This window comes from Phacochoerus africanus, chromosome 10, assembly GCF_016906955.1.
Source record: "Phacochoerus africanus isolate WHEZ1 chromosome 10, ROS_Pafr_v1, whole genome shotgun sequence".
NCBI lineage: Eukaryota > Metazoa > Chordata > Mammalia > Artiodactyla > Suidae > Phacochoerus > Phacochoerus africanus.
In genome coordinates this window covers 11,286,764-11,430,942 of record NC_062553.1, presented here as the reverse complement: position 1 = coordinate 11,430,942, position 144,179 = coordinate 11,286,764, and the positions used below count along the sequence as shown (strand labels likewise).

The 144,179-nt window shown below is 44.5% G+C and overlaps 2 protein-coding genes across 4 annotated transcripts; both read left to right on the top strand.

Annotated features, from left to right (window-relative positions):
- Positions 1 to 83,674: 83,674 nt before the first annotated feature.
- Positions 83,675 to 85,040, top strand: LOC125137370 (translation initiation factor IF-2-like). Its single transcript, XM_047798089.1, has 2 exons — positions 83,675 to 84,959; positions 84,991 to 85,040. Exons 1-2 carry the CDS (start codon positions 84,413 to 84,415, stop codon positions 85,038 to 85,040), a joined length of 597 nt encoding a protein of 198 aa, XP_047654045.1. The 5' UTR covers positions 83,675 to 84,412.
- TAPT1 (transmembrane anterior posterior transformation 1) lies at positions 85,028 to 133,767 on the top strand. Of its 3 annotated transcripts, none has more exons than XM_047798087.1 (14): positions 85,028 to 85,259; positions 95,782 to 95,912; positions 106,318 to 106,436; positions 117,764 to 117,926; positions 118,794 to 118,929; positions 120,751 to 120,848; positions 121,312 to 121,381; positions 122,756 to 122,836; positions 125,124 to 125,233; positions 127,117 to 127,176; positions 127,826 to 127,894; positions 128,557 to 128,633; positions 130,077 to 130,210; positions 132,986 to 133,767. In XM_047798087.1, exons 1-14 carry the CDS (start codon positions 85,064 to 85,066, stop codon positions 133,201 to 133,203), a joined length of 1,662 nt encoding a protein of 553 aa, XP_047654043.1. In that variant the 5' UTR covers positions 85,028 to 85,063; the 3' UTR covers positions 133,204 to 133,767. The 3 variants fall into 3 exon arrangements, with proteins under 3 accessions (XP_047654043.1, XP_047654042.1, XP_047654044.1); XM_047798086.1 differs by having other exon boundaries at positions 85,029 to 85,259; positions 130,050 to 130,210; XM_047798088.1 differs by lacking the exon at positions 85,028 to 85,259 and adding an exon at positions 95,368 to 95,393 and having other exon boundaries at positions 130,050 to 130,210.
- Positions 133,768 to 144,179: the final 10,412 nt, after the last annotated feature.

Genomic DNA, 144,179 nt, shown 5'->3' with positions numbered 1-144,179 from the left:
ACTGCATTTTTTTTTAAGTCATCACCATATAGGACTGGTGTCTTGTTTTTCTCCCCCCTGAATTCCCCTTGGGGTGCACCAAAGGAGCGACTACATGGGCTGATGGGATTATGACCAGAACTCCTTTGTTTTACTAGAACGGCAGGTGATATTCTTTGTCCACAATATACATGTAAATATAGACATATGACACCCGTAACTATATATGATAAATATTTTTTTCTTTTTACATATGTACACACATACACACATCTGTGAAAGCCTGCTGGTATGCCTAAGCAAAGTCTGGATGGATCTGCTGTTGGCCCACGAACAGAAAGAACACAATCTCCCTGATTACTGACCACAAGCCAACTGAGAGACTGTGGCATGTGCTTGCTATTCCCGTTGGGTCAGTTTTCCATCCATACATATTCATGCCTCAGATACTCATGGAGCCGTGTACTTCACTCCCAGACTCTCTTTTCCAGATTCCCTCATCTCCCTCTGTCCTCTCTTCTCTAGGAAACTCATTCCTCAGAGCCCCAGCTTCATGGCGCCCGAATCCAGTATGGTCAAGGCAAAGATCCATCATCCAGAGAGGGTCAAGGTGACGCCTTCCCAGGGTCTTCCCAAGCCTTCCAGTAAGAACATCTTCAAGACAAGCAAACCTTTTGGGTGCTACTATGGTGCCCTCTTATTGAACACTTTGGATGCATTCTTCTGCTAAAGGACACACTCTCCTTCCCACTGAGGATAAGAACTGGAAAGAAGGAAGGAAGAGGACCAAGAGCCCCAGCCTGCCTCATAGGCAGTCTTACCCTCTAGAATGGCAAAGGGAAGGTGTTCCCCAAGGCCATGGTGCTCCAGTTCATCAATCGCTGCAGGTTTGACTCCCTTTCAGAATTCTCCCCCTGCTGGTGTGTCTAACATAAGCTCGATCCTGCTTAGGATTCCGTCGCCATGACTCTAACAGTGCATCACCTGGACCCTAAAAGGAGGGGAAGGTTGGGGACGTTCTTACCAGGATCCCAGAGAGTTCATCTTAAGCACTTCTCAGAAATCGGTATTCCCTTTGTGTGGGATCCGCCTCTTTCTCCAAGCCTAATTGACAGAAAAGAGATACAAGTGGCTGTCAAAAAAGCAGATTGTTGAGACTCTGTCTTTTAAACCACACCCCGCAGTTGGAAAATAAAGCTTCTTATTTTTAGAACGCCAGCAGAATTGTTCCCGGCTCTGCCTCTGCAGTTTCAATAGTGGCCTTGGGCTCTAAAGCCCTACCCTTGAAAAGAAAACGTTTACATTGTAAATGCACTGGCAGTAGGAAGACTATTCTATCCTGGAATATCCAACAGGGTGAAAAGTTCAGAAAGGGCTTTTTCCTTTCTTCTGAAAGGCCTAATCCACGGGGCTTTCACAGTCACAAAATCACACTCTTAGCAGTCATTGTGCACGGGTTCTAGCTGTGAACTTGCATAAAATCTGAAATTTCACACAACCAATTCTGTTCTGGGGATTTTACCACTGATTATCAGGAAACGGAGCTTCTAGAAGGGTTTGAAGGAAATCGGACCATGCAGCCCCTTCGGCGAACAGACTTGCTAACAAAATGCCTTTAACATATCCTTTCTTCACAAACACAGGCCGCTCCATACCTCATCAGGCTGCGTCAGGCTGGCCCTTGAGTACGGCAAAGGCGCACAGGTTCTGACATGAAGGCTTTGGGAAACCACGCTGCATTTATTTTCAAAACCTTAAGTCAGTCAGCCTTCTCAGGTACTCTAACATTCTCCAATTGTTCTAGAGTCAGGCTAGAAAAGGGAAGGCTCAGACTGGCTCCTTGGCTGCCTCCCGGTGCTTTGATGGAGTGGCAGGTGGCAGGATTAGGTCCATTTTGACCAGTGGGCAAAATGATAGTCAGCGGATGAAAAAAAAAAAAAAACAGACAGGAGGAAGCTTTCAATTTCTATTTCCCTAATTGTTCAGGCCATCCAAAGCTAGAGTGAGTGGGATTCAAATGCCGTGATGAGCCTGTTACTGAAAACGCCCAAGGAGCTTCATCACAGATGATACGGTGGGGACTCCTTCACTGATTGACAAGCCCTGAGACTGGCTCTCTGTGGCCATGGCCCAGCCTCATGGAGTTGCCCTGGCAGGGCTCACAGGAGCAGACTGGGAAATGCGGTTACCTGAATCGGTCAGGACAGGAGCATTCACCTTTCTGGGGCCTCTGACTCTTTAGGAAGGTCTCCCTAGGTGCCAGGAGGACTCTCTTAATGCATTTAAACTGCACAACAACCCTAAAGGAGTAGGGACTCATCATTCCTGCTTTATAGATGATGGAGCTGGGGCACAGGGGTTAAGTAATTGGCCCAAGGTCACAGAGCAAGGGACAGAGGAAGGAACCCTGGCTGGCACTCCTGAGAGTTCAGTTTTCAGCCTCTCAACAGTTCTGCCTCAGAATCACCTCTGCAGGCTCGCTGAGACCCTGTTGGGTGACACCACTCTCTGCAGTCCCGGCTTCCTTTCCTAGGGCTTGTTCCATGACGGATCAGCACTCTTTGACGTCAATCTTATAATCACATAATCCCTCCCCTCCCTACTCAGACCACAAAAACGCCCAGGGTTATCCTTTGGGGTTGATACTATGCCCTTCCTCATCTTATTTTTCTAATACATCTTCCCACATGTACACACAGCATCTACTACCAATGTACTCAAAGCCGAAGGAGTGAAAAGTTTAGAGTCAGTGAACAAGTTCATTGTCACAGAAGAATTGCATGGGTATTACCAAATCAGAAAGAATGAGGACAAGGCAAAAAAAAAAAAATATATATATATGTATGTATGTATATATACATATATACATATATACACACACATACATATGCATTCATATGTATATATATTGTTTCTGTGTCTCAATTTTTTGTTTTATAGGTAATTCTTGGTTGAATAGTGAAAACAAAGGGAATAACATTATAAAAGCTAACACTTGAGTTCCCACTGTGGTGCAGTGGGTTAAGAATCCAACTGCAGTGGCTCAAGTCACAGCTGAGCCGTGGGCTCCATCCCCAGCCTGGCACGTAGGATCCGTCATTGCCACAGCTACTGTGTAGCTCACAGCTGCAGCTCAGATTCAATTCCTGGCCCAGGAACTTCCATATGCCTCGGATACAGCCATAAAAAATTAAAAAATAAAAAAGATAACACTCGTATAGTGTTATATACTGGGCACTATCCTGAGTGTTATATGCCAGGCACTATCCTAAGTTGTTCTTGCATTTACTGATATGATCCTCACAAAAGCCCTATGAGGTTAGGCAGTATTATCCACAGTTTATAAAGATGAGAAAACCTAGGCACAAAGAACTGAAATCCCTTTCAGTTTCAGTACCTGAACCAGTAACCCAACTTGTATTGGCAGTGAGAGAAAAGGGTGGCGTAAAACGAAAATCATTTTGGGCAAGGTGCAGAAAACAAGATTCATTTAAGATTAAGCAACAGCATTGGAAATGGGTGACAACGCAAAGAACACAACCGAAGGCAGCTTCCAGGCTTCTGGATCGCACATGTTCTCGTCATAAACCATGAAGAGTCCAGCTCTGCCTTTGTTCAGGCTGTTCCCTTTGTTGGGAATGCACGTCCATGCTCTTCCATGACTTCTCAATCTACTAAATCTAATCTTCTTAACCTCTGTCTCCACCCTGCCATCTGCATTCCCACGGGCACTTGTTAGTTGCATACACTTTTTTTTGGCCCTCGCCTCTCTTGCTCCACACTTTGAACTTCTTAGAGACCAACAGACAATGTGGTAAAAAGGAGTCCCCAGCTTTAGTCAGTTTTGTGACTCTTGCTATATAGTCATGTCTGTGTTACTTTTCATTTAATTTTTTAGTGGTTAATTTTAGAATTTTAGATCTACAGAAAATTTGCCAAGATAGTACAGAGAGTTCACATGTGTCCTACACCCAGTCTTCCCTATTGTTAGTATCTTATGTACATACGATATGATTGTCATAATTACTGAACCAATATTGAAATATTACTATCGACTCAACTCCATCAATTTATTCAGATTTCTTTAATTTTGTAAGAAAGTTCATTTTTCTGTTCCAGGATCCCATCCAGCATATCACATTACTCTTTGCCATCCTGTCTCCTTGGGTTCCCGATGGCTGTGCGTATTTGAGACGCTCCTTGTTTTTGATGAATGACCTTGACAACGGCGACGAGTAGAGTACAGTGGTTCCTCAGTATTTACAGGGGACTAATTCCACAACCCCTGGAAGCAACCCACATCTGCGGATGTTCAAGTCCCTCATCTAAAATGGAATAGCTCCCATCAGCTCTCTGTATCCATGGGTTCCACATCCAGAGTCAACCAGCCAAGAATCAATCTATAGCCAGTTGATTACAAGGATGCAGAACCTGGCAATACCTCAGGTGGAAGCAACGATGCGGGTAAGGTATTTGTAGGATGCCCCCTGGATTGGGGTTTGTCTAATGTTTTTCTGATGATTTGAAGGGGACTGTGGCTTTAGAGGAGGAAGATCAAAGGCGCGTCTCATTCATTACGTTATATCAAGGGCACGTGCTATGAACGTGACGTTGTTGACTTTGATCACGGGGCTGGCGCAGTGCGTAGCAGGATCCTCCCTTGCAAAGTTACTCTATTTCTTCCTTTCCATCCCAGGCCCCTTGGAAGGAAGTCACCATGTACACTTAAAAATGAAGGGGAAGATATGTTCCACCTGTTTAAGGACTATCTATATAAATTATTTGGAATTCTTTGGCAGAATTCTCTTCTCCTCATTTATTTATATCAGTGTGAGTAGTACATGCATCCTACTCTGTTCTTTGAATAATAACCCAAAACCATTTTATCGGTTTTGCTGCTCCCACTGTTCCCGCTTTGGACATTAGGGGTTCTTTCAGTGGACTACTGCATTCCTTTGATATACCCTATCTTTAAAGATTTTATTTTTCTGAGCACTTCTTACTTTCAGACATTCCAGGCAAATGTTGTGTATTTCTGCCCCAGTCCTAGAATCAGTCATTCTCCAGTGAGCCTTGGGTCCTTTCTTGGAGAATGATATTTGAAAATAAGATCTGGGTTCTAGATATGCTTGTTGTTATTGGAATATTGTTGCTTCTAGGCTCTCTCAGCTGACAGAGCAAGGAAATATATGTGTGTATACCAGCCTGAGATATACAGTATCTGAAAATATTTTTATATATAGCCATCTGTATTGACAGTAAGCTAAACAGGAGGTCATACTCGTGTCTCCAGTTCTAATTTAGGATTAAATTAGGTAGGAGCCATTCTAATCTTTTCCCATGGCTTCTCTGTATCCTGCCACTTCAACAGCAAGAACCCCGGCTCCCATCATCCACCATCCATTTACCTCGTTATTCAATTCCAAGATACGTTATCAGTATCAGAATTGTTCGCCCTTGTCCTTGTGGGAGAGAAACACTATCAACTAGAGCACAGCACTTACACCTGGTTTCTTATGCCTTTAGTCTTACAGACTTGGCTTTTTTCCCGTTACTAAGATCAGCACCTCCCCCCCCCCCCCACTGCCCGAGCACATGCTTCAGTGAGACTGTTTCACACACGGTCAGTACGGGTGGATTGTTTTGTTCCAATTCACATTCCATCCGAGTTGGTCCCAACCTCCTAAATGACTGTTTTAAACTGCTTTATGTTAATGTTCACTCTTTAGCGTTGAAGACGCTAATGTTCATTCTTTTTGTTTTGGCTTTTTTGCCTTTTCTAGGGCTGCTCCCTTGGCATGTGGAGGTTCCCAGGCTAGGGGTCCAATCGGAGCTGCAGCTGCCGGCCTACACCACAGCCACAGCAATGCCCGATCCTCAACCCACTGAGCAAGGCCAGGGATCGAACCCACAACCTCATGGTTCCTAGTCAGATTCGCTAACCCCTGAGCCATGACAGGAACTCCAATGTTCATTCTTTAATATTTTATGGGTTTTGGCAAATGCACTACGTCGTGCACCCATACTGTTAGCGTAATTTCACTGCCCTAAAAAAATAAGCGCCTCACCTATGCAACCCTCCCATCTCCTTAATCTCCTAGAAGCCACTGGATATTTTGTGTGTTCATTGGTTTTGTTTTGCTCACATACTCTATTACTTTATCTTTTCCAAAGTATAATATAAAATGAATCAGAGTACGTAGACTTCTCGAGCTGGTCTCTTTCCTATAGGAATGTGTACTTAAGTTTCATCCGTGGGGAGTTCCCTTGTGGAGCAACAGGTTAAGAATCTGCCATTGTTACTGTGGCGGCATGAATTGCTGCTGTGGCTTGGCTTTGATCCCTGGCTCTGGAACTCCGTATGCTGTGGGTGTGACCAAAGTAAATAAATAAATAAATAAATAAATAATTCATCTATGTGAGTTCCCTGATAGCCCAGCGTGTTAGGGATCCAGTGTTGTCACTACTATGGCTTGAGCCACTGCTGTGGTGCAGGTTCAACCCCTGGCCCAGGAACTTCTGCATGCTGTAGGCATGGCTACAAACTTAATGAATTCATTAAAAATTCATCCACATATTCCCGTGGTTTGATAGTACATTTGAATGATATTCCCTTCTATGGATGTACCAAGATAATCCATGCACCTATCCTAAGGAATATCAGTTTGCTTTTGGTTTTTGGCAGTTATGAATAATGCTGCTATAAACATTTTTATACAAGTTTTTGTGTAGATATCAGTTTTCAAGACAGTTGGGTAGACACCTTAGAACATGACTGCTGATCATACGACAAAACAATTTGTCCGTGTAAGAAATTTCCACGGTCTTCCAAAGTGGCTGCACCACTGTGCATTCCAACTATCAATAAGAGTTTCTGCTGCTCAGATGCTAACCAGCCGTTGGCATCGTCTGTCTTTCGGATTTTAGCCCTTCCCTTTGGTGTGCAGCCATATCTCGTAGTTTCAACTGCATTTCTCTTAAATGAAAAACTGGGTTAGTTTTCTATCGCTGCTGTAACAAGTTACCACAAACTCAGTGAATTTACATATCCACATATTTGTTACATTTTTGCAGTGTTAATTAGAAGTTCACTCCAGGTCTCACTGGGCTAAAATCAAGGGGTCAGCTGCTCTAGGGAAGAATCTGTTCCCTGAACTTCTGGCTTGTAGAGGATGCTTCTATTCCTTGGCTCACAGCCAACTTTTTCTTACAAGGATGAAGGATGGGAGTGATGCTATCTAACTTCTTCACATGTTTGAGCTGAAACTTGGAGGCCCTACTTCATGTCTTTTATTTGCAAAATGTGTTTCTTTATTTTAACGCAGTCTATTAAACATTTTTTGCGATCCACCGAAATCTCCTTGGGCCTATATTTTGCTATGGCTCCTGCTGTGTGAAGGTTCTAAGCAGCAGACTTTGACGAGCTCTGCCAAGGAATAACCACAGAGCACGCGGGCTCCACCTACATCGCGTACTTCTTGTTTCCTAGCCTGGAGCTTTTCTAACACAGCCCTTGACTCCTCTGGGGAACCCATGCAACTGTGAGCTGTCATGTGTACCCTAGAAGTACAAGAGAGCATGTTTGATGATGGGGAAAGAGAGCTGATGGATAAATGTTTTTCCCCATTACATCCCAGGAAGACAAGAATTTCAAAAAGCTCTCAGAAGATCCTGGTGGGACAGGACACCAGTCACCTGCAACAGAAATTCTGGAGTTCCTATCGTGGCTCAGCGATAACAAGCTCGACTAGTATCCATGAGGATGAGGGTTCCATCGCTGGCCTTGCTCAGTGGGTTAAGGATCCAGCATTGCTGTGAGCTGTGGTGTAGGTCACAGACGTGGCTCAGATCCCGTGTTGCTGTGACTGTGGTGTAGTCTGGCAGCTGCAGCTCTGATTGACCCCTAGCCTGGAAACTTCCATATGCCACAAGTGTGGCCCTGAAAAAGCAAAAATGGAGGGAAACAGCCATTTGCCATTAAACAGATAACTGTCCTTTCATAACTTGCCAAGCCGTCTCCGCCTGTCTCACACATACTCCTCCTAGCCTGCTCTCCCCATCCTTCTTCGGCATTTCAATAACACGTTGTCAGTTTTATAAAATTCCCTGCTCTCACCCATCTCCATCTCCACTTTGAGAAATTAGTAAGAAAAAAGAAGTAAAGGAAAGGAGAAAACAATGCCATCGCATACTGTTGCTTGGGCTCTTGTGGTTAAAAAAAAAAAAAAAAGGCGATTATCAAGAGTAAAGAAAGCACTACTCATAGTGATTTGTGGACTGGCTGTTGGTCTGCAAACTGCTCTTGCTGCCTATACTTAACAGATTGCTCCAGACGGCACATCAACTACAGTCCCTCCATGCAGTATTTTGTCTAAGTCACTTTTTTAATTAAAAAAAATTTTTTTTTCGTTTACAACTGACTTGTGCTTTTTTTTTTTTTTTTTTTTACTATTTTTGACTCGATGAAGAAAGCAAAGCCTTGATTTATATTCATGAGTTAGCTCCTCATCTTGTGGACTGGCTCTCTGAGTAACAGTGAATTAGAGAGGCGTAAAAGTACCAGCTGAACATTTCTTAGTGCATATGATGTCCTAAGCAATGTTCTATCTGCTTTACTCATATTAACTCATTTAATTCTCAAAAAAACTTCTGTATGAGGTAGGGAATATTATTCTCATTTTACGGGTAAAGAAACCAAGGCACGGTGGCCTCTGATAATACGCTCAACATTACTCAGCTGATACGTGGTACCAGTAAACTCCAAGGTGGCCTCCAGTGTGTGGCCGCAATGAGCCTGGCCTCTTGGTACCCACACTTCGTGTAGTCAGCGCCCGTACCGTATCAGCATTACTATGTACGAGCAAAGACTAGAGCAGAAGTGATAGTGTGTGACTTGCACAGTGTTACAGACTGAATGTGTGTGTGTGAAATATGTTGAAATCCCATCCACCACTATGATGCATTGGGAGGCGGGGCCTTTGAAGGTGGAACCCTCACGCATGGGATGCGTGCTCTCATAAAAGACAGTCCAGAGGGCTTCTTGCCCTCTTTCCACAATGTGAAGATGCAATTAGAAAATGGGCCTATACAACTCAGCAGTGACCAGCCATGCTGGCACCTTGATCTTGGATTTCCAACTTCCAGAACTAGGAGATCCAAGTTTCTGTCGTTTAAAAGTCACTCAGTTTGTGCTATTGTGTTAGGGCAGCCCAAGCTGACCAAAATACAAGGCTAGGTCATAAAAGATATGGTTGCTTCTGCCTTACTCTCTTAGATCAATTGCTCTGGGAGAGCCAGCTTCCAGGTCATGAGGCCCCTCAAGCAGCTGCATAGAGAAGCCCACACAGCAAGGAACTGATGCCTCCCACCAACAGCCAGCACCAACCTTCCAGCCATGCGAGTGAGCGATTGTACAAGAGGACCCTTCAACCCCAGTGGAGCCTTCAGAGGACCGCAGCCCTGGCATCTCCACCACGACCTCATGAGACACTCCCCTCCCCAAGTTAGGACCGCTTAGCTTAGCTGCCCTCCAAATCCTGGCCCATGCATGTGATCTAACATCATAAGTTTTCACGGGTGCTTGAAGCCTCTGAGTTTTGGAAGGAATCTGTTCTAGAGCAACAGATAACTACAGTGATAGAACAGCCTGGCTCCAAAGCCTGTTTTCTTCATTGTTCTGCAAAAGAATTGAAGACGAAAGAGGCAACGACTTCCTCCTCCTGTCAACATAATGTTATTTAAAGCCAAGTTTCTGTGCCACCTGCCATTACCTCCGCTAACACTGTGGTACAGTTCCCAACTTGAGAAATACGGGGGTAGACAAGAGAATGTGGGGTTCAAGAAAGATTTATCAGGATGAAAATCCTGGCTTAGTCCAGTTTTTACTTTGGGCATGTCCCCAAAAAGGCCATCATCACTGGAGAGACAAATACTAACTTTTTCTTTTTCTTTTTTTTGGGGGGGGGGCGGTTAGGGCCACACCCATAATCGTGGCATGTGGAGGTTCCCAGGCTAGGGGTCGAATCGGAGCTGTAGCTGCTGGCCTACACCACAGCCACAGCAATGCCAGATCCAAATCTCATCTGCAACCTACATCACAGCTCACAGCCAACGCCAGATCCTTGACCCACTAAGCGAGGCCAGGGATCAAACCCGAAACTTCATGGTTCCTAGTCAGATTTGTTAACCACTGCACCACGACAGGGACTCCCCAATAAAACTTTATTTACAAAACTGGGCAGAGGCCAGATTTGGCCTGAGGACCATAATTTTCTGCTCCTGTTCAGGATTATCTTGGGTGCCAGTTACCACGTGTTATTTCTCCTCCTCTGTATCTGGATGTGCTCTTCCCTCTCTCCGTGTCACTCCTTCCTTCCTCCTGAACTGCTTTTCTCCCGCCAATCACCTGCTTTCCTCCACTAAAGCATGACCTCCCTGGGGGACCATGCTGTTCATGACTTTAGACTCTTACAGGTCCTCCTGCCACGTGCTTCCCCAGTGCCTGTCCTCTATCTGACCCTCATCTCCCTGCACTGTAATTCCGTGTCTCTGAGTCTCTTCCCTGACAAACTGAGAGCTCTGTGACAGTGGGGATTGGGTTGGCCTCAGGCCCCATTTGATTCCTGGCCCAATTCCTGACACGTAGTGGGTGCTCTATAAGCTCGGGAGGGAGAGGAATTATTGATCTTACAGAGAGCATCTAAGACACTCTTGGACCACTTCACACTTGTCTGCCTCGTTCACAATTTTGCTGAAAGTGACCTTGTTCCCAAGAAATGGCTCCTAAGCTTGTATATGTTGTTAAACTCACAGGCAGTCTTGCCTCTACGTCATAGTGCAAGACGCTCCAAAGGAGGAAGTGTCTGTGAAATTCGTGTTTCAGGCACTTTCATTCTCTTGCCACCCTTTCCCCACAACGGTGACCTTTACATTCAGCCTGAGTAGAAGTGGGGTTGTCAGAACATCAGGTTACATTATGCGATGCAGCTCTTTGTGCCTCTTAAAGACAGAAGTTCCAACATGGGCTGCACGGCAGGGAAGCTGCCCCGATGATGTTCTCAAAACCACGGCTGCCAGGATGGAATCCGGAAGCGGGTCAGCAGTCAAGAAGCCACATGCTTCTTGGAAATCCGTTTCCCTGAACACGGGTCCTCATTTCTGCTTCCCGAAAATAAGTAACCCCTGGCTCTTGGGTGGCCTTGCTTCTGCAGGGGGATGGGAGCGGGGCTCGGGCTTGCGGGAGCAGGGTGGAATGGTGCTTCAGGGCTTATTTTTCTCTTCTTGTTCTGAGGGGCTGTGTACTGGGATCTTCAGAGAATTTTGGAGTCCTCAGTTGTCCCACCTAAACGGAGGCTCAGAGGCTCTGAAGCTGGCAGGCAGCTGCTCCTCCTGGACACAGTCCATCCCTCCACCTTTTTGGAAACTGTTCGATTATCTGCCCCCACCTCTGTGGATAAGCAGCTCAAAGGCTGGGCTAAGCCGTTCCTGGAGACCCTTCCAGCTCCGGGTCCTGCAGCCCACTTCTTCAGAGGCAGAGCTGCGAGGACCAGCAGTAGAGAGGGAGGCGGGAGGGGGAGGGGATTGAGCCCTAAAGGATGAGTCAAGGGCTTCTCCAGGGGCTGTTGTGTGGCCATCAAACAAAGACCTCGTGCTCTGCTCTCAGCCCCAAAGAATTTGCCCAGGTCTCAAGTCTGAGAAAAAAGGATGAGAAGCTAGCACTCCAGACACACAGAGTTCGTAAGTGCATAGAACAAGCACAGCGCCTGGCTCGCTCCTTGGGAGACTTCAGTGCAGCACTAATCAAATCAATTTTCCTGGACTTTTACCCCAACAGAGTCCAACTGAAATAATAATGGCCCCTGTGCAATATCAGTTTTTAAAGCCCACTTGCCTGCAGACAGGCCAAGTCACCTAATGATAATGAAATACATTACTAGGCACTGACTATATTTTATTATTATTTTTTTTTTTTTTTCTTTTAGGGCTGCACCCAGGGCATGTGGAGGTTCCCAGGCTAGGGGTTGAATCAGAGCTGTAGCTTCTGGCTTATGCCACAGCCACAGCAACGCAGGATCTGAGTCACGTCTGCAACCTACACCACAGCTCATGGCAATGCCAGATCCTTAACCCACTGAGCAAGGCCAGGGATCGAACCCGCAACCTCATGGTTTCTAGTCGAATTTGTTTCCACTGCGCCAGGAGCTCCAACTCTTTTGATTTTTGCAATCTTCTACAGAGTATCATTTTCTGGAGTTCCTGTTGTGGCTCAACAGGTTAAGAACCTAACTAGTATCCATGAGGGTGTGTGTTCAATCCCTGGCCTCACTCAGTGGGTTAAGGATCTAGCGTTGCCAAAGCTGCCACATAGGTCACAGATGCAGATCCTAAGTGGCCGTAACTGTGGTGTAGGCCGGCAGCTGCAGCTGATTCGACCCCTAGCCTGGGAACCCTATGGTTCGGGTGGGGCCCTAAAAAGACCAAAAAGAAGGAAAGAAAGACAATTATTTTCCATCGGGATGAGCTCTACCTGAGTGTTAAACTCATCTCTGCCACTCTGGTCAAATGTGCTTTAGTTTCCTTCTCTGTAAAATGGAACCAAAAATACTATTCGCTTCATAGGGTTATCAGAGAATGAAATGAGTTAATAAATGTAATAGTACCTGGCACATAAGTGTTCAGTAAATACGGGTCATTATCTTTAGCTTACATTAAGTGATTTTTAAGATCTTCATTCGAGAAATATCCTGTGTAGTGGCATCTAATTTTTTTTTTCCCTGCCAGACACTTATTTCTTCTCCTTCTGCAACAGCCTCCCATTTTTCTCTACAAATAATTCCTTTTCCACTGCAGTGTCTGCCTGTCAAGGACATTTGCGTCCCCTAGCTATAGGGTATATATGTGGCCCAAAGCAGGTCAATCCTAATTTCTCCTGCATCCTATACTTTTCAAAGCCTGGCTCATCTGCTTTCCCTCTGATTCTACAGCTCTTCTGTGTTCTTCCAATAATATCTTTTTTTTTGCACAAAGCAGGGGCAGGGAGGAGGGAATTTGGGAGGTAATTTAGCAGACAGTTAACAAGTTAATCAGTTTCTGTTGTTGCAACCAAAGATCTTTAACACATATATCGTTGGAAATAGGCGTTTTAACTTATTCTTTCTAAATAACAAAACTAGCTCACACACACACTGACTCTGTGTCTAGACCTTTATTACGTGGTTACGCTGAACACATCTTTGCAACAGTAGGTGTCATTAGCTCCATTTCACACATTTAGAAAGTGAAAACCTAGATTTTCATGCCAGCTCACCCAGTCTGTGGCTGTGCATCCTCAAGCAAGGCTTTGAACTTCTCTGAGTCTCCGCATCCTGATGTGCAAAGTGGGGTTGGTTGCACTGCCCACCCCCTGGGTGGTTTTGAGAGTCAAACAAGATAATGGAGATAGGAAGCATTTTATGGGAGTTTGGGGTTAGGAGATGCAAACTATTATATTTATAATGGATAAGCAATGAGGTCCTACTGTACAGCACAAGAAACTATACCCAATCTCTTGAGACATATCATGATGGAAGATAATATAAGAAAAGCAGTGTGTGTGTGTGTGTGTATGACTGGGTCACTTTGCTGTACAGCAGAAATTGACACAACCATTGTCAACAAACAATACTCTATATAAAAAAAAAAATTTTACGCACTTTGTAAACTGGGAGTTCCCGTCGTGGCGCAGTGAAAACGAATCCGACTAGGAACCATGAGGTTGCAGGTTTGATCCCTGGCCTCACTCAGTGGGTTAAGGATCTGGTGTTGCCGTGAACTGTGGTGTAAGTCGCAGACGCAGCTCAGAGCCTGCGTTGCTGTGGCTGTGGCATAAGCTGGAAGCTACAGCTCTGATTCAACCCCTAGCCTGGGAACCTCCATATGCCATGGGTGAGGCCCTAAAAAAAAACAAAAAAAGCACTTTGTAAACTGGTTAAGTGTCATATAAATACAAAATTGCATTATGATTTTCCTTGGCCAAAGGATGTATATTTAACTCCTCTTCCTGGTGCCTAATTTAAGCCGTTTGTTCTTTCTGCATAAAAATAATAATTTTTAAAAGGCAGATTTTCACATGCCAGTCCCAACTAATATACAGTCCAGGATAATGGCTTTCTCCTCCTTGAAAGCAATGCTGCACTCTGTGGATTTCCCGGCGGCTTCATTCCCTTGCCAGATCGATCATGGCCGAAGCTTGTGTCCTCCGCTCTTCTGATCAAACTTGGAGCCCTTTTCTCTCTTTTCACTCTTATTTCCCTCCTGTCTTTCCCAATCTCGCAGCTCCCCAAGGACCAATACATGCCAGCAGTGACTACGCACAGGCTTATGAGGGGTTTTTAGGAAACTAGAGATTAGATCCAACTTTATCAGACTGAGATTCAGATGAAGATTTTCCAGTCTACTGAGGATTATATAGAGAGTAAGTGCGACTAGTGAAAATTAGGAATATAATTTCTAAATGCCAGTATTTTTAATAGGCAAATAATGCAGGAGATCAGGCTGCAGTGTATTAGCAAAGAATAAAGAAAAATGAGAGGAAGATAAACATTACTCCACTCGCGGAAGACAAGACGAATAGTCCTATTGACCCACACTGCCATCTTGTGGTCTGTTTTCACATAGGGCTGAGTTTCCCGGTGGTGACTGCATTCGCTGGTCTACCCCAATCACTTAAAGTGTGCATTAGAGCCTGCAAATGATTTCCCGATAACCCAGGAGAGCACAGATGATCGCTCCTGGTGGGACTCATTAGGCATGGTTGACCAGTTATCCCACGCTGTAACCTTTCCCGCTCAGCTCTCGGTAATAGTGGCTGTCTGTGGTTCTTCTCTGGGTCTGTATCCCTCTAGCCTTCTCACCAAATCCGTTTCATCTGTTAACTCCTAAGGCCGGACCTTGGCTTTCTCACTGTATGAGGTTACCTAACCCAGAGAACCAGTGGTCAGCCATGGACTATGGTCCTTCTTTCCAAAAAACGACGGTCCTCTGGGGTCACACACACTGTCTCATACAAATACTCACACACACACACACACACACCCACGGTCACACATTTCTGCCAACAGCTTGAGGGGTTCACAAAGCTCTTGACTATGTTTAGATCGTCTTCTCTACAATATTTCCTTCGGTGACAGTATGGAATCCCACACTTTGAATTATCACATCCACGAAGATGCATCTGATTCCCATGTCCTTTATGATATTCGGTTAGTCCTTCATTTCTTTGTTCTTTTTTCTTTTTTTTTTTTTTCCCCTCCGCTTTTTAGGGCCCCACTCATGGCATCTGGAAGTTCCCAGGTTAGCGGTGGAATTGGGGCTGCAGCTGCTGGCCTACACCACAGCCACGGCCACTCGGGATCCAAGCCACATCTTCAACCTACACACCACAGCTCATGAGAATCCTTAACCCACTGAGCAAGGCCAGGGATCCAACCCACATCCTTATGGATACTAGTCATATTTGTTACCACTGAGCCACAGTGGGAACTCCAGCCCTTCATTTCTAAGCATCCTCACTATTCCCATCCCCCGCTGTCCTATAGTTGCCTCGAAACAAGCCCAAGCCGATCCCCTCTCATACAGTGCCTCTGGGCACATTCAAATTGGGCCCACCTCTCGAAGCCCAGTTCTTATCTCTGGAAAGCCAACTCCTACTAAGAGGGACTTAAACTTCCCTCTTTGTGATCTCTTACACCAATTTTCTATTTTTTTATTTTTATTTTTTTTTTGGGCTGCACCCACGGCATATGGAGGTTCCCAGGCTAGGGGTCAAATCGGAGCTTCAGCAATGTGGGATCCAAGCCACGTCTGCGACTTACACCACAACTCACGGCAACACTGGATTCTTAGCCCGCTGAACTAGGCCAGGGATCAAACCCACATCCTCATGGATACCCGTCGGGCTCATTTCTGCTGCGCCACAACAGGAACTCCTCTTACACCAATTTTTTCTTCTTTACTGAAATATGGTAGGCTTCCCACAGTTTATAACTAACTGAGTAGACGGTAAGTTATTGAGGAAAGAAAGGAGTTCCGTTTATCTTTGCAGCTTCTGTACTAAGAGAGGGAGGGCTTTTCTGTGAAGTCAGAAAACTTAAACTTCTTTCTCTCCACCTACTATGTGAGCACAAGCAAGGTAGTGAAGCGTTCCAAGCCTTGGTTCTTCTTCCGCACACAGGGACCTGAAAGCTTCTGTACGTGGGTCCTTAGGAGGAGTCACTGAGGTCATGCATGTAATGCATTTGGTACATTTCCTGGTCAGCATACGTTTCTCGAATAAAAGGATCCTCAGATGAGAAAAAGAAGCTGAGGTCACTTTCTCGAAAGAAAGCGTCTTCCTATAATTTTGGAAACAAGTAGTGGGTCTTTTCTTTTAATAAAAGTGATGAAGAAGGTCCCTAAAAGTTAGGAACTGAGCTATAGGTACCAGAGATAGAAAGATAAATCAACACACTGCTCTAATAGGTCCGATCTTTGAAACTTCTCAATCAATACTGAGATGCCTCCCCTAGGAGGCATTATTGCATTAATCATATTTATGAAAGTAATTTTTTAACTTTTTTCTTTCTTTTTTTTTTTTTTTGCTCTTTAGGGCTGCATGTGCAGCATATGGAAATTCCCAGGCTAGGAGTCGAATCAGAGCTATAGCTGCCGGTCTACACCACAACCAGAGCAACTTGGGATCTGAGCTGTGTCTGTGATCTACACCCCAGTTCACCAGATCCTTAACCCACTGAGCGAGGCCAGGGATCGAACCTGCAGCCTTGTGGATCCTAGTCAGGTTCATTACCGCTGAGCCACAACAGGAAAGCCAAAGCACTATTTGATTTAAGACTCCGTACCTGACAATCGGCAAGAGTCATCAGCTGTGGCTGGTTTCAGTGCCATGGCAATAATGGTTTTAACAGCACCAGCACGTTGTCCGTGGTACAGGAGAAAGAGCACTCGAGTTGGAGGTAAAGAATCTAACTCCAAAGAACATCTTTTTTCCTCCAAACCACATTCCCCAGAGAAGAATAAACCCAGACCTCTGCCATTTATTGAAGTGCCACACCTGTTGCTATAAATTCTTGATATCCTCTGGTATAATTTTTTGTGCAAAAAAAAATTATTTAGAAGTTTATATTGCTAATTAAAAATCCATTTACCTTACAGCTCAAAAAATTGTATCTTCCTGAGTTCTGCCATATTACTTGCCAGATCATTTCCCAGGATTTTGATCCACTCCATGGGCTGAATGGTGAAGCTTCCTGTTTCCCCAAATTCTTGCCACATTTGTCAGTCTTGACCTCTGATAATCTGATTTTTATCCACTTGATAGATGCAATGTGGTATCTCACTGCTGTTTAAATTGGGCATCTCTATGGATTTCAAGTGAGGTTGAACTCTTTTGCATATTTGTAAGCCACTTGAATTTCCCATTCTCACTCCCCTACTCTTGACCACTGTGTTGATATTTGTGCCTTTTTCTTGTTGATTTGCAGGAGCACTTTGCATATTCTAGGTACTAATTCCATTAAAAAAGTCTCCTTTTATTTTTTTTATTACCCTACAGTTAATGTCTCACTTTTAAGTCTCAAAGAATCTTAAAGTTCCCTCTCATGTGTGGTGTGAGGTGGAGATCCTATTTAACTTTATGATATTAATCCAGTTCGCACTATCAGCTTTTTTGGTCACACCCGTGGCACATGGAAGTCCCTGGGCCAGGGGTAGAACCAGCGCAAAGCAGCAAGCTGAGACACAATAGTGGCAATATCAGATCCTTAAACCACTGCACCACCAGGGAACTCCTCAATTTTTTACAAACCTATCCTTAGAGTTTGCTGGTGGCTTGGCAGGTTAAGGATCCAGCATTGTCACTGCAACAGTTCAGGGTGCTGCTGTGGCTCAGGTTTCATCCCTTGCCCAGGAACTTCCACATGCTGTGGGCATGACCAAAAAAAAAAAAAAAAAAGAACCTATTCTTTCTCCATTGCTTTGTCTTCCCATCTCTTTCATAATTTCCTAGGTATATATGCATCTTCTAAATGTTCCATTTCACTTGCATCGTTGCAGCTGATTATTCTAGTAGCAGTACTGTTTTGTTACCATGTTTTGGCAATATGTCTTCATATCCGCTATGCAATTCCCCCTTATTTGCTATTCTTTTAGAAAACTGGTGTGGCTATTCATAGGCTTTTAATAGTAGCTGAAAATTTGACAGTCTGTCAAATTTATCAGAAAATAATGCTGGAACTTTTAAATTGCATTTAACTTATACATTAATTTTAGGAGTTTTGACTGCCATACAATTTTAAGGCATCCCACTTCTGAACATAATGGTATAATCGTGTTTTCAGATATTAGTTTAGGTTTTTTAAAAAGCCCTACATTACGTTCTGTGGGGCTGTTGTGCATTCTTTGTTCAGTAAACCCTTAGAGAGGCTACAGATGTATTGCTATTGGGAGCATTGTGTTATTTGCACAATATTTTCTAGTTTTTAATCCCTGATAGAGAGGAACATGAAAACTTGGATAGTCTTTGCTAACCTTACTGATGTCTCTCTCACTAGTTCTACCAGTTGGTGACTCTGAGTTACATGGGTTGTCATATCATCTGTACAGGAGGAGAGGCAAAGTGCAGTCTCTAGTTGCCTCCTAGTGAGAAGGAGAAGAGGGGACCACACCTCAGGACACTGAGCCCCCGTTATTACACGTTGTTCTCATTCTCTCCCATTTGGCTCCCACTGGCCTTCCCAGGGTTTCCTCGACCGAGGACCACACTTGGGTGAATTAAGCCACAGAATTGTGTTGACTCGCAGTTCTGGAGGCTGGAAGTCCACAATCAAGGTACTGGCAGGTTGATTCTGTCTGAGACCTAAGAGAAAGACTTGTGCCATGCCTCTCCCCTAGCTTCCGGCGGTCTGCTGTCAATCTCTGACGTTCCTTGGCTTGGAGAAGCCTCACCCCCTTCTCGGCCTTCACCTGCACAGGTGTTCTCCCCTCTTTAGAAGGACACCGGCCATACTGAATGAGGGGCCCACTCTGCTCCATCCTTTATCACCTCGTCTTAATTAATTGCATCTATACCGACCATATTTCCAAATAAGGTCCCATCCTGAGGTACTGAGGATTAGGACTTCAGCATGTGAATCTGAAGGGACACACTTCAACCTTCAAGAACTTTCCTTGAGAGGGTCCCACTGGATGCCGGGGGTTAAGAATACAACTGCAATGGCTCAAGTCACTGCACCCTGCAGAGGTAAGAGGTTCCATCCCCAGCCCAGTGCAATGGGTTAAAAAGGATCCAGCATGGCTGCAGTTGTGGTGTAGGCCGCAGCTGAGGCTCGGATTCAGTCTCTGGGCCGGGAACTGCCACATGCAGTGGGCTGTGGCCATTTAAAAAACAAAAACAAAAAACTGCCTAGACTCTTGCCCTGAGTGCTACAATTTTATAATCTAATCATCTCCTCCTAGACATGCAGGGGGAATGAAGAGGAGGCTTGCCCTCACCTGCCATTTGCTTCCCACCCCAAATGCATGTCAGTGATGGTCTCTGTGGTCTCCAGCCAGGGCTGAGCTGAGCTACTGTTTTCCCGGTGTCCACTGGCAGAAAACAGAGAAGAGAGAAACCAACACAAAAGAGCATCCTCCATCTCCAGGGCCTCATCTCTCCAGCAGTTTCCCTCTATGGTGTGGTCCAGCCACTGTGTTCTCTGCCAAGCGGATCGTAGTTTTTATTCCCATTCTCAGAGTCACCCCTTTTTTTTGTTGCTTCGTCCATTTCGAAGGATGCTTTTCATGGAGACACAGTCTATGTTAATTTGCCATCTACTCAGAATCATCCTTGGCCCGGAGTCGTTCTCTAGGTACCTTAATATACAGCCCAGCCCATCTGTTAGTTCACCAGCTATGTCTGATTTAGGAAATTTAAAAAACAAAAAACAAAACAAAACAAAACAAAAAACCCACAAAAAAAGGAGCTTTTGCAATTCTTACAATGGAGGCACACGGATAGGTAATTAAGGCTAAAAGCAAAGTTTTAAAATATACCTTAAAGATTTTTGCTCAAAAAAGACTAAGCTGCTATAGAAAATTTAGGACATTGATAAATGATGGTTTTCCAGGCCTGGTTATTGTTGCAAACAAAAGCATACTTGTTAAAAGGCCAGACATACATTCGTTTTTCTTTTTCGCAGTTAGTTGATACTTTGTTGTGGTTCCTGCTTGGGTTCTAAGCAGTTAGTTGATACTTTGTTGTGGTTCCTGCTTGGGTTCTAAGGAGCAGCAGGCACAGCTGCGGAGGAAGGGGCCCTGGGGTGGGAGGCAAGGCGCTCAGAACCTTGACTTTTTCACTAACTGTGTCACCTTGAGCGGATCTTGAAACCTCAGGCTTCCTTTCTGTCCAGCACAGGGTCGAACTGCCCAAGTTCTCACCAAATCTGACGTGACACAGTGTTCGCTTGTCATGGGGTGAAGATGAGTGTGCCTTGTGTTTTTGTTTGGTTTCTCTGAGATCGGAAAGGGGCTACATCACCAAGAAATGATGCTCTGATTTTCTCCCACACTTATGAAGCTCACAGAGAGATGAGATTACCCATGTGAAATGATCTGAAATCAAGCTGACTTTATAATCTGATGGTAACATGAGATTGACGAGCAGACAATCTCACCCTGACGTCTGTATTTCTACTTGGAGAAAGAATGGACACACTCGGAAAACATCCAAAAGGATGCGAGAGGCAGCAAGTGCTCTTTTGATGCAAGGCACTGACTTCAAACATGAAAGGGTTACAGACTCAGCCGTAGAGAACAAAATAGAGAACAAACTAGCGGTTGGGGAGAAAAATGGGGGAGGGGATTAGGAGGTCCAAGCTCTTAGGTACAAAATAAGCTATAAGGATATATTGCACAAAACAGGGACTATAGCCAATATTTTATAAAAACCATAAATGGAATATAACCTTCAGAAATGGTGAATCACTATATTGCAATGGTATATTATAATTATATAATATTGTACACAATATATTATGCACAATATAATATTATGCACAATATAATATGTACAATATTATATTATAATTACATAATTATATAATACTGTACATCAACTATAATTCAAAAAAGAATGAAGGGGGTATGAAGGGCTTTCCAAAAAATGTTTCTCTCTTTGGCCTGAGAGTTCTGAGAAGCACCATTTTCTCTTCTCACAGGAAAAAAAAAAAAAAGCCTCAGAAAAGGGACATCAAGGATGCTTGTCCCCTCTGAGAGATGTAGACCAGCCACCTCCAAGAGGAAAGGATGCATATTATGCTATTAAAAGTCCATTCCTTTTAGGAATCATGCTTGCTTAGTCACTGTGGTTGTTGTCCTTGTGGTTGTGTTGTTATTGTTAATGGACTTTCTTTCTCTCTTTTTTTTCTGGTCTTATTAGGCCCCATAACTGCAGCTTACAGAGCTTCCCAGGAGCTGCAGCTGCCCGTCTACACCACAGCCACAGCAACGTGGAATCTGAGCCATGTCTGCGACCTACACCACAGCTCACAACAACAGCAGATCTTCAACTCGTTGAGCGAGGCCAGGGATCGAACCCACGTCCTGAGGATACTACTAGTTGGGGTCCTTAGCTTTGAGCCATGACAGGGACTCCATGGACTTTATTTCTTTGAGACATTTTAGGTTTAGAGGCAAATTGAACAGAAAACAGAGAGTTGCCATATACTCACAGTCCCCACACAGCCTCCCAAACTCTCCGTATCCCTCACCGAGCGGCACATCTATAACAATCCATGAACCTTCATGGACACGGCATTGTCACCCCAAGTCTATAATTCACATCGGGGTTCACTCTTGGTGTTACACATTCTGTGGGTTCGGACACACGAATAATGACATGCATCCATCACTGTAGTATCACACAGAATAGTTTCACTGCCCTAAAAATCCTCTGCCCTCTCCTCATTCATCCTTCCCGCCCCTCTAATCTTTTTTTTTTTTTTTGTCTTTGTGTTTTTAGGGCCGCATCTGAGGCATATGGAGGTTCCCAAGCTGGGGCTCGAATCGGAGCTATAGCCGCCGGCCTACGCCACAGCCACAGCAACTTGGGATCTGAGCGGTGTCTGTGACCTACACCACCGCTCACAGCAAGGCTGGATCCTTAACTCACTGATCAAACCTGCATCCTCAAAGATCCTAGTTGGTTTGAGGAACTACTGAGCCACCGACAGGAACTCTCCTCCCTCCCCTCTAATGCTTGCATTTTCAAAACCTCAATAAATGGTTTCACTTTCCAATAATTTTAGATTTTCTGAGAAGTTGCAAAGATATTACACAGAGTTCCTAAACACCCTTCAGTCAGTTTCACCCACTGGTAACATCTTACATTTTCACACTATATTTGTCAAAATCAAGACAGTGACATTGGTGCGTTGCTGTTAACTGAACTCTAGACTTTGACTTTATTTGATTTCATCCTGTTTTTTTTCATGTCAATATCCTTTATTGTTCCCAAATCCAACCCAAGAGCCACACTGTATTTAGCTGTCACATCTTCCCAGTGTCCTCTGGTCTGTGACCCTTTCTCGGTCTTTCCTTGGTGGTCACGACCTTGAGAGTGTTGAGCAAGACGGGTCAGATATTCTATTGAGTATCCTATAACCTACGTTTGCCTGGTGTTTTTCTCATGATGAGCCTGAGGTTATGGGGGGGTTGTACAGATAGGAATTACTCTTCTCATCACATCAAATCAGGCAGGGCAAGACATTCAGATGACATCCTGACATATGACCGAGTGAGGTTAACTTTCATTATTGGGTTAAGGAAGTTTTTGTCAGGTTTCTCCACTGTAAAGTTGCTGTTACTCTCTTGCCCTCTGCTATTCTTTGCAAAGAGTCCCTGAGTATAGCCCACTCTCAGTGGTGGACGGGGACTGGGTAGCAATTCAACTCTAACTTCTGCAGTGGGGGACTGTCCACATACATTACTTAGAATTCTCCTTTATGGCTTGCTCTTTTGATGTATAGGTCCCATTTTGTTTTGTTTTGTTTGTTTTAGCCATAAACCAATAGTACAGAACAGTTGGGCCCACATCAGCTTGGGAAGAGCCTATTGCTAAAATGTTCAGGAATTTTGCAAGCTGGTTGCCACGTGCTGGCAGCCTGTAATCAACATGGTGGGAGGATTTACACAAAAGATATTGGCAAACACTGTAAATCAAGACCCCACCCCACTCCAAGAGCTGGTTGTTAAACACGTACCAGCACACCTCTGTATGGTCCATGAGAAAAATAAATATAGGCGTTCCCTTGTGACTTAGCAGGTTAAGGACCTCCCATTGTCACAGAAGTAGATGGGGTCACTGCTGTGGCTAGGGCTGGATCCCTGGCCCAGGAAATTCCACATGCCATGGGCGTGGCCCCCCCAAAAGAGTAGAAATAAATATAAAATGGCAAAGGATGATAGTGATTCGATCTTATTATGGGCCTTTTATTTCTTTGCTGATTGAAATGGAAAATGGAGACGATGTCCTCACTGAGAATCCTCAGTCTTAATATCAGACCCTGCACCGTCGTGTATGAAAAGGCTTGACTATATAAGTCTAGGCAACCCATCTGCTGTTTACTCCTATCACTGAGTGAAATATAGCACTCTTCAGACTCCCAGCTGAGAGGTTTTTAATACCTATATTTCTTTATATTATCCTGGAGGCAAACATGTGCTTTCTGGTCGCGGCAATCCTTACTATTTACTTTCAGCAATAACTGCATCCATTTCTTATGTCCCAATCTTCCTCCTTCAGGGGTGATGCAGTGAAAGCCTCACTGACACGCACACAGGGAGGTGCTCAAACCACAGGGGCAAGGGGAACATAAGAAATCTGGGCGTGTATATGCGTATTGCCCCCTACACTCCAGAGGGAGGGAGAGAAACCTCTTTTCCTTGAAGTATATGAATTCCTTTTGGCAAAAGAAAGGGAAGATTCTGGGATTTTTTTTACCCCTTGGAATTTAAATAAATGTCTCCAGGGGATAGAGGAAATAAAGTGGAATTTATAACCACGGGTTTTGAGATGTAAACACATGGAGATAAGCCTCCTGAGGTCTCTGGGCTTTTCAATCACCCTTTTACTTCCCAGGCTAGGTTTCAATCCGAGTCCTACAATTCTTTGTGCAAAAAACCCTAACCAGTAAAAACATAAAAACATTTCTCTACTTTCCCACACCACTGTCTAGAAGGAAGAGACAGGGCAGATTCTGAAGTTTTACTAAATAAGAACTAGAAGGAGAACAAAACTCCTTGACTGTCCTCAGCCTCTGGAGTCTCGCACTTTCCTTTGTTAAGGAAACAAAACACCAATGTTACAGTTCACTAAAGAGGCAGCTCCAACTGAGGGGAACTTAACACTGAGCACATCAAGTTTGGTCTCATGAAAAAGGATGGCATCTGGTCTCATGAAAAGACATAACTAACAAATTCTGCTTCTCCAGGAGAACGGCAAGCAAACTCATCAGGCTGAGTTGGTGGCAGGCCTCCCAGGGGCCACCCAGGTGAGCCAGAAGCCCTCTGAGGACAGCAATTCTCAAATACAGCCTAATGCCAACTATATCTCTCCACCAGCAGGACCCACACAGACCCCCTGCTCTGGAATCTCTGAGACTGTGGTGCCTAGGAAGCCTTATTTTCACAGTGTTCCAGGTCATCCCAAAATGCAAACAGCCTGGGGCATCCAACTGCTCCAAAATTCCTCCCCAAACAACAGGGTTCTGAAAATGGTGTACAGCTCCACCTACAGCTGATACTTGGTTTTGCAGGAATTCAATATATACCAGTTACCCCAAGTCTCCTTTCTCTGGGATGGAAACATGGAAACCTGAACCATTTACTTACTACACGACTTTGGGCAAGTTGTTTCACCATTTCTGAGCCTCAGTTTCCTCTTCTGTCATATCATATCAACATCACAGTGTCGTGAAAATTATTCTAAAAAGTAATCTGTTTAGCATAGTGCTGGGACTCTGGCTGACTTTTTCCTCCTTGGAACCTCGGGGCCTGGGAAGACTAAACACTCAATAGGAACGGGCCAAATGAATGAACAGAAGAGGAGACAAAATGCTGTGGGAAAGTGAGTCCCATCCATCTTGTTTGCTGTTGTAGCCCCATATCCAGGACTGTTCCCTGCAAACTATGGGAAATGAGTAAATATTTGTTGAATGAATTATAGGTCTGTAATCAAAATGGGTCTCCAATTATGTAATGGAAAGCACTGAAAATGAGATTCAATATAAGGAATTTCATTTTAGAGGCCTCTCAGAGATAACCTAGCTCATTAATCTGGATATATCCAATCTTGATACCCCCTCTCTTTGGAAATTAATGTAAATAAAATGTGTGTATATAATTTCTTCCTTGTAATACATAATGCTGATGGTAAAAGTTATCTTAATAAAGTCAGTTTACATTTTTTTCCCTCCTTTGGCTTAAAAAAAAATCTTTGTGATACAGCCCAGATCTTCATACCTATATTCAAAAACGTTTCTTTTTACCATTTAATGACATCATTCTCTGCATCTCGTGAAGTTCACGATCTTGCCTAAAAGATTTTTTAGATTCACTGTTTTTCTTTCTGTCTTTTCATTTGTCGATAATACACACATATCCTTCAGATCCTTCCAGTAGATTTTTTTAAATATCTGAAACATTAGCATCCTATGAAGGATGATATGATCTACCACCAACATTGCTGTTCATCAATTGAATTGAATTACTGCTCATGGCTTTTAAAATATACAAGGTCTTGGAGTTCCCGTCGTGGCGCAGTGGTTAACGAATCCAACTAGGAACCATGAGGTTGCGGTTCGATCCCTGGCCTTGCTCAGTGGGTTAAGGATCCGGCATTGCCCTAAGCTGTGGTGTGGGTCGCAGACGCGGCTCGGATCCTGAGTTGTTGTGGCTCTGGTGTAGGCCGGAGGCTACAGCTCCAATTAGACCCCTAGCCTGGGAACCTCCATATGCCGTGGGAACGGCCCAAGAAATGTCAATAAATAAATAAATAAATAAATAAATAAATAAAATATACTAGGTCTAGGAGTTCCTGTTGTGGCCTAGTGGGTTAAGAACCCAACACAGTCTCCATGAGGATGTGGGTTCAGTCCCTGGCCTCCATCAGTGGGTTAAGGATCTGATGTTGTTGCAAGTTGTGGCACAGGTCGCAGATGCAACGTGGATCCAGTGTTGCTATGGCTTTGGTGTAGGTCTCCAATGTGACCCCCAGCCTCAGAACTTCCAGATGCCGCAGGTGCAGCAGAAAGGAAGGAAGCAAGGAGCAAAGAAACGGAAGCTATCTGCCCTCTCTCCATTATGCCTCCCTAGCTAATCAAAGAGGGTATACTGTCGGCCTATAGTATCTCTCAGACGATACTCAAGTTCACAGTCACCCCAGATCCCACCTTAAAACACTCACCTAGGCTTTCTTCAGGTGCCCAGAATAAACCCTTCTTGATGTTTAGTGAGGGCTGCTAGTTTGTCTGCTGGACGCATCTTGTAAAACTGAAACTCTATTCCCATTAAATGAAAACTCCCCATTGCTCCTCCCTCTAGCCCCCAGCAACCACCCTTGTGTTTTCTATCTCTATGATTTTGACTATTCTGAGTAAATCACATAAATAGAGTCATGCAGTACTTTTCTTTTGGGGACTGACTTAATTGACTTAGCATAAGATCCTCAACTTGCCTCCATATCACAGCATCTGTCAGAATAGCCTTCCTAAGGCAAAACAATACTCCATTACATGTATTTACCATGTTTTGTTTATCCATTCCGTCATCAACAGACATGAGGTTTGCTCCCACATGTTGGCTATGCTAATAGCGCTGTTATAAATTCAGGTGTGCAAAGGACTTATTCCTTGTGAACACGGACTGTTCCAAGTATTATGATCTTATGTAATTTTCCAAGTTACCATGTGACATGGGGTGGCAGACTGCTAATCATCCCCTAATATCCACGCCCCCTACTTCTCTAGTAGCAGAACCCTTTTCCCAGGCCAGGGATCAGTCCTGAGCTACAGTCGCGACCTATGCAGCAGCTACAGCAACACTGGATCTTTAACCCACTATGCCAGGCCAGGGATCGAACCTACATCCCATCAATCCAGAGATGCCACCAATCCTGTTGCACCGCAGCAGGAACTCCGCCCTCTCTAGTTTTAAATGAGCACATGGACAACCAAAGAAAAGATGCTGGAGTTTCCATGGGGCTCAGCGGACTAAGAACCTGGCTAGTATCCATGAGGATGTGCGTTCGATCCCTGGCCTTGCTCAGTGGGTTAAGGATCCAGCACTGCTGTGAGCGGTGGTGTAGGTTGCAGACATGGCTCAGATCTGGCATTACTACAGCTGTGGTGTAGGCCAGCAGCTGCAGCTCCAATTCAATCCCTAGCCTGGGAACCTCCATATGCAGGGATACAGCCCTAAAAAGAAAAAAGAAAAAAAAAAAAAAGATGCTATGCCTCTCTTCCCTTGCAGCTAGGTGGGGCTACATAACTAAGTTCTCTCCAATAGGTGTTTTCAGAAGTGATGGTGCAACTTCCAGGCAGGCTGCTAAAAGCCAGGGGCATACCCTTATCTTCCTCTTTTCCCTTCCTACAGGCTGGAACGTAGATGAGGTGGTGACCTCCTTACCCTGGACCTTGTGAACCAGGGTACCCCTCACACACAAGGATAGGGAGCAACATTTCTGTAAAAAATGATAAACTATATTTGCGGCCATCTCTAGCAGACGTAAAATGACTCGGGACTGAAAACATTGGGGAATGAAATCATACCAAGATGGGATTGAGGACAAGAGAAAAACAGTCCTCGGTTGAGGGTCTTCGGGCCAGAAGACGGACATGAAATTCACAATCCTAAATTCTCTGAATTGCCCACATATGCTTGGGGCAACATGAAGAATAAAGGACTGGACCCGTGCCACAGCAGGGACCTGAGTTGCTGCAGTGACAATGCCAGGTCCTTAACCCACTGAGCCACAAGGAAACTCCCTCGAGGACATTTTTAAAAAGAATCTTTTGGGGATAAACAATAAGGTCCTACTGTATAGCATGGAGAATAATATTTGATGTGCTATAATAAAGCATAAAGGAAAAAATATTTTAAAGAGTATATATATATATATATATATATATATATATATATATACAACTGAATCACTTTGCTGTACAGCAGAAATTAACATGATGCTGTAAATCAGCTATACTTTTTTTTTTTTTTTGCTTTTGCTTTTCAGGGCTGGCTGAACTCACAGCAAATGGAAGTTCCCAGGTTAAGGTTGAATAGGAGCTGCAGCTGCCAGCCTACACCACAGCCACAGCAACACCAGATCCAAACCACAGCTCCTTACCCCACTGAGCAAGGCCAGGGATTGAACCCTCATCCTCATGGACTCTAGCTGGGTTCGTAACCTGCTGAGCCACAATAGGAATTTCCACAACTGTACTTCATTTAAAAAAATAAAATAAAAATTAATAAAAAGAATCGTATTATAAGGTGAAGGCTAAGTCCAAGTTTTGTTATGAAAACTCGGATTTTCCTATATTATATTTAGTTTACTCAGAGCAGATCTCTCTCTCTCTCTCTTTCTCTCTCTCTCTCTCTCTCTCACACACACACACACACAGAGGTAGATATGCGCACAGATAAATATGTCTCAATTGCCTTGATAGCCTGTGCTATTTGCTTCCAGGATTCATTTATCACAATGGAGGAGGGAGAAAAAAGCCAGGGGACAAGACAGGTAATCTGCATGACTGAATTTTTAAATAAAATGTCCCTAGACCAATCCCATTTGCGATTTAAGTTGTTTTTCCATTGCATGAGTGGTTTAGAAACTACAAAACTCGAGAGGGAAGACGATGGAGCAAACTGAAACACTGGCTTCGAACCTCAAATGACCATGCGTTTAGTGGGAGTGTATCACTGTACTTCCTTAATCCGGCCATCTGGCAAGGGGTTGTCCATGTGATTAATGAGAGGCCATCGTACAACATTGCCAGAAGGGAAACAATTCCACTCACCCATACAGCTAAACCATAATTACTATGCAAATGATTTCGGTAATGTAATAGAATGGAATATCTGGTCATTACAGGGCAGACAATTCACAATGCTAATTGGGGTTAGTCTCTTTTCAGAGAGTAAATAATATTAACAGCAAAATAAATCCAAACTAATATTAGGTTTGATTTTGCTTATAATCAAGGGGAATGGTCTGCTTCTGAAATGACATTTCTGTTAAAAAAGATAAACTATATTTGCTGCCGCCTCTAGCAGAAGTAAAATGACTCGGGACTGAAAATACTGGGGAATGAAATCATACCAAGATGGGATTGAGGACAAGAGAAAAATGGTCCTCGGTTGAGAGTCTTCAAGCCAGAAGATGGACATGAGATAGACAATCCTAAATTTTCCGAGTTGCCCACACACACTTGGGGCAAGAGGTGGTGGCTCCGCATGTGAAGAATAAAGGAGGAGAAGGAGGAAGCAAACTGCTGGTAAGTCATCCTCTCAAGTCTTTTTTTTTCTCCCCAGTTTCTCTCGACCCAAGTTTTTGTCTTAGATTATCACCTACTTGTTCTCCTGGAATCCTTTTCAAATCTACCTCCTTGCTTCGTCCTCTGCCCCATTCATAGGTACTGTGACCTGGAGGTTGGCACTTGCCATCCGCCTCTACACGGATGGAACCATGAGCCACTGCAGCTGCCGGCCCTCAACACCCCCGAAAGGAGCTCAGGGTGGGGACCAGGAGGGAGGCGCTCTGCGCTCTGGGAAAACGGGCAGAACAGGTCTTCAGGTTGTTAGATATTGTCAGGAGAAGATTTTATGGGCCCAATTCTTGCAAATCCTTGTATCTAGAAAAGCCCTCGAATCCTTCATGGTGACGTCTGCTCACGAGACCAGCAGCGACTTTCTATAAAAATGTGGCTCAGCTTCATGTCCCTCCCCCTTCACCAAAATCTCACACTTGCTGACCTTCGTCCTACCTCTTTGGAGCAGTATTTCAGATCTATCTGAAGTGCTGCCTCCCAGATTACAGTCCTCATTTTGCCCCAAATAAAACTTAACTCTCAGCATTTAGGTTGTGCATTATTTATTTACTTATTTATTTATTTATTTGGTCTTTTAGGGCCTCACCTGCAGCATATGGAGGTTCCCAGGCTAGGGATCCAATCGGAGCTACAGCTGCCGGCCTACACCACAGCCACAGCCATGTGGAATCCAAGCTGCATCTGCGACCTACACCATAGCTCACAGCAACGCCGGATCCTTAACTCACTGAGCAAGGCTAGGGATTGAACCTGCATCCTCATGGACGCTAGTCAGATTCGTTACCGCTGGGCCACGATGGGAAATCTGAGGTCGTGCATATTTTTAAATTACCCTTGCCCTTTTCATGCTAAAGCAAAGCAGAATCCCCTTCATCCCACAGCTAAAGCCCCACACTTCCTGCCTTGGTGCAGAAGCACCCACAGGCTCCTTCTATCAAAACCTTTCTCTCACCATTCTGCACAGCCACTGGGAGGGCCCATGGCCTGAGTTTGGAGAAATTCCTTTTCCCAAGACTCCTAAAAATGGAGCTCATCAGCCCTGCTGTTTACACTGCACAGCAGACAGGATTTCTGCTTGCGGCCTCTCCCATCCTGTTTTTAGGCCAGATTCTCTGGCTTCCCTCTCATTCTCTGATCCACACAACATCCCTCGGACCAATTCCCCCTTTATAGGATCTTAGCGAACAAAGAGCCCTAATGGATATACTTCTCCTAAGAAATATGAGTCAGATCTTCACGGCATCCAGTGGAAGGGGGTGGGGGGGGAAGGTAATGACTATCTGGTAAATGAGGGCTGTTTCCTAAGATTGCTTGTGGTCAATTTCTTTTTTTTTTCTTTTTTTTTTGTGGTCAATTTCAAGTCGGAAATGTCCTGTGAGTCGGTGACCTCGGCAGCAGCAGTGGAGGTAGTGGTTGAGACCCCAGCTCCAAACCCAGATCGTGTGGGTTTGCACCTCGCTTCCTCCACTTTGGAGCTGCACAACCTCGGGCAAACTGCTTACAATAAAATGCAGAGAGCAGGCGCACAGTCCTCCCAGGATGGCTAGGAGAATGGATGAGTTATACGCATGGCAGGCAGAGAGCAGAGCCGACACCAGCAAGCATCGAAAGCAGGTAAAGTGGGATTATTGAGACTCCTGAAAAATGGCTTATGTGGGCAGGCAAATAAGATTTGAAAGATAATGATCAACTCACTGACTTGACACCCACAGACAAGGAGTCCGAGAGCATCTAAAGGGGTTCCCTTGGGGCTACAAATACCCCCATGATATTGGAGTTCGGGCTTTTTTGTCCCAGAATTTCTCCTTTAGAACAAATCTGACTAGCATCCATGACGACAGAGGTCCCATCCCTGGCCTTGCTCAGTGGGTTAAGGATCCGGCATTGCCGTGAGCTGTGCTGTAGATCGTGGATGCGGCTTGGACCCGGGCTGCTGTGGCTTTGGTGTCGGCTGGCAGCTGTAACTCCGATTGGATCCCTAGCCTGGGAACCTCCACATGCCGCTGGTGCGGCCCTAAAAAGACAAAAAGAAAAAGAAATTTATTTAGAGCCTGCCATGCATAGACAGGTTTGGTTCCCTTTGTTCCAGTTAGAAAAGGATTCAGTTACTAAATACCTAAAGACGGTAACTATGAGTTATATAGGCTATGCCAGACCATCCCTCCCAGCGGTGACTCACGCCCTGCCAACCAATTGAATTGCAGAGGAATTATGAATTTTTGCTCTCACAGACCCACTGGCTTAGGAATCAAGTCCTGTGGAGCAAGCAAGTCCTGGCCTGATGGCAAAGTCCCCAATTCAGGACCTCCAGTCTCTTCTCGGTCCCTGATGGCCTCTCGGGTGGCTTCCAAGGAACCCTGAGTCCCAGGAGATATTCCTGCCTCTCTCCCTCATCCCATGTCTCCTAAAAGACCTTGATCAGTACCTGCTTCTGCTGCCCTCCCTCCAGGGGCCCCCCAGAGCTGCGGTGGCATCACCCCAGCCCTGTCCAGGGTGCTCTGTCAGGCTCTCCAAAGACAGCCAGAGTCTGGTGTGTGTTAACTTGAACCCATCCCCAGGAGCTGGATCCAGTGGGGTATTTGAAGGTTCACTGAGGTCTTACTAAATTTCACACAGAATTTGAAGACAGGGGGACCCTCTGTGCTTAGTGAGAAACTGAGCTCCCAGCTGCCAATAAGAGCAGGAAATCAAAAAGCTTAGGGAGCATCACACTAAGTGAAGTCAGTCAGACAGTCAAAGACAAGCATCATATGATATTACCTATACATGGAATGTCTTTTGGTTTTTTGTTGTTGTTTTTTGTTGTTGTTGTTGTTGTTTTGTTTGTTTTTGCTTTTTAGTGCCGCACATGCAGCATATGGAAGTTCCCAGGCTAGGGGTCCAATCAGAGCCATAGCTGCCAGCAACGCCAGATCTAAACTGTGTCTGCGACCTATACTGCAGCTCATGGCAATGCCAGATCCCCAACCCACTGAGCGAGGCCAATGATCGAAGCCACATTCTCATGGATACTATTGGGGCTCATTACCTCTGAGCCACAACAAAAATGTCCTATACGTGGAATCTAAAAAAAAAAAAACAAAAAACAAAACAAAACAAAAAAACCAGAGGGGGAATATAAATGAACTTATTTGCAGCACAGACTCACAGACTTTGAAAAACTTATGGTTACTAAAGGGGACAGGTGGAGGCATGGGAGGGGTGGACTGGGGGTTTGGGATTGGCATAGGCACACTGAGCTATACGGAATGACTGGCCAATGCAGACCTGCTATAGAGCACAGAGAATTCTACCCAGTATTCTGCAATGATCTATGTGGGAAAAGAATCCAAGAGAGAATGGGACACTTTGTTGTAGAGCAGAAATTATCACAGCCTTGTAGATCAACTATACTTCAATAAAACTTTAAAAAAGAGAGAAGCAGCAGCAGCCTAGGGATCATACTCCCAGACGGCATCCTCCACTTGCTTTGCTTTCAGAACTGCCTGCTGCCTGGAGATGCCTTGAGCCGAGGTGGTGGTGGATAGAATCAAGGCACAGGCATATTTCAAGGCAAGTCTGAATCAGAGAAAGAGTGGTGGGTGAAGTGAAGCTGGCCTTGCCCAGTGATGTTCTGATCCCAAAAGGTGGTTCTGTCACCAAGTCCTATGGCGGGCACAGCCACCTGTAGTCTTTAGGTGGGCTGCTGGCTCACGAGTGATACAATCCCTGAAAAGACTGAGCCCAGCCAGCCAGGCTCTTAGATGAAAGCCCATTTAGCTCCCTCCAGCCTGAGGGCTAGGTTGGCTCTGATGCCAGTCGGTGCGGTGGGCTCTGACTGCAGGTCATGTGGGACCAGAGGATGGGGACAGCCCTCAGCCAAAGCCAGGGCTGCTCAGAAACAGGGCTAGTCTGAGGTTCTCCCGTGACAAGCTTCTGAGAGGGAAATCTCTGCAGGTACAGAGATTGAGACAGACAAGCTCAGAGGAGGCCCATTCACAAGGGACTTCTGGATTAGAGACCCTCCCCCTCCAGCACAAGGTGCTAAAGAGACTCGGCAGCACTTACTAGGCTGCATCCAGTGGGTCTCCTTGGTGACTGCTTGGCATGGGTCTTCCTCCACCGTCTTGGCACGGAGCACCTCACACCATATTAGCAGAAGGCACCAGGAAGCCGACATCCTGAGTCTGAGCACTGCCAGATGTCAGGATCAATCACTTATCTCCTCACACCACTTACCAAGCAGGGTCATTTCAGTAAAATGAAATCACCACCCCTGGCCACACGCTGATAGGGATGGGGCAGAGGTCAATTTAGGTTTGATCTCAAGGAAATGTAGATATTGTAGGCTGTCAACCTGGCCTCCCTTCTTCTGAAAACAGGGACAGTGTCTCCAAATCACCACCGTAACTCCAGCACGTGGGGCACTGCCTCCCATCCAGGTAGAAACTGGGTAAACATGTTTCAGGAAGAGCTCCCCCGAAATACACAAAGTAAAACCTAAAAATTCTCTCAACCATCAAGGGCTGTTTGTATTTCTTTTATAGGAGTTCTTTACTTTCCTTTTTTACAGTAGTATTTTTAAATTTTAACTTGTCTCCTTCTGCCCTCCAAGTACCTAGAAGTTCATGGAGGAAAATACTGCCTCTTACTCACTCTCAAGCTGCTTCATACTGGTAAAACTTGGGATTTGAGCTGAACCTTAAAGAACTGGTAGGTTTCAATAAGTGGAGGGGATGCAGGAAGCTATTTGGGGCCAGTACAATGCCTGGAACTTAGGAGAAAAGTTATGTTTGTTGAATGAATAAAAGATTCACCATCTATGATAGGAAAATGGTGAAAAGAGACAAATTCAAGATAAATAAAAAGCTTCCTGAAAGATGGAAGAGGAAGAGAAAGAGAAGATGAGAAAAAATAAGTCCATCTCAGTGATCATTTTTTTTGGCAGTGTTGCTAAATTTAAGCGGGTACAAATTAGCGGTTTTCATTTCTTAGCTTTTTATACTTTCTCCTTCCTTAACTATTGAATTTGTCACATATATGCAATGCTGAATTACCTGAATTAACGCTTTATTTCAAATTTTAAAAGCATATTTTCTTAAAGAAGATTGGTCTTTTTTTGTGTCTGTGTGGTTTTTTTAGGGCTGCACCCGCAGCATATGGATGTTCCCAGGCTAGGGGTCGAATCAAAGCTACAGCTGCCAGCCTAGACCACAGACACAGCAACTCGAGATCTGAGCCTCGCCTGTGACTACACCAAAGCTCACAGCAATGCCAGATACTTAACCCACTGGGCGAGGCCAGGGATCAAACCCGCATCCTCATGGATCCTAGTTAGGTTCGTTAATTGCTGAGCCATGAAGGGAACTCCCTGGTCTAATTTTTTATTTCTCCTATTTTCCCTGTTTTGTTTTGAGGCAAGATCAGCCTTATAAAACGAATGTACAAGCTTTGCCTTTCCCAATCACTGGAACAGCTCGAATAAGCTAGTGAACAGACTTCCTTCATAATCTGATTAACTGAATCTTTAAAATTGTCTAATCCCGAGTTCCTGCCATGGCGCGGTGGAAATGAATCCGACTAGGAACCATGAGGTTGTGGGTTCAACCCCTGCCTTCACTTAGTGAGTTAAAGATCTGGTGTTGCCGTGAGCTGTGGTGTGGGTCGCAGATGCAGCTCGGATCCTGCGTTGCTGTGGCTCTAGCATAGGCCGGTGGCTACAGCTCTGATTAGACCCCTAGCCTGGGAACTTCCATATGCCTCAGGTGCAGCCCTAAAAAGACAAAAGACAAAAAAAAAAATTGTCTACTCCAGGTAAGTGATGGAGTGTGTGTGTGTGTGTGTGTGTTTAACACTGATTAAATTTCTTCAAAGTTAGGAGGCCTTTTCAGATTTTCTATGTCTTCTTCAGGCATTTGTGGTACTTTTCATTTTTCCATCAGCTTAATGAACTATTTCCAAGTATATTAGCATAAAATTGTTCACAGTATTCTCTTGAAATATTTGTAACCTCTTTTGTATCAGTAGCTGTGATTCCTTTTTCTTGCCTAATAATAATAATTTACCTTTGATGTTAATATCAATCACCATTGCTGAAAATTTATTGTTAGTTTTTTCAAAGAACTCGTGTTAATGCTGCTGATTGTCTATTTTTTTTTTTTTGCTTCCAATTTATTTCTGCTCTTATCTTTAGTTCCAAATTTTTCTCTTGCTTTGGGTTTACTTTGTCATTCTTTTTCTAACTTCTTAGACTAACAGTTTTTTGGGTAATTGCAATCTTTTGTCTAATAATGTATTAACTTTATAAATTTAGAGTATTACAATCACTAAACCCTGTTCTCTTTATTCGTAGAGTTTTTATTGTTATTTAGGTCTAAGTCTTTTGTAATTTTTATTATGATTTCATCCTAAGATACATTTTGTTCATTGCACTGTGGGTTTTTTTTTTTAATTTTTTAAAACTATGGGGGAGTTCCCATTGTGGCTCAGCAGGTTACAAACTTGACTGGTATCCATGAGGATGTGGGCTCCATCCCTGGCCTCACTCAGTGGGCTAAGGACACTGCATTGCTGTGACTGTGGTATAAGCCAGCAGCCGCAGCTCTGATTCAGCTCCTAGCCTGGGAACTTCCATATGCCACAGGTGCAGCCCTAAAATGAAAAGAGCAGATAAATAAAATTAAAGTTTAAAAAAAATTTTTTTAATTAAAAAATAAAACTATGGGGAATTGTTTGTAGTATTGATTGCTGGTTTGATTGCATTTCAGTTGGATAACATGGTCTGTAGTTTGTTTCTAGATTTTTTAAATCTTTTTTTTGCCTGTGCCTATGGCATATGGCCAGAGATTGAACCCACGCCACAGTAGCAACCTGAGCCACAGCAGTGACAATGCTGGACCCTTAACCCTGAGCCACCAAGGAACTCCTGTTTTCAGATATTTAATGAGACTTTTTGTGGCTCTGTATATATTTATTCTCTGATTGATGGGAACAAGGTGATTCTATTATGCCCACTCTGTTGCATTCAAATTTTCTAAATCCTTAAGAAAATACTATGTACCTTATTTAGCAGATTCTGAAAAAGATACAGTTCAGCTTTCTCACCATTAGTAGAAATACATGCATTTCTCCTTAAAATTCTTTCCAAACTTGTTTAAATGTTTTGAAAACAATGCTGTTAGGTACAGATGAATTCAGAACCGTTCCAGTTTCCAGGTGGATTGTTTCTGTTTCTGTGTCATCTTCTTTATCTCTAACATTGATTTTACTGCCATGAAAAAGTTAACACGAACTACTAACATGGAGATGAACTAATATAAATAATACATAATTAACAGTAATAATTATGGGATAATTAATAATTCATGAGTAACAGTACAGTAACGTTGCTATAACAGCTTTTATTTGCTCTTGGCTTATACAGAAAAAGGAGTTCCCATTGTGGCTTGGTGGGTTACGAACCCTACTAGTATCCATGAGGTTTCATCGCTGGCCTTGCTCAGTGGATTAAGGATCTGGCATTGCTGTGAGCTGTAGTGTAGGTGGCAGATGTGGCTCCCATCCTGAGTAGTTACTGTGGCTGTGGCATAGGCTGGCAGCTGCAGCTCTGATTAGACCCCTAGCCTGGGAACTTCCATATGCTGCAGGTGCGGCTCTAAAAAGCAAAAAAAAGAAAAAAGAAAGAAAGGGGCGTATGGGGAGTCAAGGTCTGGACTCAACCCCAACCAAGCCAGCTGGCAGCCCCTGAGCTCAGCATCCCTCTGCTTAGGCCAGCCCCTCTGGGGCTCTGGGGAGAGGGGGTAAACCCATGCCCAATACTTTCAGTCTTGTCTCTCCTTGCCTCTGATCTGAACAGGGACAAGGTGGGGTGGGGTGGTGGGGGAGAGGCCCCACAGGCTGGGTGACTAAGAGTCTGCTGATAAACACTTCCTCGTTGGCTGCAGACCAACCCACGTGACCCAGAGCTGAGGTTCCCTCTTCTGACGGGAGTCTGCCTGCCTGGTGAATGGCATCTTCCATTCACCCCAGCTCAGCCCTATCAAGCTCTCTTACCAGGACAAGAGCCCATCTTAGTGTCCAGGACACACTTCAGCCCCATCTCTACTGTGAAAAAGCTGAGACCAGAGTAAAACCACGTGGCCCATATGGGTATATGTTTCTTCTGTAAAGAGAAGGAGGCAGATTGGTTTTTTTTTTTTACTCCAGCATTGCTGAGTAGGTTGGATCTGATTCCTGGCCTGGGAACTCCGCATGTCTCCAAGGGACCAAAAAAAAAAAAAAAAAGGAAGAAGAAGAAATTAAATAAACAAATCCCCAGAACTGGGGACAATATGGTGGTGTGAAAGGAAATTGCAGGACAGGCACCAGTGGGAGCATTTACTTACTAGGCTGCAGCCTGGGGGAGTAGAAACGCTTCCTTAAACAAACACTCGGACTAATGATGATTTGTTTTCCCAGGAAGTTCCGTTTTTCCTTTCTTTCTTTTTTTTTTTTTTTTTTGTGAACTTCCACAACTCTAAAAAATGAAACGTGACAATTCTCAAAACAAAGCAAGCTACATGTAAGGATAAAACATTGCAAACATACAGTACACCTTTGAATTTTATTTTAGTCTTCTAAGAATCTAACAAGGTAACTGTCTAGCTGATTAAAAAAAAAAAACTAAGAACATACATATTATACAGACCTTCTATTTCCTAGGAAATCCAAGCTGGACCAATGCTTTCACTCTAAAGTCTTATATAATTTGGGAGAATCACCAAACTCACCCAAATTCAGATACGAAAAGCTCAACATCGGAAACCACCAGGGCAGCCCTTGTGCTGTTTCACTAGGTGGCAGCATGTAATAACAAATTATAATATTACAAGGTACTAAATGAGAAAGCTGCGAAAAAGCTACTTTATTTAATCATAAGTGTCAGCCTCGCCAAGATTCGAAAACAGCAGAAAGAACTTCAGTGCTTTTCAGTTTAACTTTTAAAGGGCAGTGGATCTGTTAGAGGGATTACTGTACACGACACAGTCACATTCCGTTTAAGTAAAAATGCTTGAGATTAAAGTATGATGGATAGAAGGATTGGATTTTCTTTTTTGTCTTTTTAGGGCCACACCCACAGCATATGGAGGTTCCCAGGCTAGAGGTCCAATGAGAGCTGCAGCCACCAGCCTATGCTAGAGCCACAGCAACGCAGGATCCAAGCCGAGTCTGCAACCTACACCACAGCTCACGGCAACGCTGGATCCTTAACCCACTGAGCAAGGCCAGGGATCAAACCCGCAACCTCATGGTACCTGGTCGGATTCGTTAACCACTGCGCCACGACGGGAACTCCCGATTGGATCTTCTGAGACATCTTTTCTTCATTAACATGTAACCAAAGGAAATAAAAACTCACCTCCAAGCAAAGAGAGCTGTCCATAGATATGCACAGCTAGTTATAAGTTTATCTCAACGCCAGATCTCGAATTTTACTTGGCAATTTATGAGTGAGTAAAGAAAATCGAAATTTTAACTCTAAGGAAACAGACCAGCACAACTGAGAAATTCAAGGCCAATAGTAGCAAACTGGCATGCTACAGATTCAGGGCATAAATGTGTTTTTCTTGGCCTGAGTGTTTGTGTTTGTGTGTGTGTGTGTGTGTGTATAGAAGAGCCCGTATTAAAATTCAAGCTATTTCATACAAAAATCCAAATTCCCGGCTTCTCTGGAGCCTACAGATCTACCAACACTGAGCTATATTTTCACATTCAACAGGAGGCTGGAATCAAGTGACAGCTGCCCCTTTTAGGCAAACAAGAGCCCTCCAGAACCCCTCAATTTGCTCTGACCCTAGTGCCTATTTCCTAGCTCTGTTGGTTTTCCATTGCTGTGAAACAATGATTACAATCTTAGAAACTTCAAACAGCACTCCATGCTAGCGCACAGCTCTGCAGTCAGCAGCCCAGACACCCAGCACGACTGCATATTCTGCTCAGGATCTTACAAAGCTGATGTCCACGTGTCAGCCAGGCTGTTTTCCCACCCTCTTCCCAGCCATGTGCTTATGGGAGAATTAAGTCCTGTGTGGTGGTAGATCCCCTTTGCTTATTGGTTCTGAGCAGGGATACACTCAATTCCTATTGGCTGCCTTCAGCCCTTACCACGTGGCCCCCTCCATGTTCGAAGCCAGCAGTGGAGCAGGAGTCATGCACCAAATCCCACTGCTGCCCCAGATCTCTTTCCAGGAGGAGCCCAGTCTCCTGTAAGGACTCACCTGATAAGGGCAGGCCCACTCACACTGCTCTCCTGTTGTTGAAGCCAAGTGGGCTGCATGATAGAAACTACTCATGGGGGTGATGTCCCATCACCATATCACAGTCCCAGGGCTCACACAGCCCTGTGCACAACACAAGGTGGAAATCTTCAAATCCAGTCTGCCACGCTAGGCCAAGTCAGTTTATCATTCATTATCAAATTGCACTGTTACCTTTTTCAGGAGAATTGAAATTGAACCATAGGACACATTTCTATCAAAGACTGAGAAAATGAAAAATGAAAATGGCAAGGCTGGAGTTCCCCTCTCGGCTTAGTGGTTAACGAATCCGACTAGGAATCATGAGGTTGCAGGTTCGATCCCTGGCCTCGCTCAGTGGGTTAAGGATCTGGCGTTGCCATGAGCTGTGGTGTAGGTTGCAGACACAGCTTGGATCTGGCATTGCTGTGGCTCTGGAGTAGGCCGGCAGCAACAGCTCCGATTCGACCCCTAGCCTGGGAACCTCCATATGCTGCGGGTGTGGCCCTAAAAAGACAAAAGACAAAAAATAAAATAAAATAAAATAAAATAAAATAAAATAAAGAAAATGGCAAGGGTGTATAATTTAAGGACGACAAAAAAAAAAAATGTTCCTACATATCTTATGTTAACAAAACAAAGTGGACTTTTTTAAGACTTTGGCCCCATGACTCATTTATGTGACCCATCTGGGAGTTTCAGTTTATGCCCCTGCTTTAAACCTACCCCAACATCTGTCTCCACTGAAAACAAATGAAGTGCCTCCCACAATCACACCCACGTCTACTTCTACCTTTGCTCTTGGACTTGGGTAGCTTCATCTTTGAGGGTTCCCTGTACCAATGCTTCTCAAACTATTGGTGATGAAGAAATGTCCTTCCCCAACCCATCACAGACTGATTGTTTTTTTCTTTTCTTTTTAGGACCAAACCTGCAGCATATGGAAGTTCCCAGGCCAGGGGTTGAATTGGAGCTGTAGCTGCCAACCACAGCCATAGCCCCAGCAATGTGAGATCTGAGCCGTGTCTGCGACCCACACCACAGCTCACGGCAACGCCAGATCCCCAACCTACTAAGCGAGGCCAGGGATCAAACCAGCATCCTCATGGATCCTAGTCAGGTTTGTTAACTGTTGAGCCACAAAGGGAATTCCACAGACTTTTTTTTTTTTTTTAATACCATAGAAATAAAATGAGTTCACCGATCACACTCTCAGATGTTGGAGCAATGGCACAATGTAAAATTACTACAGAAAACTCCAAAGTCTTAGTTTGTATGAGCCATTTATAGATATACTGGATAGTCTTGTTAGAGACTGTTAACATATGGTTCATGGACAGCTACCACTCCACTAACCACAGAACTCATAATGGCCACTCATCAAGCATGATTTCAGTGCAAATGAATTATACCATCAAATCACATATATCCCTACCGTTATAACAGCCAACTTTTCTTGTAGAATAATTATGTGTCACTGCCGAGTACTCTTCTAGCCATTTAGAGACATTATCTCCTCTAGTCCTCAAAATCTACTTATGAAATAGCATCTACTATTATTTTGTAGGTATGAAAACCAGGCTCAAATAATGGAAATAAGTTGCCTGTATTCACGCACATAGACCGTGTTCTCAAACACAGCATTTTGTGATCATTCATGTGACTGACATTCACAAGGCCACAAGGAATGTTGGAAGTTGTGCCTGCTTTGGTGTCAAGGACCAAGGCTCAAACCACAGCTCTTCCATCTCTCAAATACATAACATGGGTCAAATTACTTAACCTCCCTGAGATCAATGAAATCCAGCATGATAATATGCAGCTCACTGGGATATAATTGGGGGAGATCATTACATGGTACAATTTGTGCTAGTACTTTATAAATCATAAAATTATCTTTAACATTAATCACACACATCAATTTTTATTGATGTAGTTGCTATACATATTATATGTTACAGGTGTACAACAGTGTTTCACAATTTTTAAAAAATTTTTTTAAGTTGTAAGTGATTCACAACTAACCTTTTAAAGGTTATACTTCATTTATAGATATTATAAAATATTGGCTATATTATCTATGTTGTACAATATATCCTTGTGGCTTATTTATTTTTTATGTAGTACTTTGTGCCTCTTAATCCCCCACCCTTTTCTTATCCCCCTTTCCCTCTCCCTACTGACAACCACTAGTTTGTTCTCTATATATGTGAGTCTGTTTCTTTTTTGTTACATTCATGAGTTTCTTTTACTTTTCAGATTCCACATATAAGCGATATCCTACAGTATTTGTCTTTTTCTGTCTTACTTATTTCACTTAGAATAACACCCTCCAAGTCCATCCATGTTGCTGCAAATGGCAAAATTTCATTATTTTTTATGGCTGAGTAGTATTCCATTGTATATCTGTGTGTGGGTGTGTGTTTGTGTACTATATAGATAGATAGATAGATAGATAGATAGTCAGTCAGATAAATATATAGAGAGAGGCATGTATGCCACATCTTCTTTATCCATCCTTCTGTTGATGGACACTTAGGTTGGTTCCATATCTTGGCTATTGTAAATATGCTGCTAAGAACACTGGGGTGCATGTAGCTTTTCAAATTAGTAGTTTCATTTTCTTCAGATATACACCCAGGAGTGGAATTGCTGAGTCATACAGTATTTCTATTTTTAGTTTTCTGAGAAACCACCCAGTCTTCCATAGTGGCTGCACCAAGTTACATTCCCACTAAGAATGTACAAGGGTTTCTTTCTCTCTGCATCCTTACCAACATTTGTTATTTGTGTACTTTTTGATAATAGCCATTCTGACAGGTGTGTGGTGATATCTCATTGTGGTTTTAATTTGCATTTCTCTGATGATTAGTGGATGAGCATCTTTTCATGTGCCTGTTGGCCATCTGTATGTCTTCTTTGGAAAAATGTCTATTCAGGTCTTTTGCTCATTTTAAAATTTGGTTGATTGTTTTCTTGATTTTGAATTATATGAGCTATTTCTGTATATTGGACATTAACTCCTTATTGATCATCTCATTAGCAAATATTTTCTCCCATTCAGTAGATTGTCTTTTCATTTTGTGGATGGTTTCCTTTGCTGTGCAAAACTTTTAAGTCTAAATATTTTGTTTGCTTATTTTTTGCTTTTATTTATTTTGTTTTAAGAGACGGATCCAAAAAAACATTACTATGAATTATGTCAAAGACTGTTCTGCCTATGCTTTCTTTTAAGAATGCTATAGTTTCTAGTCTTACATTTAGGTCTTTAATCCATTTTTAATGTGTTTTTGTGTATGGTGTGAGAAAATGTTCTAATTTCATTATTTGACAGGCAGCTGTCAAATTTCCCAGCACCACTTATTGAAGAAACTGTCTTTTCTCCATTGTATATTCTTGCTTCTCTTGTTATAGAATAATTGACTATAAATATGTGGATTTATTTCTGGTCTTCTCTATTCTGTTCCATTGATCTATGACATACAACAATTTTTAGGGTAATATTGGCATCGTCTCTAAACAATGTCCTTCAAAAGACTTCTTTCAAATACGCTATAATGAAGTTCCCATCATGGCGCAGTGGTTAAGGAATCCAACTAGGAACCATGAGGTTGTGGGTTCGATCCCCGGCCTCAATCAGTGGGTTAAGGATCTGGCGTTGCCATGAGCTGTGGTGTAGGTTGCAGACGTGGCTTGGATCTGGCATTGCTGTGGCTCTGGCGTAGGCCGGTGGCTGTAGCTCCGATTCGACCCCTAGCCCGGGAACCTCCATATGCCATGGGTGCAGCCCTAGAAAAGGCAAAAAAGACAACCAAAAGAGCATGCCCAAGCTAGCCTGCTGATTCATGGCTAGATCAGCCAGTTTACCCCAGACACAGGGAAAATTTTTTTTTTTAGGGCTGTACCTCTGGCATATGAAGTTCCTAGGCTAGCAGGCTAGGGGTCAAATCAGAACTGCAGCTGCTGGCCTATGCCACAGCCACAGCAATGCCAGATCCGAGCCGCATCTGTAACCTACACCACAGCTCACTGCAAAGCTGGATCCTTAACCCACTGAGCAAGGCCAGGGATCAAACTCGTGTCCTCATGGATACTCAGGATACTCATTGGGTTCATAACCCGCTGAGCCCTAAAAGGAACTCCGGAAAGCATTCTTAGTATAGATTGCCCTAAGGATTTCTAATTATTTGTTACACAATGTAATTTGATCATACATAGTTCTACCAGCACTACAGTTCAATCTCACATCATTGCACTGTGGACTAAGAATGCTCCCTGCCACATCAGTAAACAAATGATGGTTCAGCCATCAAGCCATCTCAGGATGGAAACAAGATGCCCGCCCTCAAGCCCTCAGCCAGTGCAGCCACCCCAAACTCAGGATGAAAAAAAGGAAAAACAGAATAGTAGCCCCAGATAACTGACTGCATATCAAAGGTAATTTCCAGGAGCCCATATGTTGCATCTTACCAAACATAGAAGAGTGCTAAATTCACTAACTTGAGATGCCTGGTTTTCTTCCTTTCTTTCCTTCTTTCTTCTTTCTTTCTTTCTTTCTTTCTCTCTCTCTCATTCTTTCTTTCTTTGCTTTTTAGGGCCATACACGTGGCACATGGAGGTTCCCAGGCTAGGGATCCAATCGGAGCTACAGCTACCGGCCTACACCACAGCCACAGCAATGCCAGATCCGAGCTGTGCCTGCAACCTCCAGCACAGTTCATGGCAACACCAGATCTTTAACCCACTGAGCGAGGCCAGGGATTGAACCCGCAACCTCATGGTTCCTAGTCGGATTCCTTTCCGCTGTGCCACGATGAGCTCCTGCCTGGTTTTCTTTAATTAACAGTGACCTTCTAATGGTCCAACCCCGTTTTTTGTGTGTTTATTAGTTTTATAAAACTCCTCTACATCCTGGCTTCTCCCAGCGGTCACTCAGAGCTGTCTGAGAGTCCTCCCTCCTGGGCTCGAAGTCCTCAGAAAATCCACAAAATAAAACATTACTCACAGCTTTTAAGTTGTGATTTTTTTCTTTTTTTCAATTGACAGTACATGGGCAAAACTCACTGTTAACAGCGCTTGTCTCTCTCCAGTGATTATTTTCTTCTTAATTATCCCAGTTATGTAATCACTCTATAACCCCCTTCCATATTCCATATTTTTAGAGGTCATGATCCTAAGGAATGTGGAAAGACCCCTATTCCAAAAGTGTCTAGGAAGGGAGTTAGGATTCTTGAGGTTAGCGCTAAAACTGGACTAAGAGTAAGAGTGAGGCATTCCTGCCAAGACAGCAAGAGACTTTTAGATCAGAGGAGCTGGTGAAGTCAGAGTCCAAAACAACATGAGCCTAGGGAGTTCCCATCGTGGCTCAGCGGAAATGAATCTGACTGTTATCCAGGGTTTGATCCCTGGCCTCGCTCAGTGGATTAAGGATCCAACGTTGTTGTGAGCTGTGGTGTAGGTCGCAGACACGGCCTGGATCTAGTGTTGCTGTGGCTGTGGTGTAGGCCGGCAGCTGTAGCTCTGATTCAACCCCTAGCCTGGGAGCCTCCATATGTCACAGGTGCGGCCATAAAAAGCGAAAAGAAAAGAAAAGAAAATGAGCCTAAGTCCAGACACAGAGGAAGGAGAGAGACAACAAATTCGAAGAAATAGGATATAGGGAAGCTCACAAAGGAAAGCATTCAGGGCTCTGCAGCTAATTTTAAAACAGACTCATAACACAGGAGCTCCCTGGGAGCCTAATAGTTAAGGATCTAGCATTGTCACTGATGTGGTGGGGGTTCAATCCCTGGCCCCGGAACCTCCACACACCACAGGCATGGCTGAAAATAGGTAAATAAATAAATAATAAAAGAAATCATCTACAAAGACCTCTAAGGAATCTAATAACATAACAAAACTGAGAGAATGAATGAAATGGAGTTAGCAAGGTTTTAGATGTAAGGCCAATACACAATTTTATTTCTATATATTTGCAACAGACACATGGAAACTGAAACTCTAAAAAGAAGACATTTATAACAGCCTCAAAAAAACACAACCTAGGAGTTCCCTCTGGGGCTCAGCAGGTTATGAACCTGACTAGTATCCATGAAGACGTAGGTTTGATCCCTGAACCTGCTAGGTGGGTTGTGGTTAGCTATGGTGTAGGTTGCAGACATGGCTCAAATCCCTGGTTGCTGTGGCCGTGGTGTTGTCCGGCAGCTGCAGCTCTGATTTAACCCCTAGTCTGGGAACTTTTCCATAAGCTGCAGGTAAACCCCCCCACACACACACAAAAGAACCCAGCAAACTAGTTAATAACAGATTTAATATACATTTAATATATATATTATCTGTACCCTTTAAAGTACAAAATATTAATGAAATAAATTAAAGGAGAGCTGATGTTTTTTGGCTACACTGATGGCATGTTATGGAAGTTCCTGCACCAGGGATCGAACCTGTACCATGGCAGAGACCAGAGCCACAGCAATGACAACACTGTATCCTTAACCCACTGTGCCACAAGGGAACTCCGAGGAGAGCTAAATCAATGGAGAGCTCAAAGACAATCTCCACACTTTAGGGACAGGCAAAGATTTCTTAAGAGACAGGCAAAGATGTCATATTCACAGATTAGAAGACCCAGTATTGTTAAGAAGTCAATTCTACCCAATCAGAATTGCGGAAGGCAGTTTTTCAAAGCTTGATGAGCTTATTCTACAGTTTATTTGTATATCTAAAAGACTTAGCTCTGCCAAAACTACTTGGAAACAGAAGAACAAAGTTGAAGAACTCACGCTACCTAATTTCAAAGCTTACTCTAAAGCTTCAGTAACCAAGACAGTGTGATCCTGGTGCAAAGGGAGACACATAAACCAATGGAACAGCATGGAGAGTTCAGAAATAGATGCAAACAGGAGTTCCCGTCGTAGTGCAGTGGTTAATGAATCCGACTAGGAACCATGAGGTTGCGGGTTCGGTCCCTGCCCTTGCTCAGTGGGTTAACGATCCGGCGTTGCCGTGAGCTGTGGTGTAGGTTGCAGACGCGGCTCGGATCCCGCGTTGCTGTGACTCTGGCGTAGGCTGGTGGCTACAGCTCCAATTCGACCCCTAGCCTGGGAACCTCCATATGCCGCAGGAGCGGCCCAAGAAATAGCAAAAAAAGACAAAAAATAAAATTAAATTAAATAGAAATAGATGCAAACACATACAGTCCATTGATTTTTGCTGAAAACACCAAAATAAATCAATAGGAATAGTCTTTTCACTAAGTGGTGCTGGACAACGGAATATCCATATACAAAAAATTAACCACAACTCTTAGCTCACAGCATACATACAAATTAGTTCAAAATAGATGAGATGTAAACATAAAAGCTACAACGATAAAAACTTCCATGAGAAAGCAAAAAAGACAATCTTCACAAATTTGGGGGCAGGCAAAGATTTCCTAAATATAACACAGAAGCATGCACTGTAAAAGAAAAATGGATAAATTTGACTTTAATAAAATTAAAAAGGTCTTCAAAAGACATAATGAAGGGGGTTCCCGTGTGGCTCAGCAGGTTAAGAACCTGACACAGTGTCCATGAGGATGAGGGCTTGATCCCTGGCCTCACTCAGGGGGTTAAGGATCAGGCATTGCCGCAAGCTGCAGCATAGACTGCAAATGTGGCTCAGATCTGGTGTTGCTGGGGCTGTGTCATAGGCCTGCAGCTGCAGCTCCAATTCGACCTCCAGCCCAAGAACTTCCATATGCCGCAGGTGCAGCTGTAAAAAGAAAAAAAGAAAAAGACACTATTAAGAAAGTGCAAAGACAAGCCACAGACTGGAAGAAAATACTTTCAAATGCTTGAACCCAGAACACATAACTTCTCACAACTGAAGTATAAAAAGATAAACATCCACTGAAAAATGTGCAAAGATTTAAAGAGACACTTCACAATAGAAGATATATGAATACCCAATAAACTCATGAAAAGAAAAACAACATTGTTAGTCATTAGGCTCATACAAAAGCTAAAGACAAAACAGAATAACAACAATACGTCTACTAGAATGGATACATTTTAAATGGCAAGAAAACAGGAAGCAATATTGCTTGTAGAAAACAGTTTGGCAATTTCTTATAAAGTTACACATATACTCACCATCTCACTGCTGAATATATGCCGCCCAATATTAAAATATTGTGGTATATTTGCACGATAAAAAGGGACAAAGTACTGACACATGTAATAACATAGGTGAGTCTCAAAAATAGGATGTTGAAGAAAAGAAGTCAGACTTAAAAGAGCACTAGTGTATGGCACCATTCATGTAGTCAAAACCCAGATGTGATTCCATATTAGCATAGGTAGCACTAGTCTATACTAAAGGCCTTTAGCTCAGGCTGCTTTCACAAAAACACCACAGACTTGGTGACTTAAACAATGAATCCTAATTTCTCACAGGTTTTAAGTCTGACGAGTCCAAGGTCAAGGCTCTGGCAGATGTCTGGGGAGAGCCCTCCTCCTGGCTTACAGAAGCGCATCTTCTCCTGTACCCTCGCAAGGAAGGCACTAATCCCATCATGCGGGCCCCACTCTCAAGACCTAATTATCTCCCAGGGGCCCCACCTGCAAATACCACCCTCCTGGGGTTAGGATTCAACATACCCATTTGGGGAAGGCACAAGCATGCAGTCCATAACACTAAGAGAAACCAGGTCAGTGGCTTCCTGGGATTGGGAGTAGGGAACATTGAGTGCCAAGGGACATGAGGGAACTTTGGGGGTGATGGAATCAAAATCATATCTTTTTCTTTTTTGTCTTTTTAGGGCTGCACCCACGGCATATGGAGGTCCCCAGGCTAGGAGTCGAATCAGAGCTGTAGCCGCTGGCCTAGCCAGAGCCACAGCAACATGGGTTCCAAGCCGCGTCTTCGACCTATACCACAGCTCACAGCAATGCCAGATCCTTAACCCAATGAGTGAGTACAGGGATCGAACCTGCGTCTTCATGGATGCTAGTCAGGTTCGTTAACTGCTGAGTGATGAAGGGAACTCCCAAAACTATAACTTGAGTGTGCTGTGATGGCATCACTGCATCCAATATATGTATTTCAAATGCATCAAGGTAAATTATACCTTAAGATAAACAAGATAGTGGGCCCAGCAGTGAGGGTAGGGAGATAGGGCAGAGAGGAGGCCTGGTTATGGTAATTGTGTCCATGCCAATTGCAACTTGCCTTTAACACACGATCAGTGGGGGATTCTGTCACCATGTCCCATGCTATCTATGCTAGAATGCATTGAGGATTCAGTACAGATAGTGAAGGATTTCTCAGTCTCTCCACCCACAAATACTTCCACTTGTTCAGTATTTTTGTACATCTGCTTTTCTTTCTGTCACCCCCACTCCTGCCCTAGTCCAAACATACCTAGATAGACAGATAGATGATAGATGATAGATAGATAGATAGATGATAGATAGATAGATAGATAGATAGATAGATAGATAATAGATAGACAGATGATAATCTCACTCACTGGTTTACATGTAAATGCTGTCAGCCATAAGCCTAGCAGAGCAGACTATGAGACTAAAAAGCCTAACTGCTATAAAACATTAAATGCAGAGAACATCACATATTTATTTCTAAAGAGTTGTATTTTCACCAAATAAGCAAGAACCCGGAGGAGGTGGAAAGCATAGGGCCAAGTGCATAAGCAGGTAAACTGGCCTTGGGAAAAACCCTGGAAACCTACTTACTGAGATAGAAAGAAAGAAAGCCTAAAAACAGAGGTGTTTGAGAAGGATGCTGCAGAACTGGTAGCCTTCTGCCTCTGCCCTGAAGGAAACAAAGGGGATGAGGGGATGGGGTTGGGAGCTGGAGGGGAAAGAGCAAAGTCACCATGAGGACCTGGAAATCAGCTCACCCCAGAAAGTCAGGAAGTGAGTCTGCTCGGGACCAGCTATGGTCAGAAGTCATCACTTATTGATGGTTCCAATTAGTCTGATGTCAAAATTCATCTCCTCTGCAAGTCCCAGTTCTGCTCTCTGCCTTTTACATGCAGCCACTTGTGCATTTTTGAAAATGCAGAAGATATATGAGATACAGATGTATATCTTACCCGCATATTTTATATCTCTGGGTTGTGAGAACATCAAGGTGTTACTATCTTTGTATTACTATGTATTTGCTAAATCTTCTTTTTTCTAGTTTAACATCTCAACCTGCAGCTCTTCCTCAAATAGCAGCTGTTTTGCCATCTTAGCTGCCTTCTCTTAGAAACAGATAAATAACAACAAAAAATTCATCATTTGGTTTGTTGTTGTCTTTTTAGGACCGCACTCGTGGCATATGGAATGTCCAGGCTAGGGGTGGAATTGGAGCTCTAGCTGCCAGCCTACACCACAGCCATAGCAATGCAGGATCTGAGCCGTGTCTGCAACCTATGCCACAGCTCACAGCAATGCCAGATCCTTAACCCACTGAGCAAGGCCAGGGATCAAACCCACGTCCTCATGGATACTAGTCAGGTTTGTTACCACCGAGCCATGACAGAAACTCCAAAATTTGTCATTCTTCACAGTAACTTATGTGATGGTTAATTTTATGTCAGCTCAGCTGGGTCACAGTTCCCAGATAGTTGGTCCAATGGTATTTTAGATGTTTCTGTGAAGGTTCTTTTTTGGATGACGTTAACATTTAAATTGGTGGACTTTGTGTAAAGCAGATTGTCCTCTATAATGTGGGTAGGTCACATCCAATCAGGTGGCAGCTTTAATAGGAAAAGATTGAGCTCACCCATGAAAGAAGGACTTCTGCCGAAAGACTGCATTTGGACTCAAGCAGCAACTCTTCCCCTGGATCTCCAGTCTACTGGCCTATCCATCAGAACCTGGACTCCCCAGCCCTCCTCAACTGTACAAGCCAATTCCTTAAAGTGAATTTCTAGATAGACAGATGATAGATCGATAGATTGATAGATCAATAGATAGATACATAGATACATAGATAGATACATAGATACATAGATAGACTTTAAAAAATACACAATCTAAAAGTTGACAGTTAAGTTTTATTTGGGGCAAAATGAGGATGATAGCCCAGGAGGCAGTATTTCAGACAGCTTTGAAAAACCACTCCAGTCGTTCCCATCATGGCACAGAGGAAAGGAATCCGACTAGGAACCATGAGGTTGCGGGTTCAATCCCTGGCCTCGCTCAGTGGGTTAAGGATCTGGCATTGCCGTGAGCTGTGGTGTAGGCCAGTGGCTACAGCTCTGATTAGACCCCTAGCCTGGGAACCTCCATATGCCGTGGGTACAGCCCTAAAAAGACAAAAGACAAAAAAAAAAAAAAAAAAAAAAAGAAGAAAAAGAAAAACCACTCCATGAAGGTAGGGGGGAAAGTCAGCAGCAAACATGTGATTTTGGTGAAGGGGGAGGTATGTGCAACTGAGCCACCTTTTTACAGAAGGTCACTGCTGGTCTCATGAAGGTCACTGCTAGTCACCAGGAGCAGAGGTCACCATGAAGGATTTTAGTGCTCTTCTAGATACAGGGAGATACAAGAACTGAGCTCATAAAATCTCCTGAAAACATCTTTCTAAAGACCTGTTCTGCCCGTTTTCCCAGAGCACAGAGCGCCTCCCTCCTGGTCCCCACCCTGAGCTCCTTTCAGGGGGTGTTGCGAGTTGGCAGCTGCAGTGGCTCATGATTCAATCCTCGTAGAGGCGGATGGCAAGTGCCGATCTATATACTTCATAGATGGATAGATGTAAGATATAAGACATAAAGGTTAATATAGAGATTGAAATAGAGATCGAGGCAGAGGCACCCTGTTGGTTCTTTCTCTGGCGAATCCTGGCTAATACACTTTACAAAAACTGCTTTCCCATAAGCTCTCTGGTAGGTGGATTTTGAAAGTCATCTGTGCTACTCAGCTCATGCAGCCTTTTCAAATGTCTTCCACTTGGAAAGGAACATACAGATTTGTGCTCGCTCCTCCAGCTCACCTCAATTGTAATTTCCAAATTCCCAAGCCCAGAGAGGCCACAGACTTTTCATGGTATCTAGTATAGCAAAGTAGGTCTTCGAAGAGTTGCACAGAGGGATGTTGATACTCAATTCCAATCCTTAGCAGCACTTTCAAAAAATAATTGAAACTTCGAGTGACTCGAAGTTTGTTTAGTCCCCAACCTTCCCTCTGATCTTCAAATATGTCGCTTGTATTCAAAGAATTCAGGGTTGCTAATTTACCAATCATAAATAGTAGTAATAAAGTGGATTTGGAATTCCACATCAAATCCATAGAGAGTGATGAAGATTTTGTTGGAATAAAGGTAACTAATGATGTATTATCAAGAGCAGCAACAGCTTAGGATGATGCAACTGGCAACTCGCCCACATGTTACCAAAATCAGGCCTCCTTTTACAGATTCCCAATGGAAGACTCACACCCTCCTTCTGCTGCTGAGTTCTCGGGGTCTTTTCTTTGACCCAGTTCTTTGAAAGACAATTGCTTCCAAGCAAACAAATCCTACTTTAGGATGGGAAGTGAACGGGAGAACAGAATACATAAGATGTAGTCTCTCTCCTTTCAACTCCAGTTCACGTAGGGTATAGTTTAGAGGGCAGAGCTGCACCACAATATAGGTACCAACACAGCTGACCTAGATATTAAATCAATGAAATGTTTTTTGACTGAAATATAGTTGATTTACAATATTATATTAGTCTCAGGTGTATAGCATAGTGACTCAATATTTTTATAGACTATACTCCCTTTAAAGTTCTTCCAAAATAATGGCTACATTTCCCTGTGCTATACAGTATATCTTTGCTGCTCATCTATTTTATACTAGTTTATTTTAGAGTAGTTTCTGCCTTTTAATCCCCCAGTCCTATCTTGTCCCTCCTCCTTCCATCTCCCCACTGGTATCCAGTAATTTGGTCTCTAAATCAGTGAATCCATTTCTGTTTGTCTTATTTTTTAGATTCCACACAGACGTGATAACACACACTATTTGTTTTTTTCCTGTGTGACTTGTTTCACTAAGCATAATGCTCTCCAGGTCCACAGCAAGACTGCTTTGTGCTGGTTAGAAAACGGCGGCTGCCCTCTGCAAACCTCTCCACCCCACCCACACCCTGTATGCTCTTTCTTTTCCTCTGGTCCCTCCATGGGGCTCCCCCAAGACCTTCTCACAATTTCTAGCTAGAGGGATTAGGCTTGGCAGGCTGGGAGCCCTTGGAGTGCCGCTCTCTGTAGCTACCGCCATCATCCATCCTGATTGGTCAGGACCCATGCCCTATCAATTGCCAAATATCCTAAATATCATATCTGGTTGGTTGGGAGGGTTTTGAGCATCTTTTTTCATACAAAGGCTTTTAATTGCTCAATCTTTTTTTGTTGAGAAAATAAATAATAAAGAAAAGAAGAACTGTTAGAGCAATCTACACTTTGTATCTTTTCCAATACATTAACCTGTTCATCAATTATGGAGTCTTGCCATGTTCCAGGCACTCAGTGTGACAGGCATTAAACACACACACGTACACATCATTTCCTTCTCGTGACAGCCCTATGACTTAAGTGCTACTATAATCATTTTCCCCCAAATCATATTAATATTAGCTAACATTATTCTGTGCGCTAGGTGACCAGCACTGTGCTAAGCACTTTACCTGGGTTAGCTCATTTTATCTACAACAATATCATAAGATATACCCTTTTTTCATCCCCAATATATAGATGAATCAACTAGGACTGGAAAAGATTGTGTAACGTCCTTAAAACTAATGAGCTGGTGGAACAAAGCAAGAATTCTCATCTAGGTTTTTCAATTCTAACTTTTCCACGGCTTTTCCATTGTTCCCTGTTCCCTTGCATCAGTGGATACTGCCCCCAGTGTTCACAGAAGCACAATTTACAACAGCCAAGATGTGGAAATAACCTAAATGTCTATAAACAGAGGAATGGATAAAGTAGATGTGGCACATATATACAATGGAATATTACTCAGCCATAAAAAAGAATGAAATAATACCATTTTCAGCAACATAGATGGACCTAGAGATTACCACACTAAGTGAAGTAAATCAAAGATAAATATCATAGGATATCACTTATATCCAAAAATAACCTTAAAATGATACAAACGAACCTATTTACAAAACAGAAACAGATTCACAGATTTAGAAAACAAACTTATGGTTACCAAAGAGGAAAAGTAGGTGGGGGAGGGATAAATTAGAAGTTTGGGATTAGTGTAGACACACAGCTATATATAAAATAGATTTCCACAGAAAGGAAACTCAGGGACATGGAGAACAGACTTATGGTTGCCAGGGGGAGGAGGAGGGAGTGGGATGGATATGGCGTCTGGGGTTAATAGATGCAAACTTCGCATCTGGAGTGGATACGCACTGAGATCCTGCTGTTTGGCACAGGAAACTATATTCAGTCACTTGTGATGGACCGTGACGGAAGAAAATGTGAGAAAAAGAATATATATATTCAGGAGTTCCCGTCGTGGCGCAGTGGTTAACGAATCCGACTAGGAACCATGAGGTCGCGGGTTCGGTCCCTGCCCTTACTCAGTGGGTTAACGATCCGGCGTTGCCGTGAGCTGTGGTGTAGGTTGCAGACGCGGCTCGGATCCCGCGTTGCTGTGGCTCTGGTGTAGGCCGGTGGCTACAGCTCCAATTTGACCCCTAGCCTGGGAACCTCCATATGCCGCGGGAGCAGCCCAAGAAATAACTAAAAAAAAGACAAAAAAAAGAATATATATATTCAGAAAAAGATATATATATGACATATACATATGACTGGGTTCTTCCTATGATGAACAGTAGAAACTGACAGAATACTGTAAACCAACTATAGCGGAAAAAATAAAAATCATAAAAAAATAAAATAGATGATCAACAAGGACCTACTGCATAGCACATGGGACTCTACTCAATATTCTGTAATGACCTATATGGAAAAAGAATCTGAAAAAGAATGAATATGTGTATAACTGAATCACTTTGTTGTACACCTGAAACTAACACATTGTAAACCAACATACTCCAATATAAAATAACAATTAAATTAAATTGAAGAAAAAAAAGAAGTAGATATTGGCAGACGTCTTGAATAATAAGGCTGTTGTAATTTCTAAATAGCTGAAAGTATCTTGAGCTCTAAGTTTCAGATTTAGAATTGACAGTGTATAAAACACACATTAGAAAAGTGCCACACTCATAACAACCAATAGAACAGATCTCTGGATGAATTTCTGCTCCAATTTCTCATTGGGAATGCTTGTCTTTAAAAGGTGGGCATTTTGGTCTCCCTTAGAGACTCTGTGTTTTTATTTTACCCTGTATTTAAGATGAAAAAACTGAGAGTTCAATTCCTGGGGAATACGACAGAGTCCGGGGTTACTGAAGACATGCTCCCATCCTGCCCTCACTTTTCCCTTTTCTTGTCTAAGGGAGAATGCGACACCATAAGCTTTGGGGGCAAGGACTCTGCCTTTGTCATCATATCCCTGTACATTAACCTAGTGCTTACACATGAGAAAATAATAAATATTGTTCGAACACAGGAATAAGTACAGGTGAGTGGTGGTGCTTTTTGAATGTCTCCAAAAGAGACAACTGTCTGAATGATGAGGACCATGAGTTCGGCTTCCCCAGCAGACTTCTTACTCCCACGAGGTCAAAACTTCACCATATCCAGCATGTGGCATCTGACTCATCATCCTCTCTTTATTCCTTCGTACAGCAAACACGTGCTGAATTTCATTCATTTGTTTAACTGGTATTTGTTGAGCACCTCTTACACATGAGGCAACATGCTAGATCCCGGGAACCCAGTAATAGAGAACTGAAGCACGGTCCCTTCTTCTTCGGGCAGCTTATGTTCAAGTTGGGAGGAAGGAAGTCAAAATAAATGCCTCCACAAAACAACTCCAAAAAACAATGCACAAAAGAATTACCAATTGCATGGAGGCAATAAACAGGGAAAAGAGATGGAGTGACCAGGAGTAGCAATGAGAAGGTGACCTTTGAGGTGACATCTAAATGATGAGACAGAAGCATCCTAACAGAAAGAAGAGCACATGCAAATGCCCAGGCTCCTGGGGAACAGAAAGGAGGCCGGTGCTGTTGAAATCCAGTGAGAAAGGGGGGAAGGGTGAGAGCAGGAGAAGCCAGGCCTTGCAGGGCTCCATGATACAGTGTGACGTTTATTCTCAGACAAGTGCAAGCCCAGTGAAGGGAATGAGAAGAATTTTCTGTCCCCTGTGGACTGAAGAGGGAAGAGTAGAGGCAGGGGGTGATAGTGACTTACACTAAGGAGAAATGGAAAGAAGTTGATGGATTCGAGTTCTCCATGAACTGAGTGCATTAGATAAGGCAAGAGAAAGGACTTGGCTTAAGCAGCTGACACGGGGAAGAGTGACACGTTTCAACTGAAAAAAACTTTTTTTGAAAAGACAACTTACAGACAGACGAGTTGAAAATATTTGCAAACAATGCGGCCAATAAGGGCTTATTCTCCAAAATATGCAAACAGCTCATACAACTCAGTAACAAAAAGAAAAAAAAAAACAATAAAACAACCCAATCAAAAAATAAGCAGAGACCTAAATAGATATTTCTTTAAAAAAAGACATACAGAGGCCAAAAGGCACATGAAAAAATACTCAACAGCACAAATTATTAGAGAAACACAAATCAAAACTACGATGAGTTACCATATCACACTGGTCAGAATGGCCATCATAAAAAAAAAAATCTACAAATAATAAATGCTAGAGAGGATGTGAAGATAACTCTCTTGCACTGTTGGTGGAAATATAAACTGGTACAACCAAATGGAGAACAGTATGGAGGTTCCTCAGGAAACTAACAATTGAGTTGCCATATGCTCCAGCAATCCCACTCATGGGCACATGCCCAGACAAAACTATAATTCAGAAAGGTATGTGCACCCCTATATTCATAGCGGCACTATTTACAATAGCCAAGACATGGAAACAACCTAAATGTCCACTGATAGATGAATACATGAAGATGTGGTATTTATATACAATGGAATATTACTCAGCCAATAAAAAGAATGAAATAATGCCATTCGTAGCAACATGGATGGATCTAAAGACAACCATACTAAGCAAAGTAAGTCAGAAAGGGAAAGGTGAATACCAAACGGTATCATCTGTACGTGGAATCTAAAACACCGCACAAATCAACATGTCTATAGAACAAAAACAGACTCACAGACTTAGAGAACAGACTTGTGGTTCCCAAGGGGGAGGGGAGGCAGGGGAGAGAAGGATTGGGAGTTAAGGATTAGCTGAAGGAAACTACTGTGTGCAGGATTGATAAACAATAAGGTCCTACTGCAGAGCGAAGGGAACTATATTCAGTCTCCTGTGATAAACCCATAATGAAAAAGAATATATATGAATCCCTTTGCTGTATAGCAGAAGTTAACACAACATTATAAGTCAACTATACTTCCATAAAGAAAAAAATAAAAGTTTTCACTTTGTATACATTATTTTCCACTGCCTATGAAATCCCCAAATGAGACTATCATGTAAGCAGTTGGATAAACAAGCCTCCAGTTCAGAGGAGAGAGAAAGAGAGAGATAAGAGCTGGAAATGTTAAATGTGGGTATATGACCAAGGATGGAGAGTTTCAAAATCAAGCCAAGATAGACAAGGATCTCCTTTCAATGCCAGTCAGAACCAGGCTAATTCTACGGTCTTGAGCAAATAGCTTCTTCATGCCTCCATCTTCGCTATAAAATAGGAGTGAAAGTACCACTACTTAGGGTTGCTATGAGGCCTAATAAAATAATCCATACCTTAGCCCTGGATAAGCCCTCCATGAGAGCCAGTGTAACTAGGTTATGTTTTTTTTTCACACAATTGCTTTCACAGTCACTGTGGCTGTGAAGGTCTTAAGACAACTGAATGCCTTCTTCAGAATCACTCAGACATGCTTCTCTACCAACATCTTGAGGTCCTGGCCAGTGGTCCCTGCCCTGCATCCTCAGTCCCCAGGCAAGGGGAAAGCCCCAGCCTCACCAGCCAGGGCGGGGGTGGGAGGGGTGTTGATATTCCCTTCTGGCAGACATGCTTCCTCTCCAGGATTTAGGACCCCTCTACCTTGGCCTAAGGAGAGAGCCTTCCTTTCTTACCCCAGAGTGAAGATCAGAAAAATGCTGGAATGTTCTTACACCTGTAACTCCCATCTAAAGCATCCTCCAGCCTTTTCTTTACATAGTTGAGGTTGGTTGACGGAGCTGACAGCCAAAGAATCCATTTGTTCACCTCTCAGTAAGAAACATATCTAAGGTTGCTCTTTATAACACAGGAATTTGTCATACATTTTACCTTTTTTTTTTTAGGACCGAACCCATGGCATATGGAAGTTCCCAGGTGAGGGGTCAAATCAGAGTTGCAGCTGTCAGCCTACACAACAGCCACAGCAACACGGGATCCGAGCCATGTCTTCGACCTACACCACAGCTCATGGCAAACGCCGGATCCTTAACACACTCAGCAAGGCCAGGGATCGAACCCACGTCCTCATGGATCCTAGTGGGGTTTGTTGCCGCTGAGCCATAACAGGAACTCCTCTCATACATTTTAAGTAGCTTGAGTTCCAGCCAAAATTCCTACAGGAAACATCCCATTGCTCACCATATGTATTTTATGTTTAATTTTTTTTCTTAGTGTCAGATTTATTAGCCCATTATGACCTTCATGCAAATAAATACCAGGCCATGAACCTGAAGTCTAAAAAGAGTTAAGAATGACAGTATATAATATTGCCTCTTCTTTAAATATACCCATGATATTGGGTTACAAATCTGAATAAGACATTATAAATTCTGTACTATAGAGAATCCATAAAAAAGGTCACCTGGCTGATGTCTGAGTTTAAGGGAAGGTGGTAATGAATGGTTCCTTCTCCTCCGAGTTCAGAACCGAGAAAGAAATAGAGTCAGAAGCATGGAGGCAAAATAGCAAACTTGTAATTCCAGAAGATGAGACTGGAGAGTCCAGCTGATCCTGTAGCAAGTGGAGGCTTCTCCCCACCACTACACGCAGCAAGATGAAAATCTGTCTTCGGAGCCTACCACGTAGAAGCGGGAGCCACGAACACACGCCGATTGGTGAAAGCAGATCCCCGAGAGACAGCCACATGGCGCACTTGGAAGGGAGGAGGAAGCAACCAGAAAGCACAGACAAATGGATGCCCCAGTTTTCCTACCTCCCAAACCAGAATGGTGGGAGAAGAGATACTAAAAGTGCTCCTTGCATCTTTTTCCTTCCTCCCTCTTTTAAGGACATGGAGGATGGGAGACGAGGAAGAACCAAATGCTATAAACATTCAGAGTAGAGAAAGATCGCCTAGAAGTAGGAAAAAACAAACAAACAAACAAAAAAAAAAAAAAACGAGGAGGACAGCACCATGAGATTCACTTCCTCTGACCCTGCCAGGTATGGGATTTTTGGGAAAAGGTGTGCAGGAAGCATGCCTACTGGAGGGCGAGTAGGAATGAAGGCGAGGGGGAAAGGCAGCTGTTCTCAGGGAGACCTGGGTGGTCCAGATGGACTTGAACATCAAGACCTTCAGTGGGGAAACGGAGGAAGATGGTGGAAAGGCCATCTGGAGCCACGCTGGGGAGAATCTTGGTTACGAGCCAAGGAGTTTATATATTATTGGGTCAGAAGTTGGAAGACAGTCAAAGTGTTTGAACAGGAGAGGAACAGAATTACAGCAATGCTTTAAGAAAATTAAGTGGGCAGCAGATTTCAGAATATATTATCTGGGGAGAATGTGGAAGCAGGAAGATCAGTTAGAAGCTCCTGCACAGGTTGGAAGTGGAAGCCACGTGAATGAGTGTCATCACAGGGGGCTGGGGGCTGGGATGCAAATGACTCGCGTGTGATGCTTTGAGTTTACAAAATCCCTGTCCCATCAGTTACTTCAGTTGTGGGGAGCCAGTCGCTTAACGATGGACACACTGCAAGGCAGTCAGTTTGCATCAGTAAATCTGAACTGAATTAACACCAGGACTTGGGGACAGGAAGGAAAGCTAGCAGGGAGGCAAAGATGACGCATAGCTTTCAAACCAGAATAAGTCTTTCATCCATCACATGTTTTTTGAGCTCTTCCTATAATACCTGAAACCGTTCCAGATGCTAGGCGGACGACAAAGAATTTGACGGATAAAGACATTGTCCTCTGGAAGTTTGTATACCAGGGATAAGAGATCATCAACAGATAGATAAAGACATATCAATAGATAGATAAAGATATCAATAGATAGATAAATAGATAAATATCAACAGATAGATAAAGACATATCAATAGATAGATAAAGATATCAATAGATAGATAAATAGATAAACATCAATAGATAGATAAAGACATATCAATAGATAGATAAAGATATCAATAGATAGATAAATAGATAAATATCAATAGATAGATAAAGACATATCAATAGATGGATAAATAGATAAAGAGATATCAATAGATAGATAAAGAAATAGAAAATATGATGGGGTAAAGGAAAAAAATCCAGGCAAAAGGATGGAGGGTCAGGAAGGTACTTTTTAAAATAGCGTAATCAGAGAAAACTCTTTCTGGGAGCGACCAGAAGAGAGGGATCTGGAGATGAGTGGAACGGCCAAAGACGAGATTCAGAAGGGTCTTATGAGCCAAGCTAAGGACCCTAGTCATTGTGTGGAAGCATCATTCATAGAGGAAGAGAAGGGAACATACAAAGACCAGCGAGGAGGTGCATAGGAATCTAGGCAAGAGATGGTAACTGCTTGATCTAAAGTGATACTGTTAGAGAAGACAGAAAAATAGCTAGAAGTTCCCGCTGTGGTGCAGGGGGTTAAGGATCTGGCATTGCCTCAGCAATAGCACGGGTCACAGCTGCAACTCAGATTCGATCCCTAGCCCGGGACATGCCAGAGGTGTGGCCAAAACAATAACAACAACAAACAAAAACAGCCGAGTTCCCAATATACGATAAAATAAGGCTTATGGGATTCTTTATTGGACTTGATGTGGAGTGGAAGAAGGAGAGAGAAACTAGGATGCTTTGAAGGTTTTTGTGCTGAGTGGCTGCTGAAATAGTTGTGCCCTTCTGGGATGGGGAATAGCGGGCAGAGGGATCAAGAGCTTTGCTCAGAACCTGTTATCTTTGATACACCTGCTGAACATCCAAGTGGCGATGTGGCCAAGGAAGGATGTGATTTTGGAGCTGGGGGAGATCTTACGGCTAGACATGTAGATGTCAGATGGCTTTAGCGTCACCAAATATAGAGATGCCAGGAAGGAGAAGCTGGTTCTCATACTTATCCAGTATTTACTGAGTACTTACTATGTGTGAAGCACTTCTCTAGGCCCTGGGCATGCAGACACCAAGGATATAGTCCTTCTCTTCAAAGGGCTCACAGGTTTTCAGGAATACAAGCAAAGACACAACCAGACTGGAGCATGTGATAAGTTCTCAAATTGGCGTTTCCAGAGGAGCTCCAGGAGACTGTGGGGCGGGGGGAGGGGAGGCATTGAGTCCAGGAATTCAAGGATGTCTTCCTTAAGAAGCTGATATGCAAGAGAAGTTTTGAGAATGGAAGAAGGGTGGTCTGTGAGAAAACTATTTAATATTTTTCTTTTTGTTTTTTACTTTTTAGGGCCGCACCAGTGGCATATGGAAGTTCCCAGGCTGGTGGTCAAATCAGAGCTGCAGCTGCGGCCTATGCCACAGCCACAGCAGTGCAGAATCCAAGCTGCATCTGTGACCCCCACCACAGCTCACGGCAACACCAGACAGCCGACCCACTGATTGAGGCCAGGGATCCGCAGGGATGCTCAGGTCCTTAGATGCATTTCCGCAGTGCCACCACGGGAACACCATGGGAGAAAACAATTTGGGAGTCACTGCAAAAGAGGGTGCCTGTGGGAGGCCAGCAAGAGATGAAACTGGATGGGTAGGCAGGGATAGATCATGAAGACCCCTTTAGGCCCCACCAAGGAGTCTACTAGATGGGGAAGAAGGCGAATTCCATTGCAGAAATGCTGACTTTGGGAGTTCCCATTGTGGCTCAGTGGTTAACGAACCTGACTAGCATCTATGAGGACGCAGATTCGATCCCTGGCCTTGCTCAGTGGGTTAAGGATCCGGCATTGCTGTGAGCTGTGGTGTAGGTCACAGACTTGGCTTGGATCCCGTGTTGCTGTGGCTGTGGTGTAGGCCAGTGGCTACAGCTCCGATGTGACCCCTTGCCTGGGAACCTCCATGAGCTTGGGTGCAGCCCTAAAAAGACAAAAGGCAAAAAGAAAAAAAATTAAAAAAGAAATGCTGAGTGTGCGATACAAACAGGACATGTCCAGAGGATAAGAGAAGATCAGAACTCCACGGAAAGTCAGGGCCAGGTTCGTATGTTCATTTCTAGCTCTAGCTATAGTATTTCAGTGTCTCCCTCACAGAGATCATCACCGAAGACACAGACATGAAATAAATGTCCAAGAATCAGGAAATGCCGAGAAAAGAGGAGCAGGAAAGGGGCAGAGTTGTAGGCAATGCCCCCTGGGGTGAGGACTGGGAGAGGAGCAGAGTCAGGCTGGAAATCAGAGCCAGAATGGTCAGGGACAGTTAAGAACTGGAAGAGCACACCGTCACCATTGCCAAGGACAGGGCAAGGCTCACAGAGGAGACGGTGGCTGGCAATGTCAAACGCCGAGCCAGGTTACGGAAGGTGCAATGTGAGAGAATGTCATCCAATATGGTAACCAGATGGTTCCTTTGGTGACTTTTGGGAGAATAATTCAGAAGCCTATGGGTAAAACTCAGAGCAAGGGGTTAGAGCGACTAGGATGGGAGCGAGAAAGTGAAGGCAGGGAAGGGGGACTTTTAAGCCTCCAATCCCCACCATAGCCTATTTTCCTGCCTGGCATCTTCCATTTGTATGCAACCTTCACTTGACCCTTTCTCCCCCTAACTTTCCATCCCATCTCTCTTATTCCCACTCTCTACTGTCCCAACATGACGGGCGTCTCCTGCCAACAAAATTCCTCGCATTCAGCCAATCAGCAAGCTATGAACTGAATCATCAAGTAGACTTATCATATAATGAAACAGGTCAAAGATTACCTTGATGAAACCTGTGCTGTCATAGATTCTGTAAAATAACCAGAATCTCTTTAAGGACCCCTTCAACCAGGAAGAATCCACACTAACCTATTAATAGTGGGTACTAACTGGGTCCAGGCCAGTAGAAGGTCTGGGGGGAGGTATTTTTTCATTTCTACCATATATGCCATTTTACTGTCTTAGGTTATTGTTGTTTCACAACCACAAAGTGTTGGTTTTCTAATTTTAAATATTTTGGTTAAAATAATAAGACATGCCCCCCATGCTTCTGATCTGCAGAGTGACCATTTGGCCAAGACCGTCCATATTTCTTCCTGTCTTTATGTTCTCCTCCCATCAATCTCTGGCAGCTAGAATTAACTCAATGGAAATGTTGGCAAACTCTCCAGTCAGACATTTGTTCTCTTTAACGTCATGGTCATATCGAGATCATTGTTCTCCTCTATCAATGGATATCCAGCTTTTAATTAATTGGATCTGTGCATATCCAAAAGCCACTTATGCAAATTAAAACAAGGACTCCCCTCAAGAAACTGGGAGTGATAACCACGGTCATTATGAAAACAAGTGAAGCTAATCAAAGCCCCCTTGTCATAATTCTGTTTTTAGAGACCAACGGGCTGAAACAAGTGGAATCAGGAAAAGAATAATTGGCCACTTATTCCAATTCCCACCATTTATAACAGTAATAAACGGCACAAATAGCAAACCAATTAAGTACGGCTCCCATTGAGCTCATCAATTACCAACATGATGGCTTTACCTCCCACTACTTGCATCTCTCCTTCCTATCTGAGGCTCATTCAGGGCCCAATCCTTTCCCTGGACCATGAAAACAGCCTCCCAAACTCTACTCCTGTTCCTCTAGACAACAGCCTCCACATTGGCCACTGGAATGAGCTCTCTAATAAAGAAAAACCAAGCCACTGCCTTGCTTAAAACCCTTTAACAGCCCTTGATGCACCCTGGAACATTTAAGGTCTTTCTCACGGCACCAAGATGGCAGGTTTCCTGGCTTCTACCTGTGGATCTTCTGGACTCAGGCTGGTGGTGTACCAGGCCAAAGTTCTTAGGACTGAGTGATTCTTTGGAAGTCAAGGTTTTCAAACTTGCCCTGTGCAAACGCTTTTACCATGAGTAACCCTGCCTCTTGGAATATCTTACTCAGGCACCTAGAAAACGGAGATTGCAGAGATAAGAATGTCCATTGAAGACCAGATGGGAAAAACTTCACAGATATGATGTTGGACCTTCTGACATCAGTAAAAATATCAGCAGGACCAACAGGCACACAGTCAACTAGCAAGCCGTGGTCTTTAGTTAAAGATCCTTAAATATGTAAAAATCCAGGGTTGGCCACATGCATGTCTTTAAGTCCTCCAGCTTTGAGTTCATCCATTCTTTTTGCTTTTAGTTTTTAGTCTTCATCTTTTTAGGGCCACATCCATGGCATATGGAAGTTCCCAGGCTAGGGGTCGAATCACAGCTGCAGCTACAGCTTACGCCACAAGCACAGCAACCCAGATCCGACCGAGTCTGTCACCTACACCACAGCTCATGGCCATGCCAGATTCTTAACCCACTCAGAGAGGCCAAGGCCAGGGATCGAACCTGAGTCCTTGCAGATTCTAGCCGGGTTTGTTATGCTGAGCCAGGATGGGAACTGCCATACATTCTTAAAAGTACAAGTTGAAGCACACAGGGAACTTATTTAAGGACAAGAGGCAGCTCAAGTACCTCTGGGAGGGCCAGAGTCACGTTTGGAGCTGTCTGGTCAGGAACAAGGCTACCCAGTCATGCAGGAGTCCCACTCATCTGGCTTGAGGTTACTGGGAAGGTTAATAAAGCTTTGTGTCTTTCCTCACATTACAAGTTCTCCTTCCTCCAAAATAATAGATTCATGTAACCCAACACTTATTCCAATTTTGTTCTTAGCTTTCAGAGCTCAACTCTTTTTTCTTTTTTCTTTTTTTTCTGCACTCGCGGGCATGTGGAAATTCCCAGGGTAGGGATGGAACCCACTCTGCAATTGTGATCTGCCCCTCAGCTGCAGCAACGCCCAGATCCTTCATCCTCTGCTCCACAAGGGAACTTGCTCAGAGCTCAATTCTGAGCTCCCTTAAGTAATTCCCCAATGAAAAGGTTTGGCACCATCCATTTCCCCGTTGGAACTGTCTTGTTTATGTGAGTTAACCTCTATAAACCAGGGTCGAAAACCTTAATAAAACAGTTAAATTAAGTAGAAAGCATAACACAGCACCATGGTTGCCACTAGACCGTGATACAGACATAGCTCTGGTCTTTAAATAGTCCCTGGATTATCCAAAAAGGAAATGTCTGCTGCTTCACTTTTGCAAAGACATCATGTCTTCTGAGGTTGTCATCCCTTCAACATCCTCCTGAGACCTCCTGGGCCCCATACTGCAGGCTCTGGGAGAACCCACAGGCACCTTCCCGCAGCATAGGCACATGCATACAGACGCCAGGTGCACACACGTAGCCCACCCTGTGTCTGTATTCCCAAGGCACCCTACGAGGTTGTCCTTATAGTCATCAGGGCCTCCCCTGAGCATCCTCTTCCCACTTCTTTGCTACCAGATGGTTGGCAGAGAGGACTCTGCGTGTACTCATCCAAAAGGAGCTGCTGTCATTGGGGCGATTCAGCCACTCCCTCCCCACCTCCCAGAAGATGGAGATAATGACTGTGTGACACCAGGGTTTGAAAAAACATACCTTTGCCTCAAGAGGGGACCTTCGGTGATTCAGTTCATGCTCCAGCGCTCCCTGCAGGGACAGGTCCAAGTCAGTCCCTTCCACGTCACTGTGGGGCTTTCCTCTCCTCCCCTGCCCTGGTCCTCCCCCTCCCCTTCTCCTGGAAGCACGTCCCTCAGGGCATTTCTGTCACAGCAATCCCTGCCTCAGGCTCTGCTTCAGTTCCCTGTTAGGAAACCTGACCCAACACAGTTGGGTTTGGCAGATTTCTTTAAGGAAAGGAGACCCCAACATAGAGCAGCAAGGATTCCCATCTGAGGTTTGCTAAAACAAGAAGTACCAGGAGTTCCCGTCCTGGCTCAGCAGTAACAAACCTGACTGGTATCCATGGCAACTCAGGTTCCATCCCTGGCCTTGCTCAGTGGGTTAAGGATCCAGCTTGGCCGTGAGCTGTGGTGTAGGTCACGGTCACAGCTCGAATTCCGCAGGGCTGTGGCTGTGGCTGGAGCTGCAGCACCAATTCCCTAGCCTGGGAACCTCCATATGCCGTGGGTGCAGCCCTAAAAAGACAAACCCAAAACAAAACAAACAATAAAAAGTTGCACCAGTGTGAACAGCTGCAGGGTGGGTGGCCACGTTTTCTACACAGGACACCAGGACAGAATCGTAACTCTTTCCATCGCTTGAGGCTTTTATTCTGTCCTCTCCTAATTGCCTCCAGGGAAGGAAAAGAGCACAGGAAGGAGCCGGCCGATCCCTAGTCGAGGAAACTTCCAGACTTCAGTACTTGTATTAAGAAGTTTCTGAAAGCTATGCAAGCAGAGAGAAGGCATGGCGACCAGATTATTTTAGCTGTTACAAATCTGCCCTTCCCCACGCTCATTCCTCTCATTTTCTCTCTCAGCCACATTTATGCACAAAAAAAAGCTTCCCTCCATTCCTTTAGGGACTGTGCCAAGTCTACAAAGAGGGATGAGTGCGCCCCTGAGGGAAGGTAGAAAGGGATCTGGGCGCAAGGAAATCCCGCGAGAGCCGATATGTGCAGGAAGGGCGTGGCTGCCCCTCCGAAGGGCCTGGAGACGTGAATGGGTACTTAGCCTCGTTGCTATGGTGGGCGGGCAGAGTTGGAGGGATATGCAAATTGCCACAGGACCAAAGAAAAGAAAGCAACCAACAAGACTTGGTAATGACGAGGTGAAGGTCAGCAGTTTTCTCCTTGAGCTTAGGCATCTGATCTGTGCCTGGAAGGAGGAGAAGCGGATCACCAAGGAGAAATGGTGAAAGAAGGGTATCCCAGCTGAGAGCAAGGCACAGACATGTGGACGCGGATGGTGGTGGTAGGACCTCGGAAGTGCGAATGCTGCAGGGCTGTGGCAGGAGATGAGACTGGGAAAATAGTTTGGAATCAGCTTGAGAGGGTCCAGAGGATGCTGGAAGTGGTTCCAGCGGGAAGTGCTTTGTTCATATGGATGATAAAAACCAATCTGCCCACCACATGAGGGAATAGATTAGCGAGAAAGAGACGGAGAGGTGAGAAGGCAGTGAAACCAGCTAGGAAGCTTTTGACATGACCGCTAGTGCTTACTGTGTACTTATGACATGCCAAGCACTGTTCCAGGCATTTTCCACGTTTTCTTTCTCTCACTAGGACTGAATGGGACGCATACTATAGTGCATCTCAAATGACAGGAAGAAACTGAGGCAGGGGCTGCATAAGTGGTCTAGGGAGTCAAAGCTAGTAAGCACAGAGCAGGGAATTAAACCCAGGAGTCTACAGCTGCAGCGATGCCAGATTCTTTAACCCTCTTCACTGCGGAGGATGGGATTGAACCTGAGACTCCACAGCAACCCCAGCCGCTGCAGTCAGGTTCTTAACCCACTGCATCACAGCAGGAACTCCAAGAAGAGTGAATAAAATCAACATGCGCAGGGTTAACAGGTGAGACAGAGACAAATACAAATAACTAGATTTCTGGTTTCAGTAAACCAAGGGAAGGGGATTTGAATTAAGAGGACAGAGAATAGCAGCTCCAGGGGTGAAATCCAACCTTTTGTGAGAGGCAGAGTTTGCAGGGATTGGGAGATAGCATGGTAAATCATTCAAAAACATGTGTCTTCACACCCTTTCCAGCATTTGTTATTTGTTCACTTGTTAGTGATGGAACATGATGGAGGATAATGTGAGAAAAAGAATATATATGTATATTCATATGTATATATGTATGGCTGAGTCACTTTGCTGAACAGTAGAAATTGACAGGACACAGTAAAACTACTATCATGGAAAAAATAAAAATCAAAATAAAATAATAATTTTTGAAAAAACGTGTCTTACTCCGCCCCTCCCCTCCCCCCCCCATCTTCCCCAGCTCACATTGTCACACTTGCTCTGTCCTTTCTGCTGTCAAAGTGTCTTCTCCAAAAAGTTCCTGGGACAGATGCCATTGACACACCAAGGCCAGTACGTCCTCTCTTACTGGGTGGCTCTGATCCTAAATGAGAGGCTTATTCCTGTCGAATGAGTCAGTAAAAAAGCCTCCTCCAATGCAGGGAAGGTTTCCTGGCACCACAGAGATCCTGAGCTGCTTAAGTGGATGACGGTCAGTCCCACCTGCTAGGACAAATCCAAACTTGCACACAGATCGGTGTGTCCCACTAATTCAGTGGATGTGAACAACCTGGGGATGGTTCTTAGGGTTGTCTCACAAAAGGCACTGGGAAAAGAGAGCACTTTGGATGGTCAGCTCATTCCCAAGAGCATACAGGCCTTCTTTCAAAACATTCTTGTCCAAGGAATCATCTTTTTTTTGCGTGGGGGGGGAGTGCACACTCGCAGCATATGGAAGTTCCCAGGCTGGGGGTCGAATTGGAGCTGCAGCTGCCAGCCTACACCACAGCCACAGCAACTCGGGATCCGAGCTCCTCTGTGACCTACACCACAGCTCATGGCAATGGCGGATCCCTGACCCACTGAGTGAGGCCAGGGATCGAACCCTGATCCTCATGGATTCTAGTCAGATTCATTTCCACTGCACCACAATGGGAACTCCCCAAAGGAACCATCTTTAAAAAAATAAAAAACCAAGCGTCTCTCTTTCTCTTTGTGGCTTCCTCCCTCCCTCTCTCTCCTGCCCTCCTGCCCCCACTCTTAGTTGTTTTTATTTCAAGAAAGTCATGGACAAATGCAAAAGACTGTTATTCCTTGTGTCATAATAGCAGAGGATTGGACACAATTCAAATGTCTGTCCATGGGGGACTTATCAACCATGATATGTTCCCACAACTCTATATATTCAGCCTTGAAGAAATATGAGGAACATCCTTATATAGCAGTTTGGATACTGAGATAAATTATGTGTAAAAGCCACATGCAAACTGGTACGTCATTAGCCACCTTTCCTATATCTGTTCTCATATTTGCAAAAAGAAATATCGGAAGAATATTTTCAGAAATAACATTAGTTATCTTTAGACACCAGAAGCAAACAGGGTAGCGGGCACAGAAAAAAAAGAAACAGGGCCCTGGGGGAGTTCCCACTGTGGCTCAGTGAGTTAAGAACCTGATTAGTATCCATGAGGATGAGGGTGCAATCCCTGGCCTCACTCAGTGGGTTAAGGATCCAGTGTTGCCATGAGCTGTGGTGCAGGTCACAGACACAGCCCAGTTCCTGAGTTGCTCTGGCTGTGGTGTAGGCTGGCAGCTGCAGCTCCAATTTAACCCCTAGCCTGGGAACTTCCATATGCCACAGGTGCAGCCATGAAAAAACAAACAAAACAACAACAACAAATAGGGCCCTGGGTATAACTATTCAATTTTGACTTTGGAATCACAGAAATATCCTTTCTAATTTTTTACTCATTTTTTTAAAAATTGTATTGGCGTATAGTTGACTTAACAATGTTGCATTAGTTTCAGGTGTATAGCAAAGTGAATCAGTTACACATACACATATATCCATTCTTTTTTCCTGTATGGGTTATTACAGAATATTGAGTAGATTTCCATGTGCTATACACCAGGTGCTTGTTGGTTACATTTTATATCTGGTAGTGTGTATACGTTAATCCCACCCTCCTGATTTATCCCTCCCCACCACGGTTTTCCCCTTTGGTAAGCCTAAATTTGATTTCAAAATCTGTGGAATCACAGAAATCTCACGTTCAAAAAATAAAATTAAGTGTAAAAAAAAAAAATCGGAGTGCCCATTGTGGCTCGGTGGAAATAGATCTGACTAGTATCCATGAGGACACAGGTTTGATCTCTGGCCTTGTTCAGTGGGTTAAGGATCTAGCATTGCCGTGAGCTGTGTTGTAGCCAGACGTGGCTGGGATCTGGCGTTGCGGAGGCTGTAGCTGTGGCCAGCGGCCGCAGCTCCCATTCGACCCCTAGGCTGGGAACCTCCACATACTGGGGGTGTGGCCCTAAAAAGGAAAAAAAAAAAAAAATCAAGGAAAATATCTCACGCAGAAATCAAAAAGAGATTTTTTTACAGAAGGAATCCACAGGGAGAAGTCAAACTGTGGCATACAAACAAATCCCCAAAGTAGGGGGACCAACCAGGGTCTGGCCCGTCCCCTCTAAACGGCTTTCCAACGATGGGTATAGGATCGGAGGAAGACTGGGGTGGGGGGGGGATGGATGGGAAGGGAGGACAGTATGGCTCAGGAGGAGAGTGGCCAAGAGGAAGTGACAGGAGAACAGGAAGGGAGGAGCAGCATGGCTAGGCATCACTTCCCCAAACCACAGCTCCCCCAGCTCCTTCAACCTTCGTCATTCGCCAAAACTTCTTTGTACGTTAGAAATATTTTTCTACATATGTAGGGGAGACCCTCTTCTCCCTTAGCCTGTTTTTCTTGTGTGGCAGGATACTAATTTAAGATATGAAAGTGTTTCTTTTTCTCCCTGGCTGGCCCCCCTGTTCGCTCTGCCCCCGTCCCCATCAGAGCAGGGAGGCACCTGCTCGCGGCCTCCAGGAGCAGATGTAGAGCAGAGACTACAAAGACCTGTCTGTCCAGCATTCACTGGCCATCCCCTGAACCAGGAGAGCATGAGAAGTAATCTGGGGCCCTGAGAAGAAGAGGATCCACCCAATATTCCCAAGAGAGGTGGCAGCTCATGCATGGAATGGCCACGCAGCTGCCTGAGTGCTGTGCGCCCATCAGGGAGACAGAGAGACCCACGTGTGTGAAAGGGCTGTGCAGTGACAGATGGGTGAAGATGGACAGTGGACAAAGCTGGGACCAGACCCAACCCATTCTCTGGCAGGGGAGACGATCCAGAACGGTGACAAATGTCAGGGAGAGAGCCTGCCCTGGAAGCCCCTTCCTTTTTCCAACATCCTACCAAGGTGTAAGTTTTTTTTGTTTGTTTTTGTTTTTGTTTTTTTGTCTTTTTTCTATTTCTTGGGCCGCTCCCGCGGCATATGGAGGTTCCCAGGCTAGGGGTCGAATAGGAGCTGTAGCCACCGGCCTACGCCAGAGCCACAGCAACGCGGGATCCGAGCTGCATCTGCGACCTACACCACAGCTCATGGCAACGCTGGATCCTTAACCCACTGAGCAAGGGCAGGGACCGAACCCGCAACCTCATGGTTCCTAGTTGGATTCATTAACCACTGCACCACGAAGGGAACTCCCAAGGTGTAAGCTTAAAGTTAGGATTCACTTGGTCTACAGGTCATCTTCATGTGATATTTATCTCCCACTTCAATGGGAGTATCTCTGATTCTTTCTCCACCGGAGTAGACACACTTATACTCCAAGGGGGAGAGTGGCCGGGGCAGGAAACAGAAGGAGGGCATCTCTGAGTTTCTCTGGGTTCCCCCAGACCTTTGCTGTCCCCCTGCTGCATCCTACCCTCCCCAAGTGCCAGCACCGGAGACAACGGCGTGTCGTCGGGGCATAAAAAACAGTCAAGCAAGCAAAAACTTGGAGAACCTGTCAGGAAGGGATCATGGCAGCTCGGGCCACCTTTATTAATTCATGTGCCTTGAACTAAATTCCACGGAGGTCAAACAAATATGCTTGACTCAAGAACAGCCAACAAAATTGTCCTGCACTTTGTCCTGAAGATAGCAAAGGAAAACAAAACAAAACAAAACAAAAAAACAGAAATGGGATCAGAACAGGAACAGGGTGGAAGGTGAGGCTACTCCATAAATATAAAAGAAGGCAAAGACAATGCAGTTCCCTCCATGTCCTGGAGATTCAGTACTGATGTCAGTTGCTACAGAAGGAGATGCGTCTTCTTTAAGGTAATCGCAATCCTGAAACACGTCCAACTTCATAAAACAAAGTTAACCTTTGGAGCTGTGTGAACTGGCAGGTGAAATGATTACATTAGGATAAGGAGAGTGCATTTCATATGTTCAACTGCCCTCCTAAGACTGTTACAGATTCAACCCCCCCCCCCAAAAAAAACCAATAATAATTAAGGTCATCTTCCCGTCCCTGTTTACCTAGACTAACTGGTTCTCTACCTCGTCCACATTTCAGACAATATTGCAACAACTGACCTGCTGGACCATGAGCTCCCAGAGGGCTGGGACAGTGTCTCTTCATGTTTTAATCTCCCGGCTCACCACAGTGCTTGGTGCAAATAAGTGCCCCATGGATAGGAAGGGGAGAGGTGGCTGGCTGGCGAGGTGGGAGGTTGGTACTTGGAAGGGTGATGTGTGCTAGCTGGTGCCCCATTTTCTGAGGCCACCTAAGTCCTGTGGGCTTGGAGGACAAATGGAAGGAGTGGGGAATGGGCAGGGTCTTAGCACCTGGGTCGAGGTGTGATGGATCTAAGTCCATGTGCTAAACCCCCACTCCCAGCTGGAGAACGAGGAGAGCAAGCAAAGCAGAACGTGGTCAACATGTGACCCCAGGACGTTCTCAAAAGCTGATCAGGGCAGATGATAATATCATGGGTTTAGGGACAACAGACAGAATTCCCTTGACAAAGGATTTTAAGTGTTAATCAAATAGAAATAGTTCAAGGCGTAGTATCTCCAGGCTCAGTGAGCAATCAGAATGTTGATTTCGACACCCAAGTAGAAGCCCAATCGGATAGCGCAATTTATTGATATTGGTTACCCCTCAGGGGGCACCTGGCTGCCCATGACTCAGTGACTATAAAGCTTTAGGCAGCAAGATTGATGTCAGATCCCACCTCCTGGAAAGGACTTGAGTCCTAAATGCCCTTGGGGATGCCATTCCCACGCTCCTGTAGGTTTATCCTCTCCTTCCAACCCTTCAGTGCTTAACCATGCCCAAGCCTCTCTCCTGCTAAAAAGAAATAAATAAACCAAGTCAACGAATAAGCAAACAAGCTTCCCTTCTTACAGCCAGTGTTGGCTGGACATGTTTTAGTGTGTGTGCTACCTGCCCTCTGCAGTATCCAAACATCATCGACCACCACCCTCCCGTGATAACGCCCTCCTGTGGCCTTCTTCCTGCTTCTTGCCTCTCCTTCATGGACTCCTTGTCCTCTGGCCATGTCTTTTTGGAATGTTGGTGCTGCCCTAGTTTTTTCCTGGGTGCTCTTCTCTCCTTCTGTGTACCCTCCTGAGAGATGTCACCCATTGCTTTGTCCTCAACATCCAGATGCAAATGACTCCCAAATCTGTATTTGACCCTGGTTTCTCTCCAAATCACCATACCTGTATACATGTCCTATTTTCTGGACACCTTCCCTTGGCTGTCAGTGGGCTGAAATATGTCTTTTTTTTTTTTTTTAAGCTATGCCTGCAGCATGCAAAACTTCCCAGGCCTGGGATCAAACCCACACAACAGCAGTGAGAATGTTGGATCCTTAACCTACTGAGCTGCCAGAGGACTCCTTTAAAAAAAAAATTTATATGTATATATATGCCAGTTTGATTCTGTCACTGGGAGGCAGTTTGATTTTAAGGACCAAAATGAAATTGACAAGGGCCAAAATGATACAGAGTAAATTTTGTTATAGTTGAAAAGCCGACTTGAGGGTCCCGTATCATTGCTAAATTTAAAAACTGCAAAAATTGTTTCAGAAAATATTGGGCTTGGTTAAAAGAGAAAAGTAAAAGACAGTGAACAATAGCAAAAAAAAACAAAAAACAAAAAACAGCAAATGGTGAAAAATTATATTGCTTACAGGTTAACGAAAAATCAAAAAGATCTGATTAAAGTTTACATGCATAAAGTTTGACAGGGTAGAAACTGTGGACCTAGAAGGAAACTTGCCATAGAAAAAAGCTATAATCCATAAAAATTTGACAAAGACGAAGAAAAAGAAGTTGAAAAAAATCAAGCCTTCCTTGTACAAGGAAGAAAGACTTTATCCTGATGGAAATCATGTTGGTGAAACAAAAACGAAAGTGGAAACAACCGGAAAGAAACAGTTTTACTACACTGTTTTGGAAAATGGACCAAGGAATTCAATTGCCTCAGTGGAGTTCATCCTGGAATAAATCTTTGCCACAGAATTCATCAATTTTGATATCATCCTAACAGAAATATTTACATTCCAGGACAAAAAAAACCACAAAACAAAACAACAAAACCAGCAGGGTCCAAATACACAGGAGTTAAGGGGATGGAGTCAAAATGTGCCACACTCCCCAATGGGTACTCACTTTTCTTTCCCCACCTAACACCCCAAACCACTTCTCTGCTTCCTCTCCCTGACTCCCCTCCTACCTTTTCCCCACCACGACATCGGATCACAGCCTGCCTTTTCCAGCTCCTGAATATCTCAGCGTGTTTTCATCACTCCATTCCCACAGTGATTCCTGCTCTGAAGGCCACCGTCACCTCTGGGCAACAGTCTCATAACTGGTCACGCTGGTCCCCTTGACTGTCTCAAACCACCTCACACACAGCCAAGGAAGGTCTTCCTGAAACGCTAATCTGATGATTCGTTCTTTAAAGTTTCCTCCTGCCCCATGCCTGGCTGGCAGGGACCCTCGTGGCGACTGCTTCTCCAGCCTCAACCTCACGGCCTCTGCCCCGTGATGGTTCAGTGTCTTGGACTTGCCATCTTCTCTCTGGCTCAAGAGCACCCCACATGCTTCCCCTTCCACCCCAAGTCCTGCTGCCTTCATCCAACCCCAAGAATCCCTGTGCTAGTGAATTCCTAGTCATCCTTCAAGAATTATATTGCAATTGGAGTTCCTGCTGCGGCGCAATGGGGATTGGCAGCATCTCTGGGATTGGCGGTGTCTCTGGGACACAGGTTCGATCTCCAGCCCACTGAAGTGTAGGTCACAACTGCAGCTTGGATTTGATCCCTGGCCAGGGTGGCCAAGAAAAAAAAAATTATATTGCAATTGTCTGTTTTCTTATCTGTCTCTTTCAATAAATTATAACATTCTCAGGACAGGATCATGCCTTATTCACCATTATATTCTCAGTACCTAGTGACTAATGTGTAATCGGACCTGTGTATTTGTTAAATAGGTGGACGGATCATATTTAATCTTCACAGCAACCCTGCACAGCAGGCATTACTGCCCTTACTTAAAGAAGCACAAAGAAATTAGGTAACTTGCCCAAATTCCCACAGAAAGTAAGTAGCAATTAAGATTAAATGTAAAACAGTTTAACTATAAAGTGCATGTTCTTTTTACTTCACCATGCAGTGTCTTTTAGACACAACCAAAATGCAAACATGGAGATACAATTCCTACAGCTATGGCATTGAGAGGCAACAATGCATTAAAAAATAACAACATAGTGCAGTCATGCAGCTGTAGGTGCATAGTCAATTGGTATATGCAGAAAAGAGACTGGCCATGGGGGAAAAGGAGGTTAGGAGAGATATGAGGGGGGATATTCCAACTAGGGTTTAAAGGATGAGTAAGAGTTTGACCAGCAAAGTTGGGAAATGAACCCTGGGCAGATGTAGAAAATGAGTTTAGTTTTCTCATCTATCAGTTGCTGCATCAGAATAACCTTAAGAAATTAATATTCTCTCTGAGTGTAGTTCAGATGACAAAGCAACTCATGCCAATATTTTGACAGTTCAAAACACTGAAGTGATTAAATGTATAACAGTGTAAGTGCCAGTGAAGATGATTTCTCAGAAGCCTTGAGCATTATGCTGGAAGCGCCTTCCCTGGTTGCTGCCAGAGTCCCCAGGCAGGCCATTATGAACATATTTCTCTGTGTCGTCTACCTCATCAACCTATTCTGCTGTGTTCCAAGTGCTAATTAAGATTGTATGCTGACTGCCAAAGCAAAAGTGCTTATATTAAAACAATAAGTGTCTAAATTAAATGGCTCAAAACAGTCTGATTCCAAGTTGACATACAGTTCCCATCCTGCCCCATAATTGGGGGGGGGGGGGGCTGAGACTGAGACATAAATTTTAATAGTGTATTCTCTCCAATAGCTATAATTATTCAAAATAATCTAGAACCTTAAAGTTTTCAGAAAAGCAGCTTCCAAGCCATCATCCCATTTTGCCCTTTCGATAGATGAAATGATTTGATGTGGGATTTTGAGGTGAAATGCGATATTCTAGATGTGAAGAAGGTATTGTTTACCATTAAAAATGTATCTGTGATTTCCTGTTAAAAACCTACTCCTTCGCCTTATAGCCAAAAAAAATTTTTATGAGGTTTGTTCTACAAACGTTAGACTGAGATCAATTTTCAGAAAAAAAAAAATTTGATGTTGGTAAACCTTGGATGTTGAGAATAAGGCCTAGTAAGGGGTAAATGCCCAATAAACAAAGACTGACTTTCTGATTGTTCTGCTTAATAGCTGGGTAGGAGTGCAAGCGAATCTCAGTATATAGGAGGCTCAAAAACACGAGGAATTATTCGTCCACTTGTCAAGAAGGCCCAAGGTAGTGTTAGCAACATGTTAACCCCCTAATCCCTCATCCCCCTTCCAGACATCTCGTCCCTATTCCTGTCTGGTCAATGCTCTGCCTCTTCCACCGTTTGTTCCCTGTGTTTAGCCCTGGAAAGCTTAACTCGGTCCTGAAGCTCTACTCAAACACGATGCATCTCCCTAACTCTCTGACTCAGCACATGCTCCTCCATCTGCCTGAGGGTCCTGTTAGTTACCTCCTTCTGGCGAACACATCTTCCAGGACCTGTTCAAATGCCACTTCCTTCTGAGCTGTCTGGCTCCCCACATGGAATTACTCGTCTCCCCTTGGAACCATGGCACGTCATCCCTTCCTCTACTGCGACATTGATCACATGGCATCCTAATTACTTGCGGACAGGAAACACGTCTCATTTATTTTTATTATTCTAGGGTTTTGTATAGTTACCTGACACATAAAAAACATTCAATGAATGTGTGCTGAATAAAAAACACTTAAGTCTGTTGATTGAGGGTAAGCAATTTAGGATAAACCTTATAATTTGGAATAGGGAACTTGAGTTCATCAGAAGAAAAATAATATTACAAGTCAACGTTTAACTTCATCCTCAAGTACCCTCATAAGGTACCTAAAATCTCGTAATTCTAGAACCCGCAGACAACCTTTCCCATCCTCTGCTGTGCGGATCAGGGAACTAAGGGCCAGAGCTTATCATGATGAGTAAGTGGCAGCACAGAATCCTGACCCAGACCTCCTGGCTCCAAATTGATTGCTTTCTCATTTAATCTGCTGTCTCTCTATCTGAAGACCTTTTCCAGCCTACTGCCATCTCCTGATATTACATTGTAGCATTTAGTCCCAAACAAATATGTTACACACTTTGGCACAGAAGCAAAAAAAAAAAAAAAAAAAAATTCCGACTGTTGAGAAAACCATCCGTTAGCTAGAAATAAATGTTTGCATGGGTGAATCCACCTGTGTGTTTATCCAAGTCCCTTAAGAGTTAACGGACACAGCCTTTCTGAAAATTTAGTTAAAAAAATTACACTTAGAAGAAAAAAACCCTTGCCAATACATTATTTTAAAAAATACATCCTTACAGGAGTTCCCACTGTGGCACAGCGGAAATGAATCCAACTAGGAACCATGAGGTTGTGGGTTTGATCCCTGGCCTCGCTCAGTGGGTTAAGGATCTGGCGCTGGTGTTGCCGTTGCCAAGTGAGGATCCTGCGTTGCTGTGGCTGTGGTGCAGGCTGGCAGCTGTAGCTCTGATTTGACCACTGGCCTGGGAACCTCCATATGCAGTGGGTGCAGCCCTTAAAAAAAAAAATAGAAAAAAGAAAAAAGAAAGAAAAAAAAATACATCCTTAGAATCCTTACAAATACAGAGATTATTTGCTTTCAAAGGAGAAGCCAATTATATTACTTCCCATAAAACAGAACACTGTCTATAAAATACTAGCGAAGAGACCATATCATACCAATTAGGTTTTCTCTATGGGACGTTATTAAAATGTTAGAGGAAAATAAATGGCAGAAGATTTAGAGTGAACATTAAGTTGCCCAAACTCAGTGGAATCAACATATTTTTGAAACTAATTACTTAATACAAGATTGATTTTATTGTCTGCATTAAGATAAACTAGAAACTGTGAAAGAGTAGAACAAGCTTGTAAAAATAAAATCAAATTGTACGAGACCTGATATTGTCCAGAAAGAGGATATCGAGCTAACCATGTCAGATCATAAGTTCCAGTATAATAAAAATTAAAATTGAAGAATTTAAAATGGTTTGCAGCACTGGAAATGAATTTTTATTTATACACTTGGTGTTATTACAGAGCTAAGTAGATGGATAAAAGGTCAGAGTCAAAGTAAAGTGATGATAAATAACAATCAGCACCAGATTTAGCCTCAGTTTCCTTAGCAATCAAATATTTATGTGCGAGTTATCCATTCCATATTTGTAAACCCAGCGTATATCTGCCATCGGTGGGCATATGCTCAAGGGAATGTGAATTAATGTTAGTATCAGCTTAGGCTAAGCATAATTAGGAGGATAAAACTGTCCCAAGAAAAATAATGTTTGCTAAAGCCACAATACATGTTTTCTTTTTATTGCTATTTTGAAAAATTAGCCACAGTACTTTTCTCCTCCATGAAACTGTACACTTAAGTTACAGTATTCGTTAAGCATCCATATGGAAGATAAGAAGGAAAAGTTGTTTACTATTTGAAATTGATACTAAATTAGAAAATTTCAGAAACAACAAAAGAATTTTACGTATCAACATCAACTGACAATACTGAAAAGACAAGGAGACTACAACAAATGCTTATAAAAGAGCAATGTGAAAATCCAAGGCCTTGAACTCAAATTTCTAAAATCTGGACAGCAGAAATTAAAAAAAAGAGGGGGGTTTATTTTAGGAATCTGAAAATCTATCAGGCATTTGCAATACACTTGGGTATCAAAGACAAAAGAGAGATAAATACTTAGGTCTATACAAGAAGAGAGAAAATTTAAACACATTTTTTTAAGACCCGGGGAGTACATTCACTTTTAACTACTGCTGAAACAATAAGGAGAAATAGAAAAAATATTAGAATGGAAACACTGAGTCATGAGCAGAATGGAAGCTAATTACAAGGGTAGGAGTGCATGATCACAGCCGAGAAAGACTCAAAGGGCATAGAAGTAAAGAGGAATATTACTTCATTATTTTAAGGCCAGAAAGTGCAGCTAGAAACAGCAGAAGTAAAAAGTTATCCTAAATCGCATGTAAAAGCTTCTGACCACAAACTACTACCTGATAAGTAGCTAGAAGGAGCAATAAAGAACATGCCACCAAGGAATAATGAAAACAGGAGAATAAAAAATACTGAAAGGCAAAATCCGAAAGGGCTAGCGACATGAATCAAATGATAAAATCTTTTCTACCACATGCATCCTAAAACCATAGCCCTTGCCAGCGGGAATTACAATGAAGGATTTTGACAGCTATCAGCAAATTCACTGGAAAATCTGAGTTCAGTATACAAATGGATTCTTGCTAATTAACTGACTGAATGATTAAGACCATTCTAAACAGGGCACTTTTTTTTTTTTTTTTTTTAATGAGGATGATGAGAAATAAACAATGGTCTTTCTCCTCAAAGACAGAAGTCTGGACTGGAAAGCTTGCTAAGCCATCACCATGGTCTTGGTATTTTGGAATTTTCAAGAAATTGAAAATTAATATAGGAGTTTCCGTCATGGCACAGTGGAAAAAAATCCGACTAGGAACCATGAGGTTTCAGGTTTGATCTCTGGCCTCCCTCAGTGGGTTAAGGATCCTGCATTGCCGTGAGCTGTGGTGTAGGTCACAGACGAGGCTCAGATCTGGCGTTGCTGTGGCTCTGGCAAAGGCCGGCAGCAACAGCTCAGATTTGACCCCTAGCCTGGGAACCTCCATATGCTGCAGGTTCAGCCCTAAAAAGACAAAAAAGACAAAAATAAAAATAAAATTAAATTAAATTAACACGAGACAAATCTTTTATCTGATCATGAATAAAAAGCCAATTAGCCAATACAGCATGGATTTATGTTCATACACTTTTATTACATAAACAGAACCTACTTTTTGGTCTTCGGAACAGAATATCTTTTATATAATAGCTCTTATAACAAAATACAATTTTAAATAGGTCTTGTTCAAAATGGTTTCAGTCCTACATTTTTGTGCCAGAGAAGTGCTTTTAGAAATAAGATTTTGCTCATGATCATTTTAGTTAAGTTGTAACAGGTACATTAGAATCAAAGGCACATTATTCAATTTGTGCTACATCTTTCAGAAACAAACTGAGTTGATGTCCTTTAAAAACCCATGGAATAAAGCCCAGACAGGATAAAACATAATAAGTATCAGTCCAAAAATCATTGTTGAAGATAGAAAAAATCATTACTGAAACGCAGAGGGTCAATAAACTCACATAAATTTACTGCAAAGACTTGCTCTGGGCTCCACAGTATATTTTATTTCTTTAGAACATCAGTTGCAAAGCTGTTAGGATTAAAAAAAAAATCAATTCATAGTTTTCCCTTTGAAGACAATGGTGAATGAATTAAATGCAGCACCACATTTTGTGAAGTGGACACACGGTGTTTATGGGTTAGAAAACGGAAGTCATGTATTGCTGAAATAAATTTTCAACTGAGGAATACAGAATTCATTTAAACTGTACTCTATTCAGTGGTTGAATCTATACCACCACAATTAACAGTACCACAGTAATCATGTCAAATACTGTTTTTGTGCTGTGAAATGCCACCTTCCAGGGGTGTCTTAGACTTAGGCATGCATGGGTCTGATATGGGAAATTGGTAAAAAATACTCAGAAACACAGAGTCCTGGGGTGAGGAATGGAAAGTGCAGCAGGAACCATCAGTTCTCCTCATGCAAAGGGATGAAGATCTCATGCATCAGACTTTAATTTTATGTAGGGTGGCTAAACAACAAGACCCTACCGTATAGCACAGGGGAATATATTCAATCTCCTGTGATGGACCATCATGGAAAATAATATGAAAAAGAATATCAATTGCATAACTGAATGACATTGCCGTAGCGCAGAAATTAACACAGCATTGTACGCCGACTACTTCAGTAAAGTTTTTTAAGAAGAAAAGGATAAAAGAACTAATGCATCAGTCATAAAGGAGGTACATCAAAGATGACACATCTTTGATGAGTTATCAATAAAGTTACTATGTTTGAATTCCCTGAATTCAAATTTTAGAGCCAATTATCAAGCCGTTCTGTAATTAAGGATTTCACAGTTTTCTACAAATCTTCATAGTATAGGCAAATATCTAGATTTTTTTTTTAACCAAGGGTCCAAGAATCCGAAAAAGGTTTGTAAGGATTTTATCACAAGACTCTGGAAGAAGCCATCAGGGTATTCTAGTGGGGAAAATGAAGGATAGAGAGGTCACAGGTGTGACCTTAGGTCAGAAGATGCTATCACTGGAGAGTTAGGGGGTCCAGCCCTTCTCTCGATCAGGGTCCTTTCGAAAAGTACCTGATGTCTTTGTTACTCAGGAAAAGTATATAATTTAAACATAGTTAATTTATGTATATATATAAATATATACATATAAATATATATTTTCAAACATTTTAGGGAGCAATATACTAGAAATGCTATCAAGAGATCAACTGCTTTGTAGTTGAAAACCTGTCTAAACAAAAGGAAGCATTCAAAGTTAGCACTAAAGAAGAAGGAGGAAATCATTTTTTTCAGCTCCTATTGTAGCATGGGTCCCACACTGACCAGTGAAAGACACTGAGAACCAGAGTTTATAGGCTTCAGAAGATAATTTTTGGAGCTTGAATCCATGATTCATACACAATGGGTTCGAGGTGATTCGTTCAGTCACAAAATCACAATTATTAAATCTTGAATTACTAAAATATGTAATGATGTGATTTAGTTTTTAATTATATACACTACTCATCCAATTTTGAGTCTTTTTAAAAATGCCAGTTTGTGTTTTGCTATTTTCAAAATACAATAGCTACAAAATAGATGCTACCACAACGTAAAGAATATTCAATTTCTTTAACTAAGAATATATGTAGCAATTTTACAAACTCTTAATTGAATTTATATAGTTATTACATATATAACAAAATAATTTGTATACATATACCACGTAAGAAAAGTTTAACTCACTGAATTTTTTTCTTCTGTATTGTTTACATGAGACTCTTCTTAGTTTCTCATTCTTGCTCATCGCTTTCCTCTACTGAAACTATTTCCACCAATGAATTATTTCTTTCACTAGCAGCTAGTACAGTGACACTTAACACAGTTTGCTGAATTAATGTTTCAAGTTCAATCCCTTAGCTGACGGTCAACAAAATCCTGTTTTTATCTTAAAACTTAACTCAGAATCTTATCTGATATCTCTTTAATCATGAGGATTGTCATGTTTTTGAACTACTCATATTTTTTTCTAAAGTTGGCATTATAAATCTGTTTATATTTTCATTTTACAACTGACATAAAGAACATTATGATATTTTAAGCTCTATTTATTTTCCTCAGAGAACTGTTGGTTCTATTTCCAAAGATTATTTGTAACTTAACATTTTGATGATTTAGAATACATTTGTGATAGAACCCTTTCCTGTATTCTGGATTAATTTGCAGTAATTACTCTAATTGAATTAAAGAAAAGAGCTTTCCATATATAATAAAAGACTCGATTATCTAACATTGATAATTGATTATCTAATTATCAATACCTAGACAAGGAAAGAATAGGGTTAATTGAAAAAAATTATTTATATTAATGTTTGTTTCAAAAATGCTTTTTTTTAGTACATTTGACTTCATCATGGGTCGGTTTGAAACTGCGGTTTCACGGAGTGTCAGATAAAATAACGTAGCTCCAATGAGAAGACCTAACAGGTGAAAAGCCACAAGACTTTCAGCTTTCCCATTTCTGCTTTGCTCCTCTGCTGTAACACCCTCAAATGCTGGCCTGGACACAGTGCTCCAGCCCTCTCTTTGCTATTTTAAAGAACAGGTACTGACTTTGGAACACTGTGCTCTTCTCAGGCCCATAAAGAAAATGAGAGAAATCCATTCCTACAACTGGCTGCCTTAGCAAACAATTTTAAATGCCTTCCCTTCCAGCTCCTGTTGAGTTAAAAGCAGGGGCCATAAGCCAATAAATGTGGTGAGACAGAAAGTAATTGGGAACTGACATAAACAAGCAATAAAATCCTACTTCCTCCGGGACAATCAGTAAATAATGGGAGGGTTTTATGCTACAAAAGATCAGAGAATAATAGAATTGAGCTGCAAGGGATCTTAAAGGCCATAACATTTTCAGTGCCTTTTGATTCTCAAGATGATTGTGACGATTTGACCAGAGCATTTGTATTTGAGTGGTTAAGACTCAGTTTTGTCCAAATATAACCAAAAAGGAAAATTTCATAGTCACAGGAATATTTAGAAAAGTAATCCTCAGAACTGTTCCACCCTACGAAGAGGGACAAGGATGTTCCAAAAGCGTTAGTTTCTCCTTTCAAACGTCAGTTCCCAGTCTGGGGGCCTTTTTGGTCCACCTTGGGCCCTGGTCTCTGCCTCTTAGGCTGCTCTCAGCCTGTTAGGTGGCTGCCTTCCGCCTGGTGCCGCAAACAGCCCGCTCTGTTTTGAGTTTGCTGGGAGTGTGCAACCAGTTAGGTACCTGCTAGTGACAACAGAACGCTCAAGGTTTCTGATGAAACAACACCGGGGCAGTTTTGCTCTGCCCAACCCATTTATATCTGGCTCTCAAGTTGAGGTCTAAGGAAATTCCCAGGCACCATAAAGTTAAGGGAAGAATTCCAGCTTTCCTTCTGCTCATCAAAGGGTACCAGAGGCACAGGTGAAGTTGGTAGACGAGAAGTCGACCTGTCAAAGTCTCCCTAAATGGAGCGCCCGGCTCCTTTCCCCAACCCCCTGGCATCTTCACTCCCACGAGCCCTGCGGCCGCCGTGGTCTCCACACTGCGCTCGGTGCGGAGTCACACGCCAGAGCTGCAAAAGACGGTCGTAAGTAAAGCAGTCGCCCAGGTGATGGAGCAAGGGCACCGCGGCGGCCACCGCGGCGGCGGCCAAGAGCCATCTCCTAACCTTAATGCCCTTAATGCCGAAAGACAGTTTAGTATGTTCCCGGGCGCGGACATCGTATAAAGCACCAAAGCACCTCGCTCCTCGGGCTGAGCCCTGGGCCCGTCGCGTCCCCTTCGCGCCCCCACCTGTTGGGCAGCATCCCCGGGCTCCTTCGGGCCCAAGTGCTTTGGAAACTGTCAACGGAAATCCAGAGGCCAGGGAATGTGACGGGCGATCGTAACTATGCAGAAGAGATGGAGCCCAAATAGCGGACCTATGGGGCCGGGCCTCGCGGGGGTCGGGGATCTGGAGCCCGGCCCTCAGCGCCGCGGCCGCGCAAGCGATGCCAAGACCGGGCGGGCGGCGCCGGCGCACTCCGGGCACCGAGCCTGCAAAAGGAGCCCGGTGCGAGCGACCGGCCACCTCGCAGACGGCGGGCAGCGGGCGCAGAGGCCACCGCCCCGAGGCTCCTCGGCCGACCCTCCGCCCGTCGCCGCCGCCACGCTCGGCCCGCTCCCGCCGGGCCCCCGACCCGAGCCCCGGAGGCGCTCGCTCTCCCCGGCCGCGCGGCCCGGCGGCATGGAGTCCGGCGCGGGGTCCCGGGCGGCGGACCCCGGCGCGGCGCGAGAAGCCATCGCGCGTCACGGCGAAGGCAGGAAGAAAATGGCGGCGGCCGTGGCAGCGGCGGCGGCAGCGGCGGCCTCGCACGCGCCGCTGACGCCAATGGCGCGCGCCGGCCGGCGGGCCGCGGATGGCGGCGGCAGCAGCAGCGGCAGCGGCGGCGGCCCGGGCTCCGGCGAGGGGCGGGGCGAGGCGGGAAGGGGGCCGGCCGGAGGCGGAGGCCGGGCTGGAGGCTGGCGGGAGGCGGTAGGGACGGTTTGTTGTGCTCGGAACATGGCGGGCGTCGGCGACGCGGCCGCCCCGGGAGAAGGCGGCGGTGGCGGCGTGGACGGCTCGGAGAGGGACGGCCGGGGCGAGGCGGAGCAGCCGGGCGGCGGCGGTCACGGGCCCCCGCCGGCGCCTCAGCACACCGAGACGCTGGGCTTCTACGAGAGCGACCGGCGGCGGGAGCGGCGCCGCAGCCGCGCAGGTGAGGCGAGCGGGCGGCGCTAGGCCGCGGCGAGGGCGCGGAGGGCGGCGGGGGGCGCCGGGGGAACTCCCGGCCGCGAGCTCCGCGGCCGCCGCCGCTGCCTCCGGGGCCGCCGGGCTGTGGGCGCGCGGACCCGCCGCGGATGCCGCGGATGCCGCGGCTCCGCGGCCGCTGACAGCTCCCAGGGCGGGTCCGCGCGCCGCGCCGGGGCCCCCACCGCACAGGCTGGGCCAGGTGCGTCCGAGAGCTGGGGCTGCGGCCCGGGAGTTGCTTCCTGGGTCACTTGACTGCTTTTAAAAAGTCTTTTATTAAAAAACACAACAAAACGCCTAGGGTGTTCTCCCGTGCTCGACAACGTCGGCGAGCATCTCGCACGTCTCCGGGAGCTCACAACGGAGAAGCTCACGGCTGATGTCTTGATTATCGACATGCCAAGGTGACTTTTGTTCTGTGTTTTAAGCAAACTTGAGCACGACAGACCTGTTAACGTGCCCTCCACACAGGTGTTCCTCGCAGCTGACAGTGTGATGATAATGGCCGTGAAGTACAGTACTTTTGCCCAGAACATAAATATTTCGTATTCCTGCAGATGTTACCTGTGAACTTTTCCTAAACTGAAACTTAAGCCACTTTAAAAATTAAGGGGGGGGGAAGGCTGCGTAAGATGCACTTGTGAATCATACTTCTAATGATCGGTTTTAGGCGTGTTGTTATATTATTTCTTTCAGCTTATAGGAGTTTATTTTTGCTTTTAGAAGAAATGTTAAAGTTGCATTTTTAGTCATGTTGCAGTTGTATATTAGGCTTATAAAAAGGAAAGACTTTAAGATGTCTGTTTCATTGACTGTAGAGTCATCACAGCATTTTAATTCTGGGATAGCTTTGAATTTTGAACAGCAACGGACCTGAAACGCCAGTAAATTTCTTCCCATTAAAAAAATTGCATCTGGTGCACCGTAGGAGCTGTATTAGCCGTGGTTTCCTGCGGTTCATGCAAATAAATGTTGAAGTCCTAAGGTTTCCTGCACTGACGGTTGTACTTTGGTATTGAAAATGTGGGTGTGCTTAAGTGCCTTGAGGCTGATCAGGTGAGGTCCTGATTATCAGAACCAAAGTAGGTTAGATTTTGAAGAGGACTTTAACTTTGAAAAATTAAGTACAGACTGTGCCTTGTTTTGTCTTTTTCAATGAACCACTTAAAAATTCTCAACTTTGTTTGATTAAGTTGTCTGTTAAACACTTGCTTGGGAGAGTGTTTACTTTCTGAATTGGCAGGATCCAAGTTAGACCAAGTATTAAATCTCTCAGCTGTCTACTTAGACTTGAAAATTAAAAGCACTCTGATGCAAAGAGAAACACAAGTGGCCAGGTTTCACTATGATTTCTTTGGAATATTTCTGAGTTTCAGGAAAGCTAACATCTTTAAAAGGCCTTTTGTTGTTGTCATTTGCATGTGCAGAGAATGAAGTCGTTAGGAGCCTTTTGCTGAGCACAGATGTCGGGCCCCAGGAGTAACCCTTAGCACCCCTCCCGTGGCCTTTCCGGCTCCGGGTCTGGATGCCTGGTTCGGTGGACTCCGTAGACCTCACGCTGCGTGCCTTCTTCATCAGCGTGGGTTACTGAGTGTGCTTTATTTAACATGTTTGAAGCTGGACTTTTTAAACCCAGAGGTGCGGAAAGTCATTATCGGGCCATGCGTCCATCTTTAGTTGTTGGGCTAGTCCTTATTTCCCCAATTGCGTCAGTCATGTGTGGGGAGAGAGCACAGCAGCAGCTCTTGGGGAGCCGTACTCAGGTGAGGATCCCAGGCATATGTCAGCTGGAGTCACCAGCCAGTGTCGGGTCTGGGCCTCCATGTGAGCCCCTTGTCTGTTCCTGGGGCCGGGGTGGGGGGCCTGTCTCTTCTCTGCTCGCTACCCACACCTCTTGCCACTGCGGGTACCAGCCCTCTCCTCTGATGCCGCACTGGTCGGGGCGTCCTCACTGGAGATGAGAACTCTTTCAACCATTCTTCAACACCCTGGGCTGCTGAGCGGCTTCTGCCTCCCCCCGACTCTCCAGCATCGCTCCCTTCCACTGCCCTGTGACCTTTCCTTCCTCTTCCTGTCCAGAATTTAGGAAACTTCACTGGCGGCTGGCCTGGGCCAGAGGGCCTTGGCGTGGCACCACCTAGCGTCATGTGAGAAGCACTGCTTCCTGAATCCGTGCTGCGCTTAAGGTGTGACTTGTCCACTTTTTATATTCTGGTGCTGCTCCTGACACCCTAGTCTTCCCTCAGTCCCTCGCCAACTTAGGGCAACCTTTATCTTTCCTTCTGAAAGTCATAATCTTAACGTCTTGGCGGCCTTAAGCATCAGTTACTTCCAAAGTGCCCCTCATCAGTTCTCCCAACGAACTTTGGGCTCTTATAATGTAGGTGTTTGTTGATTTGTCCGAGCCGCCCAGGACCCCATACCCGAATACACAGATTAGGTGATTATCCAAACTCTATTAGTCCAAGTAAAATAATTCAAAACATAGTGTTTGAGGTGCCTGCGTTTGCTTTATACCTGTCCTTGTTGGCTTATAGAATATATATGAATGTTAGATTGTATATATACAGCTGCATATGCCTTATCCATGTATCTCCATCAAGGGTGAGCTTTCTTTTTGTTTCTCTTTTCAAACTCTTCTCATTGCTTGCTTTTCTGAACGCCCTCTTGGCCCGGCGGCAGGCTGACTTTGCTCAGGTGCTAGTACCTAAACCTTAGCGTAGTTAGAAGCAGACGTCCCCTCATCATTCCTGATTTCCTTCTCCCTCCTGATGGCCCTGTGTTTTCCACCGCCACCTTAATGTGGTCACCTGTCTTGGACGCCGCGTATGAGGTCATCAAAAACTGCAGATTCGTCTTTTCTATCTTTTCTTCTTACTCTTAGAAATACAGCCAGCTTCTATTGTCCTTTCTGACATGAGACCAGGTAGTAAGTGCACATTATTATGTTTCTGTGTTTGTTCCCCACTTCACTCGTCTGTAGAAGGTCCAAGGGGGGGAGAGTTTCTGTAAAGCCATTTGGGAATCTAGGTCCAGCAAGTCAACTTTGGACTCAGGATTAGGCAATGTGTTCTTGGCTTGGTTCGGTTGTTGAGTTGCTTTGTAGGCTCTAGGCTTGCCTAATCCATTTGGCTCTGTTTCATATCTCCACTCCTCAGTAGTTTAGTATCTGAAGTATCGAAGTTGGCTCTCGTGACTGGAGACTTCACAGTAAGACTAGGGGTGAAATAAGTAAACCGCCTACCCACGGTGAGGGTGAAACAATACCTGTAGTATGCAGGAGTTGGAGTATGCATGGGGGTGCATATTGCTTGTAAAACAAAGAAGCTCGAAGCCAGGAATGGGGGAATAGTGTGGTTTCCGATGCCACTTTTCATTTTTTTCATTTTTAAGTGGTGACTCTTCACCTCTAGGGCTTGAACTTGTTATCCGTCCCTTCCGCTTCTCTTCTGTCTCTACGCATTTTAGCCCTCTTGCTTTATCTCCATAAGAGAATGAACAGAGGCCAGAAGAGGGACTAAAACCCAGAAAAGCCACCTGATCTCCTTTTTAGCAGTTCCCACGAAAGATTTCGAGTGGGACAAAAGTTTTATCTGTTCACATTCCCTATGTCCTGTTAATTGTGTAATTGAAAATTTAAGTTCTTCCTACAGATAACATATTTTTATTAAAATATGTTTTCATTTACCCAGTCTCCATCCTCTGTAGGATACCGTACCTAGTTACCCATATGGCCCCAAACTTATCCTGATGGATGATTAAAGGCTGTGATTCTGAGAAGTATGCTGTGGAGTAGATTAATTTCTCATTTACAAAGGAAAATAAGATAATTGTAAAATCACCTGAGAAATTGTCCCTGAGTCAGATGAAGTAAAAGTGGCTTTTTCTGTTCTGACAAACTCTTCCTGTCCTTTAAAAATTCCCACCTGCTTTACTTAACTGGTACCTGTGAACGAGCAATGAAAAGTTATTTATCTTGAACTCTGAGAGGCTCGATATCTTGGCTTTTTTAAAAATGTTAAACTTCAACCTAGTTTATCCTCAGCTCGTTCGTGGCTCACTGTGGGGGCTACTTGAGTAAAAGAGGTCTTTGGAAGGCTGTGTCGCACTGACTGTCAGATTAGGGATATTCTGTTCCCATTTTAGTCCTTGACTGTTTGTAACCATGTGACCTTGGAAAAAGACACTACATTTTTTGTATCTGTTTTCCATCTATTAATTTTTGAATATGCTACCTGCTCTTTACCTCCCTAAATGAGACTATTTATACATAGTTCAAGGGCCTTAAAAGCTTGAATGATATCTTTATTATATTTGACCTAAGAAAGCAAAATTGCCGTTGTATTGATTCCTACTTGGCCTTGTACAAGGGTGTGCAATATTATTATTATTTGTGTAATAAACTTAGAATTAATATTTTAGTGTAACTTTAGTAAAGTCTATTAAAGTTTTACATTAAGACTGGAGATTTGCATGTTTCGTAGTATTTTCCTAACAGTTAACCAATATAACTTTCCAATTTTTTTTAACGCTCAGTGCTATTTTCAGAAAGATATATTTAGACATTACAGAACATGTAAATGTATTTATGATTACTCATTACTTTGAATTAATACTTTTTTGTTCTGGGCACTTATGTCTAAAACAAGCTTTCTAAGGAGATAATTAAACATAATATTTCTTCGTTTAAGGATGAGGAAGAAGCAATTTATACTGTATTTCTTCTCAATTTAAGATACTGGATCACCAGGCAATTCTGTGGTAGATGAATATTGATTAAAAATACTCTGGAGGAATTGATTTGGATTTATGACTGGTATTATTTTCCTGGTATTAAATACTCACAGTTGGCAAGACATACTTATTTGAATGTAGAAGGTCCTTTTTATATTATAATTAAATAGGAAAATACTTCTGTTTTTCAAAGACTTACTGAATGATATTTCTTCTTGGTGAGGACTGGATAAAATTAGTTGGCATATGAAAAGTTCAGACAGTATTCAGAAAATAAACGGCTGAATTGTTTTATTTTGGAAAATAATTCGCCCTTAAACGATAAAGACAGATGTTTGACATAACAAATGAAAGCGACTCTTGCTCAGAAGGAGTGAAATGCTCACCACGGTGTAGAAAAAGTTAAGTACACTCAACTAGCCCCGTTCTTAAAAAGAGTGGCCCCCACAGGTCAAAGAGCAGCGGAAGCCTTCCTAAATAATTAGCCAGGCACTGGTCCCAGAATCCCAGGCCAAGTGAGTTCAGGTAAGTCTGCAGAATGCGGGAGAACAACGTTTAAAACAACAGCAACAATCAACAAAAGCCCTGAAGGCCAGCTAGGGTTTGGAACAGAAGGCTGGGTAGCAACCTGCAGATTATGTCCTGGCCTGGAAACGGTGAGGGCCAGACAGAGCGGCAAGGCTACCTTAGCTCCGGCGCAGGGCAGCAGAATCCCCCTCCCCGGTGTGGGTCCCAGGGCTCCTCCTGACAGGTTAAAGCCACATCGGGGCTCGGTCCTCGTCTCTCAATGATGGTCAGGCAGGTGGGTGATGAGTATGGTCCCGCCAGAGTGCACTGGACGTGGAGCGCAGTCAGATCTCAGCTGTCATCACAGGCTGCCCTTGGCTTTTCAGTGACATTGGACAAGACACCTAACCTCTGTGAGCTTTGGATTCTTTCATTTGCAAAATGTGGACGCTCTCTTTCGCTCTGAGAGTTGTGAGAATTTTATGAACCTCTGCACAGTACCTGGCGTTCAGGGGGAGGATCCTACGCCCTTAAGCTGGACCTTTCTCCAGGAGGGGAGGAGGAGAAATAACGCTTTCCAGATAATTTCACCCCGTGAAGCTTGGTTCTTTTGCTGGTATTGCTTTAAAGTTTCTTTTAAGACCATTCCCCAGGCCATGGGCACGGTGTTAATTGGAGGCAAACACTGCCCTTGCATTCAGAACTCACTGGGGGCAGGAAGACGAGGATGTGTGGTGCTTGCCTCCAGAAGGCTCAGGTCCTGGTGAGGGAGCCGATCAGTGAAACTGTCAGCAGCGTAACTTCATAGAAGTAAACCCAGGTCGCAGCAGGAGCACAGAAAGTAGGGCTTTCCCAGTTTTCCGGAACACAGCGGCTTCTTTACAGAAGCACTTGAGAAATGATAGACAAAATAGTCTTGTGCCAGAAGGCTCATGCTAGAGGGATAGACTGCTTGATTTTGAAAGGGGGCTCTACCATTTGCTGCCTCTGTGACCTGGAGACCTCCTCACTTCTCCGTGCCTTGGTGTCCTCATCTCTAAAATGGGCATGGAGATAGAACTTGTCTCATAGTTATGAGAGCTGTGCACTCAAACATGTTTTATCATTTGATTTTTTTTTAAGTGTTTACTTTTAAATTTTCCATTGGGGAATCTAAGTAGATGTTTATAACAAAACTTCTTGCATTTCTGGAGGTAAAATCCTAATAACACTTTTCCATATTTATAATAGTGTTGAAACGCTTTCATGGCTTTATATTATATAACTTGTTTATAGAACATCAATCATTTAGCTTATATAGTTTGTTAAATATGCTTATTTGACGTGTTGCCTTTTATCCATGGAAACAAGATTGCAGAAATAGCATCAATAAACGTTAGGTAACGACCAGACCAGAATTGGTGAAGAGTATATAGATGGTGTGAAATTACTAGTACGTAGTTGCAGACACGGTGTCTCGCTTTGCAGTTTTCATTCCCTTTCATGCAAACCCTCCCACAGCCCCTCCACATCCCTTGTGGAGGGCAGGCAGTAACCAGTGTCTCGAGCCTCGGGTTACTCCTCTGAAATGGAGGTCTGTGGGGCGAGCAGGTCACAGGACTGGTGGGTAGGGCTGCTGCCAGAACCCCCTTCTGATTGCTCGTCTCATGCTCTTCTTGTGTCATAACAAAACTCCCATTATGGTGAAAGCTCGCTCATCTGCGCAAGGCCACCGTTGTGGGGGAGAATTTTCTAAGTGAACAAGGGTACAGCCATCTCAACCTTTTGATTTAATTTGCCTTTTAAAATTGTGTGATAGCCTGTTTATCTCGTTCCCACTCTGAGATACTGGTGAGCTCCCCAGCTTCCCGCCCCGCACTTACTGTGGACAGTGCACCCCAGGTACGCACTGGCACCTGTCTTCCTAGGGGCACAAGGGCAGGAACCTCTTGGGTGACCTTTGCAGTCACTTGGACACACATCTCCAGTGGTTGCTGCGTCCAGTAGACACCAGATGCTTGGCACCGGCGTCCTGCTCCCTATCTCCGCAGAAGCCCGTCTCAGTCTTCTCCAGAATCTGCTACCCTGTGCTTTTGCCACTGCCAACTTCTGAGTGTGTGTTTCTCTGCCACGCCCTCCTCTGGTTTTCCTGCCTCTGCTCTGCTCTGCACATTCTGTCAGCAAGCACCTGTTAGCACCTTTTCTGTGCTGTGCCCAAGGATGCAAAGGTAAAGGAGAAAACCAGTGAGCACAGAAGAAAACGCCTGTCCCATGGCTCAGGGAAGCCCTGGAGCCGAGTAGGGGAAGGGACGGCTTCTGCCTGGAGAAGCCGGGGAGTCTTCCCTGAGCAGGTGAGGTCTGCGTGTCTTCGCCTGTGGGAACCGGAAGGGGTTATCAGGCCAAGGAACAGTGTGAGCCGACTGACACGTTTGCCAGGAGGGCAAGTGGTCTAACTGGAGAACTGTGACCTCGAGCTTCAGGGGAGGCAGGTGTGGGGTGGGTCTGAAGAGGGAGCCATGGCCAGGGGCCAAGTGGGAAGGGGTCAGGTCGCCACTGCCGGGGTGAGGACTCACCTGGAGGTCCCAAGAGCCGCCAGGGGGCTCCCATAGCTGACCTGTGAGCGTGCTGACCGGCGGCCAGGCCAGGTGAGGCTGAGGGGAGCAAGGATGGGCCGAGGAGTGCTGGTCAGGAGGCCCTTGCAGTGACCTGGAGAGGACGAGGACCAAGGCGAGTGGAGTGCAGGAGGAAGAGGGCACAGTCAGTAAACGTGTCGAGGAAGAGTCATTAGGTTTGTGGAGAGGATCGAGGGGGGGTGTCAGAATTGGCCCTAGGCTTCTAGTGTAGAACCGCCTTTGCTGGTCAGGGCTGCAGGGGAGGGGTGGGGTTGGGGGGCAGATGTGGAATTTGGGTTTGCAGGCTAAAGGTGCCTTGGGGACTTGCAGGTGGAATTGCCTGCAAGGGGGTTGTAAATACGGGTCCAGGCCCAAGAGTCAGAGTTGAAAGTATGCTGACCTTAGGATTTAGGTGACGGTCTTGACCGAGGAGAATATGTACAGGAAAAAAAGACGAAGAGAAAAGAGGGGTGGCTGCTGACACATCGCAGACTCCAGCCTTAAAGGATGGCCGTGCTTCGATGTAGTGAATAGAGCACAGAACCAGCAAACACTTAGGGGACAGGTGGAGGAGGAGGAGCCCCCAAGAGCCTCGGGTCCGAAAGGGTGATTCCGAGAGCGGAGCACCGTGGTGGGGGCGGCAGGCAGGACGGCGGAGCCGCGGGCACAGGCTACTCAGGGAGTCGGTGGAGCGACCTTTGGGGCTCATGACTCAGCTCCCAGGCGTCAGTGAAAATTGGTGTAAGTGCAGTTTCTTCTGCTTTCTGAATGTCTTGTTGCTTCCCAGTTTTCACATGAAAGAATTGATATTTATAGATATTAGCTCATTAGAACAGCCTCTTCTTTCTAATTGGAAGACTGAACTGAGTATAATTGTTTAATCTTTCTTTTTGGTGTCGGCTCATCTCGTTTGCAGCTCAGAAGCCCCTTTTTCTCTCCTTCAAATGGCAGATCTTGTCCTGGATCTAGCCAGCCAACAACACCTTAGGAAGTTCCTAAGCAGGAGGTTTGGTTCTACTGAGGCCTTTTATCAGAACGTCTGGTGAACACGGCTTCACCTGTTCACATGCCGAGGGCTCTGCACTCGCAGCGCGCTGCCTGTGCCACAGGTGGAGGTTGGCTTTTCTCTCCCTCTGACTCCGTCTCTAGACAGCTCTCATGGTATCACCCCCTCTATGAACCGGTTACGAATCTCGTAGTCAAAGAAATGTGTATATGTGTGTCATTTTTTTTGAAGATGTAACTCCTGTTCATGAGCAAGGACTTCACATGATGCTCAAAGAACTAGCGCTCTGTCCCAGGGCCAGAGGCAGTCGCTGTTTTAGGCCCATGGAAATAGTAAGACTGCTGCTGAGTCTTCCTGAGGGCCTTTCGGGGGTATTTTTGACTCTTCCCTCATCCCTGCAGGCTCGTGTCACATAAGATGTAACTCCCCAGGTCAATACGCGGACGTGAGAGCAGCCTCTCTTCTTGTCGTTTTTTGGAGGGAATACCAGTGCTGTGTGTGGCAACAGGACCGCAAAGCCAGCGCAGAGCAAAGAGGATGGTTTGAAACCACTGGTGTCCTGAGTTGTAGAAGAGAGGTTGGCCTCCTGGAGAGGGAGAGCAAGAAGGTGTTTGAAGTCGGAGGGACGGAGGTCAGAGGTAGCGGCTGTCAGAGAAGGGCTACGGGCCGGGGTAACTGGGGTCAGACATCAGCAGCCTTAGAGTCTCCAGTTTGCCAGGTGGAGGAGCCGAGTCCCGGTGCGCAGCCTCCCTGGCCTTTCTTGAGACGAGATGACTGTGAGGGACTTTGCACTGGGGAACAGAGGAAACGGGGCAAACCCAAGGAGAGGGGGGGCTTTCAGATCAGGTTGAGGTTCTCTTTTGTGGCTTACGATTGTCATCGTTTTGGGAAGCCTTCAGAGGGAAATGGCTTTATTTAGACACATGTAGGATCTCTGAGGCTGAAGAAGAAGGAGGAATTTCCCCCAGTGTCCGTGTCCCTCACCCAGGATAGTTTCCAGGCTGAAGCAACTCCTGTGAGGTGACTTTGCTCCCCTACCCTTTTTGTTTGTTTGTTTGTCTTTTTAGGGCCGCCCCCATGGCATATGGAGGTTCCCAGGCTAGGGGTCCAGTCAGAGCTGTAGCCGCCGGCCTACGCCAGAGCCACAGCAACACAGGATCTGAGCCCCGTCTGCGACCTACACCACAATGCACGGCAACGCAGGATTCTTAACCTGCGTGTGAAGCCAGGGATCGAACCCACGTCCTCATGGATACTAGCCGAGGTGACTTGGCTCCCTTTTGACTGTGTGCGTGTCCATTGTGTGCTTGATACCTACTCTTTTTACCGGCTTTCATCTCTCCATCAGTCCCGGTTCTCTGTCACCTGTAAGACCTGGGACTAGACTCTCACAAAACACTTTTCTGACTGTTCTGGCTCCTAATAATTGTCCCTTTTATATTCCTGTGACATTTTTAGTTTGTATCACACAGGACAGCAATTTTCTCAACAGTCTTTGATGGTGTGTGTGTGTGCAGTTCAGGTCTGGGCACAGAAATATTACCCTGTTTTGTCCTCTTGTTTTACCTGTATATTACCCGTGGCCCAAGCTAGCATGTAAGTTCCTTGATAAATACTGTTCTTTTTTGTTTTGTGCATTTTTTTTTTCCTAGAGCTTTCCTTGTTGAGGTTCCTCAGTGCTGAACTAACAAGAGGGTACTTCCTTGAACATAACGAGGCCAAGTATACAGAAAGAAGAGAAAGAGTATACACTTGTTTGCGAATACCAAGAGAATTGGAAAAGGTACTTTTTTTTTTATTACCAGATGTCATTTTGAAAATTATGTCAACATGTTAATTCTATATTTTTGAAAAATTGTGAACAACTAGAGTTTTTAAAACATCGGAAATAATGTGATCATTAATAATTAAGTATATTGGGAGAATAGGAATTCCCGTACAGAGTCTTTAAAAAGTGTCTTTTCAGTGTAAGATCCAATGATTTATAACTTTGCTGCCTATTAAATTTGCCGTATTTCCGTATGTGTCCCATCCAGATAACTTTTTCCAAGGAATTCCTCTCCACTTATTCCTTTAGCTCTTTCCAGTTTTTTTTTTACTAGAAGCAGTTTTTTCCATTGGGCATGATATAAATGATCTAATCTCATCCTTTTTTAGCGTTGCAGTTTCTCAGAAAGCCATCATATTTAAAAACGTAAAAGACAGTCCCTTCAAAGTCAAAGGCAGTTTGTTTCACTTTCATCACAGAAAGCATCACAGCATGAGCTGAACGTAGTAACAGCAGCACCAAATGTTTCCGCATCGCACTCCCTGGATTGTGTCTCAGGCCATCAAGATCCGTCAGATACGAGACAGAGGCCACTCTTCCCCTCTGTGTTGCTTGAGTTGATGAGTCTGAGAGCAATTCAGAAATTTCTTATAAGAAGCAAAGAATGAAGATACAATTCAGTGTCAGCTATGTTGTAACAAGTTTTCATACTTTTAGAGGAACATAAAACTTGTCATGTTCCAATCGCTTCCCTAGGATCGTACCTTCTGTCAGCGTCGATGTGGAAGAGTTTTGTTGGTTTGCTTTCCGAGGGTGTTGTGACAGCAGGGGCTGGGCGAGACGGTGAAGAGGAAGGGCGCTCGTGGCTGGGCTGGCGTTCGTGTGTTTCCCACAGTCCGTCAGTCTGGTGGAAGGAAGAGAGTCAGATGTGGGAGGCGGTTGGAGGGATGTTGTCATAGGGCGGTTCTTGGTGGCGGAGCAGGTGCGGAAGCTTCTGGAGGCTCTGTATCGGGGTGGGAGAGGGAGCTGGGGCCCAAGCTTGTCTTTCAGACAGTGAAATGGTTTGTGGCCTTGGGCCAAGATCATTAACCATGCTTAGCTCTTACCATAGTGCTGCTTTTCTGGGGAGTCCTAGGGTTCAGTGGAGGAGCCAAGGGCTGGAGGTGAGGGAGGTGGAGGTGGGGTGGGGGCGCTCCCTGCAGCTACCCCCCCACTCCCCGACTCCCACGCAGTGCAGCCACCCCTTTATTTTGTGTGGTGAACTTGCTTTAAGATTTTGTCCAAGGAGTTCCCGTCGTGGCGCAGTGGTTAACGAATCCAACTAGGAACCATGAGGTTGCGGGTTCGGTCCCTGCCCTTGCTCAGTGGGTTAACAATCTGGCGTTGCCATGAGCTGTGGTGTAGGTTGCAGACGAGGCTTGGATCCCGCATTGCTGTGGCTCTGGCGTAGGCCGGCGGCTACAGCTCCGATTCAACCCCTAGCTGGGAACCTCCATATGCCCAAAAAAATAGCAAAAAAAAAAGACAAAAAAAAAGATTTTGTCCACGGGGAACTAGGGGGTAATGTTTCTTCTACTTGCAAAGAAAAATAATAACGTAGTATGTTATCTTTCTTAAAACACTTTAACCTGCTTTTCAAAGCCCCCTTGTTTCTTCCAATGATAAGCCAGGGGTCAGAAGTGCTGCAGGGGACACTGCTAGAGGCATGGCTCCTGCAGCCTGGACACTCCTACGGACAATACTGCCTCCTTCTCCCACTTGTCTGAGCAGTTCCGGACTCCCCCCACCCCTTTTTTTGGCCATACCTGTGGCATATGGAAGTTCCCCAGCCAGGGATTGAACCCATGCCACAGCAGCAACCTCAGCTGCTTCAGTGGCAGTGCTGGACCCTTAACCTGCTGCACTACAGGGAAACTTCTGGACTCCCATTTCGCTCTGGGAGAGCCCAGAGGAATTTGCCTGTATCCACAGGCAGACCGTATGGACACATGCAGGGGCTGCTTCAAAACCAGAGGTGTCTGACCCCTTTTATTACCTGCCCTGTGGCAGAAACAGTGCACAGTGCCAGCATCCCCTCATAATTCTGTTGCCTCATCAGAGGCCTGTTCAACACACCCATCCTTCTTCCTTCTTTCTTAGCAACGTAGAAATAACCAGCAAGTTTCTGGATGGATTTCTCACAGAAATTTGTAAGCATTTTGTGTTTGTTATTTTGAGTATTAAATTGTCTTCTGGGGGAGTTCCCATCATGGCACAGTGGTTAATGAATCCGACTAGGAACCATGAGGTTGCAGGTTTGATCCCTGGCCTTGCTCAGTGGTAACGTTAAGGATCTGGCGTTGCCGTGAGCTGTGGCGTAAGCTGCATACGCAGCTCGGATCCCACGTTGCTGTGGCTCTGGTGTAGGCTGGCGGCTACAGCTCTGATTAGACCCCTAGCCGGGAGCCTCCATATGCCATGGGAGCGGCCCTAGAAAAGGCAAAAAGACCAAAAAAAAAAAAATGAAATTGTCTTCTGGGGAAAAATTCCTACAGGTCTTCATGAGACTTCAGTATAAACCAGTGTTTTTCTTTTTTTTTGTCTTTTTTTGCCTTTTCTAGAGCCGCTGCCAAGGCATGTGGAGGTTCCCAGGCTAGGGGTCTAATCAGAGCTGTACCCACTGGCCTACACCAGAGCCACAGCAACGTGGGATCCGAGCCGCGTCTGCGACCTACACCACAGCTCACGGCAGCGCCGGATCCATAACCCCCTGAGCAAGGCCAGGGATCAAACCTGCAACCTCATGGTTCCTAGTCGGATTTGTTAACCACTGCACCACAACGGGAACTCCCATAAACCAGTGTTTTTCAAACTGTGGTCTGTTCTGGGACCACTGATAAGTGATCCCTACAACGTCCTAGGAATTTTTTTTTTTTTTTAAGAAAAGAATAGAAAAAGGATCAGGAGTTCCCGTCGTGGCGCAGTGGTTAACGAATCCGACTAGGAACCATGAGGTTGCGGGTTCGATCCCTGCCCTGGCTCAGTGGGTTAAGGATCTGGCGTTGCCGTGAGCTGTGGTGTAGGTCGCAGAAGCGGCTCGGATCCCGCGTTGCTGTGGCTCTGGCGTAGGCCGGTGGCTACAGCTCCGATTAGACCCCTAGCCTGGGAACCTCCATATGCCGCAGGAGCGGCCCAAAGAAATAGCAAAAAAGAAAAAAAAAAAAAAGACATAGAAAAAGGATCAGATTGCATTCATTGCCTGTACTAAGCGGAAGTATTTTTTTCTTGAAATTTGAGTTTCGTGTGTACATGTGTAAATGCATAATGTCAGAGAAGTTAACCCTGCTCATGCACAGCTGTGATTGTCTCCTAATCCCGTTTCCCGTGAGAGAGGCTTTTAGCTTTAGGCCTATTTAGGAAATTTTGGTTTAGTCTCTTAGAACAACACTTCAGAAGTTTTATTGCTTAAAATGTACGGATATCATCTTTTTCAACACGGAGCAATTTCTTCTTCTAAGACTAGGTGAACCGTGGAGGAAAGCAGAGTTAGATTTCAGCTTAATTCCAGGGTTCAGTCTCTGTCCTAGCAGCATAAATTCACTCCGGTAGCTCTGAGACCTTTCTTTGATATGAGGGGGTCCCACCTGAGCTTTTACAGTAAGAGTTGAAGGGTTATCTGGACATTTATGCCAATCTCACTTATTTGTTTAATGGTTTCCTCTGTATTCACATTGTCTATTCTAGTGTATAGTCCTGTATTCATTTTTGTTGTTGTTGTTCTTGGCTTGGGGGCTATGCTATGATATTTCGCCTACAACCTTTTCAGCAAGAGAAACTTGATTATTAAAGAGCATTTTGCATCTTCAGGGGTTGCAGATACTATAAAATATGGAATTAATGCATATGCTCTGAAGTTAGGAGAAAGGTCAACAGTATCTCTTATCAAATCTATTTAAGGGTTGTGGGGAAAAAAAACAGGGTTTTCTGTTTAATATTGTCAGTGGGTAAGAAGCATGTTATACTTGACATTTAATAAAGGCGAATTGCTTATATATTTAAAATAGTATTTCCAATCATTAGCCTTTTTTTTTTTTTAACATTTGAACTTCTAAGTCTAATGAAAGGGCACGAAATTGTGGAGTATTTTGTTGGCTTTGGGGTCATGTTTCTTCTTTTCCTCCACAAATCCCTTTTCCCCTTTGCTCACACCCCCCTTGGCTTCTTGTCTTCCACCTGCTGCTAACATCTGCGTGGTCGGCTTCTTCAGCTTCGGGGCTGTGTTTTTTCTTTTCCATTCAGCCAAGGAGACTGAACTTTACTTTCTCTGTGTCCTAAACTGAAAGCCAGGATGGCTAAGTGGTTAAGGGCCTGACCTGCCTAGATTTTAATCTTGGCTCCACGGGTTATTAACCACGAGTCCTTGACCAATCACTTCGGCCCCTGTGCCTCAGTTTTCTTATCTCCATGTTAATTATGTGGTACGCGTTTGTAAATCTTTTACAAACCTCACTTGAGCAAGTTGGGAGTGCCCTGCCCTGAGAGAACAAGAGACATTTTCAGAGGATTCTTGTCCCCAGGTTGCATTCCAGTGGATGTCTGGTTTGCAGGAGGAGTGGCTGTCATCTGGGGCCAACCAGGTGACTGGGAGAGGATGGGTTTTGAAGGTTCCCCTGCGTCCCGCTTTTATCTCCTGTGATGCTTTTCATCTTCCTGCTTCGTTTGCTAATCAACTTGACGTTTCTAGGCCTGCAAGGGGCAGGATGTTCTGACTCTCTGCCTTCTTGGCTTGCTGACCTCAGGTACGAAGAGCCTTTAGGGAAGGCTCTTTTCTTCCCTTTTTCTTTCTAGTCAGGCTGTTTTAGGCTAAAGCTTTTCCCTTCCATCAGAATTTAGCTGATGGCCATTGAGATGACCACCCTTACATTTTCTGCCAGGCCCTCAAGCCTGGCCTCAGCCAGCGCATGGCTGGAGCTTACAGTTGGGAGAGACACTGGGCCCTTGAACCAGATGCCTAGTGGAAGCAGGGCGGGGACCTCCAGTTTCCTAGAGAGGAAATTCCCGGGGAGTGACATTCACTGCTCCATACCCCCTGGGCCAGTTACATCCCCCCTCTGGCATCCATTTCTGTGTCACTAATAAAACAGGTAGTGTTTTTCAAATAAGGATAAGGTGCTGGGCACCATCCTGAGCACTTGAAACAGGTACGTCCAGCCTCCTCAGCAGCCTCCTGAAGTCTGTGTGCTGGGAAGTTCTGCTCTGGGTCCTCTGGGCCCCACGGAGACGGCCAGGTGGAGCTCCCTCCATCCCGTGTCAGGTGGAAACGTGCTCGTGTGTGTTCAGCATTTTGACGCTGTAGGAACAGTTTCCCATGTTCAGTTATCCCTTGTCCAAGGGTTAATGCCGTCGTCTGTGTGAATCCAAAACTCCAGGAAATCATAAAGAAGTGCTCACCGTAGGATTTTTATTTTCTAAAATTTCCAAATATATTTTAATGCTAATTTAGTGAGATACAGATCACACGTGCACTTATGTATGAATTTTCTCAGTCTTTGATTGGGGTACTTACTCTGATCCAGGCACTTGTACAGCATGGAAGCACAGAGGTAAACGTAAGCCTCATGAAGGGAATGGTAAGGTGAGGAGGAAAACGGTTCAGTTTTATACATTTTTGGGCTTATGGGGGGGTTCGCTAGGGAGATCCGGAGGTGGGAAGTTGTTAGGGGCATGCCCAAAAGGACAGAGACAGTAGAAGGCAGCTGGACTCAGGCTAGTTTGAATGGTTAGGCTAAGGAGTATAGATTAGCTTTGGGAAGAAATTAAACTTTATATCTCAAGAATACTTTTAGCTGTGAACATAGCAATAACCTAACAGCGACTTAAACCAAAAGGTTTTTCAGCAATGTTTTCAACAAGTCTAGAGGAAGGAGGTCTCAGTTGTTCCAGCTGATTAAAGAAGCCGTTTTTCTCTTTCACTGTCATTGGCAAATTGGCTTTTGGTCCTCTTGCTTGCTTCCTTTTAATAGCAAGATGACAGCTGCGACCACGGGCGTTGCATCTGCATTATAATCAGAGACAGGAGGAGATAGACAGTGCCGCCTTTTCCGCTGCCCCTCTTATAAAGAATCAAAAGCTTTCCCAGAAGCGCCCCGGCGTGCTTCCTCCTTCTTCTGTCCTCTTGGCCAGACTGTGTCACACAGCCGTCCCCAGCTGCGTGGGAGACCAGGACAGTGAGTGTTATCCTTTTCCAACAAAAGGAGCATCAGACAGGGAATGGTAATTGGGTTATCTACCCCTCAGAGGTCTGCTTCTGAAACATAGCAGCGTTCAGCCTGGACTGGAAATACGGGGAGCCAGGAGCGCTCAAGATCTCTCTGTGTCTGTGGTCTTTCTTCAGATTAAAATTGATTTATTTATTTGTTTTGCCTCTTAAGAAATTTATTCTTCTTGTTAAATACAGATGTAGGTGGTGATTATTCTGAAGCCTTTTCTCAGAATTACTCTCCTGTGAGTACGTATGTTTCTGTAACCTGAATTCAGCTGCTTTGTCTTAAATAGAAGTACTTTGTTATCTTAAGAGTCTCGTAAATTTTAGGAAGCATTTAAATTCGCCTGGTAGAAGAAGTATTGCAGTAGGTACAGAATACTGTATTTGGGGCATGAAACTGTGTTGTTGAAAGGGGGAGGTTACTGCTGTATGGGGGAGACTTGGGGCGGAGATTCAACAACCTCAGCTTCTCATCCCAGGTCTGCAGGAAAAGCCCAGGGGCCTGATCAGGGCATTCCTTTGGCCTTGACTTTCTGCACCTGAGATGAGGAGTTTGGACTAGGTCATTGGAGTAGCTCGTCTGTAGAGGGCTGGTTAGTCTGTGACCCTGTAAATGAGTTCTCCTGCGAGGAACAGCATGAATGGGGCGATGAAGGGTTCACAAAATGGGAAATTTTATATTCTCTAGTGGAGGAACTTAGGTTCTAATTCAAAAAATTCCTTTCAAGATAATCAACTTAATCAAAATACCATATAAAGCCTTTGTGTTGTTTCTCAGTGGGAGTATATCTGAAGAAAATGTAGTCATAGCCACTCTTTCATCTTTTTATCAATAAAACAGTCCTGGGATTTCGCTGTAAGACTTAATAGTACTGAGATCTGTTTGTGGCATTGATTTCTTGGGCATCCTCTTGGGTTTCTAGTTCAGGAAAGCGTGTGTGGGGATCATCCCCCTCAGTTGTTCTTATGATGCAGCCCTTGTTTGGGACTCACCCTGATTCAGATGTCACACCCCACCACTACTGAGAGGCCGGAAAGCTGTGGCCATCTGCTTGTCGCAGCATCGCGGCCGCCTGGGCTGCTGTTCCTCCTGTCCTCCCTGAGGCTTGATGCCCCCTGCTCCTAGTAGTGGTGATGGCATCCTCTGCGTGCCTTCTGCAGCTGTCTTACCTTTCCTGGCTCTCCTGGGGTACAGGGCCGGTCTGGCGGCAGCACCGGCAGCCCCCTTCAGAAGCAGGGCTGGGAGGTGAGGTGGGATGGCCTGGGCATCCAGGGCTCCTTGGCCTGGCAAAGACCCTGCTACCTCTTGAACCCATCAGGTGGTTCTAGGGCAGCTGGCCAAAGACTCAAGGGCTCCCCCTGTCCCCCCGAGTTCTCTGGCATGTTTAAAAGACAGCTTGTGTCAGGACTTCCTTGGTGGTCTAGCGGTTAGGACTCTGCGCTCTCACTGCTGAGGTCTGGGTTCAATCCCTGGTCTAGGAACTGAGATCCTACATCTAGCCATTTCATGCTGCAGCTATAAAATATTAACAAACAATCAAGCAAACAACAAAAGACAGTTCGTGATCTTGGCCTCGTGGGGCTTTGTTTATCTTTTTGAATGAGCAGCTTATTTCTGCCACATTAGCTTTGGAAGTGGTCTTAACTCTCTCTCTCCTCTCTTTCCATTGTGCTGTATCCGGCCATACCGTCTCTCACTCAGACTGTGTTCTCCTCTTAGCCGGCCTCCACTTATTCTCCGCCAGCTGCAGTGCTGCCCGTCACTCCCTGTAAAGTGATTGGAGCCTGGGTGGTGTATGATCTTAGCCTACAGTGGCTAAGACCTCTCAGATGTGCCCTAGGGGCCTGAGAGCACACCCAGCCTGGTGCATCACAGCCCTGCTTGTCCTTGCAAGATACCCTGTCATGGCTCCTGCCTCAGGGTGGTGGTGTGCGGATTCAGTGAGTTAATGCGGGTCAAGTGCTTAGACTGTAAAAATTCAACACAGACTAAAAATAAGGGAAGTACGAAAATCTTAAGACCTTTCTGTGTGCACAGTCTTTCTACAAATTAAGATCTTTATTTATTTAGTTATCTTTGAAGAAGTTTATTCCTTGTGTTAAAAATGTCAGGCGCAATTCGATGAAGCCGCTCATCAAAATTACTTTGCTTTTTGTGGTTGCATATGTCTCTGTAGCTTTGCTTGTCATAAAAGTACCTGAGTTATGATAATCCCTTTGTTTGTCATCTCCGTAGAGTGTAGCCTTCATGGAGATATGAATTTTTGAAATCAGATGAATAAGAATGATTTGATTATAGGGGTGACCTTGAAACAGTAGTGGCTTTCAGCCTCAGACATTTGTAAACGTCCTTATTGATAACCCATGCTCTTTGACATTCAACTAGTGAGGGATCCCCCAGTGTAGGTCTATTGGGGGGACTTCCGGAATGCAGAATGAAGATTTGTGCTCCTTAGTGATTAACTGAAGTGATTCCTGACCCTCGTCTGATGGTTACGCTCTGGCCACACAGCCCCCTGCTCAGGGTACGCCTGTGCTCGCTCTGGTCTCTGCTTGAAATGCTGTCCCTCCTTACTGCCCCTGGCAGCACCTAGTGCCCATCTTTGCTAACTCTCTTCTACCTACCTGGGTGCCCACGCCTCAGTGCCCCCCACTGGCTGCTCAACCTGATCTCGTCGCCAGCAGCCTGCACATCCAGAGCGCATCCTTCATCCAGCCCTTACTACTCAGTTTGTGGTCCCCTGGCTGGGTGTGAATTCCCAGGGGAAGGTGTCCTTCCTAATAACCTTTTATCCTCCCCCGTGACCCTCCCACCCCCTGCTGCCCCCTGCCGGCTCCGCTCTTACGGGAGCAGACCCAGAGCTTTCTAAAAAGTGAGCCCAGGGGAAGGAAAGAAAACACCCTTCAGGCTTTTTCTCCTGCTTCCCAGCTGCTGCCTCAGAGCAGCCGCCCTCAGTTCGTGGGCACCACTTGGTGGTCGTGGTGGAGGAGGTGGATTCCAGGTTGCCAGAAGATGGTTTGTGCAAGTCCAAGACCAAGTGTCAGCAGACTGAATTTCTTCCAAGGTCTCGCTCCTTGGCTTGTAGACGGCCGCCTTCTCCCTCATCTTGGTGCTGTCTTCCTCGGTGTGTGTCTGTGTCCGCGTTTCCTCCTCTTATAAGCATCCCAGGCATGTCGGGTTAGCCCAGCCTGATGACCTCATTTTAACTTAATTAACTCCCGTCTCCAAATACAGTCACATTCAGAGGTGCTGGGTAAGGTCTTCAGCATGTGAATTTGGGGAGGGTGCAGCCCTACCAGTAACAGCACGGATTTTAAGTACTCAGTGTATTTATGTGGGACAATTAATTGACTCAGAAAATAGATTTATGTAGGACAGTTTGTTGACTAAGAATACGTGGAGTGTTGTGCTGGAAGGTACATATATCAAACCGTGTTTGCATGTCAGACATACAGAAATGTCACTACTCTTAAAATAGCAGAATTTGGTAGCCTGAGTGTGGCTGCTTTTCCCAGCCATCAAGCGATTCCATCTTCCTTCTGTGAAATGTAATCCTACTAAATTTAACAGGTTAAAATGTATAATGTCACACACACACACACACACACACACACACACACCCCCCCAAAAAAAAAAAAACAGGAAGGATGTGGCAAGTACACAAGAAAGGGGGAGAAATAACAGATATCAGCAGCTTCTCCGCCAATTAAGAAGAATGCCTTCTTTGTATAGCAAGTTCAAGTGCACGTGAAATTGTGTTAAAATGAGTAATCACTTTACATAAGAGTAAGGTTAGAGTCGAAAAGTTTTATCTGAAAGGTTTTCTATAGTATCTCAAAAATTTGAGGAAGTACCCAGAAAACTGTATCAGACGTTTCACAGCTATGGTCAAGGGCAACTTATCATTTGAGTAATTGACTTGTGTTGGTGGTAAACCACAAGCTCTGGAAGAAGAGCTGCAAACTTGCATTTTGAAAAGGGATTTTTCATTAAAATATGGCCCATATACACAAGGAGAACTGTTAATTTGTCATTCCCATGACAAAGTTATGAGAAATGAATTTCCTACAAAGTTTAGAAATTCATTGATTGCTTGAAATTTCCATCTATGGTATTTGAAAGAAAATTTATTTTACAATTTGTTTTTTATGTTCTTCTCTTCTTTTAAAATCCAGCTCATGTTTTTTGGAATCTTCCTGTGCCTGGATGCATTTCTGTATGTGTTCACCTTGCTTCCTTTAAGAATTTTCCTGGCGCTGTTCAGGCTTTTCACGCTGCCTTGCTATGGCTTAAGGTAAGTTTAAGACTGTAAACTATTTTAAATGTTTATATTGGTTTTACTATTTGTAGTTTAAATAATCACTTGGATAGATTTTTTTAGACTAGGGATACTTCATTAAGTTTCTTTCAGCCTTTAGTGTGTAAATGAATGCTGTTTATCTTTTTAATGAATACTATGTAGTATGTTTATATAATATTTCTACTTGTCGTATGTACTTTTCTCTTTTTCCAAATGGTTTTGAATCCGAACTTTACTGGGGCCAGTTAACCAGTGTTCATAATGCACAAGGCTGTGTAGGAGAGTAGAAAGGTCTGGTCCCTGAGAGCCAAGGCCTCACCCTCTGCCTTTATTTTCTTCAAGTCCCTTGGCCTCCTGGGCATCATCTGTAAAGTGAGGACCGGGTACTGGAGGGACGGGGGGCGGGGGGGGGGGGGGGGGGGGGGGGGGGGGCTCTGACGCTGGGTTCCTCCTCCTCCTCATTTGAGAGTCACCGTCTTCGTGGCATGGGGAGCCTTGGCTGCTGCTTACAGGCGAGGGGCCCTCTGATTCAGAAGCACAGAAAACTCGTGAAGACTTGTCCTTCTTGGAAGGATCTGGCAGCCCTGCCCAGCACGGATGAGCTGATGAGTTGTGGGCAGCTGCGGAGGCTCTCTAAGCCTGTGTCCACATCAGTAAAAGGGGGATATGGAGAGCCTAGCACCTTTCGCCACAGACTGAGAAATGGAAAAAGACTCCCCAGCACGGTGCCTGGTTTGTGGTAGACAGGAGCAGATGCTAGTTTCCTCCTTCCCTTCTCTACCAAAACTAGAAACAGGAAGATGAAAATGCAAAGCTTACATGAATCTTAATGCCTTCTTTGTCTTGAGATTAGAGCTTTAGATTTTGTCGTTGTTTTCTCTGTGTAATTGTATCAACATGCCACTCTCTGTGCAGTCACTCTCTGTGACATTATTATAGAGTTCTCGGCATAGTTGCCCAAGTTACATTGCTAACATGCAGCACTTTTCTAAATGCATTTCATTCCGAAAATGTTTCTAAATACTCAAACGGACAATAATATGTGAAACTTTATAACGATATGGTAAGTGACTCTTCCACGGTAAATTAAATATATAATTAATAACATTATTCGTAACCATGGAAACTGAGTTATAAAACTGAATAGTACACAGGATTATATGTTGATTCTTTTTTTAGAAATCAAAGTTATGGAAGATTCTCTTTTAAAGTAGTAAATGAGCATATATTTGGTAATTAGTAAGCACTGGATAACGTATACAGTCCTTTTAAAAATGAGCCTTCATCAGTTTTTTTTTTCCATTTTTTGAAGTTTTATTGAAGTATAGTTGATTTACAATGTTGCGATAATTTCTGTTATACAACAGAGTGATCCAGTTACGTATATACACACATCCATTCTTTTTCAGATTCTTTTTCATATGGGTTTTGACAGAATATCGGGCAGAGTTCCTTGCCCCATACAGCAGGTCCTTAATCAGTTTTAATAAGGAAGAAATCCCTGCAGTATAAGTTGGAAGAATTTATTGATTGTAATGATCATATTGTGATGAGTTAAAAACTCTACTTTGCAAGATCACGTGGACTAAAACAATTCTAAGAATTAAGATCGTATCATTATTATATGTGACACTTTATAGTCTATATCTTGCTCTCCTTCCAGAATGAAAGAATTATGTTACTATATTTTATTAATTCCATGTTAATCAGTTGGGAGAATCTTTTTTAGAAATTTACCATCAACTTTTAAGATATTCAAGCACATGCTTTATGCCTTTGGGAGAATTTTTAAGAAGTCTTTATTCATATCAGCCAATCTTTTTTTAAAGACGTTTGTAGCATGGTTCTTTAATATTAACAAAGCCTAAACTCGCAGACTGTCACTATTCCTTTATCACTATTGGGAACTCAATAAAACCATGGTTATTTCAGTTACCTTTTCAGAAGACCAGAAGAAAAAAGATCTAAGAAGACATTACTAAATAGAAATCTTCATGTGTGATTGCAAAACAAGGATGGACACATAGAAAGTTGGATAAAGTCAGGCGAGGCCACCTGATAAAATAGCGTATGCCATGTAGAGATTTTCCTGTCTACACTCTGAGGTAGATTACTTTTTAATTGTTCTTTGATCAACAGCGTGAGACACGTTCATGCTCTAGCTGTCTTTAAGTGAATAGCTTTTAAAGACAGAGCAAGTTCTGTGTGTCTGTTGGCATGATGAGATAAAGCATCAAAAGGATGTGTAACCTGAAAACTCCCTTCCTTCCGGGGGGGGCTCCTTCTTGGCTGTGTGAGTGCTCAGTGGCCGTTCACGTTCACAGGGTGAGTGACAGCAGGGATTGGCCATGTTTCCAGGGCCTCTTTTTTCAGGCTCTTATTTGAAGAGCCGTGTTGTTGTTGAACAGCCTAAGTTTTTGTTTAGCATATAAATTAAAGATGATAACTTTTGCATATTTAAATACTTTTCGATCTATATTAATCTAAGTAACATTTTAAAACCAAATTCAAGAATGTTCTGTTTTCAAGGGCAGAGTTCCCTGTGCCGTATGACACTAGAGGGCAGCCTTTTACGCTGCATTGAAGACTCCATTAAGATTTCCTGTGCGAACAGTTCTTGCTGTTGCTGCAATTTAGATCAACTGAAAAAATTACATTTTATGTCATCACTAGTAAATATATATATATATATAATGTAAAATGCAGTTTAAATTATGTAACAGAACTTCAGCACTTTAAAATACTCCGTGTGGGAGTTCCCGTCGTGGCGCAGTGGTTAACGGATCTGACTAGGAACCATAAGGTTGCAGGTTTGGTCCCTGCCCTTGCTCAGTGGGTTAACGATCTGGCGTTGCCGTGAGCTGTGGTGTAGGTTGTAGACGCGGCTCGAATCCCACGTTGCTGTGGCTCTGGCGTAGGCCGGAGGCTACAGCTCCAATTAGACCCCTAGCCTGGGAACCTCCATGTGCCGCGGGAGCGGGCCCAAGAAATAGCAAAAAGACAAAAAAAAAAAAAAAGAATACTCCGTGTGCATGTAGGCAGTTTATACAGAATATGCAGATTCTGTCTTAGTGCCTTAAGAATGCTTTATCAGAATTGAATGCTTTGTGCTTACATAATATGGGCTGCAGTTTATATTTTGTTTGAGCAATTTAGAAAATAATGTCTTTTGAGCATTATTTTTTAAAGCACCAAACTCGAAATATTTGAAACGTGAAATATAAAGTAAAAAATAAGCAAAGCTATTGTTAATACTAAGCCTAAGACCGTTCAAATATTTTAGAACTATAAAAATACATTGTATTTTTACAAAATTATTAATCAGCCAAGTTTTGCCTTATAGTTTTCCTTCCAACATTCTCTCCTTCCATTAAGGATTACTTGATTTCTCTTGCCTATGGCTCCATCTTTTTCGGCAAGCAAAAAGTGCTCTTTCTTGGAGTTCCCATCATGGCTCAGTGGTTAACGAATCCAGCTAGGAACCATGAGGTTGCAGGTTCAGTCCCTGGCCTTGTTCAGTGGGTTAAGGATCCGGCATTGCCCTGAGCTGTGGTGTGGGTCGCAGACGCGGCTCAGATCCTGAGTTGTTGTGGCTCTGGTGTAGGCCAGAGGCTACAGCTCCAATTAGACCCCTAGCCTGGGAACCGCCATATGCTGCGGGAGTGGCCCTAGAAATGGTAAAAAGACACACACACACACACACACACAAAGTGCTCTTTTTTTCAGTCTTTGTTTTCTCAGAGATGAGAGGAAATTAAAGAGGCCAGCAAAAAAGTTGATTGTGTTCTTTTTGTTTTCTTTTTCTCACACTCCTATAGTTTAGTTTTCTTTCTGCTAATAACGAAAAAAAAATTATCATCCTTATTTCTTTGCAATTATTGCCCAAAGAGTGGGGGATGTTGTCAGAGTCATCAGGAGGCTGCCAGAACACGGGAATTGTGTGCGCCCTGGAGCTGTAGGTGCAGTGCCCCGTCTAGTGGAGTACGGATGCTGCCGTCTTTTCAGAAATGGGTTGTGTTCTCACCTCCTTTTCCTGCACAGTAGTGTCGGGTACAGCATTTGCGAGAGAATCTTCAAAGCTACAGCCCCCCAGATTTTCTGCTTTAGAATTCATTCTTTGAACCTACTTCTAAACCTTCTGCAAACTTACCATGGTTTGTCATTTTGGTTTTGGGGTTTTGCCAGTCATGACAAGTAAGTAGACTCTCTGCCTTTCTCCAAGGCTGAGGGCCAGGGTGAATCTGCAGCCCCCTTGTGGAAACCCAGCCTGTACCATGCATGATTGCTTCACCGGTGGGCATTTTGCCAGCTTTTGACCCTGTTAAAATATTACTCATTTTGAGATGTGAGCCGGGTAATTTCCTTGACTTGGTAGTCGTGTGTGTGTTGTTTGCAAAGGATGCACTGCTTCCGTAAGAAGTTTGCACCTGTCCTCAGTGATCTCAAGAATATTTCAGTGAAAACTATTGCTAATGAATTGACAGTTCTGAAGAATCTTTGCCCCCATATGTTTTGTTATAGACCAAAATAAAGAAAGAAGTACATCCACATTCTTTAAAAGCCAATTCACTGATGTGTTTCTCCCCTCTTTCCCAGATAGGGCAGTATAATTTTGGGAAAACATATGGGGAATTTCTTGAAATGGGATAATTTTTTTGATGATGAGGACATGGAAATCAGAAGTAAGTTTTGATTCATTGTTAAGAAGTATCCCTGTTTCTTGGATGAACAGAAGTATTTTGTTATTTTAGAAAAGTAGAATGCTCTATATTATACTAAAGAGGTATCTAACATTATTTTTCCACATTTACTTATAGATTAAATCAGTAGTAACCAATTATAGATGTATTTTAATTCACCTGGCATTTTTGTGAATCCTTTTTCCTCCTCTAACCTATGACTTTGTTTTAGAATTCTCAGTCACATTTGAGTTAAAAGCTGAGGGAGATGTAGAGAAAAACCATACTATCTGGTGTCAAGAACTAACAGTTAGTTTTGAAATCTTTGCTAAAATGTTTTCGACAGTAATAAGCGTGGAGTAGATTTAAGTTAATAAATGCTAGAGTATTTTTCTTTTGCTATGAGAGCAAAATGAAATATGTGCAAGTAGATTTTACTGATTTCTCACCTGTTTTAGGCATAACTCTTACTTGAGGCTTCATATACTTTTTGTTGTTGTTTTTAAGAGGCAATGGTGTCTTTTTCTTTTGAGAATTTACCCCACAGAAAGCTCTTGTCTCCCTGTCTCCCGAAGGATTAGGAATTTCAAATGCCTGAGATTTCCTTAACCCATTGGGTTCCCTCCATATGCCTTACCTTCTTCAAGGTAGCTCTGCCTCAAATGAACTTCACACACACACACTAGGTTTTTCTCTTTTTTGACACAAACCTGAATTTCAGCCTGCGTATTTGAGGCCAGCCCGGCGGCCCACGTGGGGAGAGCTCTTGGTGACTTTCTCTGGGGACATAAGTACGTCTGTCTTTTCCTCTTGCCAGGGCTGATCTCCGTGGCTGATTTGTAGCAGGCAGTGTATTTGTATTTGTTAGCGGGTCTTCCTAACCTCAGGTTTTGTTGTCCCATCTCCTCACCATGACGCCCCAAGTAGTGTAGTGACGTTACAATCTTCTTTCTTTCTCTCTCTCTCGTAAATCAGAGCGAAGGGAGGAGCACTCTCACTTCCTTTATAGAATGGAATGTGGTGTCACAGGGACTCCTCGTGGTGAGTAAACCCTGATTTTCCTTCTCTTCTGGCCAGATCGACATCAGTACAAACGAATACTAATTATAATGAAAAAAATAGACGTAACTGTTTGGGGATGGACACATGCTGAAGAAAGTGAGGTTCCGACCTTACTTAGTCATAGAGCCTGGTCCACATTTGTGCAGGATTCGCCCAGGATCTCACCTAACACAGGAAAGTCCTGGGATGAAATGGTCTTTAGTTGTACGTGTTGGTCTAGACCTGCGGCAGAAGCTTCATTCCCTCCGCACGTCCGTCCCTGAGCTCAGTACCTTCAGTGGGAGCAGCTTTTCCTTTTGCGTCGCCCCAGGCACCAAACACAGTGCCTTTTGCCCTAGTATGTTTAGAATCTTTCTAAAGCCCAGGGAACATTTTAATCCCTCAGTTTAAGCGTTTACAAGTATTTTTCTCCTGTCTGTCACAAAGACTTAAGATTTAAAATGTTCAATCTTCTATTTAAGGAAAACATCTTAATATTAATACTTTATTCTAATTTACTTTAAATTATGAAACGACTTGTCTTTCAAAAAGGGAGACCATTTTTAATGTTTTACATTTTTTTCAATATTGCTTCTATTTCTCCATTCTTTCAGTTATACCACAAATAGCTAAAAATGTTTAAAAGAGAAAGAAAGAAAGAAAGAAAGAGAGAGAGAGAGAGAGAGAGAGAGAGAGAGAGAGAGAAGAAAGAAAGAAAGAAAGAAAGAAAGAAAGAAAGAAAGAGAGAGAAAGAAAGAAAGATCAAATCATGCTGATCTGAAAATTAACTGATTGGGTTATCCCAGTTCTCTTGGTCATTTGCTGCCTCCTCTTCCTTCCTGATCTTTCTCTTCCCTTGAATCTTAGTCGGTGGGTGCGTTGTCTCCTGCTAGACAGGAGGAGGAAACGGCCTGCCCTGGTTACCCTAATCTGCTACGTCATTATGTTCCCCCAAAGTTCCCTCAAAACAACTGGTCATTGTGCAAATCCAGTGGAAGTATTGGAATGACTAAAAGATACAATTTAGAAATGTAGAAGATTTAATTTCCATAAGAGTGGCGTAACTTGAAAATTAAAAAAAAAATAATTTCACTTCTGTTGAATATCTTGTTTAATATTACTTGTCTTGCGATAACTGACAGAAAACCTGTAAATTCAATTAGTGGGTTTTTTACTTTGTCCAGCAGCTTCCTGCGCTTGTTTTTGTGTTTGTTAGTGTGGGATTTTCAGCCTTTGCAAAATGAATTGCCAGGAGCTACCATTTAATTAGAATTTATAAGGAAGAACTTGTTCAAAAGCCAATTCAGAGTTGATTGGCAGGGCTCTAGATAAGCTTCTTATGGAGTTGGAAATTCTCATCATATAGTCATTCCAAAAATACCCTGGCAGAGAAGGAAACAGATACTGGAACTGGTTCAAGTTTTTAACCAGCGAACTTATTTTGAGGTTAGGTGTTTTCTTACTCAGAGAGGCTGTAATGCTGTAATGCCACCTTAAAAGCAACTTTCCTTTTTCATCTACAGGGACATGTATATGAAAACAAGACCCTTGTCTTTTAAGAGTTCTGCTTTTTTCTTTTTTAATTTGAATAAATCTCTTTAATTTTGAAAATCAGAGTCATCTCTGAAGCAAGCAGTTGTGATGTAATGTAAGCAAAGGAAATTTTCACCAGAGCACAGAATAGTGGGTCCAGTGGAAATAGCCCTGTGTTTTCTCTTCGTAGAAATTAGGAAAATTATAGCTGTATTTGTTTTTTAGCACAGTAATTTTTCCAAAGAGATGACAGTAGAGTGACAGATTACACAGTATTGTTATGCTGAAAGATGAAAAATACTGAGTCATGATTCTTATAAGTTTAAAAGTTGTTTTTAAAAAGTTTGGAATGGTTGGAGTTCCCGTCGTAGCTCAGCGGTTAACGAATCTGACTAAGAACCATGAGGTTGCGGGTTCAGTCCCTGGCCTTGCTCAGTGGGTTGAGGATACGGCGTTGCCGTGAGCTGTGGTGTAGGTCGCAGACACGGCTCGGATCCTGCGTTACTGTGGCTCTGGTGTAGGCTTGGCAGCTACAGCTCCAATTAGACCCCTAGCCTGGGAACCTCCATATGCCACGGGTGCGGCCCTAGAAAAGGCAAAAAGACCAAAAAAAATTAAAAACAAAAAGTCTGGAATGGTAGATGAGAGTGAGAACATGCCTTCTGGAGCCAGATGCCAGATCCTGCTGTCCAACTTCTTAATTTTCTTTCCTTTCTTTCTTTCTTTCTTGGCCACAGCCACGGCATGCACAAGTTCCTGGGCCAGAGACTGAACCCGTGCTTGAGCAGGGACAGTGCCGGATTCTCACCCTCTAGGCCAGCAGGGAACTCCTCCCATTTCTTAATTCTTAACTGTGCATCTGCAGGCACGTTCTTGATAGTTTGCCTCATCGGTGGGATTGGGATGGTGGTGGTCCCTTCCTCATGGGATTAGTGTGGAAACTAAAACATGTACTTAGGAGGTGCCTGGGACAGTGCTTGCCCGACAATACCTGTGGCTTGCAGCATAAGGTGTTTACAACTCTTCTGTCCTTTTTACAGCCTGGTTTAATCCTAGGCAAAATAAAACTAAACTGGTGCTAAGTTTTATATTTTAATTTATTATCATCTTGGTTCAAAATGTGTGCTATTATTTGAGGATATAGCCTTCGAATGTTTGCCAGCTCTAATTTCTAATAACAACTTATATTAACATAATGTTCCTTCATAGGTAAACTAGCACATTATTCCTTTGTTGCAAATGTTTGTAAGGAAACACAGTTGGCTATGTAGATATAGTTTTTAAAAATTCCTTTATCTCTTAAATAAAATGCTTTGATTGAGATCACTTAAGTAGATGCCAATCTAGTACCAGAAGCTCTAAATATAGGTTTCTACTTTAGTTATCTAAATCGTTTTGGAAATGCAGATTCATTAATAGCACCCTGCGTTCCTTTCCTATTATTTGCTTCGATTCATTAAACATGACCTATTGTTCTTAAACACCACAGCCCACACTGATGGGTGATTTGAGGTTTTCAGCATATGCTTAGCTGTACCTGCACTTCTTGGGGGGGCAGAGCTCCTGTGCTCCTTGCTGATGCTTCCTTTGGTCCCCAGCCATGGGGTTGGGGGGGGAACATAGGCGGGAGCCTACTGGTGTTCAGAATGTCTCCTCTTCTCATTGTTTGAATTAAATACATTTAGCTCCAACTCTTGAGAGAGAAAATACCTCTTCAGTTTTGAATCTTGTGGAGTTGGGGCTGGGAGTCACCTTGATGGTTGAATAGCCCTTGGCAGAGTCCTGTGTTCTGGGCTAGGTGTTCGGAGACGGGAGCCGAAGCTCCTTCTAGATTTCACGAAAGAGGAGGAAAAGGCCAGGGTCTGCTGGGAGAGAGGAACAGCACTGGTGACAAAAAGAGGCAGCAAAATGATGGGAGGGATTGATCAGCTTGGTGACCCGTCCTCCCTTAGGCTCCTTGGTTCAGCCCAGTGTCTTCTCATCCACTCTAGCCCTTCCCAGAGCCAGTCTTCACAGAATTTGCCTCTTTTCAGGACTTTTGCAGTCTGCCGTCTTCTCTCGGTGAGGAAATTCAGTTCCTGCCTGGCTGAGAACCATATGCATATGCATGTACAAAATGGGAATGAGCTTCTGCGCCCCTAGCTCACAGGGTCGGCATTGGGGGCCTCACCGTTATCTTCTAGAACAGGGTTCTGGGTCTGCAGTTGGGAAGACCTGCAGTTTCCTTGCTGAACCCTACCACTGTGTTTGGAGAAAAGAGCCCCCGCACTGAACGTGGACCAGGGCTAGAGAGGAACTTAGGGGACAGGTGCCCGAGGAATCCCGGGCAAGGAGGGAGCTCAGGATGCCACTGGCTGCCAGGGAGTGAGCCCATGCCCCTAGGAAGCTGCCCAAGTGAGCAGGCAGGACTTTTTATTGATTGTGATGCATAAAAGCTGCCAGAGCAGGAGACTGAGCACTTTCTGTCCTGAGAAAGCACCGTTCCCATTTTTGTCACAGAAGTTTTATATTTCCTGAAAGAAATCTTAAATGTCTTCTTTTTTTGATGTGGATTTGGCTGAGTCTTAGGAAGATGTTTCCATTCACCATTTAGGTTTAGCTCTTTATACCCAGACCTTGCAATAAGGAATGACGCCGCCCATATTAATTAGGAAAAAAAATTATGGTGATGCCTGAGCGACTGGGGGTTAGGGCACTTCAGCCTTCATGCTGTTGAAAATCCATGTGTAACTTAGTAGCCAGCCCTCCATATACACGCTCCCTCCATCTCGTCTCAATTCCTCTGTATCCGTGGTTCCGCCAGCCGCAGATCACGCTGGACTGTAGTACATATTTATTGAAAATATGTATATGTGTGTAAGTGGACTCACCCACGTTGTTCAAGGACAACTGTATTTTCAGCTCCTTTCACAGAGGGCTCACTTTTGTAATATAAAAGCTATTGTGGGAGGTCCCGTCATGGTGCAGTGGTTAACGAATCCGACTAGGAACCATGAGGTTGCGGGTTCGATTCCTGCCCTTGCTCAGTGGGTTAAGGATCCAGCATTGCCGTGAGCTGTGGTATAGGTCACAGACTCGGCTCTGATCCCTCATTGCTGTGGCTGTGGCATAGATCGGTGGCTACGGCTCCAATTAGACCCCTAGCCTGGGAACCTCCATATGCTGCGGGAGCGGCCCTAGAAAAGGCAAAAAGACTGAAGGGGGAAAAAAAAAAAAAAAAGCTATTGTGCGAACAAGTAAGAAAAAGATGTGAGGAGAGAATTCGCAGGACGATGAATAACTTCAGCATATAAAGATGGTGTCAGTCTCCTAATGAGAGAAATTAACCCTGAAACTCTACCAGATTCGACTTTTCACCAGGGGCATGGGCAGAGTTGACCAAACCCTGACCTAGTGCCCGTGGCTGGTGGTGTTTCCAGTGTAAGTGTGTGTTGGCACAACCCATATGGAGGGCAGCACCGCCCCTGTTGTCAAACTCTCAAGTGATCATAACCCTGAGATTCTAGTTTTAGGACTTATATCCTATAGATATATTTTCATTTATGAGGCATGACGTGTACATTGCATCATGGTTTATAGTTGCAAGAGGCTGGGAATCATAATGCCTCCAAACAGTGGAGCCCTGCACCGCCGTGGAAATACGAGCTCCTTCTGAACCCATGCAGAAAAATCTGGTATGCTGTTAAATAGAAAGTACCAAGTGCAGCGCAGTGTGTGTAGGATGTCAGTGCTGTCTAAGAAGGGCTGAGCCCGTGATGGGGCCAGAGGCTTGTGTCTTCCTGCTGGAACCCCGTTGATTCCAGGCACTCCGTCTACAGCGCCTGCCCCGTGTGCTCACTGGTTAGGGTCTCCCACTTCTAGCAGTAATGCTTTCTTTATATTCTGTGCTTGGGCAGGACGTTTCATACTGTTGAGTAGTCAGCATAACTCGCCTTGTTGGTTTGAAATTTTTAGAAGATCAACCTAGTTCCCATGACCTTTGTATGCCGTTGTGTGTCCAGTAAAGATGATTTCTTGACAAACGCATGCGGGGGAGACTCATGTTGTTATTCCTGCTCCGTGTTGCAGGGACAGACGTCTGCTTCAGCCGGCCCAGGTGTGTGACATCTTGAAGGGCGTCATTTTGGTGATGTGCTATTTCATGATGCACTATGTGGACTACTCCATGATGTACCACCTGATCAGGGGGCAGTCCGTCATCAAGCTCTACATCATCTACAACATGCTCGAGGTGAGAAGGCGCCCCGTTCTCCCGCTCGGGCCGGCCCCCCAGCCCGGTGTCGCTGGCACGCAGCTCCAAGCCTTCCCGTGGCTGCGGTGCTTTCCTGCCGGCTCTGGGAACCGTGCGTCTGGCCTCTGCTGCCCACGGGGTTGCTCGGGACCTGGTCAACATGCACGTTCTGATTTAGTGGGTCTGGGCTGGGGCTGGAGGATCTGCCTCTCTGACAAAGTGGTGCCGGTCCTGGGACACCTCGGGGAAGCGGGTCCTCAGGACACGAGGTGTCCTCAGGTGGGGCAGAGCGGACCTGATGCCTGGACGTTTCTGAGTCAGTATCCCTACAGAATGTAGACCATCAAGCAGCAGGGAAATTTATTTTGCACATTTGTTGGACACCCATGTAGACTTTTTGCTAGGACTTTAAAATTTATGAAGATATTCTCAGGATTATGTGTATGTTGGATACGATAGATTTACATTTTAAATTGCTTTTAGATTTTCACACGGCGCAAGTAAAGAATCTCCCAGTTTCTCTAAGTACTTAGCATTTTTAACACCACGTATCTTTAAAGTACACTATGCTTTAGAGTAGTTGTCATGTGAAAATCTGCATTTATATGAAAAATAAGCAGTTATACAAAGCAAAAAAAAAATTCTTTGCTTTATAGGCAGAACTTTTTTTTTCCTTTGGCTGTACCCAAAGCATACAGAAGTTCCCAGTGTACGTGAGTAAGTAAACAAAGATTCCTGCTCTCTTTTGGAGCGTACCTTCTGGTGGAAGTTAAAAACTCAGATCTCCAGTATTTGCACGACCTCTGCATTTTAGCAAATATTCAGATGGAATAGTAAGAGACACCTCTCCAAAATTCTTCTCTTTAGGTAGCAGATCGTCTGTTTTCATCATTTGGACAAGATATACTAGATGCTCTGTACTGGACGGCGACAGAGCCCAAAGAAAGAAAAAGAGCCCACATCGGGGTGATTCCCCACTTTTTCATGGCTGTTCTCTATGTCTGTATCCTTCTAGACTTCTCAGAAATTCCGCCCATCAGTGTGTAGTCTACATTATTCTATTTGGTTATAGCTATTTCTCAGATTTAAGTGTGTGTGTGTGTGTGTGTGTGTGTCCTGAAGATTAATGTGAAGCGTCTGCTTAGGCTTTTGAGAAATTGGTTATAACAGTACACTTGACCCTGGAACAGCACAGGGGCTGATCCAAGTATAACTTTTAATAAGCCTCCATATCTGAGGATTCACCCAATCACAGACCATTTCATCGTATAGTATTTACTGTTGAAAAATAACATGCACGTAAGTGACCCATGCAGTTCAGACTCCTGTTGTTCAAGGGTCAGCTATAATAGTAAATTAAAGAGCCTCATGTATGCCTGACCCTTTGAACTGCTAGAAAATGGTTCTATTCTCAGTGTAACTGATTATAAGGATTTTAGAATAAAAGGATAGTGTATTTAGACATACTTTGTATAGATCTATATAACTTTTTCATCCTTATATTAGAAAGTTTTTTTAGTTTTTTATCTTTAAAGTCTTTTATCTTTAAACCTATGAAATCCTTGTTATAACCTTCCACTTAAAAGGTATAAATTCATGTAGAAGTAAAATTTGAAATTGGTTGGGGGAGAATTTTGGAGGTTTTATTAGTTCCTTCTCCCTCACCCCATCTGAAAGCTTTACTTACGGAGAGTAACTGCCTTACTGTGTATGACACACTATGCGTGTATATGTACCCATGCGTATATATTTACACACACGCATATTGACACTTAAGTTCCATGCGGGATTCACAGGAATGTGTCATGTGATTTTTTTTTTTTTTTTTTGGTCTTTTTATCTTTTCTAAAGCCACACCCATGGCATATGGAGATTCCCAGGCTAGGGGTCAAATCAGAGCTGCAGCCGCTGGCCTACACCACAGCCACAGCAACGCAGGATCTGAGCCATATCTGTGACCTACACTGAAGCTCATGGCAACACCAGCTCCTTAACCCACTGAGCGAGGCCAGGGATCAAACCCGCAACCTCATGGTTCCTACTTGGATTCGTTAACCACTGAGCCACAACGGGAACTCCTAATTATTATTATTTTTGTTGTACTATCTCTGAAAGAGCGATGCTTGAAAGAATTGGATTAGTATTTGGGAAGTTAAAGGACTATGTGCAAAGATTTCTATGAGAGTAAAAAGCTTGTTTCAAGTGTAACGGAGTAAAAAGTTACCGTTCTAATTTAAATAAACTATTCCACATGTAATATAGTTTTACAGCTTGGGATGTCTTCAAAGGTGACATCTGGAGAAGAATCTTAATTATCAGACATTTTTTAATGTCTTACATTCCCCATCCCTCCTCTGAAGAACCAGAGAGGAAAATCACTTCCACACTAACTTTGACTTCAGATACTTTTCTGTTTTAGAATGCAGATTATCCTAATTCAGAATGTATATATCTAAGTCCCTTCTTTCAGTGTTTACCATAACTTACTCCATTAATTCACTTTGCTGAGGCCCTCTTTCGCAAGCATTGAGGGAAATGCTCGAGGCCCAGAAAGAAGACACACGTTCTCCAAAACTCACAGGCTGAGTGACGGGACGTGCAGAGGTGCGCCCCTGCCCTTGTTGGTTTCATGGGCTGCATACATCTTATCCCATCAAAGTTCTATCCGCTGTAGCTATTTGGGAAATTACGGAGGTAGTAAAAGACTTGATTTAGAAAGCACAGTCATCTTCTCGCCATTGTAAACTCAAGGTTTTGTAGTATTCCCTATTGATACAAACCGAAAACAGACCCAAGTGGTTTCCTTGACCTTGCCTACTGCTAGTTTTGCATGCCATCCTGATCATGGTTCAGGCGACGACTCTCAACGTAGCTTTTAATTCGCACAACAAGTCCCTGCTTACCATCATGATGTCTAATAATGTAAGTATGAGATTTTATTTTACATGTTTGAGGTTGTGTGGGTACTTTAACAGCAGTATTCTGGGTGGGATAAAATTATTTTTTCTAAATGTTATCTATTCTCTAGGAACTTACGTATGTAGCATGTTCATTTAAAAAAACTGTGGTGGGGAGTTCCCGTCGTGGCGCAGTGGTTAACGAATCCGACTAGGAACCATGAGGTTGCGGGTTCAATCCCTGCCCTTGCTCAGTAGGTTAAGGATCCGGCATTGCCGTGAGCTGTGGTGTAGGTTGCAGACGTGGCTCAGATCCCATGTTGCTGTGGCTCTGGTGTAGGCTGGCAGCTACAGCTCCAATTAGACCCCTAGCCTGGGAACCTCCATATGCCACGGGAGCGGCCCAAGAAATGGCAAAAAGACAAAAAAATAAATAAAAAATAAAAAAACTGTGGTGATAAAAATGATATTTGTGTTTATTATTTCAGTTTGTTGAAATTAAAGGAAGTGTTTTCAAGAAGTTTGAGAAGAACAATCTCTTTCAAATGTCGAATAGTGGTATGTACAATTAGATTCTACTTACAGTTTTATGCAGTATTATTTTGTAATTCATTCTGAAATTCTAATGTCACATTTCCTGTGGGCCACTGTTTCTTGGCCTCAAGCTGTGCTTTTATTCTTTCAGCATCCTTACTGAGTTGGCTTTGTTTGTTTGTTTGATTGTTCAGTTAGTTATTGTAATCTCAGGATGTTTAAGATGATAAAAAATTACAGGCATTTGAATAGCACCTTACCATACTTCCAGAAGCTTCTCATTAATCCAGAAATTTTTTGGAAGCAGCTGACATTATTCCATTTTGCACATGTGGAAACTGAAACACAGAGAACATAATTTGACTTCCCCAGGGTCCCTCACTCAGCTACTAAGAGAAGACTGATAACAGTAAACCTCCGATTGTCTCTTAGTTCTCGGCTTCTTCAGTTAGGCCTTCCTGCCTCCTTTCTAAGACCGGGAAGTGTGGAGTGGAGGGAAAGGTGGAAATAAAGGCAGAGCAAAGCAGTCCCTGGGGATGTCAAGGTGAAACTGAAATGCAGAAGGCCACAGGGGTGCCACAGTTGAATTACTGAGACGCTAGCCTATTAGGGAAATGACAGCAGAGGTATCAGGCTTCTGAGACGGGTCACTGTACGCATGATGGCTTCTAGCCACAGCCCCACCACCACACAGACCCAAGGCATGGGGGCGCCAAGCCTACCACAGTAGGTTTATCTCATTCCATTTCTTGATTACATTTTATCTGAGACTAAGAAGAAGATAATAGCTTAAAAAGTGAAATGGCTAAACTAGTCTTTAGCAGGATTTTCATTTTTTCCTTTTATTAAATTCATTCAGACTAAGCTCAGAGTGCGTAGTTACTTAGGGTAAATATCATCATGAAACCTAATTTTTGTCTTGTTTTTTCCCCCCTAAATTCCACCTACACCCTAGGAAATGCTATTGTATTAGCGCTTTCATAGCTAAAGGATTCTTCGGGTCGGTACTTGTATACTTACTGTTAACCAGATTGCAAGTCACCTGGGAAGCAGAGGTTTTATGTTACCCAGTCTTATATTTTACTCTCTGCTTCTTTTTTTTTTTTTTCCTCCTGTAAAATTAAAAGTTTCCCCATGTCCCCAAGGACCATTGGAGGAAGCCGACTCAATCTGAGCAGATTGATAGTTTGAGTATATCTTGAAGTTTGTAGAAAACTGGAACTGTGTTGGTGAAAGAAGTGAATGGCTTACCGCTGTAGCACCACCCTATGTGTAAAGTAATGTACTCATTTTATAGACATTTACACACAACTTCAACATGTTCGACTACAAGAAAATGATTTTATATACATATATTATTTATATGCACTATATTATTTGTATGTTAATTTTTTTCAGATATTAAGGAACGATTCACAAATTATGTGCTTTTGCTAATCGTGTGTCTAAGAAACATGGAACAGTTTTCTTGGAATCCAGGTCAGTAACTCTTTTAACACATACAGTGCCTTCAAATTTTACTCTTGAACCAAAATCCTTCGCTTCCGTGGGATAGAGGGAGCATTGCAGAAAAGTTCAGAACCTTGAGCTGCTCTACTCTTCGGGTTCCAGGAGGATGGACTGGGTGTGGTCTCGGGAGTGGTGGGAGCCAGACCACGAGCTCTGGTCTTTGACCCCGTTGTTTCCCATGAACCGTACAGCATCTCTGTAGAGCTGCACACCCAGTGGGACTGATCACCGCAGCTTCCAAGCCGCTTTGCTGATTTATGTAACTGTAGCGTGCTGTGGTATCTAAATAGAGCTTCGTCATTTTAGGGGTCCACCAGAACCTTTGCTCTTCCCCAACATCTGTCTCTTACTCATCCACTGCCTCTGAGGTAGCATTTTGAAGAAAGACAAAGGGTCAAGCAGTAAGCTTTGTTACGTACACACCTCTGGATCAAGGCTGACGGGGAGGTGTTGAGGGTCTGTGAGTTTGCCTCATTCTGAGCTAGCAGACAGGCACTGAGGGTACAGTGCGAGCTGGGCACTGTGGCACAGGCGGGAAGGACTGAGAGGGGTGCTCACGGAGCAGCAGAGGAAATCGGTAATGATAACACGGTCTGCTGGTGCTGATGTGCGCTTGGTGGGAAGCGAGCAGGTAATTTAGAGTTTGTTCGTCTGAGTTTTGCACAGCCTCATTCATGTTTTTCAGTACCGTGCGTGTGATGGCCATTTAATAACTTCTTATGAATTTATTTTGATTCAGCGGTAGCTTTCAGGTATGTGTGAAAAATCAGAAACAGATGTAGAATGAGATGTTTGATCTTGGAAATGTATTCCCAGAGAAGTGTTTTTCTTGTAGAACCCATAAAATCAAATGGCATGTCCTACAGTGGCTTGAGTTCTCATCTGAGTAGATCAAAGGCTGAATAGATCCAAAGGCTGCTTGACTTGTGGCGGCGAAGCGCCTCCTCCACACGCGCGCCTCGAGTGTCCGCGTAGCTGGATTCTTGGTCTAGAACGCAGTCAGCTATGGGACGTCCCTGAGAGGCGGGGAAGGGCCGTGTGCGGCTGGTCCCAGCAGCGCCCCGTGGGCTCGGCCGGCCGTCCTGAAGCAGGGGTGTTGTGCCAGAGGACAACAGTGACCTCTAAGCCCGCTGACAACCGCGTGTTTGAAGTCGTGCTCTCATTTGTACTTGACTGTCAACACATTATCTTCAGCTTTCTTTATCCCTGCTGGGGCAAAGAGTATGATAAGGGGAGGCACTTCTGTGTTGGTAAATTCATCGTTCTTTCACTCTGTCTTTTTTTCTTCTTTAACTTTTTAGGCCAAAATACCCCTAATGGAAGCTTGCCGTAAGCTCCCAAGATAATGAATACATAAAAATAGTACTAGGTTTTTGTATGCCGGGCCCATTGCTATGCACTGTACATCATTATCTCATTCATTCTCGTGGTAGAGGGTAGATACTTTTATTTTGTAGATGAGGACACTGGAACTTAGGTCCTTGCCGCCTAGCCAGTTAGTGGCACAGTTCATTGTTGAGAGGTTCCCTGATTGCTGGACCTCAACATGGCATCAGAGCTGCTACACCTGCCCTGCCCTGTGGGCAGGTGTGGCCCCAGCTGTGCTCTCTCCACCCCACCTTCCAGCTGCCCACCTCCTGAACTGCCGCAGGTCCCTGTCAGCCTTTCTAACCTTTCTCTTGCTCTGTGCCACTCTTAGATTCTTCCTCAAGGTCTCAGGTGGTTATCTGTTCACATTTTTATCAGGCGCTTGGTACCGAATTGACATTGTAATAAATTTGGTAAAGGTGAGCGCGTTTGACAAGTGACATTTCTCTGACAGTGAAATAAATGATGCATCAGTATCTTTAAGTCATGGCGATCAAGGAGGAAAAACATGGTTCATTTGACTTTAGCCCTTTGACTTGACTTTCCCATCATGTTGAGGCAGAGAGCGGAAGGCTTTTCTGAGGAACTTGGTTCATTAGTCATCCCACCCGTGGTTCCCCTGCTGGGCCAGGACAGAAGTCGGGGCTCCGCTCGGCACAGAGAAGGCCCCCAATAAATGCTTGTTGAATGATGTATCCTTTAACTTGATGAAATGTGGCTCTTGTGATAATTCATTGAATGCTGGTTCTCTCTCTGTTATCACTTGTTGACAGTGTTACCGTTTTTGCCCTGTGGAGATTGATGATTTCTCTTGTAGCCTGTGATGGGTATTATGGATTCTGTTCATATTAAGAGATTTAATTGTCTCTTTTTTCCCCCTACTTTATAGATCATCTCTGGGTATTGTTTCCAGATGTCTGTATGGTGATTGCATCAGAAATTGCTGTGGATATTGTAAAACATGCCTTTATCACAAAATTCAATGACATTACTGCAGATGTATGTATTTTAAAAAGCAATTTAATGTTTGATGTTGACTTTTATGCTTAATATTTTGAAAAGTTGTAGAGTAATATGTTTAAGTTTGCTGCATTTATAAAGATAATGGAAGAGTACGATGGCTTTAAAGTTAAAATTGTAGGAGTTCCCGACGTGGCGCAGTGGTTAACGAATCCGACTAGGAACCATGAGGTTGAGGGTTGGATCCCTGGCCTTGCTCAGTGGGTTAAGGATCCGGCGTTGCCGTGAGCTGTGGTGTAGGTTGCAGACGCGGCTCCGATCCCGTGTTGCTGTGGCTCTGGCGTAGGCCGACGGCTACTGCTCCGATTCGACCCCTAGCCTGGGAACCTCCATATGCCGCAGGAGCGGCCCTAGAAAAGGCAAAAAGACCAAAAATAAATAAATAAATAAAATAAAGTTGTAATTTTAAATTCCTAAAAATTATTACACCGCTGAAAGTACATTATTTCAGCATTAAGCAGTTCTGGTTCCATGCATTTGGATGGAGGTATGACGGGCTAGTAGTTGAGGTCAGGGTGTTGCTGACTCAAAATCATTGTAATCAATTACTTTAAAAACAATTGCATTGTTTCTATTCAGAACATTAGACTATCAAAATGTGTCTCTCTGGCTAGATTTTTAAATATTTTATGTTTAAAAATTTTTTTTTTTTCTGTAGTATATGAATAGGTTTCTGATGAGTTCTAGAAGACAAGAGCCTTATATTTTTCTGGTGAAAGCATTTGTTGGAACTTTGAGGGATTTGTTGGATATTATAACCAGGTATTCTATAGGATTTCCAGAAATAGAATTGTGGCTCCAGGCTTATTGTAAATAAACAAGACATAGGCAAGTTCTCTAGTGCATTCCTCGTTCCTGCCTCAGGCTCAAAATGACTAGTAAATCACCAGTTATCTAGATTTTATTTGGGTTGTGCTTTGTCTTACTCTGATGTTTGTTGTTTTATTTCAAAAGGCAAAGATTTAAAATGTTAGTCGCAACTGCTACAGTGTGATTTGATTATGGGTTTTGGAATGTTTTAATATATTTGGATAAAATACGATTTTATATTTTTGCAAAGCACTGATAATTTCACCCTTTATTCTCTTGGTTTCCTCAATACAGGAATTCCTTTTCATGCAACCATTTTCTCAGCAACTGAAGTCAAAATTAATAGGCTTGAGTAAATACTTAGTTTAGTTTTTAGATAGAAATGACCATTTATAGATGCCCTCAAAACTACCATATTCTTTTTTTTTTTGTCTTTTGTCTTTTAAGGACTGCACCCCCAGCATATGGAGGTTCCCAGGCCAGGAGTCTAACCAGAGCTGTAGCTGCCGGCCTACACCACAGCCACAGCAACACCAGATCCAAGCCACATCTGTTACCTGAGCGAGGCCAGGGATTGAACCTGAAACCTCATGGTTCCTAGTCGGATTCATTTCTGCTGCGCCACAGTGTGAACTCCCAAAACTACTATATTCTTGAGCTTAATTTTATATCATGCTAGCATCCATTTTTCCAAGAAGGCATTATTATCATTTGATATGCAGTAGTAATAATTTTTAACTGTTTATTTAAGATTTCAGAATTATTTTATATGTATTACACTACTTAACTAGCCACTCTTCCCAGAATTCTAAACTCTCAGGATCATAATCACTGAATAACCCAAAAGGCCTGTACATAACCAGTTGGGGAATTGAGGCTGGGTTTTACCCTTATTGTAGGAAAACAAGTAGAGAAAAACTGCCCAGATGTATTGCTTGGTTATTAGCACCTTCTTCCTGGTTAGTTATTGAACATTTTGTCTACAGAGTAAATCTGAGCACATTGTGTATTTGCACTGTATTACTTAATGTTTCATTCTTATTTGTCTTTAGGTCTACAGTGAATACAGAGCCAGCCTTGCTTTTGACCTTGTTAGCAGTCGACAGAAAAATGTGAGCATTCTATCAAAGACATAGTCTAAAATTAACTGAACTGTGGTTTAATTCATCAAGGAATATTGATTAAGGGAAGGCTGCATAAAATTAAACTTCCAGAGTTCCCGTCGTGGCTCAGTGGTAATGAACCCGACTAGGATCCATGAGGATGTGGGTTTGATCCCTGACCTCACTCAGTGGGTTAAGGATCTGGCATGGCCGTAAACTGTGGTGTAGGTTGCAGGCGCAGCTCAGATCCCATGTGGCACAGGACGGCAGCTGTAGCTCTGATTCGACCCCTAGCCTGGGAACCTCCATATGCCGCGAGTGTAGCCTTAAAAAGCAAAAAAAAAAAAAAAAAAAAAAACTTTTTCTACTGATCTCTGTTTTCTGCATTAAATGTTCACAATAATGAAATTAATGTTAACACTTAATATTAAAAAGGAAAAGATTTTGGCATCATTGTAGCCGTTATGCAACTTTGTATTTTAATCTTCCTGTGAACACTTAGATTTCCACATCAGTTTTCTTGCTAAGCTACTTAACAGGGGCTAGACTCTGGTCTTGCTCCTAGCCTCACCTCTTTAGAACATTTGCTGGTGATGAGCGAGTAGTACTCTTTATTGCTGTTGAAATGCCATAAATCCTTTTCTCCCCCTCTGTCTAGGCATATACTGATTACAGTGACTCCGTGGCACGGAGGATGGGGTTTATTCCTCTCCCACTAGCTGTTTTAGTAAGTCCATACCTTTCCTTTCCTTTTGTATGGTGAGTTAACTGTTATTACAGGATATTAATGTGTGGATTATCATTACATTTGTTTCAGAAAGACTTGATATAAAAATTAAAGGTAAATGACTTGGGGGAAACTTAGGGGGAAATTTTGTTTAAATTAATAGTATTTTCCTTTTGCATTTGGATCCATCCAATAGAGGGTTCTGAGAGAGACAAAGAACAGAGCAGGAGTGAGGGCAGTGCCCGCTAAACGCTTCTAGCCCTGGTAGGCAAACACGTACCAAGATGAATTCATTTGTATTTCACAGAACAATTTTCTACTTTAAAGATCAGCTGGTTTACATTTCTGTTAGGTACAAGTAAATGACATGACATTCGTGAACTAGGCATAGCGTCTGACTTAAAGTCACCCGTGGAACGTGGCGTTAGCCCCAGGCATCCTAGATTTGCCTAAAGAATCCAAATATGCTACAGAGTTTACAAGCAGCCCCATTCAGATAAGATCCAACAAATCTAGAACCGCTTTCTTAGATTTAGACAAAGGCCAAAGGTATGTGCCTGAAGTGTTAAAATCAGCATGGAGACTTCTTTATTTAAAGATTAAAACTCTGTGGCTGTATCTTTTGTTGATGTGTTTTGTTGTCTTGGTTTCTTTCTGGCTAGCTCATCAGAGTTGTAACAAGTTCAATTAAAGTGCAAGGAATCCTGTCTTATGCCTGTGTCATACTCTTCTATTTTGGGTAAGATTATTCTTGATTTCACTTATATAGTGAAGTGTAAATGCAAGATATAATGGAAGTTAAGAGCAACCAAATTGTGTTGGTCCCATCCCAGCTGTCCTGGACGTGATAGCTTGTATCTCCAAATGTATTTGTGACTCAGATTCCTACTAAATAAGCTATTTAATAGTAGTAATAATGGTACTTTAGATTTTATTTTAATCTCATAGTGAAATTATTTACCAAAAGCCCTTTTTGCTTAGGACTTATATTTCATCCATATTTTCTAATAAAATCCGCCATCGCAGTCAGACATTGTTCTGTGTTTTAAAACAATCTGTCTCTACTTTGTTTACTACATTAAGTATTTAGTGTGCTCTGGTCTATATCACATAAGCCCCAAGGTAATGCAGAAATGTATCCTTTCTCTGCCTTTAACTGGCTGAACTTTTATTTGCAACTTAATTGGTCTTATGCAGCTCATAACTGGTTGAGAAAGACAAATGGTAATAAATGAACAACCAAAAGACTTATTTTATTTTTTTATTTATTTTTTGCTTTTTAGGGCTGCACCTGCGACACATAGAGGTTCCTAGGCTAGGGGTTGAATTGGAGTTGTAGCCTCCGGCCTACCCCACAGCCACAGCAGTGTGGAATCCGAGCCACGTCTGTGACCGTCACCATAGCTCACAGCAACGCCCGATATCCCCTAACCCACAGAGCACAGCCAGGGATTGAACCCGCATCATCCTCATGGACACTTGTCAGGCTCGTCACCCCTGAGCCACTATGGGAACTTCCTTAACCAGAAACATTTTAATAGAAGCAAAATATTAGAAATAACCTAAGTGACCAGAGACAAAGGGCTCTGGGGGGCTTTGCTCTGTGATAACCAATGTAGGGAAGCACTGTCAGGCCACTGGGGACCCAGTGGAGTTGGGGAATGTTCGTGGTGTATCGTCATGGGCACCAACAATGGTGATAAAATAACACACCCAGGACCACACAGGTCTGAGCAGCAGAATCAGGATTAGAACTCAAGCACTTGGCCTCCAGAGTCTCTGCTCCGGCCCTGAACCCCAATCCCTCCTGCTTCTAAAGACACCCCATTTCTGGACAGCAGAAAGTACAAAGAGATGGACATTCAGAGCAAAAATGACTGAAAGATAATATACCAAATGCCACAGCATTAAACAGTTTAGTACCAGGTAGACTTCTAGGTATAATTTCTTCTTATATAATGAGAACTAAGGAGGTTTTCAGGAAATTTCCCTGTGGTGAAGAAGCCTCTGGAAACCCAGGCTTTGCATACCCGGCCGTCCTTTTCCCATGCCCCTGCCCCAGCCCCACCCCCGGCCTTCTCAGCAGCAGCGGTAGTGGCAGGTGTTCACCTGACCGAAGTGGCTGCCGACAGCGGTTGGTTGTTTCCGGTTTTAGGTTGATATCCCTGAAAATTCTTAACAGCATTGTCCTGTTGGGAAAATCATGCCAATATGTGAAGGAAGCCAAAATGGAAGAAAAGTTGTTTAACCCGCCCCCAGCCAGCGCACCCGGCAAACCGTCCAGTAAATCACAGAGTAAGAGTAAATCCTCTCAAGGTAGGTTTGGTTCTTTTTTTTATTACTTCTGTGAATTGTTACCTAAAGAATTAATTATCTGAGCTCTACATAGTAAAAAAATCACTGTTCAGCCAACACTTAGCAACACCTCAGGATGTGATTTCACTTGGCTTAGTTGCTGACTTTTTAAGTGTCTGTACTGTAGATCTCTTACACAGATGCCACTCATGCGGTGCCCCGAGCTTTTTCGTTTCCATCACTGACAGGTGCGGGGATACAGCCGTGGGGAAGAGGCAGAGCTGGGAGGACGAGTGAGGGGTGTGCTGTGTGGCAGGTGGCGACAGGTGCTATAGAGAAGGCTGGAGTGGGGTCAGGAGAGGGATGTGTGATAGGAGCTGGGGGCCCTCCTGAGCCTGCCCTGTGTACGGAGACCCAAGGCAGGAACGTGCTTGGCATGTGGGGCGGCCAGCGAGGCTGGAGTGACCTGATCCCAGGGGAGGGGGACAGGAGGAGGGGTCAGAGAGGGCTCCTGTGAGGGAAGAGGTCATTGCCCGGCTTGGAGCAGAAGAGTGATGCAACCCAGCATTTCAAAAGAATTATTTTCAGTCTTTGTGGAAAAAAGACTCTAAAGGGTGAGCGTGAGGGCAGAGGCCAGCGGGGAGGCTGCCTGGCTCAGAGCCCTGGTCCCTGCGTGAGCAGGACCGCTGACGGAGGGCTCTGGGTACCAGAGCCCTGGTCCGTGTGTGAGAGGGCTGCTGACGGGCTCTGGGCGGATGGAGAAAAGCAGAGCGTTGGCACACGGCATTGTGCAGTGGGAGAAAGAGGAGCCAGGGATGATTCCAGCGTTTCTGCCCTGGAAGATTTGCAGGGGGCAGAGGGGGATTAATTTTTGTCGTTAGGTGGCAATTCCTTATTCACATGAGCATTTATTCCTATGACTTTTAGTTTAAATGTTTTATTTTGCGATGTCTGTGTCAGGTAATAAATGAGATGCTGGCGATACAAAGGTAAAGAGAGAAGTCATACTTCCAGGGCCTCATAGACCGATGGGGTTAATCCAGAAAGATGAGTGAATTATGGACGGGCGTGGAGGGGGCAGGAGACGGAGGCGGTTCCTGGAGGGAGGCGGTTCCTGGAGGCGGTGATGCCTGAACTAAATCTTGAGGCTGAGAAGACATGGGCTCCCCTGGAGATGGGTAGAGGGCCCTTAGGAAAGGGACCAGCCTGAGCTACATCCTGGAGGCCAAAAAGGAAGAGAACTAGCGGGTGAATATTCCAGGCGTAGGGTTTGCTCTGGAAGGGGCAGGAGATGAGACTGGAGCTGGACCGGAGGCCAGTCTGGAGAGAGGAATATGCCCATCGTGCGTCCTTTAGAGGTTGCTAAAGTACAGTACAAACCTTGGATAATCACTGGAAAGTACGTTTTTAATTATAAAGAGCACATAAGTACCGTCTGTAACATGGGGTCGCATTTGTTTCAGCTGCTGGGTCGTTCACAGTGGCTCTGTATGTGTCCTGTTAGGTGAGGCTCCTTCAGCAGTAACAAACTAATCACCCTCAGTCTTGTTTTCACAAAGCCTCCCGTCTGAAGCGGGGATACAACCCGTAAGCATGTACTGCAGTTCAAGGTCCCTGGATCCAGAGCCCTGCAGTAAGAAGTGCGTTTCGGGCGCGTGTCTGTGGTCTCAGTGGATGTTTGGGGATCAGGAAACCACAGGCCAGAGACCATTCGGGAAGGTACTACAAGTCAGGCAGCTCAGGCCCAAACTGAGGGAGAAAAGAGAGGCTGGCTGTCAGGGCAGCGGGGAGGACGTCATGTTCTGGAAGAAGCCAGGACAGCGGCAGGGGGGGCAGGGGGTGAGATGACCCCAAGGTGAACGTGGTCATTGTCGCCATCATGGCGGTGGCTTTCGCAGGTATGGTTTTGGGGTTTGGGGTGTGTCACGTTTGCCTCAGTGAAGCTGCTCTTCTTCGGACTGAGTGCATGAGTCAGAGCTTGATGCATCAGGCCCCCAGACAGCTGTTCCTCAGGCCAGGCCCAGAATGAAGGTTTGGGGATTGGTTGGTTGGTTGGTTGGTTGGTTTTTGCCTCCGATTAGGGTTTCCTGGAGGTGAAACGCGGACCAGGTCTAGCTAATGCGCCTACACATAGAGGGGGAATGGATTCTCGTCTCCTTGGCCCCGCTGTCCTGAGTTTAGGAGTCTGTTCATTTTTCAGGGCTGGCAGCAGTCCTCTTAGGACTTGGCCGTGTAAGAGGGGGGTCGGGATGTAGGAGTTCTGATCTTTCAGTAGTCAGAGAGCAGTGTTATTTGCGTGACCTGATCCAATTAATAACTTTAATATAAAAGTTATTTTTTTATTTTTTAGGTCTGCACCTATGGCATATGAAAGTTCCTAGGCTAGGAGTCAGATTGGAGCTGCACCTGAAGGCCTACACCACAGCCACAGCAACACCAGATCCCAACTGCATCTGCAGCCTACAGGGCAGCTTGCGGCAATGCCGAATTCCTTAACCCACTGAGTGAGGCCAGGGATTGAGCCCGCATCCTCTTGGATGCTACTCAGGTTCTTAACCCACTGAGCTACAATGGGAACTCTCCTAAAATTTTAGATGGGCAAACAGAAATGGTGTAGCCTCTGAGTTTCATTATCAACCGTGGTGCTTATACAGCAGGCTATTTGGCTATCATTTGCTTTATCCAAAAGCATGGATAACGGACACTTTTCAGTACCACTAAATCAGTACGCTTGTATTCATTCTGAGTTGTGGAGGGCAAATCCTTTTCTAATGAAATGAATCTGTTTTTCCACAGAAGAAAGCCTCTCTGCTTCCGTCACCAGCCAGCCAAGTCATCAAAAGGAAAACGTCTTACCTCTGCTTGTGACAAGCACCTCTGATCAGTTTCTGACAACTCCAGATGGTGATGAGAAGGATGTAACACAGGAAAACTCTGAGTTAAAACACAGATCCTCAAAGAAAGATTTGTTAGAAATAGACAGGTTCACAATTTGTGGAAACCGAATTGACTGAGTTCTATGGCTCCGTGTGCCAAAGACGCAGAGTCCCGGGCGGCAGGTGCTACGCTACCAGGGCGGACAGACGCTGAAAATGGCACTTAAATATTTATTTAAAGACTTAAATTATTAATGGAAAGCAAATTTTAGTGTCCTTCTGCTAGCAATGTGGTCTGGCTGAAGGTCAGGTCCTGTGAGTCCACCAGCCGGGACCTCCAGCCTTGACTCTCGGAAAACCTGATGGATTCGGAAGAGTTCCTCCCACTGGCCACGCCGCAGAGTCGCTGTGGGCGCGCGCGACGGGAGCACCACCACCATCACTGGGCTTTGTCAGTCTGCTTCCAGAACATGGGATTCTGCCGTGAGTCCTCTTAAGCATAAGGATCCACCTGGGAAACTGTGAAGCTCTTACCACGACGCTCCCTTTCCAGCCTCATTCTGTTCCCACAGTTTTCAAACGCCACTTCATCTGCCAAAGCATTAAAAAAAACAATTAAGTCAAAATAAATGTTCTTACCACCAGAATAATCTTTGAAGATGTATCTGAATTAATCAGAATAAAAGGCTACCTTAAAAAAGACATGATGAACAGTAGCATTTTATAGGAAAAAAAAAAAAACCCTAAGCCAGTTTATTTAAAAAATATTAATTAATGAAGGTTATGCGTCACTGAGAAAACGTTTCATATTTTTCAGTTCACTCTTTACGGCAAAACATGAGCTGTGTGTTGTTTAATTGCAGTGGGTAAGATAGACGTTCCCGTACAGAAAAGCACTTTTTATACTGAAAAAGCAGAGCAGTGTTATCTTTTTGTTAACTGGTTTCACTTTAAAACTAGTGGCTTCACAAATTGTTACCGTTAAAAGGATTTGGTGTTGAACGGGCTTAAAGAAATGTCAACGCACAAAACTCGGAAGTGTCGACTTGAACTGGGTTTTCCAAGTAACAGTCTTAAGTCAGTGTTCCAAGTGGCTGGGGCATGGTCTTGCTTGGGCTTACAGAATGCACTAATCTCTGTCTGTCTGTCTGCCGGCCGGCGCCTGGGGCCGGGTGTCTCTGTTGTGTGGAAGGGGGTCTGTGTGGGGCCGTGTGGCTGGTGGGGGGGTGGGGGGGCTGCCTCCGGGCAAAGGAAATGGGCCTTGGGAGCGTGTGGGTGACTGTCAGGGTGTGGGCAGGTGTTCGTGTATGGATGTTGGGAATAGCAGCCAAAAGGTGCTTTTGGTTTTGTTTGAGATTAGGATTCCATTTCTGCTGAATTTCTGGTTTGTAGCCTGCACCACAGGACAGGTGATTCTCCACCACGTTTTATCTTGAGAAACCTTTCTGCATTTTTATACAAATTTTACAGCCTCTCATTTCAAAATGTCCAGGTGTTACTGTTGACTCTTACTTCCGTTTTCATTTTCAAGTTCAGCTCTCGTGCTGATAATTTCTAGCATGTGATATGCCGAAGGTACATTTTGGGTGATTTGTCTATATCCCGGGTGAAATGTATAGCGAGCATAATGCTTTGGCCTGTTCTCCTGAAAAACAAAAGTGAATTTTAATGTTTTGCATTAAAGCTAAAGAAATCGGAAGTGTCATGTTCACATAGGGGAAAAGAGGAAATTGTACAAAATGACTTTGTGAAACCAGGAAGTATTTTAAGTTAAAAAAGAAAGACCTAAATTGTTTTGTGTGTGTTTCAATGAAGCCTCATTTAGAATCATTCTTTTTTCCATCTTTACCACTTTAAGGAACAGTGTCCACGATGAATGGGAATAGTTTGGGGAAAACTTTGCCAAACATAGCCCTGATCTGAGCAAGAATATAATTTGGGTCTATCTTTCAGTTCAGCTTGAATTGCTCTGTTATTGTGCTGTCATTTTTGGAAGATCTCTCTCTCTCTCTCTCTTTTTTTTTTTTTTTGCAGAATGCATTGGGAGTTTGGAATGATGTTCATTTCTTCTGTTAAAGTGGCATTCAGTACTAATTTTTTAAGTGCATCTTGTGTGAAACTCAATAAATTCAATTTTATAATCTTTTTTAAAAAGGTCACTGAATTTATTTTAATAATGTTTACTGCTATATTTGGTGGAGTGAATTTCCCACTTCATAATAAGAGTTTATTTCCAATACACAAGAGACAGGACTGTGGTGGGAGTCACTACTACTGGTGGGATTTGATCCCAGCCCCGGAACTTCCACATGCCGAGGGTTCAGCCAAAGGGAAAAAAAAGGTAATGCATCTAGGAGTTCCTCTCGTGGCTCAGCAGGTTGAGAACATGACAGCATCCGTGAAGATGAGGGTTCAATCCCTGGCCTCACTCGGTGGGTTAAGGATCTGGTGTTGCCACAAGCTGGGCTGTAGGTTGCAGACGCAGCTTGGATCTGGTGTTGCCATGGCTGTGATGTAGGCCAGCAGCTACATCAGGACCATTCGGTCCCTAACTCAGGAACTTCCATATGCTGCACGTGCAACCGTAAAAAGAAAACAATAATTACCTAAAACTCAGTTTGTCAATGATAGGGTGCTGTATGGACCTCGGTTGTGCTGGCCATCACAGCGGGATGCCTCCTAGCCCAGATTAGTGGTCCTCAAAGGCTGGTCCTAAGCAGCATCCCATCACCTGAGGACATCTTAGAAATCCAGAGCCTTGGCCCCTGCCCATCTCTGCTGAATTGGAAACTGGGAGTGGGGCCTGACAGACTGTTGTCACAGCCCTCCAGGTGACCGGTGTGTGTTCAAGTCAGAATCCCGGACCTAGGGCCATCCCTGAGTAGGATCCAGACCTCGGAATTAGGGGGTCAAAGACAACTCCAGCTGCTCTTCCCAAAGTAAATACTGAAGAGACTGAAATAGAATTGAGGGCCAAGGGTGTTTCACATATGCCTACATTTTATTAAAGTGACATTTGACAGATGTTGCTTGCTCAAGCGGGGGGGGGGGGGGGGGGGGAGACTAGATGAGATGGAGCAGGGTTAGAACCAGGGGCTTTCAGAGCTTCCTCCAGCCTCGGTGCTCCACCTACTGCAGCTTCGAGGCTCTGCCCCCATCTAGCAGTAGAGCCTTTCAGAGGATCACACAGAAGTCACAGAGCCCTGGTCAAGGTAGCACATGACACTTCAAAGTTTTAATCACCAGGCAAGCAGGGCCTTTCTTTCACTGGGCAGCTTAGATTCCAGCTGAGAAACCAGATCATCATGTTGGGAAGAGCTGAGTAGTGCTAGAGGGTGACAGGTGCCATAGAGAAAACAAGCTAATGCGAGAGGGACGTGATGCTTTCTTGAAACTGATGGTCAGGGAAGCCCTCTAAAAGGTGACACGTGAGCTGTGACCTGAGCTAGAAGGAACTTGGGTCAGGCAGAGACCGGCACGTTCAAAGTTGCTGAGGTGAGAGTGAGCAGAGTGTATTCTACCAGCAGAAAGAAGTCAGCAGGGCTGGGGGGACGTGCGGTGGGGTCAGGTTGCAGCTTCAAATGCAGCAAGAGGTGGGTTGCGGGCTGCGGGCGGGGGTACATGGCTCATCCAAACCCAGGGACTAAAAGGAATTAAGACACTCCTGGTCTCAGGGCCAGGCAAAGAGTTAGGATACTGCTTTTTCCTGCTGTGTGAAGAATGGGTTGCAGGACAGTGGGCATGGAATGCGGACACCAGCGAGGGGGCTGCTTTCACGGAGTCAGCCTGGCTGGGGAAGGTCTGGAGTCAGGCTGGGGCAGGGCCAGGAGCCCCGCCGACCGACCAGGCTCCCCCTGCACCTCGGGAGGGCAAAGCAGCAGCACCTCTGCAGGCCACTTTAAACCTCCAGTGGCCACACAGACACGGAAGAGAGAATTCAGTCTAGACTTGATCCTTTTGTTTCTTCAACGCTGACACCACAGAGCAGGCGACATCGCTCTCTGGCTGATTTTCTGTTTCTCACCGGATGGTGGTTGTGATGAGCTGCCTCCCCACCTGTTGTCCTTCCGAAACGACTCCCCCAGGCAGGCCGGCATCCGGCCGCTGGCCCAGGATGGAAACCACATTGGAGTAAGGGGAATGGGAGGAAGCGCCAAGAGCCCCACGCTGAGGAGCAGGAAACTGCACTGGCCGGCCCCCCACTGTCAGGGTCGGGCTGAGAACGGGAAGAAGCTGTTGCTGGGATAACCAAAAGCCAGGTGGTCTCAGACGCTGCTACTCCTCTTTAATTAGAAAACACAGCAGGAAAGAATATGACTTTTCCTGACAAATATAATGGATGTAAATGCACCATCCATTTCTCCTTCAAACAGCACATTTAAAACGACGGAGTTCCCTTCATGGCTCAGTGGTTAAAGAACCCCACTAGTATCCATGAGGATGTAGGTTCGATCCCTGGCCTCCATCAGTGGGTTAAGGATCTGGTGTTGCTGTGTCTGTGGCGTAGGCCAGCGGCTCCAGCTCTGATTCAGCCCCTAGCCCGGGAACTTCCATATGCCACGGGTGCGGCCCTAAAAAAGAAAAAAAAAAAAAAGATGGAGATCCTAGGAAGATGGAATTTTAGCCTTGAAGAGACTCTAACAGGCACCTAACCCCTGTCCCAGGGCCAGCTGCTCTTCTCCTGTATCCCAACGTCACCTAGCTTGGGCTTAACACAAGAGCCGTAGCAGTAGTAGGAGCAATAATGGTTTTTCAGAGTTCCCCTTTGGTGCCACAGCAGATTAAGGATCCAGCATTGTCAGTGCAGCCTCTTGGGGTCGCTGCTACGGCGAGAGATTGATCCTTGGTCCAGGAACTTCAGCATGCTGCAGGCACAGCCAAAAAAAGAGAGAAGAAAGAAAGAAAAAACAAAATGCTTTTTAAAACAGACACCCCCTGCAAACCATCACACAAGACCCACTGAATTCATACCTCATCTAATCTGCACAGTATGCCTGCAGGGTTCCCATTTTACAGATGTGGAAACTGAGGCCAGCAGGCTCTTCTCAACAGTCACCCAGCTAGGAAAGAACAGGACCAAGATTTAAAGGCTGGGCCGCCTGACGGCAGAGCTCCAGTCCTTCACACCTGTGGGGTGCGAGGACCTCAGGACAACCCTGCATGAGAGCCCTTACCAACCAGCACAAGATTTTTTTTTTTCTTAAATCAAGTAGTTTTCTAAAAAAAAGCATGAGCAGTTAGGCAGACTTTCCATTCCCCCTGATCTCTTTGCAGTTCACATTTTCCAGACTCTCATGTGATTCTAATTCTCCATAGATTGGCTTTGCTAAGTGATATTTTTAGAATGTGGATAATGAATGGATGGTTCTGGTTCTGCTGCTTATTGTTGAATCACCTTTTTTCCTCCTCAGGAACCACGATAGCCTGAGGTGTAACAACATGTGTTTATGTGATGCTTGGCATTTTCCCAAGAGTCTCTGCATGGTTTCTCATTCCCCCGGTACCGTGGGTCTCGACGTCCATTTACCGACCAGGAAGCCAAAGCCCTGGTTTTCCAAGAGTTTGGGTGCCAGGACCTCGGAGCAGGGCTCCCCACCACAGGTCAGGCACGTGCTTGCTAAACACATGGCATGACATGCCAGCATAGCTGTCCCTGTCCCTGTGCTTGGGAAAGCGGGTGGGGGACCTCTTTTTGGCTCAAGCAATAGCAAATACCCCATATTTTAAATGCTTTTGTTAGTTTCAGTCGTCAGGTAATACACATCTGTTATAGAAAAGTCAGAGGTATAAGAAAAAGGTGGAGGAATTAATTCCCTGTGGCACAGTGGGTTAAGGATCCAGCATTGTCACTACATCAGCTAGGGTCACTGCTGTGGCACCAGTTCGAACCCTGGCCTGGGAACTTCCACATGCCACAGGCATGGTCAAAAAAAGAAAAACAGAAGAAAGAAAAAGATGGAGAGAGTTCCCATTGCGGTTCAGTGGGTTAAAAACCCAACTAGTATCCATGAGGTTACAGATTGAATCCCTGGCCTCACTCGGTGGGTCAAAGATCTGGCATTGCTGCAAGCTGCAGCAAAGGTCACAGACCTGGCTCAGATCTGGTGTTGCTGTGGCTGTGGTGTAGGCCGGCACCTGCAGCTCTGATTCCACCCTGGTGCCCAGGAACTTCCATATGCCACACGTGTAGCCCTACAAAGAAAAAGAGAAAGAAAAGAAAACAGTGGAGCTGGGGAGAAAAATATCTATAATTTCTATAATTTTACCATCTAATTTGGTGCATGTTCTTTCAAACTGTTTCTAATAATATACACAAGTATAGGTTTCTAGATGTAAATATAATTTAACGAGACTCTACACACTGGTTTATAACATGCTTCATTTTCTTCACACACAATAGACATTTCTCCATGTCAGTGATTTAAAATACTTTCGCTGGCTGCATAGAATTCCACCGATGGCCAGATCATAATTTGTTTAATCTAGTCCCTTTCGTTGGGCATTTGTCTGATTATCTCCTTGGCACGAATTCCTAGAGCCAGCATTCCTTGGGCAAAGGCTCTAAACAACTATTGTTACGGATATGAAGTTGGCTTCCAGAAGCACATATGAGCCTGCCCTGAGCCCCACACTCCCACCAGCCCTGTGTTGGGTGACTGTTCTAATCCCTTGCCAACCTCAGAGGTGTTCTTAAAAGGGTGCCTAGTTTTAAAAGAGATCCCATTGTGGCTCAGCAGGTTATGAACCCGACTAGTATCCATGAGTATGTGGTTCGATCCCTGGCCTTGCTCAGTGGGTTGGGGATCTGGCTTGCTGTGGCTGTGGTGGAGGCCAGCAGCTGTAGCTCCAACTCAACCCCTAGCCTGGGAACCTCCATATGCCATGGGTGTGGCCCTAAAAAGCAAAAAAGAAAAAAAAAGAGTGTGGATTAAATATTTTAAATATATTTATTAGATATTTTCCATTTTAGTGGCATGCATATTCCTATCTCAGATCTAAAACCACAGCCTCCCCTGTTCTCAGCATTCAGCCTTGGACGGAGTTATACCCTCCACTTTGCTGGTTCTCCAGCTTGCAGACTGGAGGAGATTAAAGGGCTTCTAGGATTCTGCAAGCTGGGAACCAATTCCTAGCATAAATCTCTCACGTGTAACTGTGTATCTCCCCTTGGTTCTGTTTCTCTACAGGGCACTAATCCCACCCACGTTAGCTCCGCCCTCATGACCTAAGCGCCTCCCAAAGGTTTCCCCCCCCCCAAATTCCATCACACTGGGGGGTAGGATTTTTACATATATTCTTGCTTGTTTGGTTTTTGGCCGCTCCCTCGGCATGTTGTAGTTCCTGGATCAGAGATCAAACCCAGGCCACAGCAGCAACCTGAGCCACTGCAGTGACAACGCCAGATCCCTAACCTGCTGTGCCACAAGGGAACTCCAGAATTTGAACCTATGAATTTGGAGGGGAACACAAACATCCAGTCCTCAATGGAGCGGGTTATCCCTGGGCGGAAGTTCTCCGATCCCCAGCGGCCTTTCCTCGAGGTTCATTTCAGGACAGGCTCACCCTCCTCGGGGCTCTTCAGCTCAGCGCTGTTTCTCCGGGTGTGTTCCGGTTACAATCCTCTGCCCTCTTCGCCCCGTAACACTGGTTTGTATTGACAGGTGCTCTTCGCGTTGTCTAGACTCACTGCGCATGTACTGTAGGTGCCTGAGGTCATTCACTCCGCATCCTCCTTCTTTGAGCTCAGGCACTCTTACCATCTACTCCTTTTTATGGATAAGACTCTGACCTCAGACAAAGGTGCAGGCTCAGAGGAACACAGAAAGCGTCAGCGGCAGGATTCAAGCGCAAGCGGTGGGGCTTCAGACCCTGCGGAGCCACCACGCTGTTCGCTCCAGCTGCAGCCCTTCTGCAGTCCTGGGGCCACGTTTGCCAGGTGGCCCGAGGTCCTGTCCGCAGAATGGGAGGTACCAGTAGACAGCGGAGGGTCACGGAAGGTCCTTTCCCGAGGGCCTCTCTGGATGCGTGGACATCAGCTGCTTCAGCCCGGGAAGCCGAGGGTGCAGAGAAGGAAACACCCTTCTGCTAACCGCCTGCTTGATGCCAGCGAGGGGGCCGGGTTCTTGTCCCACACCGTTTCGTCCCCACTGCAGGAGGACCGTCTTAACTCCGGTTCATAAGTGAGGCCCGGAAGGCCAAGTGAATCCCCTAAGGTCACACAGCAGATGGTGGAGATGAGAATCTGAACCGGGTTTGCCTACGGCAAACACCGCCCTTGGGGTGGACGGAAAAGTGGCACCATCACTCCCACTTGGGACCAGAGGAGCCGTCCCAGGGGAGCTGGTGCCAATCGTGACAGCCTGCTGGGAGCCTGCGGCGCGCTGCTTGATCCCAAGTACAAACCAGGCTCAGGCAGGAGTCAGAAGGACCTGCGCAAAAACCTCAATTGCGCCAGGGCCTTTGTTTCTCAAGGATCAGGGGCCCAGACACGCCGGGGCAGGAATGCGTTTTCCTTACGGAGGACCAGATGTGGTTGTTTCCAAGAAAAACCGTGGACCTGGCCTCTCTCCTGGGTAGAAGTGGCAGGGCTCCGGGATGGGAGCCGGCATCCCGCAAAGCCAGATTGCAGAATGCACGAAGGAGGGAGGCACTCTAGTCGGGGCTGGAGCAGGAGCAGAGGACTCGGAGCAAAGAGACTGGGGACGTTGGGGGAGGGGGAGAGACGCTTCCTCCAGACGCGCTCTCTTGGGGCTCAGGGAACAAAAGCGGCAGATTCCAGCCCCCACCGCCGCCCCGGGATCCAGGACACGTCTGTGTTCAGAGGAAGCAGCAGCCGGACGGCCATCCTCAAGAAGAGGTGGCTACCACCCCCGGCCCCGCCCAACTCCGGGCCTGCCAGGGTGGGGGCGGGGTGGAGAGACTCTGGGGAGCCCCCCACCCCCACCCTAGCGGAGCTCAACCGGGATCGAATCGTGGGAAGCCGGGAGGCTACATCCTTTAACCTCTAGCAGGGACTTTCAAATTCCTCCGCAGAGGGCAGACGTCCCCTGGGGGTATTTAAGGGCGGCTGCTGGAGGTGGGGAGGGTGGACGGGGCGTGGGAACTGCAGAATCCAGGTACCAGGGGCAGGGGGTGGCCACTGGAGGTCAGGAGCCAAGGGCAGGGATGGAGGCGCACTGGAGGAGCAGGGGGCTGGGAACTGGGAAGGGGTAGGGGGGTGGGGGCGAAGGGGTGGGGCACAGGGGAGGGGGGATGGGTGGGGCAGACAGGAGGAGCCTGGAGTCGGGAACCGGAAGGGGGCGGGCGAGGGCTAAGTGGGGGAGCAGGGGAGCAGGAGGCCGGGGAGCAGGGGAGGGCCCAGCGGATCCGGAGCAGGGGAGTGCGGGCTCCGGGTGGGAGTCACAGGAATCCGGATTGCAGAGGGTCTGGGGGCACCGTGGGTTTCAAGACACCGGTTCTCCTTTCCCACGCCACTTAAAAAGCATCTCCCGTGTCATCACTTCTCTGGGGGATGCTCCGCGAGGGCCGCTCCCCAGAACCCCTGCCGGCTCCCCACATTCTGGCCATTCAAAGGGCAGCACCAGGCCGAGGAAGGCTCGCATCTGTCCTGATGGGCAGGTGCTAGGCCTTTGGATTGTGGAATATTTTCTCCATCACCCTTGGTTCTGAATAAAATGTTATCTGACAAAAAATTTCTACTGCTCTGAAACGTTTGAAAACCCTTCTGTTTCCCAAGCCACCTCGCGCTATACTATCCAAGGTTCCTAACTGGGCCCTTGATTTTTGACCCACAAGGTTTTTCAACTGGGGCCATCAACAAGTGTCTTAAGTTTCGGACTATTTGGCTTCAAAATACAATTTCTGGGTTTTAATTAGCTAATCCCCATCCCCCACTCTCCAGGTCTGCAGTGGCCTTGAAAAATAAGTCTGCTTTCCCAGTATGGTTGGAACAGAAGAGAGTAGGGTCATTCCCAAAGAATGGTCTTTATTTCTCCTGTCTAGTAATTCCCTGGACGACTCAGAAAGCTTGTCTGTATTTCCACTGACTCTAAATTCACCCCGTGTAAAAGTCACTCCCCTAGGATGGCCGTGATAAAATAAATGTTTTAAAAAAATAAGCGTTGGCAGGGATGTGAAGAAAATGGAACCCTCCACGCATGGCCAGTGGGAATGAAAAACGGTGCAGGCTCTGTGGAAAAGTTGAGCAGTTTTCCAAAGTGTTGAACATTATTACCCTAGGATACAGAAGTTCTCCTGGATGTATACCCAGGAGAAATGAAAGCATATGTTGGCAGGAAAATTTGTACATGAATTTTCATGGCGTTATTCATAATCTTTAAAAAGCGGATACAACCAAAGATCCATCGATGTTAAATGGAGAAACAAAATTCCACACAATAGGATATTATTCCGCCACAGAAAGAAATGAAGGACGTACAGTAGAAAAAAAAATTGTATTGGGGAAATAACTATTAAAAAATGAAATAAATAGAAAAGAAATAATAAATCCAGTAAAATTAAAAAAAAAAAAAGAAATGAAAGACTGACTTGAGCTACAACATAGATGCACTTTGAAAACATGCTAAGTGATGGAGTTCCCGTCGTGGTGCAGTGGTTAACGAATCCGACTAGGAACCATGAGGTTGTGGGTTCGGTCCCTGCCCTTGCTCAGTGGGTTAACGATCCGGCGTTGCCGTGAGCTGTGGTGTAGGTTGCAGACACGGCTCGGATCCCGAGTTGCTGTGGCTCTGGCGTAGGCCGGTGGCTACAGCTCTGATTCGACCCCAGCCTGTAAACCTCCATGTGCCGCGGGAGTGGCCCAAGAAATGGCAAAAAGACCAAAAAAAAGAATTTATTCCAAGGGAGTTCTCGTCATGGTTCAGCAGTTAATGAACCCTATTAGGATCCTTGAGGACGCAGGTTCAATCCCTGGCCTCTCTCAGTGTGTTAAGGATCCGGCGTTGCCATGAGTTGTGGTGTAGGTCGCAGACGTGGCTTGAATCCCAAGTTGCTGTGGCTGTGGTGTAGGCAGGCGAATACAGCTCTGATTCGACCCCTAGCCTGGGAACCTCCATATGTGGCCCTAAAAAGACAAAAAGACAAAAAAAAGAAGA

Coding starts and splice junctions, on each gene's coding strand:
- TAPT1 (XM_047798086.1), top strand. CDS start 85,064: ATGGCGGGCGTCGGCGACGCGGCCGCCCCGGGAGAAGGCGGCGGTGGC. Junction 127,895..128,556: donor CTCTCCCACTAGCTGTTTTA/GTAAGTCCATAC, acceptor CTTTCTGGCTAG/CTCATCAGAGTTGTAACAAG. Junction 128,634..130,049: donor GTCATACTCTTCTATTTTGG/GTAAGATTATTC, acceptor TTCCGGTTTTAG/GTTGATATCCCTGAAAATTC.
- LOC125137370 (XM_047798089.1), top strand. CDS start 84,413: ATGCAGAAGAGATGGAGCCCAAATAGCGGACCTATGGGGCCGGGCCTC. Junction 84,960..84,990: donor CGGCAGCGGCGGCGGCCCGG/GCTCCGGCGAGG, acceptor CGAGGCGGGAAG/GGGGCCGGCCGGAGGCGGAG.